This window comes from Panthera pardus, unplaced genomic scaffold (assembly GCF_024362965.1).
Source record: "Panthera pardus isolate Hobbes unplaced genomic scaffold, ASM2436296v1 HiC_scaffold_10, whole genome shotgun sequence".
Classification (NCBI taxonomy): Eukaryota; Metazoa; Chordata; class Mammalia; order Carnivora; family Felidae; genus Panthera; species Panthera pardus.
The window spans coordinates 25,900,628-26,044,806 of NW_026526655.1; positions in this window are offsets into that span (position 1 = coordinate 25,900,628).

Sequence of the window (144,179 nt, forward strand, 5' to 3'; positions counted from 1 at the left end):
AAATGGACAAATTCCTAGAAACATATACCCTACCAAAACTCAAACAGGAAGAGATAGAAAATTTGAACAGACCCATAACCAGTAAGGAAATCAAATTAGTAATAAAAAATCTGCCAGAAAACAAGAGTCCAGGGCCAGATGACTTTCCAGGGGAATTCTACCAAACATTTAAGGAAGAGTTAACACCTATTCTCTTGAAGGTGTTCCAAAAAATAGAAATGGAAGGAAAACTTCCAAATTCTTTTGATGAAGCCAGCATAACCTTGATTCCAAAACCAGACAGAGACCCCACTAAAAAGGAGAACTATAGACCAATTTCCCTGATGAACATGGATGCAAAAATCCTCAACAAGATAATATCCAATAATATTATTGAATATTCACTGGATCCAACAATACATTAAAAAAATTATTCACTACGACCAAGTGGGATTTATACCTGGGATGCAGGGCTGGTTCAATATCTGCAAAACAATTAACGTGATTCATCACATCAATAAAAGAAAGGACAAGAACCATATGATCCTCTCAATAGACGCAAAGAAAACATTTGACAAAATACAGCATCCTTTCTTGTTAAAAACCCTCAAGAATGTAGGGATAGAAGGAGCATACCTCAAGATCATAAAAGCCATATATGAATGACCCAACGCTAATATCATCCTCAATGGGGAAAAACTGAGAGCTTTCCCCCTAAGGTCAGGAACATGACAGGGATGTCCACTCTCACCACTGTTATTCAACATAGTATTGGAAGTCTTAGCCTCTGCAATCAGACAACACAAAGAAATAAAAGGCATCCAAATCGGTCAGGAGGGAGTCAAACTTTCACTCTTCGAAGATGACATGATACTCTATATGGAAACCCCAAAAGATTCCACCAAAAAACTGCTAGAATTGATTCATGAATTCAGCAAAGTTGCAGGATATGAAATCAACACACAGAAATCGGTTGCATTCCTATACACCAAAAATGAAGCGACAAAGAGAAATCAAGGAATCGATCCCATTTACAGTTGCACAAAAAACCATAAAATACCTAGGAATAAGCCTAACCAAAGAGGTGAAAAATGTATACACTGAAGACTTTAGGAAGCTTATGAAAGAAACTGAAGAAGACACAAAAAAATGGAAAAAGATTCCATGCTCATGGATGGGAAGAACAAATATTGTTAAAATGTCAATACTACCCAAAGCAATCTACACATTTGATGCAATCCCAATCAAAATTGCACCAGCATTCTTCTCAGAGCTAGAAACAACAATCCCAAATTTGTATGGACCACAAAAGACCTGAATGGCAAAAGTAATGTTGAAGAAGAAAACCAAAGCAGGAGGCATCACAATCCTGGACTTTAGCCTCTACTACAAAGTTGTAATCATCATGACAGTACGGTAATGGCACAAGAACAGACACTTAGATCAATGGAACAGAATAGAGAACCCAGAAATGGACTTACAAATATATGGCCAACTAATCTTTGACAAAGCAGGAAAGAATATCCAATGGAATAAAGACAGTCTCTTCAACAAGTGGTGCTGGGAAAACTGGACAGCAACATGCAGAAGAACCTGGACCACTTTCTTACACCATACACAAAAATAAACTCAAAATGGATGAAAGACCTCAACGTAAGACAGAAAGCCATCAAAATCCTCGAGGAGAAAGCAGGCAAAAACCTCTTTGATCTTGGCCGCAGCAACTTCTTACTCAACACATCTCTGGAGGCAAGGGAAACAAAAGCAAAAATGAACTACTGGGACCTCATCAAAATAAAAAGCTTCTGCACAGCGAAGGAAACAATCAGCAAAACTAAAAGGCAACCGACAGAATGGGAGAAGATATTTGCAAATGACATATCAGGTAAAGGGTTAGTATCCAAAATCTATAAAGAACTTCTCAAACTCAACACCCAAAAAACAAAGAATCCAGTGAAGAAATGGGCAAAAGACATGAATAGACACTTCTCCAAAGAAGACATCCAGACGGCCAACTGCCACATGAAAAAATGCTCAACATCACTCTTCATCAGGGAACTACAAATCAAAACCACAATGAGGTGCCACCTTACACCTTCAGAATGGCGAACATTAACAACTCAGGCACAACAGATGTTGGCGAGGATGCGGAGAAAGAGGATCTCTTTTGCACTGCTGATGGAAATGCAAGCTGGTGCAGCCTCTGGAAAACGGCATGGGGGTTCCTCAAAAAATTAAACATAGAACTTCCCTACGACCCAGCAATTGCACTACTAGGCATTTATCCAAGGGATACAGGTGTCCTGTTTCGAAGGGAGACATGCACCCCCCCCCCATGTTTCTAGCAGCACTATCAACAACAGCCAAAGTATGGAAAGAGCCCAAATATCCATCAATGGATGAATGGATAAAGAAGTGGTATATCTATACAATGGAGTGTTGGCAATCAAAAAGAATGAAATCTTGCCATTTGTAACTACGTGGATGGAACTGGAGGGTATTATGCTAAGTGAAATTAGTCAGTTAGAGAAAAACAAAAATCATATGACTTCACTCATATGAGGACTTTAAGAGATAAAACAGATGAACCTAAGGGAAGGGAAACAAAAATATTATCAAAACAGGGAGGGGGATAAAACAGAAGAGACTCATAAATACGGAGAAAAATCTGAGGGTTACTGGAGGGGTTGTGGGAGGGGGTATGGACTAAATTAGTAAGAGGCAGTAAGGAATCTACTCCTGAAATCAGTGTTGCACTATATGCTAACTAATTTGGATGTAAATTTAAAAAAATAAAAAATAAAATTTAAAAAAAGGAAAAAAAAGAAAAAAAAGATATTGTCTTTGCAAATATCTTCTCCCATTCTGAAGGTTGCCTTTTAGTTTTGTTGATCATTTCTTTGATATGCAGACGCTTTTTTATTTTGGTGAAGTCCCAATAGTTTATTTTTGCTTTTGCTTCCCTTGTCTCCAGAGACATATCCAGAAAGAAGTTGCTACAGCTAATATCAAAGAGGTTACTGCTTGTATTCTCCTCTAGAATTTTTATGATTTCAGGTCTCACATTTAGGCCTTTAATCCATTTTGAATTTATCTTTTTGTATCATGTTAAGAAAGTGGTCCAATTTCATTCTTTTGTATTGCTGTCCAGTTTTCACAACATCATTTGTTGAAGACACTTTTTTTCATTGGATATTCTTTCCTCCTGTGCCAAAGATTAATTGACCATATAGTGGGTTCATTTCTTGGTTTTCTATTCTGTTCTGTTGATCCGTGTGTCTATTTTTGTGACAGTTCCATACTGTTTTGATCTGTATAGCTTTGAAATCTAACTTCAAGTCTGGAATTGTGATGCCTCCAGCTTTGCTCTGCTTTTTCAAGGTTGCTTTGGCTATTGAGTCTTTTGTGGTTCCATACAAATTTTAGGATTGTTTATGAAAGTTCTGTGAAAAATGTTGCTGGTATTTTGATAGGGATTACATTAAATGTGTAGATTGCTTTGGGTAGTATAGACATTTTACAATATTGGTTCTTCTAATCCATGAGTATAGAATGCCTTTCCATTTGTTTGTGTCATCTTCAGTTTATTCATCAGTGTTTTATATTTTTCAGAGTATAGGTCTTTCACCCCTTTGGTTAGGTTTATTCTTAGGTATCTTATTGTTTTTGGTACAACTGTACATGGGATTGATTCCTTAATTTCTCTTTCTGCTGCTTCATTATTAATATTTAGAAATGCAATAGATTTCTGTGCATTTATTTTATATCTTGAGACTTTACTGAATTCATGTATCAGTTCTAGCACGTTTTTGGTGGAGTCTTTCAGATTTTCTACATGGAGTATCATGTCATCTGAAAATAGTGGAAATTTTACTTCTTCCTTGCTAATTTTGATGATTTTTATTTCTTTTTGTTGTCTAATTTCTGTGGCTATGACTTTCAATACTATGTTAAAGTAACAGTGGTGAGAGTGAACATCCCTATCTTGTCACTGACTGTAGAGGAAAAACTCTCAGTTTTCCCCATTGAGACTAAAATTAGCTGTAAGGCCTTAATTATGTTGAGAAATGTTCCTACTAAACCTTTGTTGAGGTTTTTTTTTTTTTATTGTGAATGGATGTTGTACTTTGTCAAATGTTTTTTCTGCATCTACTGAGATGATCATATGGTTCTTATTTTTTCTTTTATTAATGTGGTGCATCATGCTGATTGATTTACAAATATGGAACCACCCTAGCAACCCAAGAATACATAAAGAACTTATAAAACTCAACACCCAAAAAAATAAATAATCCAATTAAAAAATGGGCAGAAGACATTGACATTTTTTCAATTGTCAGTTGAAATTGACATACAGATGGCCAACAGACACATGAAAAGATGCTCGACATCACTGACATCAGTGAAATACAATAAGATATCACCTTGCATTTGTCCAAATGGCTAAAATTAACAACACAAGGAATAATAGGTGTTGGTAAGGATATGAAGAAAAGGGAGCCCTTTGCATTGTTGATGGGAATATAAACTGGCCTAGCCACTCTGAAAAATAGTATGGAGTTTCTTAGAAACATAAAAATAGAACTACCCTATGATCTAGCAATTGCACTACCTAAAGAACACAAATATGCTATTTAGGGGGATACATGCACCCAATGATACATAGCAGCATTATGTATAATAGCCCAAATATGGAAACAAACCAAGTGTCCATTGACTGATGAATGGATAAAAAAGATGTGGTACACACACACACACACACACACACACACACACACACAGTGGAATGTTACTCAGCCATAAGAAAAAATAAAATCTTGCCATTCACAATGACATGGATGGACCCAAAGAGTGTTATGCTAAGTGAAATAATTCAGTCAGAGAAAGACAAATACCATATGATTTCACTCATATGTAGAATTTAAGAAACACAACAAATGAGCACAGGGGAAGAAAAGAGAGTAGCAAACCAAGAAACAGACTCTTAACTATAGAGAACAAACTGAAGGCTACCAGAAGGAAGATAAGTGGAGGGATGGATTGAACAGGTGGTGAGGATTAAGGAGGGCGTTTGCCATGATGAGCACTGTGTGCTGTGTGGAAATGTTGAATCACTATATTGTACACTTGAAACTGATATTACACTGTATGTTAACTAATTGGAATTAAATAAAACTTTAAAAAATAATAAATAAATAAAATGTGCTTAAATGTCACATATTAAATTCACCTGCAACTATGTACGGCTTTCACTGTGCACTTTCATAGAAACTCTCTATGAGAACTTTCAGAAGAGATCTTACAGGATAACAGAAGCCTGAAAGAGTAATTTAGGATGTCTCACAAGTTTGTAGCAACCTCCACCCTCAAAAAAGGTGCAGAACCAATGTGATGTGTGTCTTCCTTCAGTCTTCAAAAAGGATATCACCAGGTTTTCAAAACCAGGGACAATCAGATGATCCACAAATTGGATCTGCATCATTGGGACATCTTGGTATCCCCAGAGCAGCTGTTTTCTGTTTGCAATGTGAATAAGAATGTCCTGAGAGGCCTGTAAAAGATTGAAGTCCTGGATCTTCTTCCTACATGTTTGAATTCTTCGAGTTTTAGTGTGGTTCCTGGAATGTGTCTTTTTGGGTGATTCTGATGCAGATAGTCTTAAGACCATACCTTGAGAAAATCTACTTTCAAAAATTTCTTTCCCTCAGAAGTATGGCCTGGACTTTGGCTAAGACTTGACATTATAGATGCTTTAGCCTAAAATTGATGTTAGTATAGACACTTGCCCTCCCCTATCCCAAAGCCACTGCTAATACACAAATATCTTTGTGTGTGTTAGAAAAAAAAACTCCCACCTGGGCAGAGGTTTACAGAAAGGCTCCTTTTTCTAGCGGAGATAGATCTGATCCAGGATTCACAGTTTGGCTAGAAGAGAATAGACTGGATTTCAGCTCCATGGATCATCTGGACTGGAGGCTGCTGAACTATAGACTGCACTCCTGAGATTATACTCCTGCACATAAATCAAAATCAAATTGTACATCAGAACCAAGAGTACCAAATTATTTTACATTCAAAATGGAATTAATCACTTTTAAAGATTGTTGTCTTTCTTTTATTTTTCAGGGCCTATATATAGTTTTGCTGGCTTTGTGTTGTCAATCATGTGTTGGTATTTCAAATGACAGCATAATTTATATAATGTGAGAGATGCATGTTAGAAATATTCTGTATATTCTAGATGTTTTACTAACCTGAATCCAGGAAATCCTCAATTCTATCTTAATATCTTTTGCAAGTTCTTTCTCCACTAGCCAACTTCAAATTCTTTGGGATTCAATATAAATCCCTTTTATTCTTATCTCTATGTTTTTGTTCCTTGGGTAACCTATCCATTCCCATGACTACAAGCACCATCACTATCTGATGATTTAGAGATTCATAATCCACAATCGGTATGAATTTGAGACCTCTTAGATGTTGCATTTGAATGTATCAAGATCAGCATGTCTAAAATTGAATTACTGACCTCTTTTTTAAATCTATACCCAATCTCTGTATTCAGCCTTCTGTTTCTCTACATCCTATAGGATTAAACAGTAAAGGAGAAATCACATATATGTTAATAACAAAGGAAATATAATGCAGGGTATTGGTTATGCAGGTAATATAATAGCTGAAAAGCTAAACAGAAATTGGTAATGCAACCCAAAGATTAGAAGCAGAGTCAAGGAGGGATATGGTATTATTGGGTACTAGAAACTAAGAGCATCTGGTAGAAGATGGGGGAAAAAAGCAGGCCAGTCTGGAGTGAGTTGGAGCCATGGGTAAAATGCTACACCTGCAGAAATGCTCTCTTTCCTTCCAGTCTCTAATGAGTGCCTATGCCAGTGGAAGCCACATATAATGGGAAACAGTCTGAAATGCAGAACAGAAAAGGGGAAGGATGAGCAACGGATTTGAGGGCACAACTATCAATACAAATATTCCTAAAATCTACCTATAACCTTCATCTAACCCATCTATATTACTCCTGCAGACTCCTAACATGATCCCATCCAATTTGTGATCCCTGCAGCAGCCAGAGTAATTTTTTTTTCAAATATAAACTGGACCTGTTTCAAATGCAATTGTCCACCTTCACATATCCCCTACCTACTTAAAACACATCAATGACTTCTTATTCACTTCCAATTGCAAACACTTAGCCATGGTCTGCACGACTACCTAATCTAGGCCCTGCCTATCTTTCCAAATTCATCTCTGATCACTATCCATCTCACCCAATCCATTCCAGGGATGCTAGCTTCCCTTTAGTTTCTGGAACATATCAAGTTCTTTTCATCCTTAAAGCCTTAGAAGCCTTGCCACTGCTCAGTTACTGATTGGCTGCCTTCTTCTCATCTTCCAAAGATAATACAATGCCACTGCCTTAGATGGCCTGCCCAGATAACTGCATCTAAGTAGCACCTGCCCCTCCATCCTGTCTGTTACCTTCACGGCTTTTTTCTCAGCATATAATTTTATGTTTCTTTACTTGTCCCCATCTTCTACCACCAAACTATAGGCAGCATGAGATAAAGAGAGCATACCTATCTCAGTTTCCATTATCTACTCAGAATATAACAGACTACTTGATATCACCGTTCAAAATAATTATTGAAGGGTGTCTGGGTGGCTCAGTTGGTTAAGCGTCTGACTTCGGCTCAGGTCATGATCTCATGGTTCGTGAGTTCAAGCCCTGCATCGGGCTCAGTGCTGACAGCTCAGAGCCTAGACCCTGCTTTGGATTCTGTGCCTCCCTCTCTCTCTGCCCCTCCCCTGCTCACACTCTGTCTCTCTCTGTCAAAAATAAATAAACATTAAAAAAATTCTAAATGATTATTGAATAAAGAAATGAATGTATGAATTTAGAAAGACTTGAAGAATAAGTATATTATTTAAGAGAAAGAAAATAAAAAACATAAAAGAAAAAATCTGCCCAGATGTCTACTATTTGTGTTTCCTTAAATAATTATTATTACAGAACATGACAATAATGGTACTAAGAATATTAAGTATATCATAAATACTATGAAAGGAAAAGTTTCCCTGTTGTGTTATAGAAATCCAATAATCATTTGTACTTTTAGTGGCATAATGAGTCGTTTTTTTACTTCCAATATAGTAGGGCTTCTGAAGATTCTGATTCAGTAGGTCTGGAGTAGATCTGAGAGTTTGTATTTTTAACAAGCTTTTAGGTTGTGGTCCAAATTCACAAGCTACATAGTAAGAGAGCCATCAGGTTGATGAATTGGATTTACATGGATATTTTCCAATGTCCACACCTTTTAGCTTCTTTGCATTCTGAGCTGGGAAGTAGAAAGAAACCACAAAATCAATAAGATGAAATGTTCAATTAGTCTAACCAGTCTCCCGGCCACATTTGTTCATCTGAAATTATGGTCTCAACCTCTATTTACTTTATAACAGCATTTTCTAACAGATTTTGTAGTTCAAATTCCCATCATTAAAGCATTAACTAACTCATGTTCGAGGACTAACAATTAATGTACAGATCAATAATGCTAACCTTCATTTGTATAGTGTTTTACAGCCTACACAGAACTTGCAGGTACATTAGTATGTTTAATCCTCACAGCAATACAAGATGCAGCTAAGGCAAGAATCATTAAGTTTATACTATAGAAAAAGAGGTTGATGTAGAGAGACATTAACTGTGATAATAATCAGTAACATGTTCATAACTTTAAGCTTATAAATCACTTTAATATGCATTCGCTCATTTGATTTGCATAATGATCCTCAAAATTAGATAAATGTCTGTACTTGGTTATTGGTCATAGGCAGCTGTAAAGTCCCAAAACATTTTTTTCACATCAGTTTGTTGTATCTCTTTCTTTGGTTACCTCTAAAGAATGTGGATTATGGGAATCAGAAAATTTAGATTTGAATCCTTGGTCTATCATTCACTCCCTGTGAAACCCTGTGTAAGTGACTTAACTATTCTGAGGCCATATGATCTTACCTGTAATTTGGAAGAAATAATAACTTCTACCAGAGGGAATCACATTCCTCTTTCCCCAGGTTTTCCATGCACTGATATGCACTCTACTCCCTAGGAAGGAATAGTTTTGAAACAATACCTTGGAATTATCTGTCTCTGTTATGCTATACACATCTCCCTATAGGAGATAGAAATTGATTTCTCTGATTGGATAGATAAGAAGCGCCTGACACCATTGGTCACAACCTTCAATTGGGAAGGGTTAAGTTATTAAAGTAACTTCCCATCTGTTGTCCATGATATTCTGTGTGCAGAGCTAAAGCATTCTCTTCTTGTATCCACGTATTAATGCTCCTGATCTGATCTGAAGGTTTTCTTCTAGCAGCAGGTTTGGAGGCCCAAGTCAGTGAAAATTTAGAATCTGGAGATTCTTGGGCCACCTGGGTGGCTCAGTCGATTAAGCTTCTGACTTCGGCCTCAGGTCACGATTTCATGGCCCTGCATCAGGCTCTGTGCTGACAGCTCAGACCCTGGAGCCTGCTTCGGATTCTGTGTCTCCCTCTCTCTCTGCCCCTCATCCAGTGGCACTCTCTCTCAAAAATAAATACACATTTTAAAAAATTAAAAAAAAAGAATCTAGAGACTCTCTGAGTTCAGAGTTGTAGGAGAGACAGAGCTTCTCTCATGTCTCGGGAAAGATGTGTTTTCTGAGTACTTCTTTAACTGCAGATGGGGAATGTGATCCAAACTCAGTGGGGAAAGTACTGTACCAAGAGGCCCATTTGTAGTTGCATCATCCAATTTTGCTTTCCAACTGAAAAGCTGACATTTTAATCCCTCTCAGACACCTATATTGAGTTCTCAATTGGTTTAGTGGTTAGAAAAGAAGTAGCATGTAATTAATTATCATTTTTCAGAGAAAATCCAACTATACTTTGAAGAGCTCTTATGAGAGCTAAAGATATATTGTGTTGCATTATACATAACACCCAATTAACGAAGCTACCATTGTTAGTATTCCCATTTTAACTGGCTCATTTTAACAGGAATAAATTTACATGCCAAAACAAATAAATGAAAAGGTAAAAGAGGGAAGTGAAACTATATGAGAGGTACTTCATTATTTATGAAAATGTATCAATTCTTTAGTTTAACAAATCAATGGAACAAATTTTGAATATTATCTTTAGCTGTGTTTAACAGTTTAGAATTGAGAAGCTCAAACAAGTGATTTTCCTGAGGCCATGTACTTTGTAAGTGTCAGGGCTAAGACTTAAAGCAATAATATATATTTTTTAATTTATATGTATGCTTTTTCCATCTGTGACTCATTGCCTTTTGATTTCAATAATCTCATTTTTTTCCACTGATATAAAAAGTAACCAAAGTATAATACATAAACAAAAAAGTATATACCCCCAGTTATATACTTTGAGATCTTAGTATTCATCAAATATCATTTATGGGTATCATGAATTTTTCTTCATTATATATTTAATTTTTCAAAAGTCCTCTTACCTTATAAATTATCCACAAATTTTACTACTTATTACAATAGTTATTATCTATATTTGCATTTTATAAATTTCACCATGAGTCAGAGATTAAATAAAAGGAGAAGAGCAATAAGGATTATAACATAGGCTCAGGCCCAGAAAATTGATAAATTTCTAAGGTATCTCCTGATATGAGGTCCATCTGCTTTCCAAAAAAAGGAAAAAAAAAAAAAAAAACAACAGGATGACCATGGGCCATTAGTACTGATGAATGTCTCTGGAGAAGTAACCAAACATCTACCAAGAGCAGATTGGTTCCGGGTCACATTAAGAATAGACATGGTCTACTGAATCAGAAATACCATTGATATCACACAACTGAAAAAATCCTGTTTTTAAATAAAAAACCTAAACACTTAAAAGAGAAAAAAGCCCTAATATCTTTCCTCACTAAAACCTAAATCAAGAACAAAGGAACTTTGAAAATGGACCATAAGAGTCATGAAAAAAGTAATTTGAATAAAACCAACCAGGAATATGCAGGCTATGTATATGGAGTTTACATGTTATCTTTCATTTCACTTGCAAGTATTTATACACAAGGGTATAATGACTCCGTTAATATTAGCTCAAAATGTAGATTTTCAATACCCTGCCACATTGACTACACTTTTAATAAATATTCAGGATTTAAAGGATCTGTTAAACTCCTGATGCATCTATCTGAGGTGAATCCTGGAAATGAATAAAGAGGAAAGGGACAAATAATCCCTTGTAGTATTATGATTGTTTTCAAAAGCACTTTATCAAACTGCCCCATGATTAGGTTAGGAAATGTCCTATTTATTTCCTTCTTCCAATCAATTTAATGCAATTTAGCAAATGTACATTAAGTATACGCAAGATAAACAAAGATGAGTGAGATGTTGTGTTGACTCTTGAGGCCACCTACATTTTTAAATGGACCCTATAGCAATTTGCTACAATCTAAATACTAATAGCACAATAGAGGTATATCTGAAGTATAATAGAATCAATCAGAAAGAAGCATGGAAAGGGGGCATAGCATGGAAAGAAAGCACAGAACAATTAAATAACATGAACACAATTAGGCAGACATAGTTCTCAAATGTTAGACTTTATTTGTCTGGATTACCCATTGAATCACACAGTCTCATTCTTTAAAAAGTTCAAATCACAAAATCCAGTGCTATGACCTAAATCTGGGTAGAAGATGAAGTGTTTCCTGGAGTAACTAATATACGTGTCACATAGTCAGAGGGTACTTAATGCTAGCTACTGCTGATAATGGAGTCACTGATAGGTTATTTATATTGCAAATGTTATAAGTGTAGATTACTGATTATCAAAAAATAATTAAATGAATCTTCACAATTTACAGAAAAGGTAGCACACAAATAAGAAACAAAAAGAGAAATCTGTTAATGACATGGGATGACCTAGGAAATAGAGCAGAAAAGCATCAATGTCATGAAAGGCAGAAAGCAAAGTAACGTGCCAGCTTCTGTGCAAGCATTTTCATTAAAACATGCCAGGTCTGGAAAATAGTGAGGAAATTGTTATTTTTCGGGTGCAGAGAGCATATTCTCAGGTCTTAGGAAATGGTGTGAATTCAGTGGGCTTCATTGGAAAAATCCATTACATTACACAGAAAGCAAAAGACAAGGGAGTAAAAGCTTTCCATATTTAAAAAAAGAAGAAAGAGAGAGAAAATCTTATTTCCCCTGACCTAAGTGTATTTATTCACTAAAATATAATGTAAACATGAGTACTAGAGATTCCCTGTATCTTTCTTTTCAGAATAAAAATCATAATATATTCATTTTAGAAATAAACATAAGACATGTTCTTTTAAAATCCTACACTAAATTCAGGGGGAAAAAAATGAGCTCCACTAAAAGGTTGAACATGAGAAAAAAATCTTTTAAAATAAAAAGAGTATTAACTCAAGGAGATAGTGACTTTGAATTTTCATGTTTCGTGATATGCAAAATATATCACATTGTTTGAGGTAGAGTGAGCAGCTATTATTATCTTATTTTTTTAAGAAAGATATATGTGAAACAAATTTATATTTTTCAGTGTCTTCTCTTCCTGGGAATATTCCTATGAAAACACACTGAGAAGCTGTTCAAAAATTAAATTTAAAAGAAAAAACGAAACGTTTAAGGGCATCGAAAACCTACTAAAGCAGCCAGGAATTGAGAGTCCAGGCTCCCTGAGAGAAGGAAAAGCACACTGAGATGAGTTCAGTATTTGGTGGTGTGTCTTACCCCATGGAATCTGCTGATTGATAAGGAGCGTTAAGACTAAGAGGCTAAAAAGTGGAGCAGAGATTAGGGGCTGAAAGCCTGGGAACCTGAATAACGTTTCAGCTGTTTTAAAGGGATACAAACACTGCAGTATGGAGCTTTCAAAACAATCCAGACTAGAGGCCAAGATACAGGGCAGATGGAAAGTGCAATAAGTAAGCCCAATATTGTGCAGCTATTTCCCCTTGAGGCATTTGACGATTTATAAATAGCACATAACAAGAAGCAAAGAACTGAGCAGTGATGGCTAAGAACCAGGGAAGACAGGAACAGCTTTCCACGGTCTCACAGAGCATGGGACACAAAAATGAAGACTACGTCCTGCAAGGGAAGAGGATCCCTTAAATATGTTCTACACTTTGAGTTTGAATCCTGAAAGTACTAACCAGGACCTCACGTTGTTTGTAGCATTTTAATACACAGATCAATTATTCATGCAAATGCAACAAGTAATTTTGGCAAAAATTGACATGTGAAGCTAACATTTACCTGCAAATAGAGTGAACCAAAAATAACGATCTAATCTTAAAAATAAAAGTTGGATGATTTATACAACCAGCAGTCAAGATTTGTCATATAACTATAGTGACTCAATGTGGTAAGCATAGACAAACAGGCCAATGGAATGGATAGAGAATTCAGAAGCAAACACATCTATTTAGACACTTGATACATAACAAAAGTGGCCTTGTACTGTAGTATGGGTAGGATGGTCTTTTTAACAAATGGTGCAGGGTCAACTGGAGATTTTACATATAAATATATAAATATATATATGTATATGGAAATATGATTATTATTTATATATCACATCATACACAAATTAATTCCCAATGGATTTTTGATCAAAATATAAGAAGAATACTATAAAGTTTCTTGAAAATAACACAAGAGAATATCTTAATGAAACTGGGATGTATAAGGTCCTTAAAATAACAGGACACACACACACACACACACACACATACATACACACGAAAGCACTAAACATAAAGGAAAATTAATAAATTGGAATGCATTAAAATTAAGAATTTACTTACATCAAGAAATGCCAGTAGAGAATATGAAAATAAGCCACTGAGTGGGAGAAAATATTTGAATACATAAAAAAGACAAAGGGCTCATATTAAGAATGTTTCAGAAAAAGGCAGACAACCCAATTTTAAAAGTGGACAAGAGGCTTACGCAGGCACTTTGCAAAATAACCGGTACACATCTGAAATTTTCACAACCACAATAATCATAAGAAAAATGTGAAGTAAAATTACAATGAAATACCACTACATACTAACTAGGACTGACAATATCAAGTGTTTGTAAAAGTGTAAGGAAACTGGAATTTTCAAAACACTGCATGTGAAGTATAAAATGATACACTAACTTTGAGTACATCGGTTTCTACTAATGCTAAATGTTAAATAAACCCTATCATGTAGCAATCCAAAATTTAACAGACATACATACATATATTCACCAAATTACAAACACAAGAGTGTTCATAACAAAAAAAATTAAAACTAGAAACAATCCAAATGCTCGTCAACAGTTGAATAAGTAAGTAAATTATACTACTTTTACAAAATGCAATACAATACAATGACAATGAACAAATTGCATGCAAAAACATGGATAAATCTCATCAACATTATGTTGAGCAAAAGAAATCAGGCACAGCAGATTACTCATTTTATGATTTCGTTTATGTGAAATTCAAAAATAAGGCCTTCAGGCAGGCTCCATGGTAGGTGACATGTGGGTAGAGGACCCACGATATATCAACGTTAAGTCAAAACTCATTGTGTATTTTCAAAGCAGTTTTTTGAAACATTAGAGAGAGACAGACAGAGAGACCATGTGAGCAGGAGAGAGGTAGAGAGAGAGAGAGAGAGAGAGAGAGAGAGAGAGAGAGAATCCCAAGCAGGCTCCATGCTGTCAGCACAGAGCCCGACACAGGGCTCGAACCCAAAAAATGTGAGCTGAAACCAAGGGTTGGACACTTGAGAGGCACCTGGGTGGCTCAGTTGGTTAAGCGTCTGACTTCGGTTCAGGTCATGATCTCACAGTTTGTGAGTTCAAGTCCCGCATCGGGCTCTGCGCTGACAGCTCAGAACCTGGAGCCTGCTTCAGATTCTGTGTCTCATTCTCTCTCTGCCCCTCCCCAACTTGTGCTCTGTCTCTCAAAAATAAATAAATGTAAAAAAAATAAATAAAAAAAAGAGTTGGACACTTCAATGACTGACCCACCCAGGCGCTTCTAGAAATTTATCCTTAAACAATTTGAATATTAATGATGCCTCAGCATCTGAGCAATGGAAAGGAAATTTAAAGAGAACTTACCAGCCAGAATTAACTTGTGCTCTTCTTGATAGGAGCACAGAGTGTGTATATAAAAGAGAGGCAATACCAAAGAGATGTGTCAGGATACTTTCCTGTAATACTGAATGGTGTTTTCTTCCCCTAGATTCCCCGGATGCCAGCTCCATCTGTGTTTTCATTTGCAGTAGAAGTCCACGTTCTAGGGCAAAAGCAGACTTCCCTGAAACAACTTCTCTTCCTATGATGTGAAATGCCTAACCCATTGAGGAGATTGTGGTTGGTGTCCAGAGACAAGAGAGTGGAAGGGAGAGGGAAGGAAAAGAGTGGAGTTTCTGCAGCCCAAAAAGGAGGAAATATCTATAGATTCTTTCTCTACTCCTTCTGCATGTCCTGGGCAGGTGGCTGGGGCAAAATGGCCGCATGGTTTACCTCAGGATGTTGGATTCCTGAGCCCTCATACACTGAAACAGCAGAGCTATGTTATTTCAAGGGCACCCATGGACTACAAATGGCAATATATTAGAATATCTTAGTGTTTGTATATTTATAATATTGTTTCAGCAGTGTCAACAGTGAAACAATGCAGAGCTCGCTTACCCACAGGAGAAAGGTAAGAAAGTTGTAGTGTGCCACTACACTTAGAAAACATTTGGGTATTGTATTTAAACATTGTATTCAAATGTTGTATTCAACATTTGGCGATTGTATTGAAATGATTGTATTCACTATCATGTATGGCACAGGCATCTCTGTATCAGGCAATGACGTTAACCGATATGTATGCATAGATATCAGCCATAAATACCCAGTACAGCCAAGATGCTGTTCCAGCTCAATCTCAGCCCTGGGCATGTGTCTTACAAATATATGATTTCTTTTATTATATGGGAAAATAGAAATGTGATCCAATAAACGTTTTATTCTTTCAAATAAACTTTAACTCTCTTCTGTGTATATCTTGTGGTTCATTATATAGGTGAGTAAGTCCTCGGCTCATAATAATCTCTGGTGAAATAAGACCCTGCTTATCTCATTCTGAGAAACAGCTTCTAAAATAACATACCATAAAAAAAATTATATCAGAAATGTTCTTTTAAGACACACTGAGTTTCAGAATCCCCAACACAACACAGCTTTCCCCAGCAGAATATACATCAGTTTTGTAGCCTTTAGGCCAAAATCGTAGGACTACATACTACTCTCACTGTGGACCATGGACCAGTTATATCATCATTCAGAATATTAGTTTTATGACTGATCAGTCTTACTGACCAGTCTTACTGGTCCTTTGTCCCCCACCCCCAACATACACATTAAAGTTTAAGAAGCGCTGGTCTAAACAATGATATGAGCTTGTCTTACTTAAAGGAATGTATGGTTTAGCCACTATGCTCCCCAACTATTCTAGATTTCAATTCAATTTGAGATGTTTAATTCAGTGTCTTGCAAGTGCATTGTAAGTCTTCCACAGAAACAGCCCAAGAGGAGGTCCAATTCATTGGGGTGAAACAGAATCATGAGACTGAAGACTCACCAACACACAGTTTTAGTGGTGAAAAACTTGTGTAGGCTAAAAGGACTCAAACTACCAATAGCAAAAGACAGGGCATATTTTGGTTGTGTGTTAATAACAAGAAGGTAGTTTCATGTCCTCAAAATTAATATTTCCACAGAGGTTTATATCAAGGATCAAACTAGGTTAATAGTACAATGAATTTTTAATCATTGCAATGATGACCACAGAAACAATACTATCATTGAGAAATTCTGATAAAAAAATTTTTGTAATTTTATTTATGGCAAAGGCTAAACAAATTGACATAATTCTGGGATGTTTATAGTTTAATATACAGCTTTGGGCATTTTTTTGGTATTAGAATAAGAAAATTGGGATTAATTAACCTAACAAAGAAGAAAAATGTAAAAAAAAAACAGGAAAATGAAAAGAAAATCTAATCAGGGAAATAATAAATATATTAATCATGTGGAGGCATACAGGAAGAAAATAAGAAAGAAATTGAGAGTTATCCTTCAACAACAAGAGAAAATTAATACAAAATCATTTTAGCTTGATTTCCAAACAAGTAGTCATACATTTAATGCTGAGGGGAATCTCCTATTGTACTTTCTCATTCTATTTTTTGCCATCAAATCCAAATATTATCAAAGATTATTTTGATATCATAAGAGAAACACAGTGAAACCTTGGTTTGCAAACATAAGTCCTTCTGGAAACATGCTTGTAATCCAAAGCATTTGTATATCAAGGCAAATTTCAAGAACCATTGGCTCAGTTGTGATTATGACGTTTGTCATCACGTACTACTTGTATTGCAAGACATTGCTCCTTTACCAAGTTAAAATTTATTAGAAATGTTCACTTGTCTTGCAGAACACTCACAGAACAAGTTACCTGCAATCCAGTGTTTTACTGTACTTTGGTTTTGTCAGTGGCAAATGTAGACACCAAACGTATATTTGAATTTGGGACATCTAGAAACATAAGATAGACTCACGAAACCTTCAGAGTGGAATCTATTGTTTTTAATTTTTTTAATGTTTATTTTTGTGAGAGAGAGAGACAGAGTGTGAGTTGGGGGAGGGGCAAAGAGAGAGAGAGAGACACACACACAAAATCCAAAGCAAGCTCCAGGCTCCAAGCTGTTGGCATAGAGTCCAACGCAAGGCTCAAACCCATGAACTATGAGATCATGACCTGAGCCGAAGTCACACACTTAACTGACTGAGCCACCCGGGCGTCCCAATGATGGAATCTATTAGCTCTGCCACTTCTTCTTCCCCATCCTCCTTCTGATCCTGTAACTTCTTGCCAATGTCATTGTAACTGTCTTCTAGCTGACTGTCAGCCTACAACCACCACACGCCCACAGAACCACCCTATGTGCATTTGCCAAAATAATCCTCATTTCAGTTCTAATTGTCTCATTTTTCCATTCAAAATAAATTAATACATAACATATTCCTTTATGGTTTAAGAAGACTTACATTTATTTCAAATCCCTTCTAAATCCCTTCCCTTGGTTTCTTAGCCAAAATTATGGCTAACATTAACCATTAATTATTTCTTGATTTCTTTGGCACTATGAGTACTTAGGCACTATACTAAGTACTGGGAAGATGGCAAAGTTGCTTTTACTTGGGCTCTTGAGTGACTGCATAAAGCGGAGCATGCTTGCTACCTTGTTATAGGAGTAAAAAATAAACTTCTATTTTATTTAAGCCATTACAGTTTTGCATCTATTTAATTCAGCTGTTTAGTAAACCCTATCTAATATAGATACATAGCTTTTATTATTCTTTTTTATTACAAATGACGAAATGGAGACTGAAAGAAGTAAGGGAGTATGCTCACGATTTCACAGCGAGCTGGTGGTAGGACTCAGATTGAACTGAGATTGGCTAGGTCTAGAGCAACTAGACTTAGGTCCTTAACCTAAGTCTAACTTGACCTAACTTAACCACCACATTGCAGGGCTCCAAAATTATAAGACTCCTTAAAGAGTCCAAGCTCTTGTCTGACATTCATGACTCTACATTATTTAATCCCAGTCTCACTTCCCAGCATCATCATTTTCCTGGCTCTTTGCCTCTGGTTTTTTCTACCTGCAATACCCTTTCTGTCATTGAAATGCTACCAATTTCTCAAGGACCTTCTCATATGCTGCTACCTCACTGATTGGCTGGGCCCCCTAGCTGACCCTCTTATCCATCACCTTTTAACTATTTTAGATCACATGACAATCTGTCTTGTTTACAATTTACTTCAAATTATTATCTTCCTATTAAATTATGAAGGATTTTTTTTCATTGCTTTTCTGTGTTCTCTCCATGGCAATCTTCTCTTCTTTTTTAATAACAGAGCTACAATTTTGTTCAAGGGGCAAGGTGTTCACTCCAGAAAAAGAAAGACGGTAAACCCATGATAATCTTCTAAACCAGTTACAGTTACTCTGCCTTCTTTCGCATGCTCACTCTCTCAGCTTTCCTTGCAGCTAAGGATTGCCAGGTGACACTGTTCTGATTAGTAAAAAATAAGAGAAAGTCTACTAGGAAAACAGACTTGTTTCTTCCAGGGAGGACTACCCTCTTGACTAAATGGAGACAGAGATCAAAAAAAATATGTTCCCTCCTTTGTGATTGGGAGCCAGATGTGTGAAGATGTGATATTAATAGTTGTAGAAGTCTTCCTGAAACCACAAGGTGGCCAAGGTAGGAACAAAAATCCATGATTCTGGGATTAGTAGGACAAAAATATGAAAAATGCCTGATCTTTTATAACATTCTTGAACTCCCACACCAACTCAGAGACTTCCTACCTACTCACTTTTATGTGAAGTAACTGATGTCTTTATGAGCCGTGGAAAGCTGAAATCATTCCTAACACAAATTCACACTTGAAACAGTGGCTGACTATGGTCACAAACTGGCCATGTTCCAGTTCCCCTCCTTCCACGTTCATGGTAGGATTATACTTCCTCACCTATTTTGCAGTTAGACACATGGCCATGAAACATGCATCGGTTACCAAAATGTGAGCAAAAGGAGTGCAGTTCGCCTCTGGTGGAAGCTTTAAGAAGCATCATATACAATTACTGAAAGTGTTTTTGTTTTTCTCTTGGAACAGTGGTTGTGTGCCTACATGTAAGCTGAGTCTCAGTTTGCCTAGGTTACTGAGTAACTGATGAAGAGAGCTCCCATATTGACCCATATTGGAAATGTAGATAAGCAAGAAACAAACTCTTGGTTTATTAAGCCACTGAGATTTTGTAATTGTTTTATGTATAGCGATACTTAGCCTGTCTTGACTCATTTTGACATAATAAAGTCAATGGTCATGGGGTGGTGACACAGGCTTCCTTTCCCCAGTATCTGCTGTAGTGATTTCATTAAAACATGTTAAAAATTAGAAGAATTTTTAAAAATTTTTTTCAACATTTATTTATTTTTGAGAGAAAGAGACAGAGCGTGAGTGGGAAAGGGGCAAAGAGAGAAGGAGACACAGAATCCGAAACAGGCTCCAGGCTCTGAGCTGTCATCACAGAGCCCGACGCAGGGCTCAAACTCACAGAGCCGTGAGATCATGACCTGAGCTGAAGTCAGATGCTTAACCGACTGAGCCACTCAGGTACCCCCAAAATTAGAAGAATTTAAACATAGGACCAATAAGAACAGTTTAAAATATTATTCAGTAGAATATTCTTGTGTGTGTTAAGATACATTGTTAATAGCATTTCAATTCATACTCTTAAGGAAAGTAGGGAGCTATATTTATTGAATGTCTGTTAGCCAGAAGACAATAAAATATAAATTAAAGATTCAAGAACATAATTACTATTATTCCAAACACACAAAAAATGATGGTGGTTTCATTAAAATAATCTCTAAGTGAGGACATTTTAAATGAAAATTCAGGTTAAAATTCTCAGAAATATTATGAAATATTAAATAATCCTAAACAAAGACCATTGGCCTTTCTTAAAACTGTGGACGTCAATCAAGTTTTGAAACTTGATATAATTAATAACAATACTAACAAAAGTTCAAGAAGCCTTTTGTGTGTGTGTGTGTGTGTGTGTGTGTGTTTTTGAGAGAGAGAGAGTGGGGGAGGGGAAGAGAGAGAGAGAGAGAGAGGGAGAGAGAATCTTAAGCAAGCTCCACACTCAGAGCCTGACACAGGGCTTAATCTTATTACCACTATGAAATCATGACCTGAGCCAAAATCAAGTCAGATGCTTAACCAACTCAGCCACCCAGGCACCTAAGAAGCCTCAGTTATGCTATGGTGATCACTAGCCCCCCAAAACTGAAGTATAGATTTCATTGCTGTAAAAAGAGATTTAATTTCAAAATCAAAAATACTAATTTTATATTAAATTGTATTAATTTGTGTATACACCACACAAGCCTTTGAAATTTTCAGAGGCCAATACCTTGGGAATTAAAAGACACCAGTGTTTCAGAAAAAAAAAAAACAAAACACACAAGAAGTTGGAATCCAGTTGTAATGGTTAATTTCATGTATTTACTTGCTAGGTCAGGGTGCCCAAATGTCTGGTCAAATATGTCTAGATGTTGCTATGAAGAAAATTTTGAAATATGATTAACATATAAATCAGTACACATCGAATAAAGCAGATTATCCTCTATAATATGGATGGGTCTCATCCAATTAATTGACGGCCTTAAGAGAAAAAGACTGAGGTCCCTGGAAGTAAGAACGATTCTGCTCCATACTACTTTTAGACTCTCCCTGGGTCTCCAGCCTGCATACTTGCCCTACAGAGTTTGGATTTGCCAACCACTGTAATCACATAAGCCAATTCCTGAAAATTAACGTTTCTCTTTCTCTCTCTCTCTCTCTCTCTCTCTCTCTCTCTCATTCCCCCATATATATAATTGGTTCTGTTTCTCTGAAGATCCCTAATATACCAGTTATTGTAAATTTGTTATCATATGTCTTCCAAAGTCCTAGTGGTTAAAAAATATGCCAACCAAAATTAGTTGCTATTTAAAATAGAACCTTGGTAACATGGCCCACAAAATATGAATTAGCCCTGTGTGTGAAATCTGTATTGTAAGGATGCCAGGTTATAAGGTTTATTATGTATACATAAAGACATCCACAACCAGAACTCTTCAGCATGTAAAACTTGCATAAAATCTTTCAGTAGGCTCCTAGATCATGCTACCCAATTTGATGACCAAGTAAGGCATCACTTGCAAATCTGTTATAGGTAATTTATAAGCACTAAACCAAAGGTTGAAAGAAATGAATAAAAGAGACATCATGATATATTAAAGCCTGCACTTTTTCTTCACAGCAGAGAAAGCATCAGACTGAAGGGATTTCCGTTACACCGTAAATTAGTTCCTGGAATGACACTGCTGGCAAATGTTATTTTTAACATTACTATCATTTAGAAACCATATTGTTATGTGCCTGGGCATATAAAAGGCATTCTCCCAGGACACAGGGACAGTGATAGGAGAGGCAGATTTTAATGTAAGTGCATGTTCAAAGTCAATCATTTCCTTTGAGACTTTGTAGACTTTAGTTCCAGCAACATAAATGTCACTTTTATGAGTTTAGTTCCATCTGGTAGAAAAAGCAATGGCTTTCAAATCAGTAGCCCTGAGTGTGAATCTCTGCTCTAAATACTTAGTCTATCTAAAGCCATGGGAAACTATTGCACTTCTCTGTTCCCCAATTTCTCCATCTATGAAATTGGGGGAGGGGGGACAGTATTTTCCTTGAAAGTTTAAGAGAATTAATTAATTAATACGCAAGTTGCAAGAAAGCAGAACCCATGAAAGATGCAGATATCGAGTAGAATGTTGAATAAAACCCCAGGATGGTGTCATGTATAAAGAGGTAACAAATATTGTATTTCTTAAAGCAATGTTTAAATTTTCTTTAGAGATAAACTAAAATGAAATAATAGAAAAATATAGCCCAGTCATATGATAAAGAAAAAAGTTTTTCATTTCATAATACAAAGGAAAGGAAAATTAGATAAGATTTGGTTACTAAGATTTGGAAACCATTAAATTGTCAGGAAAATCATTTTAGTTGAAACTGATAACACAGACTGAACAGGGTGGTGATGTTGCAAGAAAGGTATAGGGTGAACATCAGAGCAAAAGACAGATACCCTAAAAATAAACACACAAGCTCATGCCCTAGTAGAACAGTTTGGAGAGTTTTCTGGCCTTAAAAATAAATTCTATGAGGACCAGAAATATTCTGGTCTTTATTGGATACTTCATTAAGTTTGTATAAGCACACTCCACAGAGTATATTAATATTTATGCTTCAAACATAGGCGTAATGTGGGCTCCATCTTTGAACCAAAACCTTTTAGAAAATTCAGCCAGATAACTGGAATAGAATTAAGAACATCAACACATCATCCTATCTAGGCTTATCTCTTTGGAGGGCTTTGACAAATATATCAACAAATTGGGTAATACAGATAACAGTTTGTTTTAAAAGGAGCAGAAAAATATATGCAAGCTCTAATTCTGCAAGTATAGCAAGAATACAATCATTAAGTCATCTGGTTATCTTATGGTTCATCAACAACCTATCCTGACAAGGATCTCTGGGAATTGGATCCATTTCAGAGAGAATAGCAGAAGGAATTAAGCTCAAGGTAAAATATGCATTGCTAAGCAGGAAACTGCTTTAATTAACAAGGCAAACAAAGAAAAGAGTTACTAAAATAGTAAAGACTGTTCTAGACATTGGAGAGAGAGCTTTAGTGAATAAGATACCCCCAAAACAAAAACAAAACAAAACAAAACAAAAACAGAAGTAGCTGTTTCTTGGAGAAATAAGAAAGAAAATGAAGATGTTGGGATGAACCTTTTACAGACATGGGTTTATACATTGAAGGTTAACTGTCCCTCACATCCAGAAGCTCCAACCCAGTTGATAGTCCTCAGTAAGAACTACCAACTAAGGAGGCAATGGAGCATCGATGATAATAGCCTATCTTTATTAAGTATATATAATATGCCAGGACTCCGCAAAGCACTTCACTCGCATTGTGTCTGGTAATTCCCACCAATCCAACAGGGTAAGTACTGTTACTATTCCTCTTCACAGGATTCTATCTTGAGAGTAATAAAAGTCTCACAGGAAATAAGTGGTAGGCCTGGGACTGTACTCTTAGTTTTTCAGTGTTTGTTTGTTAATTCAAATCCTGTATTCTTAGCATTATCTAATCACTATATCATCTCTTGGTACAGAGAAACCATACAATGGGCTTAAGAATATAAAGAGAGCTTTAATATTCTTCTCATTGATAAAAACCTATTCCACATTAAAGCAACATTATGACATTACCCTTACGCCATTAAATAATGGTCTGGCAAAGATAGCCTAGGACATTTTAGTTTAATTAGTTCATGTTAATCACATGCATATTATTGTCCCTCTTACAAATCGTGGATATCTTCATCATTTTCCAAATCACAGCAGAATTTTCACAAACTTGAGGGAACTAACTAGAACCTTGACTACAATCATACACACAAACTACAAATGCATATATGCATTTAGACACATGCTAGAAGTATATATGCATGCATATTCACAGATTTAAAGAATACAAACCATGAAAGTTTAGTAAGCACAATCATAGCTCATGTGGTTGGTGCTTGTCCACTGAAATGGAACGGCTTCTTCTCAACCATCCTCACACCGGCAGACAGAGGCCAATGCCTCCCCACTGCTCCCAACAGTGATGCTTTGTCTGAATGGCTTGTTCTATACCTAAATAATCATCCAAAGAGCACAAATAGCAAGTCTGTGAACTCAAGTTAAAAAGATATAGAGACACAACTTCACCCTGCTACCATCAAAATATTGCAGAGCGTATTAGAAGGAAGCAAAGCTTTCTGCAAAAATCAATTCTCAGTTGTCAAAGTCTGTATTTTGTGTAAATTTATAAGAAAAATTTAAGATCTGATAATAAGTTTATAAAGCAAAACCCAGTGAAATAAGATCACATAAAAGGAGAAAAATGGATCCCAATTATAGCAAGGCTATTCCCTTAGTCATGCTGATGAAGGGTTACAATTAGTTCCTTAGAACAGGGGAATAGATTACTTGGGTATCCTTTATAACTTATTTATATAGGTCATTATCTCAGTAAATGCACTGTTATTCTTATTACACACAGTGGGTCCATTCTCAACAAATTCTATTGTCCTTCTTATAAAGCCCATAGGTAAAGAATAGTGTCATAGAACATTAAATAGTTTGTTGAATCAAGCAGAAAATATGTTTCTGTTACAGAGTGGGCCAAATTTGATACAAGATACTTCTTCCAGAAGGCAGGCTGGCTGTGTCACATAACAAAAGCCACTTGTGAGAGGTAAAGATATGTCAAGTGTTTTTAACATAAAGATCAGACGAAACCTTTATTTTACCTTTAGGGAATCTGTAAACCTCTTGAAGTTAACTGTATATGCAAACTGTATGTATGTGTGCATTTTTCTATAAAAAGATTCCCTGGCTTTTTTTTATTTTCTCAGAGGAATCCGTGACCCCACCCCCCCCCCAAAAAAAAGGTTAAGAACTACTGAACTATACATAGTATTATACGTAAGAAAGCATGTATGTACCATTTAAAAGGCAACACTGAAAAGCAAAAAGCCTCTCATTTGTCATCTTGAGTAAAGAAAAAAAGAGCATGGTAAAATAAGTGCTCATTGTAGAGAGAGAGCAAAAGAGAAGAAAGACTCCAAAAATAATCCTAGAGAAAAGGGTATTTCCCTTAAAAATATCCAGAGCCCAAATTATATTATTCTCATTTTTTTTTCTGATTTTTTAAAAAATTTACTTAGGGGCACCTGGGTGGCTCAGTAGGTTAAGTGTCTACTCTTGGTTTTGACTCAGGTCACGATCTCAAGATTTGTGAGTTCGAGCCCCACATTGGGCTCCGCACTGACAACACAGAGCCTGCCTGGGATTCTCTCTTTCCGTCCTGCGTCTGCTTTCTCTATCTCTCAAAATAAATAAACTTTAAACTTTATTTTAAATAAATAAATAAATAAATAAATAAATAAAATTTACTTAAAGGAGATATGTCACTTAAAATGCACAGGCAACATACAAGCAGAAATAATGGTGGGCTTATATTTGTTGCAACATGTTTTTATTTTAAAATTTTATTATAATATCATTTGCTTTGAAAGCATATGGATGAATAAATTCTCATCTCTTAATTATTTTTTCAGTAAAGATAGAGAAGAGATGGCTGATTAAACCATTTAGCAAACACAGTAGACAGGTCAAAGAATAAAAATGAGCTCACTTCAAAATTAGAGGGAGAAAGGAAGGAAGAAAAAAAGAACTGAAAAAGATTAGGCATTTAAATTGCAGTGTTAAACTAAATATAATTAGACCTAAGCTGGCCCTTCTCCCAGAGTTCATAAACCCACACCAAGGAGCTCTCCAGGGAGTGATATAGTCAAATTGCGTCTTCCTTTAATGACCCGTGTAAATGGCCAGCTCTGTCCTACCTGCTCTCATTTTTTTCTGTTTATACCATTCACCTTTCCTTAAGTATTTGACTGTTTGTCTGTGTCTGAAGTGTTTATTAGAGCAACTTGAACCAAAGCAAAATAGATTCTACAATGTCTCGGGTTTGCAAATAAAAGAACCTTAACTACAATGTTAAAATCAGCCACTGTTTGCCCATTTCAGTCTGTTACATATAAGTGCCCACTTTATGTGGTAGAACTATAGATGTAACTCTGATGTAACTATGGAGCAAAGAAAGAAAAACTAAAAATATGAGGAAACATTCCTTAAAGGAATTTAACTGGAAAAACAAGTCTTACTAATGATGGAATTTTTCTCTTAAAAAATTAAGAATTACATAAGGGAAAAAATCTAAATTTCCAAGGTTTAAATCCCAGCCCAGACTTCTAGTTTCAGCTCCTTTATGTAAAGAGATTGGAAGTTGTCACTCATCCTTCAAAAGAAGAAGAAGAAGAAAGAGAAGGAGGAGAAGAAGAAGAACAACAACAACAATAACAACAACGAACTGACAATCAGTGTCTTTGCTTGGACCCATCAAAGTACCGAGATCTCAGGGCCATCTTGAAATCTGGAACCCCAGCTGAGAGATAAGATTTGCTTACCTGGAAGAGAACCTGCTGAGAGCTCTAGACTGTAAACAACTTAACTGGTAATTTTCAGAAATTGATGAAGGCTGGGTATGGATTAGCTTAAAAGTGAGAAACTCCTGGGGGCCCACAGTCTTAGAAGGGATCCCATTTTTTCATGGGTTTTATCTGCAGGGACTTCACAAAGTTCTCATGATAAAGATTTTAAGGATTTCCTTATGGCTCTTGCAAGGGGAGGGCAAGTGTAATCTTTGTGAAATAAGCCCAGAGGACTCTCCATAACACAGGCCTATTCTCCAGAGTAAAAGATTTTACCAGAGCCTTAAAGTGGCTGTGGGAAGGGCTCTCTCATTCCAGCCTTAAAACTGGCCTTCCTGTCTCATCTGAATGAGGAGAAGGGGGGATCGATGCTACTAGAAACAAAAGTCATAGCCCAGAAACACAGATTCACCAAAATCATCAGGGCACAGAATATTTACACTCCCATCCCTCACCACCACACACCCACAGGCTTAAATACAGTAAGTCACAGTTAGAAGAGCAGCAAACCAGAGACTCTCTTTGAAGAGGTCTTAGGGAAAACCTTTAAGGAAGAAGGTCTTTAGGGAAACCCAAATTCAAAAGAGAAAGCTGACACCTACCACTACAGGAAACATTTTTAAAAGCCCAATATCCAGCCAGATGAACATAAAGCTTCGCACTAAAGCCCTATTCACCTAATACAATGGCTGAAGTCTTATTACCCAACACAATGTCTGGTTTTCAACAACAACAACAACAACAAAAAATTATAAGATTTTCAAAAAGGCAGGAAAAAATACAGCGTGAGGAGACAATGACACAGATGTTGGAAGTACGATTAATAGGCTAAGGGCTCTAAGGGAAAGAATGGACAACATGTAAGAAACAATGGGTAACATAAGTGGAAGGAGAGAAATTCTAAGAAAAACCAAAAGGAAGTGCTAGAGAGCAAAAACCACTGTAACAGAAACAAAGAATGCCTTCGATGGCCTCCTCAGTAGACTGGACATGGCTAAGAAGAGAATCAGTGAGTTTCAAGATGTATCACTAGAGACCTCCACAACTGAATGCAAAGAGAATAACAAATTAAAAAAAAAGAAAGAAAGAAAATTCAAGAACTGCTATGGAAAGTTTTCAAAATATATTGACGTGAATATCATTAGACTACCAGAAATAAAATAAAAAGAAAACAAAACAGAAGAATTATTTGAAATAATAATGACGGAGAACTTTCTAAAGGTGATGACAGACACCAAACTACAAAATCAGGAAATGTGAAGGATACCAAGCAGGATTTAAATAAGTAAATAAATAAAATAAAATAAAAACAAAGCAAACGAACAAAAACTACACCTAAACATTAACTTTAAACTTCAGAAGACCCAATCAAAGAAAAAATCCTGATGATGCCAAAGGGGAAAAAAAGAATGCCTTAGCTCTATGAGAACAATGAATTTCTCATTGGAAACCATGCAAGAGAGAAGAGAGTGGAGTGAAATAAAGTGGTGTTAAAAAAAAAAAAAAGAGGAAAAACAACCACCAACCTAGAATTGCATATCTGGTATAATTATGCTTACAAAGGGAAGCAGAAATAAAAACTGTCTCAGACAAACAAAAACTGAGGGAATTCAGTGCCAGCAGAAGTATCCCTCAAAAAATGTTAAATGAATATCTTCAAGGAGACGGGAAATAATACAGGTCAGAAACTCAGATCTACATACAGAAAGGAGAAATGTCAGAAAAGGAATAAACAAATACAAAGTAAAATATTTTATTTCTCTTATTCTTAGTTGATCTAAAATAAAGTCTTGTTTAAAAATAGTAATTTAGGGGCACCTGGGTGTCTCAGTAGATTAAGGGTAGGACTCTTGATTTCAGCTCAGGTCATGATCTCAAGGCTTCTGGGATCGAGCTCCGGGTTGGGTTCTGTGCACTGACAGCATAGGGCCTGCTTGGGATTCTCTCTCTCTCTCGCTCTCGCTCTCGCTCTCGCTCTCTCTCTTTCTGCCCCTTCCCCACTCATGCTTTATGTCTCTCAAAATAAATAAATAAATAAACAAACAAACAAAACATTTTTTAAAAATAGTAATTATAGCATAGGAATAAGTAAAATTAATGACAACAATGTTGTATGGAATGGGAGGGAAATACACTATGATAAAAGACGTGTATTACACATCAAGTAGTAACAGTGTTATTTAAAGATGAACTTAATCCCACAGATGAATTCTGACCAACCACCATGGGTTAACACATCTGTTGAAGCTGAAGCCAAGAGCTTCTTTCTATGACTATTTTCTTCATTCCATCCCCACTTCTCAAAACATCCACCAATATCTCCTAAAACACCATAAGCTTCCTACTTTGGTTTATGGCAGGAAACAAGATTGCAGACTTTAATTATATGAGATGAGTTCTTGAAATATATGTATACATAACATTGAATAGGGGATTTAGTGCTCAGGTTATAAAATGTTATACTTAGGAAGAAATTTTCTGATTTTCTAATTGCTATAGTTGAGTTGTGTTATAGTTGTGCTCTGATATTTTCTTATTAACACCTTTAACTGAAAATAGGAGATGAAACTTATTTGAGACTATATTAATAGAACTCTGAGGGTTCTTATGTATCCCTACCTTTTCCAAGGGAAATAACTCAGGCTACATTTGCTGGCAGAAATCAGAGAACAATCAAGCACCTGTATAGGATTTCTCTGGCTGAGAATAAGCACAAGAAAACAAGGAAGAAATGATATATAAACTCATTTCTTCCATGGAGAAGAGGTTTTATTTTGTAAGTTAACATGGCTTTGGCTATAATAGAAGGGAAATGTTATGGTTTCGATCTTAATTTCCCTTTTAGGAATTAATAATGGAAAGAGGGTTTGAGACCTTTATTTTGTACCTATATTTTTTAACACAATACTTATGTAATGCTCTTTACAAAACCCTCTCTGATGATCTTGGGTAATATAATTGTCCATAGTTTGAGATGAGAAATAAAATAGCAAGTGACTCTTCAGTATCATATATGATATAATTTTTGTTAATATTAGTTATTATAAGCTGCTAACTCAAGTTTTTAGGAAACAACATCTGAACTGTCCATTTCTCTAATACCACTTACTGGATTGTGGCTGTGCCCAGCTAGCTTCACTGAAACCTCAAATACACTTAATAGATGTTAAGAAATAAATATGGATAATTAAATATGTAAAAAGAAAGAAATTACAAATATACGTAACTGACATAACAATACATTCCTTGAATGGTGATAAGGTAGAACATTAAGGGTTAGCATATCCTCACCACAACATCAAATAAGTTGAATCTACAGTGTTGGGTTTTTCTGATCTGGCAGATTCCTCACTTCATTAAGATTTGGTATGAGAATCAAGAAATGAACTGAGAGCTGCATCTTATTACCTGAAAATGTGCTACTTGATCTTATGTTTGGCATGACTCACTAGATCATTTTGATGGTAAAGAGAAAGTAAAATTAATTTCAACCAGGTTTCAGTTATCATTCTTACCAATTCTGAAACCTAGTTCATTCTTTGGGTGAGTCTAGTTCATAGATAAACAAGAGCATCTGTAAATATGATACCAAGTTTCACAGATGCTAGACTAAAACTTGTCTGGAACTCTGGTGGGTTTTTTAATTTAAATTTTAGTTAACATACAGTGCAATATTGGTTTCAGGAGTAGATTTAGTGATTCATCACATGCATACAACCCCTATTGCTCATCACAAAAAGTGCCCTCCTTAATACCTGTCACCCATCCAGCACATCCCCCACCCACCTCCCTCTATCAACCCTCAGTTTGTTGTCTATTTGTTAAGAGTTTCTTGTGGTTTGTTTCTCTCCATATATTAACTCTGTTAGTATCACCTGCCAACAGAGGAAGCTCATGTTTGGATTTTCATAATCTTAGCTATTTAGTCCAGTAAGCCAACAGAAGGCACTGAAAAAATAAGGGAATGGAATGAGGAAAATAAATCTCCTCTCCCATCACTCTTCCTAGGAGGAGAAGACACCAGGCTGGTTTACTGCGTTTATTCTTGGTTGTATTTCACAGAAGTTTAAAATAATCAATTAAGAAAAAAATGAAATTATGTATGTACATTAGAGAGAGATAGTATATACTGTACTATATAATGGTGTGTGTGTGTGTGTGTGTATGTGTGTGTGTGTAGCTTATATAACTAGGAAATACAAGGACTGAGTTGGCAGGGGGACTCCTAAACCCAGTGTCATTAGATTTTACTCTTCAATCTATTTTGCTTCTCTTTCTTACTACAAATAGGAAAGAATAAGATCAATTCTCAGAGAAAACAAAAACTCATCCCTACATATCGTAGAGAGAGAAAATCAGACATATCTGGATTTGCATAATTCCAATTTAGTACTATCAGAAGAATCTTTCTCTCTCTCTCTCTCTCTCTCTCTCTCTCTCTCTTTCTTTGTCTCTCTTTGTCTCTCTCTCTTTCTCTTTCTGTCTCCCTCTTTCTGTCCATATGCTAGTGTGGCAGAGGGATAAGCTAAGCCAGGAATGTTCTCTTAGATAGGCACAGAGGCTTCATTCTCTGTCCTTCTGTCTCACATCTCCTATCAATAAGAGAACAAGGGCCTGCATGAAAGCTGACTTAAATTCACACCCCCACCACCACCAGTTATGTGCTCTGAACCTTTTGGATTTGGAAGCCAGTGGTGATTTGGAGAGCAAAGCATATTTGTGCTCTGGTCAAGTGTCCCAGTTCAGTTTATCAGAAAGCTTTGTATTGAGAGTCACAGATACTTGACTAAAATGGTTCTTTTCCCCCATATGCCATGGTCCCTTATAAACAGGGTGAACATAGGTCCCAGTTTTCCAATGGCGGTCCTAGTTTTCCCAGCTCAATTATTAACAGTATTCCCTTCACATAGAAGTATTCCACTTTGGATAAAAAAAAATGTTATAGTCAATTTCCTTAGAGTTGGTTCTCTTTTCTCACGAACCTCACAAAATGAGTTACTGTAGCAAGATGGGAACTGGACTGTACTGGGTACCCCACTGAGCCCTGACCAAATTGAAAATTTGCAAGCAAATCATAATAACTGTTTCAGGGTCCCCAAATTAGGGGGCAGGTGTCACAAACCAATAACTAACTAAAAAATCAAAACCTAAACTGCATTCTTAACATTAGCCAATTCTCTTCCATGATGATTTTTTGGGAAAGAATTAGCCTTGAGCCTGAAACACTTCCTTACCCAGATATAAAGAGTTCTCACAGCTGTGCTGGGCTTATCGTCTTGTGTGGGAATATCCTTCCTTATTCCTTCTTCTTTCTTTCACACACAGCATATGCTCTTTTGCTCTATTTACAGTGTGTGCATCACAGGACACCTGGCCAACTTCACTGCTATCTCCGTCCTCCATGGAGTGAGGACAGAGTTCCCTATACTCCAGCATGAGAATGCATGTAGAAACACACTGACAATGGGGAATTGATGCCCACTCTTAATGCTGATTTTGCTCTATTTGAGTAAAGCACTGTTCTATCCAATGCTTGACTATGTTGTGTTTTCCTCAGTGATTCGGATACCAAGATGCAATGTCAGAAGTATTTGGACATCTACCTGTTCCTAGTGGTTGGCATAGTGATGATCTTTGTTATCCCCCATGACTCTTTTTATAAATATCAATCCTCCCCTGGGATTGGTAACCAGTGTACGGTACTCTGCTCAAGAATGATAAGTGGCCTAGGGTGCCTGGGTGGCTCAGTGGTTAAGAGTCTACTTTGGCTCAGGTCATGATCTCGTGGTCCGCGAGTTCGAGCCCCGTGTTGGGCTCTGCTGACAGCTCAGAGCCTGCAGCCTGCTTCAGATTCTGTGACTCCCTTTCTCTCTGCCCCTCCTCCACTTGCACTGTTTCTCTCTCTCTCTCTCAAAAATAAATAAACACTTTTTAAAAATTAAAAGAAAAAAGAATGATAGGTGGATTGATATATTTATATCTTCTGAGGTCTCTTTTCCCTCAAGTACCTGTACCCTAAGGAGTACCTTAAGGCATTATAATTCCTCCTCCATGAGTTTCTCTTTCTTTTAAGTTTATTTATTTATTTTGAGAGATACAGAGAGGAAGGGTGGGGGAAGGAGAGAGAGGGAGAGAGAGAGAGAGAGAGAGAGAGAGAGAGAGAGAGAGAGAGAGAGAGAGAGAGAGAATCCCAAGAAGGCTACATGCTCAGCACAAGCCTGGCTTGGAGCTTGATCTCACAAACGTTGAGCTCATGACCTGAGCTAAAATCAAATCAGACGCTTAACCAACTGAGCCACCCAGGTGCCCCTCCATGAATTTCCAATACCTTCTTTGTCCCAGAGATGAGAAGAGAGACTAATGAATTTATAGTTAACCTTGGGAATAATAAAGCTCTTTTAAATTGCATTTATAAATTTTCCATTTATTAGTTAATCACCCAGAAAAAATAACCAACACATTTCATGTGTCTTTGACTATCTTAATACAAAGAGATAAGGTATTAGAATTAATCTATCTTCTGTAACACTTTGGCAGTACTGAAAACAGGTTCAAAATTTTCTTTCCCCAGTAGCCAGGAATTTTAGCATAAGTTTATCATATAATTTATCAGATCATTCTTTATGAGAATAATTTTTAATCTGATTTGGTGTAAATTAGAAGAAATTAAGTACTAATCAGGTAGAAAATATTACATTTAGACAGCAATTGTAATCCCAAAGAATTAAAATGATATGAAAGATGATTCATGAGAGTAGATTAAAGGAATAGTATATTTCATCTTGGAAAAAGGAACATCCTTCAGGTAAATTAATAATAATTATTACACACATGATAGATTATGATATGCAAGATGTTGACCAGCTGTTCCTTATTTCCACTGAGTACTGACTATAAGGAAATACATTTTAAAACACAGCAGAATTTTTAAAACAATAGCAACATAGTGTTTTAGGAATCCCTTTTTAAAATGTACAATGATTATTAACATTTAAAAATGTAATTTTAAGAACTATAAAGCTTCCTTTCTCAAAAGCACAGAGACTGAGTCTAATGTCCTAACACACGATGGTCAGTAGAATCCTTGCAAAGGAGTGTTAACCTTCCCATGTTAAAGTTTTTCCCCGTAAAATGAAACATACTGTAATTTACAATGAAGAACAGTGTCATTTACTTTAATGTTCAGCTTTTTGCAATGTGTTATTCTCCTTGAATGTTCATTATTATTATCACATTGTCACATTTCATTTGTTCATAATCAACCTGCCTTTTTTTTTTAACAAATAGGTGGGGGAAATTCCTTACAACCACTGAGTCCTGTATCATTTGCCTCCTTGCCTGGTTTACCTTTATAATCTCCTACTAGCCTGGCCCCTCAGCCCATCTAGTCAGACTAACCTTTTCTCTGCTGAGAATATGGCAGCACTGGCTGCTCCTTTAGCCTGGAACTCTCTTTCTTGTACATTACATGGCTAGCCCTCTTTCCTTCAGGAGATTGCTGAAGTATTCCCTTCTCAGGAGGTGATTCCTGACAACCCTATTTTATTCTGAATTTGGAATGCAATGTAATCACACATTTAGGAAACTGTTTTATTTGTTGAAACATAGATACTCCAACTGCCTAAAACAGTGCCTGGCACTCGTTATATTTTCATTGAATGAATGTATCAATAAGTGAATGTAAAAGATCCAATTGAGTATTGGCCCAAATTGAGTCATTGAATGCCTAATTATATGTAATTCCTGGTTAGATATACAAATGCCTGCAGTTAAAGCATAGGTATTCTGTGGTTTGAGTACAATGAATTACAGGCATAAGAAGTAGATGGACATACATACATATAGAAACACACAAAATAGACATATTAAGTTAAAAGATAATGGCAGGCCTTGCTGATACAGGTTTTATAGAGACATGCAACCCCAATTATCTTAAAATACTATATTAGTCTTAATATTCCATTTTATATTTACTAGTTCCTGATACTATTAATCTCAACTCAACTCAACCTCCTTGACAATTGGCAGGTCAAGGAGGGATATTATTTTTATTTTTTTTTTAACATTTTATTTATTTTTGAGAGAAAGAGAGACAGGGTATGAGTGGGGGAAGGGCAGAGAAAGAGGGAGACACAGAGTCTGAAGCAGGGGGCTCGAACTCATGAACCATGAGATCATGACCTGAGCTGAAGTCAGATGCTCAACTGACTGAGCCACCCAGGCACCCCAGAGGGATATTATTTTCAAACTTGGAACTATTGACTAAAAGAAAAAAAAAAGAGATTTGTAAGTGTGTCACATAGAAACAATGTTTTAAGTTTATTATCTCTGGTCCTCTAGTAATTATTGTAAAATACATATTGTTATTCTATTCTACAGAAGAAAAAAGTAAGGTTCAAAGAGGTTAGTTAAATTCTCCAAACTCACACAGCTAAAATGTAGAAAAGCCTGGATTCAAGCCAAGGTTGTGTGGGTTGTTTAAGATGCATATTCTTTCTACTACAGCAGACTGCCTCCCTTACTTTGTTTTCACCACTGAGAGCAGGGGAATTGCTACAGATCATCAGTTCAATAAGCAATTTGGCTTCCTGGTAGTCACCATGAGAGTGAACTCAGGGATGTGGGGAAGAAACCTGAAAATCCTCGGATCCCTTTGCCCTGTCACATCATGAGTTTTGACAAGACTCCAGATCATCAAATCAGTGCCTCCTTGACTCTGTTTCCTCTGCATGTTGACCATTCAGACAGATTAGTCAGTGCTGCAAGCAAAACAATCCATAATCAACCATGAGGCATGTTCTAAGAAGGTTTGGTTGGTCAAGGCTTTGGACAACAGCACAGCTCTGGTTTTTAGCTCTAGCTGGAAAACATTTTGTTTTTTGTTTGCTTTATTTTCTTGCAAATTAACAATAAGTTCTCATTGGGTATATATTGACATTTTAAGGCTGTATAAAAACTACCAAAACATTCCATATGATCTCTATACACAAGTATGAATGTCAGCTTTTTGTGCTTTTTCTATAACTCTCTCATCCTCTCTTCTTCACATACCACGTTTGTCTTTCCTGTACCTAAAACCTCTCATTGATGGAACTCAAATCCCAAGTAGTGAAGGCCTCCTAAGTAAATATAATTAATCATTCATTCATGAGCTGCTATTTTTCTATCTTGCAATGTCTGAGGCACAATAAAGAATAAAAGCCAACAAACACTTGAATTTTAAGTCAAATCGATCCAATTTTAATCAAGTAGAATTTATTAAAAACAACCATCACATCTACTTGTGAATGAAGACAGTATGTGGCATCTACCTTCAAGAAGTTGGCAGTCTATGGATTATGAGTCCTACATCCAGTTGGGTGATGGTAGAGAAGTCACTTCACCCACCCTCATCTATAAATACGATAATAATAGTAGTTAATTATAAAATAACAGAGATTAAAATATACCTTTTGACATTGTACAAAAGTTCTAGCAAAAGATAGATGAGTTCACACATTTGAAAATGTGGAGCAGATGGGGCCCCTGGGTGGCTCAGTTGGTTAAGAATGCAACTTTTGATTTTGGCTCAGGTGTTGATCCCACCATTTGTGAGTTCGAGTGCCTTGTCAGGCTCTGCACTGACAGGGCAGAGCCTGTTTGAGATTCTCTCTCTTCCTTTTCTCTGCCCCGCCCCCACTCTCTCTCTCTTAAATAAATAAACAAATAAACAAATTAACTTCTTTTAAAAAAAAATGTTTAAAAACATTTTTAAAAATGTGCAGCAGAGATATTTATGTTCACTCTAAACATCACATTCTCCCCTATATTTCCCTACTCCTCTGGCAGCTAGGCAGGATCATGTGACTATTTCTTGCCAATGGTTTACCGGAAGTGTCATGAGTCACGTCCAGACCAAATCATTTAAGAAGTTTGACACCATTAGTGTTTTCCCTTTAGTAAAAGTGGTGGCTTTGTCTTGGGATGGCAGAGGGATGAAAATAAGAACACTAAAATTACTGAGTCACTGCATGGAAAACCTATAACAAAGTTTTCATGTGTAAGAAACAAATTCTCACTTGTTAAGCTACTGAGACTTTAGGTTTGTTTTTCATTAACAAGGTACAACATTTCCTAAAGAACAGAAATGGCCTGATACTGGGAAATATTGTGGACATTCAATAAATATTTACCTTAAAAAAATTCCATGAATACTTCACTTAAATAGGCAATTTGAGATTGGGTGCTAGCTTGTACCAAAACTACAATTGGGAATTTATCAGAGAGGGGAAAGAGATATGGCTGATGTTGGATGGGATTTCATGAGGTAAAGTAGATAGGAGACAGCTATTTATGCAGGTAAGGATAATTACAAGTGAGGGCAGGATGGGCTGGGATAAGCATAGTAAGTTGGTTGTGAGACCTGTATGCTTGGAAGAGATAATGTGAATTGTAGAATGTTACAAAATCATGAGATAATGAACATGCTTAAAGACTGGACACACTTTAGGTTTCATTCAAAAACCAACGAAAAGCCAGAAAAGATTGGATCGGTGATAAAAGTAGGGATTAAGGAAAATGCCTGGCTTCAGTGTTTATAAAATATTAGGACAGTGGCTCTCCACTGTGGCCACACATTAGAATCACATGGGGAACTTTGCAATGTTGCCTAGGTTTCTCCCCTAATTCCTGATTTAATTGGTGATTCTGGGCATCAGTGGGCTTTCAAAGCTAAACAGGTGATTCTAATTATTCTAAATTGCAACAAGTATTACAATAATTGGAAATCAGGGGGTCTTACCCAGTAGAAGGCCAGTTAAGAGAATGATATGCAACACCCCTTCAGGTGTGATGGCAACAAAAAAAATCTGCTTATTTTACTCAGGGGTTGAGGTAGAAGTTGTAAAGGGGAAGTGATACTCTGGATCTTGCTTTGCTATTTTTAATTCTTCTCCCAACTTCAGAGCAGGAACTAATTACATTGGTGTACTTCTGTTCGATTCTCCATTTGTGTTTTCAAAAATCCATACTTTAAAAATATAGGGTCTGCAACACAAAGTGTGAAGTAGGGCCATACAAATTTCTCTCTATTCCATCTCATTCACCAACCCCATACTTCAAGCCCTAGATTTAACCTTCATATTACAGAGCAAAAGTTTAAGTAATTTGTTGCAGTTAGTTGTAAAAGAGTTATTCAAGCCTCCAAATGGCTTGACCAGGCTTCCTGCCTCCCACACTTTCATTTTTCAACTCTGTAACATACTAAAAATTAGCTGAATGGGTCCAATCACAATTCTTAGATACAAATTATAAGGTACCAATATAGTAGTATTCTCAACCATTTATTACATGCCTTCTTATTCCTGACTTCCTTTCTCACACTCCCAGAAGGAATCCAAACACATAGAATATCTTAGAAAATGCACACAATATTTCAGGCTGAGTGAGCTTAAATAAACAACAACAACAACAACAACAACAACAAAAAACCCAAAAAACAAAGAAACAAACAAACAAAAAAACCAAGTCAGCTTTTCAAAATATACAGACTTCAGCACAATTAAATATTTCCTTACCAGAGAGTTACGATGGTGGCGATCAATTTTTTTAAAGGTTAACAGAATTCCCTTTAGTTTTTTAACAAAATTATCCTAGTCATCAGGAGTTCACAGTCCAGAGACTCCATTGTGTTCAGCTTTATGATTTTGCAGAAAAATCTAGTTTTTTTAAAGAACTGAATGTCTCTTATATGATCACACTTATTTATTTGGCCCATGCACTAATGTGTTGGTGTGTTTATTGAGGAGAGCTTTTTGTTTTACTCTTTCTGGCTTGTTGGCTTCCAAACACTCTCTGGCCCCATAGGAAGTCATTTCGATCTAAAGAAGCCACTCTCCAAAGAGCATGGAGCTGCTGCAATATTTATGAAATCTAAAACCTCTCTTCTTGATCTTTTTAATAAAGATCCTAGAGGAAGGTGTTGAGGCTAATAAAGAGAGAAGGGAGAAGGAAAAGCAGCTTGTAAGGGAGTCTAACAGTGCACTCTCAGCAGACTGCTAAAATGTAAACAGAGAGGTGATCAATGATGGACTCTGTTTCTAAATTAAGTCTTAAAATGCATATTAATGAATGCTTTTTTGGAAAAGTATATTACATTGAGAATGACACTTAAGCAAATGGAAGCTACTTTAATTTTAGATTCAGCTTCCCACTCAGCTGAGTTTTCTGACTGGGAAATACTTGCATAGTTAGTGGGTAGAGCTGTGTGGTCCATTTTTAAAGTAATCTGGGAAGAGGATTTTGAAAGAAAAAAAAAAAAAAAAAACAACTTCCCAAACATAAACAGGTCAAATGTGGCTCTCAACTCATCCCTGAAGGGTCTCTTAGAAAGATTCACAGCTGTTCAGTTTTATAGGGCCACCTGCCATACTGATGAAAGGGATGGGATCACTTTGAATAGCAAGGGAAAAAAGCCAACCTCCTGGAAATGAGCATGAAAAACTGAAAAGATTACGATTCAGTATCTCGATTCTATGAAACAACTGTGCAACGTAAAGCATATTCATGAGTCCAAGAAGAAACAAAATTAGAACTGGTCTAATTCAAATTGAATATTCTTCTGAGGGCAGTAGCCCAGTGAAACCCCATCTTTCTTTTATTAAGTAAGTGGTTAGATGAATGTGATGGAGCATAAATTAAAAGGCAGAAGAATTTTAAGGGATAAGACTGGTGAGCTGGTCAGAGGCTAGGTCACACAGAGGGTTGCCAATCTTGGAGATTATGCAGGCTGATGGCTTTCAGGCTTTGTAAAAGCAGTCAGTTCTCTTTCTTTCTTCCACCTCCTCTATCCCTTTTCCTCCCTCCCATGTTATGTGGCATTCTAATATATAAAACATATAAACCTAGAACTACTCTGATTAAGAATGGAAGGATAGAGTACAGGTGTGATGAGAAGCCAGAAATGGTACTGTCTCTATCTATGTAAATTCCCCCACCAACTGCTGCCATCACCACGTGGACCCACAAACATTTCCAATGAACCTTACAGCGTTCAGAGAACCATTTGAAAACTGCTCATGTAAACAATGAAGAATATTTTAAAGTTTTAATCAAAAGATAAGCATATTCCAATTATGAATTAGATGCTAATTTGGGCTTGTGAGCTGGAGGGCAGGGCAAGAGTTAGATGACTATTGCAGTTGGCTAGAAAAAGAAGGTGAGTGGCCCAAACTAGGACAGAGGTGATATGAAAAGACTTGATAACTGATTGGACATGGGACATTCAGGGGTAAGGAGGATTTAAGAATATACCCCAGATTGGTTCCAAGAACCATAACTGGGTGGTGGTGTAGAGAATGCTAGTGGAACAAATATTTATTTGGTGGGTAGGGATAAATTCAGTTTTAGTTATATTCAGGTGGGGGTGTCTGAGACGTTCAGTCAACAATAATATATATGAATCTGAATCTTGAAAGACAATTTTAGTTTGGATATTTATATTTAGTGTCTTTAACATATAAATAAAAATAAAATTCTAGCAGAGCAGTAGACAGACAAGGAGAATCTATTTAAATTTGAACTCTATGGGCCAACATTTAAAGGATGGATAATGCAAAAAAGGTGTATGATAGAGTCAGAGAAGATATGGTATAAGAAATAAGAACAAAAAGAATACTCTGTCAAGAAAACCACTAAAAGGGTTTAAGAAGGAAGAAGATATCAGCATCACTAAATGAAACAAAGAGGTCCACAAAGACAAAGAAAGGAAAATACTTCTTTAGCATTTAAGAAGTCATTTGGGGGGTACCTGGGTGGTTCAGTTGGTTGAGCATCCCACTCTTGATTTTGAGTCAGTTTGTCATCCCAGGGTCGGTAGGATTGAGCTCTGTGTCAAGCTCTGCCCTGAGGGTGGGGCCTGCTTGGGATTTTCTCTCTCCCTCTCTCTCTGCCCCTCCCCCCCAAATAAATAAATAAACTTGAAGAAGAAGAAGAAGAAGAAGAAGAAGAAGAAGAAGAAGGAGGAGGAGGAGGAGGAGGAGGAGGAGGAAGACGGGTTATCATTTGGAACTGTAACAACAAAGTCAGAAATTAGGTTACAATTGGTTGACAAGTTAATGGAAGGTTAGAAGGTGACCAGTGACCAGTGACCACTACAAAGAGGGAAGGAGAGAAAACAAAAAAACAACAACTGGACAACAGAAGAGGATTTATAAGATGAGTAGTGTAGCATTGAAAACAATGTGTGGCAAATAATAGGTATGCAATCAATACTGAAGGAATGAATGACTGAATGACTACCAGAACGAATGAATGAAACAAATGGGGAAAATAGTTAACAGGATAAAATTAAGGAAATATAACACATTTATGATGATTATATTTCTTTTACATTCCTCAAGTTGCTTCAAATCCTTTTGGTAATTGAATGAGAAATTAATGATTTAATCAATCAGGGATCCTTAACAGTGTTCGAATTTGCCATGAGTCTTGATATGTTTCCTTATCCTTGGACTTATAAGGGAAAGGATAAGAAAGGAAGGGAATTGAGCTAACATTTATTCATGGAGAGTACTTTGCTTGCATTATTGCATTTGATCTTTGAATAATCCTGTGAGGCAACTATTATTATTTCATCCTCTTACAAATGAGGAAACTGAAGTTCAGAGGGGTTAAGTGATTTGCCTGAGGTCCTACATCATTATTTATATGGTACTATTCTCAGCTATTGAAATCAGCTACTATAAATACTGTATAAAAGGAGAAAATAGTTCTGTGAGTTCAATTTAAAACCCATTCTGACTGGAGAAATTGAGTGGCAATAGAATGTGTTTAGAAAAACAGCATGGGAAACACGAAATTCTTCAAACACTGAAGAACATAGAGGATGAGAATGTAGGTTTTGGAATCAGATTGTCTATGGCCTATGACCTTGGGCAAGTTACTTATTCTTTTTATGCCTCAATGTCCTCACCTGATGAATGGGGATTAGAATATTTCCTCCCTAACTCATGATATAATTTATGCAAAATACTTGGCACAGTGTCTGCCACATGGTAAATACTTAATTCATTAAAATTATTTTTCATCCTTGGTATCATTAGCTTTTATTAGAGTGACTAAAAGAGGAAAATCATAACTGTGATATTCCCTTTTGAAAGTGTTCAGAGAATGTAGCTTCAAAAGTACAAAAGGTAATACTACAAAACATTGTCTTACAAAATGTTCCATTTGGAACAGCTCCAGAAGTCTCATGAGTGAAGAGATATATGTGGGCTGCCAAAGAATATGAGAGTCAGGCCAGATTTTTCCAAGATCTATGCCTGAAACTCATTAAAAAAACAAAAAATAATTTCCCTGTTTACAGTATAGAGATTGTGGAAAAAAACATCCTCGAGTTCTGTAGCTGAATGCTAAGGTGACTTGGTTTGGAACCTTGGATACTCACAACACACAACATGTAGCCACGCTGACAGGACAATGCTGCTTCTAACAGGTCTATCCTGCTGTGGAATGAATCGGCCCTCTCATCTTAGAAAACATTCCTCTTCTGACCCGAAAACTCCAAGAAAGAGAAGGCAATTCTATTTCTCTGGATGTTCTAGAGGATAACTATCCTTGAAAAAGTGACATTAGCACCCCACCACTCTAGAGTTAACCACTGAGTCACCTATTCTGACCGAGATGTGTGGTAGCCTTATGCAACTACCCATCTTTGGATGAATCCAGTCCTGGAAATAGCATCACAACTGTGAAGACGGTACTTCCCCCTCCTAACATTAACAGCACTGGATAAACGAATTGAAAGGAGGATATATATATATATATATATATATATATATATATATATATATATATAATTCTAAAGTAAAATCCATATGAAAACAAAAACGACATTGTGGGGAAAACCAGGATGGCAAAGTAAAGTTATTTATCAAGCATGGAAGCTTGACCTTTGAGCGGCAATGTCGGCAGAGACCGTGTCCTGTAATGGAAACAAATTCCTTAAAGGGTGCCTGTGGGAGTCCAATAGCACATAAAAGTAAAATATAGCTGAGGGCTAGAAATGATGAAAAGATGACCTGTGGTCCCTGGGCATAGCTCCAGTCTAAGGAAACATTTTATTAGATTGGGATAAAAAGAACCGCAAATGATTCACTCTCCCTCATTTCTGTTCTCACTACCTCTGAGTGTAAATACCACCTATGGATAATAAACAGAAATACTACAGAAAAGCATAACAGACTGGAAGAATATGAATGAATTTAGTGCAAAACCGGAATAAAGACAATATAAATGAATTCATCCCTAGACACAACTATGAGAGGAAATCTATTATTGGGTGTATGAGCCTAGACACTATCATCAAACTGTCCAGGACTGGATCCTATCAGGTGTTAGCAGTGTGATTTTTGACAAGTCACTTAATTTCTCTCAGCCTCAGTTGTTGAGTCTGTAAAATGAGGATTATATTGGTACCTATGTCATGGTATGATGAAGAAAAATGCTTCCCTTCTTCCTTAACTATGAGTTCTTCAAGAGCTCAGAGTATGTTTCATGTAATCATCTTTATATGCCCAGCTCCTAATAGAGTGTCTAGTACATAGCAGACAATAAAATATTTGTTTGATAAAATATGGAATAAATTATTCCTTTAATGCAACCACTGAATTGCATAAGAATTTCCCTATAATACACCCAAATTAATGTTTTACTTAATGCCAAACAGAATCAAGGATCATTTACATGATCCTTAGCTTGCATTTCTGAAAAAGATTATTTAATAAAAAGCATAAACACTGTAATCAAATTTTGGTAAGGCATAAAAGATGGGGATCGAAAAGAACTGTTTATTAAAAATAGTTTAACATGAAAAAGTCTAATGGACATTCTAAAATCACATTGCTCCTTAGTGTTATTAGCTATATAAAATTAGGCTGTCAAATGCTGCTTTATGAATAGTCAGTAAGGAAGAAAAAGAAATCACAAGGGACAAATCACTGTCATTCACAGAAGACTACCTGGCAGTCTAAGAATTAAGTTCACTCTTCAGGGCATGCTATCCTCAGCTGTTATAAATATGCCAGAATGGCTCTGTCAGCAGGCTCAATAAAGAGGCCGCCTCCACCAATATGGTGCTTGTAAGGTGCAGTCTGTTGCTCAGAGGGAAAGGGAACAAAGACATTTTGTTTCCAATTATTGTCACTTTGCCTTTTAGCTCAACTGAGCAATTTCATGACCAGTAAGACAGGATTCTGAACAGTAGAGTAACTAAACAACATCTCTCTAATTAAATGACACTTGGCAAGGGCAGAGGACTCCCAGAGTCTAGTTCAGAGCAAGTCGTCTCTACATGGAGTCAACAGCTTATCATTTGAGGACTAGGAAACACTTCCACATTTGCAGACAACTCCACCGCCTCATTCCAAACTTCTTTTAGGCCTTAACTATGCATGGATTTTCTTGGGGGCTCACCGATTTATTAATCCCTTACAGTATGTCATGGAATAAGTAAAAGTCTTTGATACAGCCATGTTCTTTTACAAGTGGTATACAATAGCGGTTCCCTGATCTATTTTTCTGCCTACTTTTCTAACTAGATACTTTATTAGCCTGCATACCAGCAGCATTTGGTACTCTCAAGTTTACGTATTTAGCCTACAAGTTGTCAGAGATCAGAAAGTGGTTTATAGACTGTATTTAGGAAAATCCTAAGATTTTCTTCAAGTCATGGAAAATGTGAGGTCTGCACGATTGTAGTGCAGCCGATCTGTAGCAATTCTTTAAAGTCCTAGTTCTAAAACCACATAAACTTCTGGAACTCTGGGATCTAAGAAGCTCCAGGGGCCAGGGCAGGAAATGAATGGCGATACATGGCCAAGTGATCTCCATGGATCACTGAGAACATAGTTGCACAAATCAGAACATAAAACATCAGTGATTGTATTTTTACAGTCATTTGTGGATCATATATGGCTGTTGTTCTAGAATCTTCCAATGGGAATCACAGAACTATTTTCTACCTTAGGAGCCATAAATCCCTGGAGACCTTTATGGAGTAACTTAAGAGTCTTCAAATCCAATGCAAAGGAAACATTGCTAGTAGAATGAATAAAATATCTTTTGTACATAAATGTACTTTCAAGTATACTGACACTAATAAATACACAAACGTATTTAAAATATTTCTCAAAAGCATAGTATCTATTGATTGTTACACTTTTTATATTATTAACTGATTCTAAAAGTTTAACTGACAGCAAGATTGTGAAGAACTGTAAAAAAAAAAATGTTGGTAATCAAGTGAGTTTCTCTCATTCCAAAGAGTTTAGGAGGACCTCCAAAGAGAAAACAATAAACTTGCTATGTATGAAAATAGATGGTAAAAAAGGGAAAGTGTTTCAGCTACAAAATTTTCAACCCAAAGAAGAGATCTGGAATTACTGAAATTCATTCCAAGTGCACTAAAACTGATCTACCCCCATACAGTAGCAGCATTCCATTGTAAGATACTTATTAATGTGACTTTCTGATTAGGACTTTGATATTTTTCACTTTATTCTTCCTTCATGTGACAGGACGATCTAAACACTAAATTTGCTAATATCTATTGCAGCATAAGTTTTATGAGACTTCCAGTAGGCCATTACTCTTGCTTATTCATTCTTTTCCTCTCTCACCTTCTATCTGTAGAGTTCTTAGTCATAGATGGGTGGCTTATGCTGACATGCTGGGATTTTTTTTAACATTTATCTTGTGATAGGTGAAATGGTCTACACATTTTAATATCTGAATATATCCTCCACATCTAATTCAATTCCCCAAGCTGTATAGAAGGTACAATCTAAACATTTCAGGTAGGAGTGAATAATTTACATAGAGAAATAGTTCTTGCTAATAGCATCTACAATGATTTATATTTTACTCATGGAGACATGAGATAGTAAGCTTTCTCTACTAATGACCTTCACATTATGACATGGATCATATGGAACTTAAAAATGTAATTATGAACTATAAATTCTCTAAAGGCAAAATTTTCAATCCTTTTTTTTTTATATTACATTGTATCATTAACAACTAACACAATAACTGGTATAATGCAGATGTTTGTTGGTTTTTGAATGAGTAAATAAATCAATGAGTAAATCAGTGAATTGGGTCAGCAATCTAGTAACTCAGCAAACTCATTTTGCCCTGAAATAACTAGCTCAGTAGTGCAAATAAGGTGTAGTTGGGATAGGGAAGAGGGGGCTTTAAATCCATACTTCCATCACCTCTTCTCCAAAGTCATTTCAAACAAACATGAAATCTATGCTAGAACAATTTGCTGTCTTTCTACACATACTTCAGTTCAAGATGGATCAACTGCCACTTTCTTCCAAGAAGACTACCCCAACCCAAGCTTGTTTTACAATAGAGACTAGAATTGCAATTGAATCAGTAACCAGCCAAGTCTGTAAATTGTTCATTTCATTCTTTTCCCAAATATTTTGTTAAAACTTCCAAACTTCTGTATAAGTCTGCAGTAGCATTATCTTTCTCAATTACTCTGAATCATTAAACTATAAGCTCCACAAGGACAGCGTCTTTGCTCAGTTTGTTTAATAATGCATGCGTAGTACCCAAACAATGTTCAGCATACAATTGACACTAAATATTCATTTGTTGAATTTTTTCATGTTCTGTCTAACTCAGTTAATCACCCCATAGCCTTTGATGCTTCATGCCGCAGTGAGATTCTCTGCCTACGTTCATTCCTTGCTCCCTGACACCTTATTTCCAAATTATGTTCTCCTAACTCAAAACCCATTTACAAAAAATAAACAAATAAACAAACAACAACAAAAATATCACTATAATCGATATAGTGGAGATATTTAATTATTAATTGGACTACTACTTAGATAGTGTTTCTTTGGGTGCCCAATAGTGAAACACTGTAAGGCTACCACTGAGGGACAGAACAGGAAGGTATCAAAGCACGAAAGTTAAACAGTCATCCTTACCCACATCAGCAGCTACACTTCAGAAAGCACTACGACATACACTACCTTATTTAATCTTCATAACTGTTTTGTAGAGTCAGAAAGATCTTATCTTCTCAATATTTAGGAAAAGAAACTGAGGCAAAGAAACTGAGGCTGAGAGAGGCTGACTTGCCAAGGTACACATAGTCTAATGAAACTTTGACCAAGTCCTGGGGTACCTGGGTGGCTCAGTTGGTTGAACATCTGACTCTTGGCTTTGGCTCAGGTCATGATCTTGCAGTTTTGTGGATTCAAGACCTGCTTTGACTCTGCTGTCAGCCCGGAGCCTGCTTTGGATTCTCTCTCTCTCTTCCTCTCTCTCTCTACCCCTTCCCCAGTCGTGCTATCTCTGTCTCTCTCAAAGTGAATAAACAAACTTAAAAAAAATTTTTTTGACCAACTCCTGACCCATTCTCCTTGAAAATTTGCTTTCTCTCCAGCACTTTAGGTCCACATGCATTCCACAGAGTTCTTATATATTTAGGACATTGAAAACAAACCAGCAAATACTAAACAGAGAATGTGTCTCATACTTGCCACACTGGATTGCTGTGTAATAGTGGTAATACTGAAACTGATGAGTAAAATGAAAGACTAAAGAACAAGCCTTAATCTCCTAGAAACAAGCCATTCAGTGGAACAAATCTATGTACAGTAAAAATTGGAAAACTGTACAGAAGACAGAGAAGTCTGTAAAGGCACAGGTGGACAACCTTTCAAAGTGAAAGAGATAATTGTAATTCTGCAGGGACGCACACCCTCCAGACCATGTGGCAGCTGCTTTCCAGACCTCTGTCACACTCTGCTCTGCATGCCCCTGAAGTCAGTGGGGGAAGGAGGGCTTCTTTCCTTTTTCACTAATCATCCTTGACATCTAGTTGGCACACCCATCAGAGACAGTCTATTTGTGGCTTTCTAGGTCAGCCTGGCACTGTGTGAGGAGAGTGTCAGTATTTATAGGTAGCCTAAGGTTGTAATTAGAGTTACTTTGCATTGTTTGGGGAGCTCTGAGATACCTGCACTCGCCCTGGGATCCCACTTGGAGATGTGTTCCTGTGTCCTTTGAGGGAGGCAGATTCAGTGTGAAGTTAAAGAAGCTTATGCTGCAGGACTTCTCATGTGCATGGGCCCCCTCCAAGACCCTGGGGAAAAGTCCTAGTAATATCTATATGTAGTCATATATTTTGCATAATTTTTTCTATGTTTGCTATATTTTTCTGTTCTATCTACTCTTCTATTATATTTTCCCTTATGTCTGGTGGCATTAGAGTAGCTACTGGCACTTTTTGGAACTGGCTAAAGGAGATACATTCATTTGGGTTTCCAAATATATATGTGTAGTTTAAGGTCATTTTCCTGTACAATTAAGTTACTGCTAATAAGTTCGTTCAGCTAGTAAGTGTAAGAGATGGAACTTAAACTGACCTTTGTCTGACTCTGATGCGAATGAACTTAGTACTACACTATATGGCCCTTCATATGCTTAGTGATCCATCCGTAGACATTTGATTCCTTAACCTAAAGGCAGGGGTAGAGAGCTTCAGCTACTTGCCAATCCTTGACAGCAGATCACATTTCTTCACCTGACCCGGACACACTTATCTAGCCTTATCCCTGATTGCTCCTTTGTTGTACACAATAAGTATGCTACAACTCCCTATATTCTATTCATATAGGCCTTCTTGCACATGCTTTTTCCTTGGCCTGAAATAGCCAGACCTAATAATATTTCTACAGATTATTATTAAGTTCTGATTGACTTAACCTAACCACTGACATTGACAAATAATACAAATCATAATGTGCCACTACTATGAGGATACCAATGGCAATTGCTTAATGAGAGTTATCAAATTAACTTGAGAGTTAACTGAGAGTTATCAAATTCTTAATAATAATTTATTTAAGAATACTCATGGTACATAGAATTGTGTAATGCCATAATATCTTACAATTCAGGTAAGAAATTTTTTTCCTAAATCTAACAATTCCAAAAATTCACATGGCCAAACCAATAGAGTTGAAAAGATGAGAAGAACTTTACCATGTTGTCAATGGGGGCACCTGGGTGGCTCAGTCGGTTGAGTATCCAACTCTGGATTTTAGCTCAGGTCATGATCTCATAGTTTGTGAGCTATGTACTGTCAGTACACAGCCTGCTTGGGATTCTCTCTCTCCCTCTCTCTCTACCCCTCCCCTGATCATGCTCCCTCTCTGTCTCTCTCAAAATAAATAAACTTAAAAAAAAACTTTACCACGTTGTCAAAATTAGATATAATTTTTTTTTAATGCTGGTAAAGACTTAATCATGCTTCTCTTTTCTCTGTAGAAAATGGCACTTCAAAATTTTTGTCAGAGACTATACAGCTAAAATGTAGGCCAAAAGCTCCTACACAGGTGAGCCAGGCATTTAATTGACTAAAAAAAAAAAAAAAAGCATAATATTTTTTGCGATTTGATGATTGTTATAGTACTTTTTGATTGATGATTGTTATAGTTGCTTTTTCAAAATTTATACATTGTTGATTTCTTTTTTTCATTCTATATAAAATATTTATTTTGTTTTGGTAATTTTATATTCTTTTTATTTCTATTTTTTATTTTTTTTTAATTTTATTTATTTTGAGAGAGATATCAGCAGAGAAAGAAGGAAAGAGAGAATCCCAAGCAAGCTCCATACTGTCAGCACAGAGCCCAATGGACTTGACCCATCAACTGTGAGATCATGACCTGAGCTGAAATCAAGAGTTGGACACTTAACCAACTGAGCCACCCAGGCACCCCTATATTCTTTTTCTTAAAGAAGAACCCCAAATTGAATATACTTCAGGCTCAACAAAATCTGAGTTTGGTTTTGTTGGAGGAGGGCTTTAAAAGAAATTACAGATTAATGATGTGTCTAAGGGTCTGAATTTAGATGCTGTTAGAATCACACAAGGGCTCTCCCTGGCAGTATACAGAGAAAATACTCACTTGGAGCAAAGGAATATTAATGGGGCAAAAGGGACATAAAGGAAGCCCTGGGGAGTCAGGAACGTGACACTCTGTGATGTTGCATGGATTTGTCTCTTTAAACAATCACAAACAATACAGAGAGAATTCTTAGTAAAGTTGTTCTCAACAGATTTGCATTTCAGTGGTGCTGATGTTGGATAGTTTAGTAAAGAGATGGTTCTATTAGTTCTCTAGAAAAATTGGGGGAAAGTCCCAGAAGATAATTTCAGGGAGTTACCAAGGCCTGCTGAAACCAAGATTATCCAAAGCCCACATTGGCTGGTTAGTGGTGACAAAGGGGCCAAGAAACATTCTATTGAAAAAGCTATTGATCCATAGGATGCTAAGCACAGGATGAGATTCAATGCATAGAGAAGCAATTCTTGGTGTGAACCACATACAAGGTATTTTAGAAATGTATAGAAATATTTTTTGGTTGTGGCAATGCTTGTGGAGCACTGATGGTTTACTGCCAGGGATCCTAGATAGCCTTCAATGTGCAGAACAGTCAAGCCTAATAAAGGACCACTATATTTTATGTTCTGCACTAGTTTAAAATGTTCTTGTGGATATTGATGCAGAATGGGTGATAATCCTAATTGTAATTATTTGAGTCTCTTTGTATCAATACAATGTACTTTTGTATGGTTCTGATATAAACTGGATTTGACACCATGTGAACAATGGGAAGTTGTCTTTAACTCCCCAAGGTTTGTTCATCTCTTTCAAATATCATGGCCCTCTTGGCAAAGAAGCATGTGTCACTTCCATCACCAATATACCATACCTAAGTCATTTTGTATTTGCAGCTGTTACCTTTACAAAAATTGTACCCATACTCAGAAATATACTTACATTTCAATGACTTCAAAATGTCACATGTAGGGGTGCCTGGGTAGCTCAGTCGGTTAAGCATCAAGCTCTTGACTTCGGCTCAGGTCAGTACAGATCCTACCTGGAATTCTCTCTCTCCCTCTCTCTCTCTGCCCCTCCACTGCTCATGGGCTCATTTTCTCCCTCTCTCAAAATAAATAGGTAAAGTTAACAAAAAAGTCACAGATAAGACACAGCTTTTTAAATAGATCTTAAAAACCTATTCACTATAAGTATGTGCAAACTCTTATTTCATCATTTATTCTATTGTGGTGGTTCCTGAATATGCTCATAGTGGGATCAAAGAATAATTCAGAGATGTTTACATAGTTGTTTTGCCCACTAAAAATTGTTTCCTCAAATATGAGAGAGTAAGTTTGTAAGTTAAATAAAGTAATAAAGGGGAAAAAAAGGAACTTATAAGAGGACACAGGCTATAGCGTGAAAACAGTGAATCTTGTGTGTACAAACTTTGGCTAAGTCTATTGGCTGGAAACTAACATGGAAGCATTTGTACTTTGAACAGGACAACTATAATATGAAAAAAAAAAATTTCAGTGATTACGAATTCTCTAGAAAGCCTTGGGAGTTTTCAATGTTAGCATTCATGACTGGTTGTCTGTGATGACAGACATGACATGGTTAGGTCTGCCCCATATCCTTCGCTAGAGTTTTGAAATATTGACATATACAATATTTTATTTTAAATTAATTTTTTCTTTTATATTGCTCTGGGGATATTATTAAATTTTTAAGAGGTAGGTAAATAGATGGGTTACATTATCTATGACTTTTATATCAGGAGAATAACGAGGTGTTATAAAATGTTCACTGTGAAAAAGGAGTTGGGTCTGATAGAGCTGAGGACTAGGAGCATTGAGCAAACAGCAGAACAAGCTCATGCTTCGAGGCCATTGGCTTGGACTCTCCCCCTGTCCATAGGTCTCCCATGGGTGGAAAGGGGTCCCTAGCAGAGTGTCTCCCATATGGAAGGAATTCAACTCATGTTTGACATATAGATGGACGAACTTAAAACTATATTTCACAACCCTCACATGCCTCTGGAAGGAAAGTAGAGTCTTTTGGGGGTTTTTATTTGTTTTATTTTAAGTAAATGACCCACTGAATATAAAGGTGAATTGGGAACTTTGCTGTTTCAGATAAATTATAGGTAAAGAAGCAAATGAAAGGAACTCAAGATTTCCCCTCTGAAACCCTTTGTATTTGGCCTGAGGGAATGCAATTGGGCATCTTTTAAAAATCAATAATTTGAAATTTTACTAAGAATAGAAACAGAAGTAGATTCATATGCCATGAATTCTTTCCAGCTTCTAATAACCACAAGGAGCTAGGCCATGCTGGATATGCTCGCTGCCAAAAAATGTTATGGCTTTATAAAATAAATGGCCAAATCAATGTAGATATTGTATTATTATTCCGCAGAAGGTGTTTCGCATATTGGAGTGCAGACATGTCAGCAATTTACTGTATTACTAATAGTAGTTACCCCATATTTTTCTCAAAATGATGGAGACGTGCCATGTTGTCTCTCTATACAGTCATCAATTTAAATGGCCTTCTAATGGTTAAAATGCTTACTAGTAAAACTCGTAATTGATTTTTATTTCCCAAATCACCTGTCCGTACCAACATCTACCAATACCTTCTCTTAATAATATGGTCATCTTAAACTTTCTACTAGCACTATAAATAAATCTATATCCCAGATAATATTTCATCTTAGTCTTCTCCTGTATATAAATTTTGCCTCTTTGTGAACAAACCTCAAAACATTTTTTTTTTCAGACTCAGCCTCTCCTGTGAGCTCATGCTTTCCTTCTTACTGGGGAGTTCTGCTTCCCTCTACAATTCACTAGCAGTTGCAATGATGGGTATGGATGGACAGAAAAGACTTAGCAAAAGTCATTGTATCTCTAGAAGTTTCACAAGCTTCTCAGCATTGTCATATTCAGGTATATTATAAGATGGCATAGTAACTACTTCATTCATTCATTCATTTACTCACTGTTGGATGAGTGTTTGCATTGGGACTTAGGTATTTAAGGTGGTTTAAAGTCCAATACCTTATCACCTGATCTCAGAAAGAACACAGTCCTGTCATGGGGACAGCTATTTTCTATCACTTGTCAGTCTGCTGCCCAAGGTGGCAAAAACCACAGCGTGTCTCTGACAAGGCTCTTTCACAAAATAATGAACTCACAAGAGAATCATCAATAATTAAGAGCCACTAAAAACTCCCTTCAGCCTTTTGAAAGTTAATGAAAACAACAAGCAATTTAAAAACTGGGCAATTTAAAATCTTTCCTGTCTCTTCATTAAGACATTGTTAAGCAAAATTCATGACTTAAAAGCCTAAACCTCCTTTCTGGAATGCAAAGTGTGGTGGTAATGGCTTAGAACTACAACCACAGGAGAAAACGTCTTAGGCACTAATGTGTATGCAAGCAGAGCACCAGCAAAATATTCAGCATAGTAAAAAGCAATTCACAATTTCTACGCTGCTTTTCATTCCTATGTTATCAGGACTTTTTTCTTTAGCCTAAACATGGTAACCCTGCTTAGCAATAACCATGCAGGATGTTACTTGTACTTACAAAAGAATTAAAATAAAATAAATGCACTGAATTGGATTATTTGACTTAAAAGTGCTTATATCACCAATCTTTCCTTTCCAGCAGCAGCTGGAGAAAGGCAGGGACAACACCATGCTTCAGTTCAGCTTTACTTTACAGCCTGACTGACTCCAGATGCTAGGATTACTCTGGAAATGTAATTAGTTTCAATTAACTAACATCTGGCCAAACATAAACATATTTGGAATTCAGGTAAAGAAAAGCACATTCCTACAGAACAAGCTTGTTTACTAAACAGTCTGAAAAAAGGTTAAGAAATCCTATTTAGGTTCATTGAGAAAGAGCTATTTTATTAAAAGTGGCTCTTAAAAACATATTCTTTGAGATTTTTCTCCATGTTGAGGTTTCTGGATTAACTTTCAATATAATTACAAGAGCCAAAATCTGGCCAAACTCTATCCCATCTGAAATCTCCGTATCAACTTCAGCCAAGAGTTCATCTAATTCAAGGAAAAATGTGAATCTATTTTCAACAAGACAAAATAAGCATCTCCTTGGAATTGGCTGTGATAGGATTTGAATTGCTCTTCCATGAGATGATATGTATGAGGGGAGAATTTGGCTTCACGATAGCTATAAGTAATTCTTTTCATGGGAGCTGTACATAACAATATCGAGATCATCATCTCACAGTTTGTGGGTTCAAGCTCCACATCGGGCTCTGCATCTGGCAGCGTGGAGCCTGTCAGGCTTAGTGGGAATAAAAGTCATGTTTTATCAGAGAAAAACGTTTCTGCATATGTGCTTATGGGGCCATAAGCACTACACACTTCTGTTCAAATTTGAGACTTTAGAAAATGTAGGCTTGCCAATAGGCTGAACATTGTCAACATGGACAGGAGACTTCAATCTGTAGCTATAAAATAGTAAATAGCTCATGCCCTGTAAGACCTAAGTGGGAAAACATTTGGTTTCTTGCTCATTTCCATGTTTGTAATATTCACATAAAATTATCTTCAATCACCATCCATAATAAAGAGTCAAATAAAAAAGCGTGTCCAACCATAGGAGGTTGAAAATTTGATGATAATGTAGCCCCAAGCTCTCTAGTAAATAAATATTTTTAAAACACTTTGGCACTATCCTCCTGTACCAGAAAGAGTTAGGCTAACTTCAGATATCACATTTTACTTCCTAAAAGTAGCTTTTTCATTTTACCCTTTCTATGTATGGAAGAAAATGTTCATCAGTATCCAATTTCAATCCAATCAATCAGTTAGCATCATTGCCCTATTCCTTGAAGCCTGGTTCAGTTAATGCAGATCATACACATAGAATAAATAATACACAACTAAGGAATACATGCGATAGTGACAAGATACAGTTTTAAGTTACTAACATAAAACTTCAAATGTACTTACTACACTTTTCCTTAGCATTATTTACCTCTCTCTAATTCATACCCAAAATTCAACCTACATTGACTATTTCCATTTTCTCATCATCCCTCATCCTTAAACCAAGCTCTACTTTCATGACTTCACTGAAAAACAAGTATTTCTCAATGCTTTTTTTCTTAATGTTATCTCTGTGTCTAGTTGAACACAGTGAATCTTCCCTCCGTTTGGAAATATTCTTCTACCTTGGCTTCCAAGCTATCAGATTCTTGCTTCTATTCCCAGGACTCCACCCATTCCTTTCCTACCTGATGGCCCTCCTTCCTCCGTATTGTCCTTAAATGTTGGTGTTGGCCTTGGGTGTTCTTGTGCTATGCACTCTCCATAGCTGATCCCACTTATTACTTCAACCACCACCTCTATGCTGACAGCTAATGAATCTATACCTTTAATCTAAGTCACCTCTCCAAGTTCTGTAGTTGTATTTCTAACTTCTTACTACTTACCAAGTCATAGGTGTTGTCAAACTCACTATAACCAAAATGAACGACCTTAACTCTCTTCTTTATGAACCAGTTCCTCCTACATTCCCAATGTAATATCTGCATCTATCATCATCCTATCATCATCTGCATAATGTCCCAAACCAAAAACATGAGTATCATCCCAATTTCCTCTGTCTTCCTGACTATTATTAGTGCTTCAGATTGGGTCCTTGTCTTCTCTCATTCAGGCAAGTTCGACAGCTTCATATCACCCTCATTGCTTTAAGATATGACCTCTCTACCTTGAACCCCAGGCCCTGACAATTCCTCTTCCATAGTCTAAATGCAAATATGATATCATTGTCTTTATTAAAGGCTATATATGGCAATTAAATGTTAATTTTTCAAGAGTTGTATATCATAAATTCTGATGGGCTAGATTTTTTTTGTCAAATTGGTTACACTAGGAACTATTTCCTAGAACCCCCTTTCTTACGGAGTCCCAGGTTAGAATTAACCAAAAGTGAGATTGTAAGAGATTTGGGAGGCAGAAGTGAAGGAGTCACCGTTACATTGGGAAGGTCATTGTTTAGAGATGATGAGACAACCCATATGTGCTGGAAAGTTCCAGTTTGGTCTCTTTCCATTCCACTTCCAGCTTTTCTTCCCGATTGCCAACCATGCTAAGTGACAGAGGCCTCAAGCCAATGAGCAGACTCTATATTGCAAACTCACAGAGGTGGTGGTCACCAAGATTAACAAATTTCCATAGACTTTTATGCAAGCCTTCCTTTGCAGTTCTACTTCAGAAGCTTTTCCTCTCTCACATTTTTTTTTTTTTTTTTTTTTTGCCAGCTCCATACTAGGTGTGGTCAGGGGACATTTTTCTGGTTCTTCAACTCTACTTTTTGAACTGTTTTACTTCTCCACTTCCTCTATTTGTGTAGTGTCTAATTCTTATGATAAATTCCTTATCGCATATTTCGTAATTTCTTTATTTCTAGTTCCTGCCTGCGCCCTGACTGACACATCTGACACACAATATCCACGTGCAAGACTGCTGTAGCTGAGGTCCTCCAAACACGCCCTGCTTGTAAGTGCTGATGCTCTTCCCTTGGTCACTATTTACTGCCCATACGAGTCTCCTCCCATGTCTCCCTATTTTCTCTCAGTCTCAGTTTCCAATCCATTACCACTTCTTGTCAGAGGGACTTCCACCGTATGCAAATAATAAACTGACATTATTGTATTACTCACTATGACATATAATTACTAATTGATCTAATTTTTCTAATTACTAAATTGTCTGATTTATATCCTGTTACCTTTCCTAGACTGTGAGCTCTCTGAAAGTAGATACTATGTGTATATAGTGCCTTCAAAACCTGGCATGGAACTTATCAATGAGACCTAAAATAGTAGCCAGATAGGAAACCACTCCAACCAACCACAGTGCCTGATATATGGAATGAATCTCTCCATTCACAAAGACCTCAAAAGGTTCCACCTCAAAAGAACCTGTAACAACTGAAGTGAGACCTTTGATATCAAGTAGAGATCATTTGCAGAGTTCAAAACTGAAGTTCAGTGCCCTAAAGACTGGTATTCCTACTTCCATTTCATTCTACAACCTGCTTAAAACTCTCCAGCCATACTTCATCCTCTGCAGCAATGGTTTTCAAACTAGGTTCCTAATTCTCAGGTTTCCTTAGAATTGTTTCAATGGTCCCTGTGGGGGAGGAGGGATTGGTAAATCCTACACGGAATAACGTGAGTTACCTTACTCTTTACTCTTATTACATGAGATTCCCTTAGGCTTCCACTGAGGGAAAAAAGAAAGGTGTTCTTTGTTTAAAGTAAGTTAAAAACCACTGGCGTACAGAATAATGGCAAAGCTCCTCAAAATCAAGATCTCCATGAACCATCCCTAACTCTGTAGATTCTTCTCTTGCCATCTCTCCACCTTTACATTGTAGTAGGTTGCAACATAGAGCATGGTTTATACTGATTCTGCCCTGGTTCATACTATTTCCTTTTGCCTGAAATGTCTGTCCCTCCCACTTCTCCTCATCTAACCTAACTTTATTCATGTGTCTCAGACATCACCATCTCCAGAAGCCTTTTCTGAGACCACAGGCTAGAGTGGGTTTTCATCCTCTCCACTCTTACGGTGCCCAAAATACAACTCTTTTGTAAGATAGCATTTCATTGACTTTATCTTCCTAAGTGACTATTGCACTGTGAGTGTTGCAAGATGTGCTTACAGTGCTTAGCCCAGCCATTAACATACTCAGTGTTCAAGACATCATTATTGAATAAAACCCTCCCACATATAAGATCATAATTCACCAAAAACTTTATTCATTTTTCAATAGAAAAAATTTAGATTAAAGAAGAGAAGGAACAAAGGAAATGGAAGGTAATTCTGTTTATTTAGCTCCCAGAATATGCAACCTGATTTCCATACATAGCCTATTTGAGTTTCACAATAATTCTATGACAGTGATATTATTGTTTCCATTTTATAGTTAGGAAACTGTGACTCCCAGAAGTTAGGTAAATCATATGGGATTGCCTATCTAATAAGAGAATGAAAGGGATATTATTTCAGGGTTGTCTGACTCCAAAGCCTTTATGACATACTACATGTGTGATGATTAACTTTATGTGCCAACCTTACTGGGCTAAGGGATGCCCTGACAGCTGTTAAAACATTATATCTCTGTGTGTCTGTGAGGGTATCGCTAGAAAAGATTAGGATTTGAATCAGTAGATTGAGTGAAAAAGATTGACCTCACTAATGTGGGTGCATATCACCTAATCCCTTGAGGGCCTAATTAGAATGAAAATGTGGAGGAAGAACAGATTTGTTGTCTTACTTGAGCTGGACTTACATTTCATCCTGCCTTTGGACATTAGCACTCCTGGTTCTCAGGTCTTTGGACTCAGGCTAGAACTTCCACCAGTGGCTCTCCAGGCTCTCAGACAGTCATATTTGGACTAGAACTGCACCACCCATTTTTCTGGGCCTTCAACTTGCAGATGACAGATTGTGGGATGTCCTAGCCTCCATAATCACATGAGCCCATCCCTCACAACAAATTCCTATTTTTCTATCTATCTATCTATCTATCTATCATCTCCTATTGTTCTGTTTCTCTGGAGAACCCTGACTAACAGAGCATATAAATAACATACACTAATGAATATTAAAATGTGACACCAAGAAAAACTGACCAAGATAGTGGTTTTCTCTATCAAAGTCCCCATAATATTTAAGCCTGTTGTTTTTTCCAAATTTTCCTGGCCACCAAGATTTTATTTTATTTTTTTTTTAATTTTTAATGTTTGTTTATTTTTGAGAGAGGGAGAGAGAGAGAGAGAGAGAGAGAAGGAGAGGGGCAGAGATAGAGGGAGACACAGAACCTGAATCAGGCTCCAAGCTCTATGCTGTCTGCACAGAGCCCGACTCAAGGTTCAAACTCATGAACCACCAGATCATGACCTAAGCCAACGTCAGACACATAACCGACTGAGCCACCCAAGCGCCCTGGCAACCAAGATTTTAAAATAAAACATTCCTTTTGAATAACAGCAGTCTATTTCTATGAATATGGTCACCTACTCGGTCAATTTAATAAGCATTTATTTAGTACCAACTAAATACAAGTCACTGCATATAGCCTTAATGGAGAGAGAAAATGAGAAAGGTATGGTCCTTGCCCTTCAGGAGCTCACAATCTAAAAATACACATTAACAACTCTGAATGGAGGCAGATGGTGATAAGTGCTGTAATAGAAACCCTTACAATGTGCTAAGAAGCATAAAGCAGGGAGAGATTAATTCCAACCGTGGAGTAATAAAACACCTTGGTAAATGTATCTTTCACTATACACCAAGAAAGTCTTTTATGACCTAAGCCAAAGGATGCATTTTTTTGTGAAATACCAGAGCTTATTCAAGAAACTAATAGACATGGCTTTTGTTATCAAGAATAGAATGTAGCAACAATAGAGGCAAGCCTACCTACATGTGTTTCCCCTAGCAATCAGAGGAAACCCAGGAGCCTATTTATTTAAAGGGCTCTCTGTTTGGAAGAGACTGTACATGGTTCTGCCTACAAATCCATGTCCGTTCACAGCATTTCTTTTCAGTTCACATGTGTGCTTAAGAAGAGACTGAATAGTCAATCTCGTCATGGGAAATGTAGATTTCAGAGGCTATGGCTCAAGCCTCACCAACGAAGGATGAAGAAAACATTTTTTTTTTTTTTAACAAGAAGCAACTACAGCAACTTATCAAGTTGAAACTTTGACTCAAAGTACTTACATGATGTGAATGAGGCCAGAAATGCTAAATGACTTCTTCTGTGTGCCAACTAGATTTATTAGGTGCTGGCACCACCATATCAGGCTAAAGTCATTACATTAGAATGAAAAGTGGAAGCACAGACAATTTATACAATTCCACCACTAAAAGATCAAGCTATAAAAATTTCCCTGTTGTTTACAGATTGATAGTATGGTGTATAGAGACAAAGGAACATAGATCATTCACACTAATAATATTTTTAAAGGAATTATTTTATTTAATGTTTATTTATTTATTTTGACGGGGGAGGAGCAGAGAGAAAGAGGGAGAGAGAGAATTCCAAGCTGGTTCCTTGCTCAGTTCAGAGCCCAACAGTGAGGGCAGGAGGGCTCCATCTCACAACTGTTAGACCATGACCTGAGCCCATATCAAGGGTCTGATGCTCACCTGACTGAGCCACTCAGATGCCCCAAGAAATTCTTACTTATATAAAAATATACACATGGTATATTTTACATAAGTTTTTTTTTTTAATTAGCAGTATTCTTTCTTATTTTTTTTTAGTTTTTTTTAAATGTAAATCCAAGTTAGTTAGCAATAATGATTTCAGGAATAGAATCCAGTGACTTGTCCCCTACATATAACACCCAGTGCTCATCCCAAAAAGTGTCCTCCTTAATGCCCCTTGCCCATTTAGCACATCCTCCCACTCACAACCCCTGCATCCACCCTCAGTTCGTTCTCTATATTTAAGAGTCTCTTGTGTTTTGTCCCCCTCCCTGATTTTATATTATTTTTGCTTCCCTTCCCTTATGTTCGTCTGTTTTGTATTTTAAAGTCCTCATATAAGTGAAGTCATATGATATTTTTCTTTCTCTGACTAATTTTGCTTAGCATAATACACTCTAGTTCCATCCATTTTGTTGCAAAAGGCAAGATTTCATTCTTTTTGATTGCTGAGTAATACTGCATGTATATATATACCACATCTTCTTTATCCATTCATCTGTCGATGGACATTTGGGCTCTTTCCATACTTTGGCTATTGTCGATAGTGCTGCTGTAAACATTGGAGTGCATGTGCCCCTTCGAAACAGCACACCCATATCCTTTGGATAAATACCTAGTAGTGCAATTGTTAGGCCACAGGGTAGTACAATTTTTAAATTTTTGACGAACCTCCATACTGTTTTTCAAAGTGGCTGCACCAGTTTGCATTCCCACCAACAATGCAAAAGAGATCCTCTTTCTCCGCATCCTCACCAACATCTGTCATTGCCTGAGTTGTTAATGTGAGCCATTCTGAAAGGTGTTAGGTGGTATCTCATTGTGGTTTTGATTTGTATTTCCCTGATGTTGAGTGACGTTGAGCATTTTTTTTTTTTCATGTGTTTGTTAGCCATCTGGATGTCTTCTTTGGAAAACTTTCTATTCGGGTCTTTTGCCCATTTCATCACTGGATTATTTGTTTTGTGGGTGTTGGGTTTGATAAGTTCTTTATAGATTTTGGGAATTAACCCTTTATCTGATATGTCATTGGCAAATATCTTTTCTCATTCTGTTGGTTGCCTTTTAGTTTTGCTGATTGTTTCCTTCGCTGTACAAAAGCATTTTATTTTGATGAGGTCCCAATAGTTAATTTTTGCTTTTGTTTTCCTTGCCTCCAGACACCTGTTGAGTAAGAACTTGCTAAGGCCAAGGTCAAAGAGGTTTTTGCCTGCTTTCTCCTCTAGGATTTTGATGGCTTCCTGTCTTATGTTTAGGTCTTTCATCCATTTTGAGTTTATTTTTGTGTATCGTGTAAGAACGCGGTCCAGGTTCATTTTTCTACATGTCACTGTTTTTCCCAACACCATTTGCTGAAGAGACTGTCTTTTTTCCGTTGGATATTCTTTCCTGCCCTGTCAAAGATTAGTTGGCCATAACTTTGTGGGTCCATTTCTGGGTTCTTTATTCTGTTCCAGTGAGCTGTCTGTTCTTGTGCCAGTACCATACTGCCTTGATGATTACAGCTTTGTAATACAGCTTGAAGTCTGGGATTGTGATGCCACCTGCTTTGGTTTACTTTTTCAAGATTGTTTTGGCTATTCGGTTCCATACAAATTTTAGGATTGTTTGTTCTAGCTCTGTGAAGAATGCTGGTGTTATTTTGATAGGTATTGAATATGTAGATTGCTTTGGGTAGTACCAACACATTAACAATATTTGTTCTTCCAATCCATGAGCATAGAATAATTTTTGGTTTGTGTGTGTGTGTGTGTGCACGTGTGTGTGTATGGCTTTCATAAGCTTCAATGGCTTCTTCAATGGCTTTCATAAGCTTTCTATAGTTTTCAGTGTATACATTTTTCACCTCTTTGGTTAGGTTTATTCCTAGGTATTTTATGGTTTTTTGTGCAACTGTAAATGGGATCGATTCCTTGATTTCTCTTTGTTGCTTCATTGTTGGTGTATAGGAATGCAACTGATTTCTGTGCGTTGATTTTATATCCTGCAACTTTGTTGAACTCATGAGTCAATTCTAGCAGTTTTTTGGTGGAATCTTTTGGGTTTTCCATATAGAGTATCATGTCATCTGCGAAGAGTGAAAGTTTGACCTCCTCCTGGCCGATTTGGATGCCTTTTATTTCTTTGTGTTGTCTGATTGCAGAGGCTAAGACTTCCAATACTATGTTGAATAACAGTGGCAAGAGTGGACATCCCTGTCATGTTCCTGACCTTAGGGGGAGAGCTCTCAGTTTTTCCCCATTGAGGATGATATTAGCATTGGGTCATTCATATATGGCTTTTATGCTCTTGAGGTACGCTCCTTCTATCCCTGCATTCTTGAGGGTTTTTAACAAGAAAGGATGCTGTATTTTGTCAAATGTTTTCTTTGCGTCTATTGAGAGGATCATATGGTTCTTGTCCTTTCTTTTATTGATGTGATGAATCACGTTAATTGTTTTGCAGATATTGAACCAGCCCTGCATCCCAGGTATAAATTCCACTTGGTCGTGGTGAATAATTTTTTTAATGTATTGTTGGATCTGGTTGGCTAATACCTTGTTGAGGATTTTACATCCATGTTCATCAGGGAAATTGGTCTATAGTTCTCCTTTTTAGTGGGGTCTCTGTCTGGTTTTGGAATCAAGGTCATGCTGGCTTCATCAAGAGTTTGGAAGTTTTCCTTCCATTTCTATTTTTTGGAACACCTTCAAGAGAATAGGTGTTAACTCTTCCTTAAATGTTTGGTAGAATTCCCCTGGAAAGTCATCTGGCCCTGGACTCTTGTTTTTTGGCAGATTTTTTATTACTAATTCGATTTCCTTACTGGTTATGGGTCTGTTCAAGTTTTCTATTTCTTCCTGTTTCAGTTTTGGTAGGGTATATGTTTCTAGGAATTTGTCCATTTCTTCCAGATTGCCCATTTTATTGGCATATAATTGCTCATAATATTCTCTTATTATTGTTTTTATTTCTGCTATTGGTTGTGATCTCTCCTCTTTCATTCTTGATTTTATTTATTTAGGTCCTTTCCTTTTTCTTTTTGATCAAACTTTCTAGAGGTTTATCAATTTTGTTGATTCTTTCAAAGAACCAGTTCCTGGTTTCATTGATCTGTTCTACTGTTTTTGTTTTGTTTTGTTGTTTTGGTTTTTGGTTTCAATAGCATTGATTTCTGCTCTAATCTTTATTATTTCATGTCTTGTGTTGGTTTTGGTTTTTTTTCCAGTTCTTTAAGGTGTAAGGTTAGGTTGTGTATCTAAGACCTTTCTTCCTTTTTTAGGAAGGCCTGGATTGCCATATACTTCCCCCTTATGACTGCCTTTGCTACGTCTCAGAGGTTTAGGTGGTGGTGTTATCATTTTCATTGGCTTCCGTGTACTTTTTAATTTCCTCTTTAACGTCTTGGTTAACCCATTCATTCTTTAGTAGGATGTTCTTTAACCTCCAAGTATTCGTTGCCTTTCCAAATTTTTTCTTGTGATTGATTTCTAATCATAGCTTTGTGGTCTGAAAATATTCACGGTATGATTTCAATCTTTTTGTACTTGTTTATATGTGTCCCAGGATGTGATCAATTCTGGAGAGTGTTCCATGTGCACTTGAGAAGAATATGTACTCCATTGCATTAGGATTAAATGTTCTGAATATATCTGTTAAGTCCATCCAGTCCAGTGTATCATTCAAAGCCATTGTTTCCTTGTTGATTTTCTGCTTAGATGATCTGTCTATTGCTGCAAGTGGGGTGTTGTGGTCCCCTACTATTATGGTATTATTGTCAATGAGTTTCTTTATGTTTTTATGGTATTATTGTCAATTATTTTCTCTGTGTTTATGATTAATTTATATATTTGCAATCTGCCACGTTGGTGCATAAATGTTTACAATTGTTAGATCTTCTTGTGGATAGACCACTTAATGATGGTATAATGCTCTTCTTCATCTCTTGTTACAGTCTTTATTTTAAAATCTAGATTATCTGACACAAGTATGGTTACTCCAACTTTCTTTTGGTGACCATTAGCGTGATAGATAGCTCTCCATCCCCTTACTTTCAATCTGAAGGTGTCTTTAGGTCTAAAATGGGTCTCTTGTAAAAATATAGATGGATCTTATTTTTTATCCATTCTGTTATCCTGTGTCTTTTGATTGGAGCTTTTAGTCCATTGATGTTTAAAGTGAATACTGAATGATATGAATTTATTGCCATTGTGTTATCTGTAGAGTTGGAGTTTCTATTTTGAATGACAGCCCTGCTGGATAAAGAATTCTTGGCTGCATGTTTTTCTGATCAGCACATTGAATATATCCTGCCACTCCTTTCTGGCCTGTCAAGTTTTTGTGGATAGGTTGCTGCAAACCTGATCTGTCTTCCCTTGTAGGTTAAGGACTTTTTTTCCTTGCTGCTTTCAGAATTCCTTCCCTGTCTGTGTATTTTGTGATGTGACTATGATATGTTTTGTTGATGGTTGGTTTTTGTTGAATTTAATGGGAGTTCTCTGTGCTTCCTGGATTTTGATGTCTGTCTTTCCCCAGGTTAGGAAAGTTTTCTGCTATGAATTGCTCACATAAATCTTCTACCCCTTTTTCTCTCTCTTCATCTTCTGGGACTCCTATGATTAAGATGTTATTCCTTTTTAACGAGTCACTGAGTTATCTAATTCTTATATTGTGTTCTTTTACTGCAGTTGCCCTCTTTTTTTTCTGCTTCATTATTTTCCATAATTTTGTCTTCTATATCATTGATCCACTGCTCTGCTTCATCCATGCTTTTTTGTCACAGCATCCATTAAAGATGCATCTTGGTTATAGCATTTTTAATTTACTCCTGATTAGATTTTACATCTTTTATCTCTGTAGAAAGGGATTCTATGTTTTTTTCAACCCCAGCTAGTATTCTTATTATCATGATTCTAAATTCTAGTTCAGTCATCTTGTTTATATATGTGCTGGTTAAGTCCCTGAATGTCATCTCTTCCTGTTCTTTTTTTGGGGGTGAATTCCTGCTTTTCATCATTTTGGAGGAAGAAAAAGAGTTAATAAAATAAAAAGTTAAAATTAAAAATTAAAAACAACACAAAAAATCAACTAAAGGAAGCTAGATCCTAGGTGTGTTTCGATGATTGTTGAAAGAAGCTTGATAGAATAGAGAAAAAAGGGAAAGAAAAGAAAAGAAAGAAAAAAGAAAAAAGTAAGAAAACGTTTAAAAATTGAAAAAATTATACATAATAAAATAGAATAAAATGAAATGAAGAAAGTAAAATAGAATTAAAGCATTTACAAAAAACTAAAAAATATAGTAAAAAAATTAAAAAATACTTTTTTTATAAAAACGGAAAATAATTTTTTTCTCTTTCTGTGTCCACAAATAAGAAAAGGAAAGAAAAAGAAAAGGAAATTAATAGATATCTGCAAACAGAATGAAATATGAATGAAAGTACATGCAGTTTCCCCTATAAGTCAAATTATGAAACACTTTATAGTGTGTACACTAAGCAGGTGGAGAGACTTGTGGTTGTCCTCCAGGGCTTGGTTGGGACAGTTGGATGGGGCTTGGTGTAATGACTCCATTCTCCACTTAGCTTACTGGGGTAGATCCTTGTGGCTACCTGTGTGCATGTATGCCGAGGTGTGGGAGAGGTGAAAATGGAGTCACCCAGCTTTCCAGAATTTAGCATCAGAACTCTGTGCTCTCACCAGCCATCAGCTACCCGTCCTTTGACTCTGGCTTCCATCCACTCTCCACCTCTACACTGTCCACAACCAAGCTGTCAGCCTGCCAGGTGGCACCTCTGTCCCAAATTTTATCTCAGTTGGGGCTTTGTTTCCAAAACCGCTCACATCTGAGGCCCCTGTAGCTTGGGCCCACTCTGACCCTCTGCGGAGGGGTCTCATCAAACAATGGCCAGGTGCCAGCTCTCCACTGGGAATGCTTGAAACAACCACACTGTTGCAGAGGCCCAGAGACTGCATCTGAGTGCCAGCCTGCCCCAGGAAAAGTTCACAGGAACATGTAGCAGCAGCAGTTCGTGGACTACGGCAAATTGCAACATGAAACTTTCACCAGGCTTCACTGCACCCTAGCATCCTTTTCCAACACCAGCAAATGTGGCTGTTGTCTGGGGTCTCCTGGGACCTTTTCCCATGGGGAGGCTGCTCGATCTTTACCAAATGTCCTCCCAGCAGGGGAACCGCCTCTCTCCATGTGGACCAAGGACCCCTCAGACTTCACTGTCTATTCCTGGGGATTTGTCCTTCCCACCAGAGCACCACCAGGTATCAAGCTGAAGAATTTCCAACCCTGAGCTCCTCTGTTTATAGAGTCCTAATGGTATTGAAACCCTCTCCTTTCTCCTTTCTTCCTTTCTCCCTTTCTTGCTCATACCCTTGTGGGTGTTTCCATTCTTTCTTTTTCTCTTTCTCCCCAGCAGCTTTCAGGGGGAGTAATTTCCCTGTACTCTACCCTCTGTCTCTCTCCCCTTTCCACAGACAAAACAGCTCCCTACCCTCCATGGCTTCTCTCTCCCCCAGTTCACCTGTCCACACTGTATACCTGCCAAATTCTATTACTCAAATTATGTAGATTGTTGTTTAATCTTCAGATCAATATTCTACATGTGCAAAATGGTTTGTTGCTGATCTAGTCGCATTTCAGGAATGAGAGAAGCAGAGAACTTCCATGCTGCTCCTCCATCTTGGCCCCTCGTCCTTAACGGTTTTCTTAAGGAAGATATATCCATGGAAAAAAAATGGAAATTAGTAAAAGGTCAATGTGTTGTTTTTAAAGGCTTTTCCCCTGGCAGGATATTCAAATCAAATAGGAGAGAACAAGTAGGATCTATCAAAAGCCAATGGGCCAGTGAAAAGCTTTGCTTTTGTGAAATCTTGAATTTGATTTACATATGAGGAATTGATGACAAAGTACCCATGACCTCATTGCCTCCTTATTTCTTTGAGCCTTTTCTCCTTCAGCTCTTCCACATCTCCAGCATCCTTAATCTTTCATTCTCCAATATCAAGTTCCCCGACAGCTTCAGAGATGAAAAGCTTCTCCTTGTCTTGGGGAAAAAATCCATTGCTATCTGTACATTATTCTACCATAATAGACATATATTTTGTCCTTTTATTTGATTGGAATTAGCAGTTGATAATACTTGCTTTTAGTTTTTCACCAATGTTTTGCTTCTTAATGTGTTTAATCTGGCCTTTGTCCTAGCCATTGCCATTGTACTAAAACATTCTCAATATTTATCAATTATACCCTCTAAATCTGATAACCTTGTCTTTTTCCTTATAAAGATGATGCTTCTCTTATATCTAATACAATTTGTTAGGTGGAAAACACTTTGTTTCAGTTCCTGAGATCTCCTTCCTATGAAGAGCCCTATGAAGGGGGCTCAGTTAATATAACTCTGCGCTTTGATCTGATATTGGGGAAGTGATGTGACTTATCTGACTCATAAATTTGGAAGAGAAAACTAGGCACCTTGAGCTCATCCCACCTGCTTCTTCCTGGCAATGAATCTGCCTGCAGAGAGCGTGTGTTCTCTGCTTCTCCTTCACTAAGTCTTATACATTCACATAGCCACATCAGCCAATGCAGATATAGAATTGAGTGTGACACATCAGTAAATGGGCTTACTTCTAGGATCCTGTTAGCAGATCCATTTGAACCCCATTTGTCTCAGTATTAATAAGGCTGTTATTTTACTTTCTTTCTTTGTTCTTTGTTTTATTTGTTAATTAATTCAATACCTAGATTTAGAAGAAAACCCCAATAACATTTTGTCTATGAAACTCTCCTCCCATGGCTTCTGGTACATATTTCTGTTTTTCCTGCCACCTCTCTGATGGTTCTTTCTTTTTTGTCCTTTTATTAGCTTTTAATAATTCCTTTTTTTTTCTTCTTCACAAAAAAATTGTGTGTTGAATATACTGTTTCTCTCTTCATGTTTTTTTCTCTACCCCCAACACATATATCTCACACATACATATATACATATATATATACAAACACATATATAAATACATACATACACACACACACACACACATACACACATTCTCATTGAACACATAGACGAAGCTCAATATGTTTTTCTTGCATTGAGTAAATTTTCATACTGCTTCTCACTAATGTTCACGTTTTGTGATTAAAAATTACCATTACACCAGGCATTCCACATCAAAAAATGGAGTGATCTTAAGCATCTGTAATTTAATTCACTGTATCCAAGTACTTGCTAATAACTGATTTTGTACAATTATTAACTTTCAGAGCTTTGTGTATTCTCAATTAAATAATTAGCAATAGGGGCACCTGGGTGGCTCAGTCGGTAAAGCGTCTTGACTTCGGCTGAGGTCGTGATCTCGCAGTTTGTGGGTTCGAGCCCTGCATCGGGCTTTGTGCTGACAACTCAGAGCCTGGAGCCTGCTTCGGATTCTGTGTCTCCCCCTCTCTGCCCCTCCCATGCTCATGCTCTGTCTCTCTCTCTCAATAATGAATAAACCTTAAAAAAATAATAATTATTATCAATAAATTTCCAAATATTTATGGAAAATCTACTATGTGTCAGCCACAATAGTAGATGAACAAAAGAGTAATGCACAAAACAGACACAAGTTCTATTATCAGGGAGAATACATTTCAGAGAAGAAGAAAAATACCACATATTAAACATCCAAAATTACAAAATGTGGCAAGTGGTATGGGGGGGGGGGGGTGGAAGGAATGTGTTTTTACAAAAAATAGCAAAGGAACTGATTTACATTGGTAGGTGAGGAAATGCCTTGCTGGGAAAATGCCATTTGACCTGAAAACTGAAGAATGGTTGGATTATGAGAGAGTAGGAAGAAATTGTAATTCTTAGAATGAGATCATAGATGTTTGCTTTATTGTTCTTCATAAATGATACCTGTAGCATATATTCAAGTTATAAAAGTTGCAAAATAAAAAGAAGCTTTATATACAAGCTTTTTATAGAATTATAGGATAGATGGTATTCATTAAAAGTGTAAGGTGTAGGGGCGCCTGACTGGCTTATCTGGTTGGGCAACTAACTTTTGATCTCAGCTCAGGTCCTGATCCCAGGATCACAGAATCAAGCCCCACATCAGGCTGACTCTGCACATGGAGCCTGTTTAAGATTCTCTCTCTCTCCCTCCCTCTGCCCTTCCCCCACTCTCTCTTTCTCTCTTTCAAAAAAATGGATAATAATAAAAACTAAAATGTGTACAGTTGTACATGTACACATACATATACACACATACACATACATGTTTCCTAAAGGAACCCAATGAGTTTAACGAACAGCTAGAATCAAATCAGTCAAAGGCTCTTGGTATTCAGATTTTAAAAATCGGAATCTTTGCCAACTGAGAAGTTTTAAAATGGACTTACAACAAAATATGCGACATACATGGTGTTGATGTCACTCACCTTGTAGCAACTCCTTTGAAAATGGATTTATAGTGGGAAACTAACTCCAAACGCATTGACTCTCTATCTTACTACCCTCAAAGTTATGAAGACGATGAAGACAACTACAATTTCATGGGGTGGAGCATGAGCAACTGTATTCAGAGAGGCCTAAATTATATCTCAGATATGATTTCTCCTTCTCGTAAAACTGAACTCTAAATTTGAATAAATGTTTATGTATTCTGAATGCAACCCCTAGACAATATTCTTGGTATATCCCAGAACAGCACATCCTAACTTAATCTCCGTGTCGTCTGGCTGGTGTAAAGTCATGAAGTCATGGGGGAATGCCTCACAGTTGCTACGTGTAGCATTTTATGTCTTAAAGCAGCAGCTCAATTATTCACAGCATTATCATTGCTTCCCTGAAAGACTGTTTTCTAAAGTTTAAGTTATGAAGGCTTTTGACAAATGACAAAATTATTACAGTGCAAAAGACTTAACAGTATTTGTTGGAGTTTAAATGACGAATCGGAGAATGTATGTAAAATAGATGAGTAGATGTGAATTTAGCTTTCTAATGAACATGCTCACTTGTTCACAGACATGAAACAAGTAATAGATGCATTTCTTACATTTATTAAATCGCTCTTTCTGATTTTTTTAACCAAGTAGTGATTTTGGTGGCCACTTAAGCAATTTCGAATGTTATACGCATAGGCACTATCTTAGACATTGGAAAAGAGCAGCATCCATCTGGATGTCACAGCCCTCAGTAGCTCAGACTAGAGCTTAGTCCTAAAGGGACTTGTGCTCAGAAAGTATGGCTCATTTCCCATAACACTAGTTAAGTTTCAAATACTCAGTTAAGAATGAAAAATGAATAAACAAATTGGACTTGCCAGAGCCTGCACCACCAGTCACAGCAGCACAGAAAGAGAACAAAGAGAAAAAGTTGATGTGGCCCAGTCTCATTGCAGGGCAATGCACATGGTCTAGGAAAAGTCTTCGCCTCCATGTAACCACCATGAAGACTAGTGTTGTAGTTCTGGTAGCGAGGGGAGACACACACTCATGCAAGGAATCTGACAGTAAAGGACTGCCTCTAAACATCCCTCGGCTCACTCTGTTCTCCTCTAGAGCAGGACCACATAGAGATTGCTGACAATGTCACATGCTACCTTCATTTTGTGCTTTGGTGGGCATGATTTGTTTTCCTAATAGACAGAAATTCACTAGGGACACAAATAAGACTGCCACACTCATTCCATTTGTGTGCTAAAATGGATCAGAATGCCAAAGGTTGCACAAAGAAATAGTTGCAGGATCACTCAGCCTCCTTTCTTGGCTGAATCATGGGGCATGGCCAAAGCAGGCATCCTTCTCAGCTCTTACTAGGGAGAAATCTTCAACAAACACCACCCAAATGTAAAGAAAAGAAGAAAAGAAAAGAAAAGTAAAGATAAGATAAGAAAAGAAAGGAAAAGAAAAGAAGAAAAGAAAAGAAAAAAAAGAAAAGAAAAGAGAAGAGAAAAGAAAGGAAAAAGAGAGAGGAAGGAAGGAAAGAAGGAAGAAAACCCATTACAACTCTCAAATTTAGCTTTAAAATGCTTTTGGGACCTTCAGGGTGCTATTTGAAGCAGTATCACCCCACTGTGCAGATGAATATAGATTTTGATTCCTCCATGTCTATCTAACACCTCTTCATAAAATACCCTCCCATGCTTCACCCCCAAGCATCCCCACATCCTCCCCCCAAAGAGCAATTAAACCCTATTACCCTTCAGCAGGGCCACTCAGGCACAACGGGCACTGACAGCCTGTGAAATTGTCGTCAGGTAATCACCATCAAGGTGGCTCAGCTTCTGTCACGAGCAGCCTGCAGAATTCAGCCCGGAGCCCCGAAAGCTGCTCTAGTACTCTCAGGAATCCCAGCCACTCTCCGAGAATTCTGACTCTGGGTTTTCCCTAATGATCAGTCGTGACTGGAAGAAAGTCTTCTGGGACGTCCCTCAGGGGAAGGAAGCCATCCCCAGTATCTAACTGCCACCAGAATGGAGTCCTTAATGTGGACGACTTCCAGGACCCTGGAGGGAATCCGAGTATTACTGTCATTTACATATCATTAAAGAAAACCCCACGGCAAGCCACTAGATGCTACTGAATCGCCAGAAATGAGTCATGAATGTCCTGTGGCAAATCCCAGCCTTGTCACCTTGTCAGTCTGTTCTCTGGTACCACTAGGTCTGAAGAGCCCAGTTTAGGGACCCCTCCCCCATAGTACAGTACATTCTGTTCAGTGTTCCTTCTTCATCACTGACTTTGTGAGGTGCCAGGATGGTTTCCATAAGTCACGGCAGCCTATTAACCTTTAGAATATTGGCATTTTCCAGTCTTGCAGGTAAATGAATCTTGTAAGAACTGGAGGTAGACAATCCCCAGTGTGGAGCTCAGAGAGCAGCATTTGAAGGCTTCCAGCCTGGCTCAGAAAGGGCAACCGCCTTTAGCTTCCCTCAGCACATGTTTCAACAGGCAACCAACAGGAAAAACTTACAGTTTCACCTTTTTCCCTCATCTCAGAGAAGCACAGAGAAGCAGATCAATGGGGTATAATTAACAAATATTCATTGAATGCTTGCTGTGGCTAAGTTTTCCGTAGAGGAAGGAAAGGGGGAGTGGTAAAGGAATTCTTCCCACAAAATTAAGGAGGGGAAAGGGAGAAAAAAATAAAAGCAAAAACATACTGGTTTGCATATTTCTAGTTAATGAAGCCTACGGTCTTTATATCAGCAACAAGTTAATATTTAGGAACTCATGGTTTATAAATATTTAGAGGAAAAAAAGTAAGGTAAACATTTTCCAGCTCATAGACTACAAAGCTAAAATGGACCCTAGAGATTATCTTGATTAACCTTTTCCATTTACCAAACAAGAGCTTCAGGAGGTAAGTGGCTGCGAGAGCTGGTGCACTGTAGGGGAAACACTGAGTCACCGCTCAGTGTTTCGACTAGCAAGTGAGGGGACTGGCACAAAATTAACCAGAAAGTTAGTATCAGACAAAGAATTAGAATGTCACTGGATTCCCAAGCCTGTTTGTTTTCTTTCCCTATTTTTAGATAGAAGTTATTTGACTTATTTATGAAGATAAAATGTCGGGGAACCACTATAGTAGTAAAATATTTATTCATAGACAGTAAAGAGACAATTAAAGAAAGAAAGGGAACTAACACATAGGCAGTATAAAATCTGACTAATTCAGAATACAGGGAAGATGAGCAAGGAGAACCGTCCCATTTGGGTGAAAACTGTTTTTATATACTTTATGTTCAGAAATACAGCTAACAGCATTGTCTTATATAGCTACTTCCAGATCAGCTTGAATGAAAACAAGCATTATATTATATGTGAATGTGCCTTCTAGAAAGCTTTGTGGTGGGGATGCTATTTTGAAAAAGTTTCAGGTACATATTAACTCTTTTTGATACAGATTTTCCCTTTTCCTTAAGCTTTGTATCATTTGGAGTAGGCCAAGAGACTTATTGCCTAAAAGAGGAAAGAAGAAAGAGGTGGTATAGTCATCCACCTCAAAGGAAGAAAAACTAGTGGGGGGAACTTACTTTGGTGAGAGTGGCTCTCTATGTTAAAAGAAAGAGTGATATGGGGCGCCTGGGTGGCGCAGTCGGTTAAGCCTCCGACTTCAGCCAGGTCCCGATCTCACGGTCCGTGAGTTCGAGCCCCGCGTCAGGCTCTGGGCCGATGGCTCGGAGCCTGGAGCCTGTTTCCGATTCTGTGTCTCCCTCTCTCTCTGCCCGTCCCCCGTTCATGCTCTGTCTCTCTCTGTCCCAAAAATAAATAAAAAACGTTGAAAAAAAAAAAAATTTAAAAAAAAAAAAAAAAAAAAGAAAGAGTGATAGATCCTGGAGAGGAAAAGAATGGCCAGATTACAGGATGAGATAGAACTGTTTTCACTTCCTTCAACTCATAGTATAGAGGGGGGAGCTGGTAGAGGATAAAACACTAAGGGGTAGATATATAACATAGGCAGGGTTGGAAGAATCCAAATGAGGGCCCACTGCTCTGCACACAAACCAGAGGAAACTACATCTTAGGGAAACACGGTACTGAATCCAACACGGTGTGATACTCTCTCCATAACGTAGCTGTAGCTCAGCGGGTGCCTGAGTGCAGTCTCCCTGAGCCAGGCACATTGCAGATGAGTATGTGCAAATGGATGAAGGATGTGTGTGTGTGTGTGTGTGTGTGTGTGTGTGTGTGCGTGTGTGTGCGTGCACGTGCACACACGCGCATGTGGAGCACAGACATGCATTGGACTCATAGATAGTGAGAGAATTAATAGACTGGAGTCGACCCTGAGTAAAGACAAGGTTGGCATCCTCAAGAGGCCTCTGAAATTCCTGCTTACTCATATGCAAATCTCTCTGCTCAGATTTTTCTCTAGACCTCCCCTTATTTGGTTAAGAGAAACCTGGCCCTGCCTTAAGGACACTGCCTCTAAGTGGTGGTGGTTTTCCCTTCCACATCTTCACATTACTGTCTTTGGAGGTGTGGTAGGTGTTCCTGTTACTCCAATTCTCTTAAAAATCCATTCCATCTGACATATCACACAGTGAAGTGTGTAAGTGTCTCTGTATTCCTTATCACAGTAATCCACAGACTCCTAAAAGTGGGGGGATGTGTGTCACTCTTTTTTATTATGTGAAACTTAACATGCTGTTCACTGACACTCTCACAAATATACTTGGGTCATAACTGGTACTTCTGTTTCTACTTTGTTACATAAAGAAGCTTCCAATATACTTGTCTTTTCATCCCTTGACTTGTTCCTGATTTACTCTTCACTGACCTGTTCTGCTACATCTCCCAGTTGCTCCTGCAAATACTAGAAGTTATCTTTGACTTTTTTTTTTTCACTCCTACTGTCCTATCAGCTTGGGGTATCTACCTCACCTCCAAGGAGCCCACATGTTTCAGAGGGTGCTTCCTGGGGTGGAGACAGGGGAATGTCCTGATTCTCTGAGCCAAACTGCACATCCATGACCAGAGTAATTGGTTCAGAAATGGGAACATGATCTGTATGGCTCAATAAATGTAAGGAGATGTATGTGGAGAAAGCATCTTTCTTGATCATCTGAGAAAACTACCAAAGAAGCTCTTTACTCTTTCACTGGCCAATGTGATGTGAAGATTTGCCATCTGCACCTGATATGGCCAGTTCTGCTATAATGCTATATACTTCTAGATCAAAGCATATTTGAAATTATAGGAGCAAATAAATCTCTTTCTCTATTCTACTGATCCATTAAGCTGAGAAATGGTCTGGGCAAAGGAGAGGCCAGAATTACTAAAATAAGTAAATAACCAAAGCTTTGATTGCTGAGACACACCGGTAAATTTTCAAAAGAGGCCCTTTTGTTTCTCAAACTGTGATTGGTAAATTTAGTAAGAAACAGATAAATGACAATTTTTTTAGTGTCTTAAAATTTATTTATTTATTTTGAGAGAGAGAGCGAGCACATGAGTGAGGGACAGGTAGAGAGAAGGAGAGGGAGAATGCAAAGCAGGCTCTGCACTGTCAGCGCAGAGCCCGATGAGGGGCTAGATAGTAACCTAAGCCGGAATCCATTGCTTAACCAACTGAGCCACCCAGGCACCCCTAGTGGCATTCCCTCTAAAAAGCTTATGGTCACCTGAAAACTCTGTGTTAACCACTAGAGGGTTTATTATGTTATCGCAGCTGGCACTATCCTAACTGGAATACCCTTGTAAGTCCTGGTAAGACGTCTGGATTCTATTCTTCATGCAACAAGAGAAAGCCATAGGAAAGTTTAAAAGACAAAACAAAACAAGTGATATAAGCATTTTACTAAATTTTCTCAGTGGCTATCCAAAAAATTCAAGTCTCAAAAAACAGTTTGCTAACTAAAAACTGGGCCCTGATATATAATAGACAAGTGCACTCTAAAAGGCTGTATTCACATAAAATTACCATAGCTTTCACTGTGTGATTTCTTTATGCACTATGGGTCCGCCTGCATTTACTTTTGTTTTTCCCTGATAACCATTTAAGCAATAATTGATTCAGAAACCCAACAAAGGCAACTTTCAGATACTCTTTGTGTTTATAGCATCACTCAAGTAATTGTATATTGCTCTGGCTCTTTATTTAAAGTAGGCCCTCATGCTTTCTATCGTTCCTACCTTGGGCCAGCTTCATGGACGAGCAGCCTGTGGTGTCGCACTGGCTGCAGGCTGAGCAGAGTCCTGTGCAGGGTCCTGTGCTTGGTTTAATGCTCTTTTGTTGCTATTTGCAATTCTTAGTAATATTTGAATGAGACAATCCGTAGTGTCCTTTGCCCCAGGCCCCATAAATTATGTAGCCGATCCTGCTCCTACAGAGGCGACATTATGCACACTTGCACACACACACACACACACACACACACACACACACTTCTACTCCATTGTACCCCTCCTTAAGCAATAACAAAAAATACCTAAGATTCAATAGGTTTATTCCTATGATGCACTAGATACTATACTTAGCACTTTATGTACATTATCTTACTTAATTTTTATAACAACCTCATGTGGAAAGACTTTTATTATTCTTATTTACAAGTAAGATAAGGAAAGATTAAGTCATATTTTAGCCCAAATTTGCCCAACTTGTAAGAGACTGGTCTACGATTTGAATTAAAAGATTCTAACTTTTAACTGCTATGTTATATGATAGACTTTTTTTTTTAATAGACTTCAGATTCTGTGTTAAAAAAAAAAGTAGGTGGAGAAGAAAGAATACGTTCTACCTAGTTCTGCTTTCTGGCGTAAATCAGCATCACCATTCTGGATCAGAGCCATATCAGGTAGTCCAGATGAGTATTAAAAGCCACTGACCTTTCTTGAGTAAAACATATGGATATGTAGCTTCAGTAAGAGAAACAAATTTCTTTTAAATTATACTCTACTAATATTCTACAAGGCAGCTATGGAAACTAAAATACATGCACAATATTCCCCTTAATCTCCTTAAATATCAAATTTTGACTCACCCAGTTGTTTAACATTCATAACATAATGTTACAGGAGTCACAGATGAATTATTAATCAGAATCTGAAAAAAATTTATAATTACATATTTATAAAAGTAATCCCTATCTTTGGTTCAACAGTTACTGAGAAGAAAAGGCAGCTGAATCTCAGCTCGAAGGAGCCAGCTGCCAGCTCTTTTCATTGCAGCAAGAAACAATGACAGATGTGATGCCTTTTAAATATGCTTAAAATGCAAATTTCAAAAATATTTTAGTATTTCTAAAATATAAGCTGAGAAGTATTAATAAACTCTGGTGTTACTAATACCAATTGGTTGGTAAAAAACAGACCACTTATCCATTTTTAAAAAAGTAGTTTGGGCACCTGGGCAGCTCAGTTGGTTAAGCACCCATCTCTTGATTTTGGCTCAGGTTATAATCTCACGGTTTGTGAGAATGAGCCCTACATCAGGCTCTGTTCTGATAGTGCAGATCCTGCTCGGGATTCTCTGTCTCCTTCTCTTTCTGTCCCTCCCCTGCTTGCTCTCTCTCTCTCTCTCTCTCTCTCTCTCTCTCTCTCAAAAATAAATAAATAAACTTAAAAAAGAATAAAGCAGCTCAATTTCTGTGGATGTCTCAGGTTGATGTCACTTAACATAGGATGCATTTTTCTTCTCTTCTTGGGCACTAAGACAAGACAAACCACTCTCCAATTAGAGATGGATGATCTTTTGCCCTTGCTCTGTCATCTTCTACTTTAGGATACTCCTTTCAAATCACTGCTTCCTCTGCCCCTTACTTTCAGGAGATGAACCACACTTATTCTAGTAATAACTCATTTCATTTTCCACTTTAATAATATAAAGATCCCAATGAATTTCATTTTCCTACACTATTGCATAGCAACAAAAAATTTCCATTGAATTTGTGTTCAAAGTGTTCATGTTTCTTATAATCAGATTTGTCTTTTGGGGGGGATTATGTCTTTTAAATTTTGATTACATTTTCCCATTCACATAAATCACATCAAGATGATTTTCAGTTTCCCTAATACACACTCATGACATTAATCTCCTCCTGTTTGAATCACCTGGCAAATGAATCCCATCCTCCAAAAATACTTTCAGAACCACCTTTCTTAAGAAGACTTCTCTGTTCCCATCCTTCCCTAACAAACACTGGGGCACTCGGAGGACCAGATGCCTCTCATAAGTTCCTTTTGTTATAACTCTGGATATACCATATTGTGTCTTATTTGTATGCTTTCCTATGTTTTTGATGTCTGTTCCATAGAGGAAGAAAAATAATTTTCCCTCTCCCCTTCTCAGTTCTTGGCTGGGACCCTGGTAATAAAGAACAGATTAACAAAAACAGGAGCTTATTAACATGTGTACCTTGTGTATACATGGGAGATGCCCAAGGAAAAATGAGCAACCCAATGAGGTAACTTTAGACTTCAGGCTTAAGTACCATGCTAGGAAAAAGTAAGAGGCCTTATGAAAGGGAAATGTAGGTCTCTTCAGGGTACATGAGTTTTAGGAAAAATGAATGGGTCTTTCGAAAACCAGATGAGAGGTATGACAGTTTGTGACAGTGTGTCTGTGTGTGGTGTTGACTTCTATTTGTCCCTCCTGTGACGAGAGTCAATCTTCCCCTGTTGATGAAACTCCTGTGGGGGAGACAATTGAGTTCTTTTTGGAAGATGTGTCTTTAAGCAGATAAGGGAGTTCAGAGAAAGCTTCTCCCTGCATTTGCTATTTTTCAAGTGCCTCCAGCTCACAGTCATTGGTATGCCAAAGTGATATATTTGGGGATGGCATATCCTGGATTCTTCTGTAGCCCTTCAGTTCCTATCGCAATCTAACACATAGTAATAAATATTTGTTTTAAGAGTGTTGAAGAGGGGCGCCTGGGTGGCTCAGTCGGTTGAGCGTCTGACTTCGGCTCAGGTCACGATCTCGCGGTCCGCGAGTTTGAGCCCCGCGTCGGGCTCTGGGCTGATGGCTCAGAGCCTGGAGCCTCCTTCCGATTCTGTGTCTCCCTCTCTCTCTGCCCCTCCCCCATTCATGCTCTGTCTCTCTCTGTCTCAAAAATAAATAATAAAACGTTAAAAAAAATTTAAAAAAAAATAAAAATAAAAAAAGAGTGTTGAAGAAAATATAAATTCCAGGGAATTTGGGGGTGGGGGTTATTATTGGCATATGAAGGACTCTTGTTCATTGAGCAATGGGTCGAACGACTGCAGTGTTAGGGCACACTGCGTTTGATAAAGAAACTCTTAATGACTATTTGGAGATTCTCACCATGACTGAGCAATGTTTCCAGCCTTTGTTCTGGTTGCACATGCCATGGTGTCAGTCAGCTGGGGCTGAGGCTACTGTGATTCCTGGGCAAAGTTTGTACTCAGCATTTGAGAAAATGTCTTTAACAGCTTGTTCTCGGAGTCCTGGTTTCATTTTACAAAGGTGATGCTAGGAAAAATGCCAACAAAGTCAGTTCCCAAATAAGTTGTGTTTGTGACATGGTATTCAATTACTATAGTTTGGCTCTTAGGTCTTTCCTTGGAATAATGTAAGGTAATCTATAAACTATTTACCTAGAACACCAACCATCTTACAAAAGCACTACCTGATGATTCCTTTAGAAAAGAATCATTGCTGAAGTCTGGCACTTATCCTTCATCCCTGCAAAATAAGCACAACGAACTTTTGCTCTTCAAAATATTCTTCATATCATGGCATGCAGGTGGTCCTCATGCTCTAAACTTTATCTGGGACCCCTAGAAATGTTGAGAGTCTATTGTTTCATTAACAGAGTTTTAAAACAGTGTTTTCTTGGTAACAAATAATTTTATTCACCTGTAATTTTCAGAGTTTCAAACTTATATGTGCAGTAACATAAGGTTCAGATATATGGTAAACTCCAAGTAAAGTAACAACATTTGAGGAGAATGGTAAATATGAAATCTTTATTATCTGCTTACATGAAACAACACATTTTCACAATAACAAAATGACATCTAAGCTTGTGTACATTATGTCATTTTGCATCTCCTGTAAGCAAATTTGTGCACATTTCTTCAGGATTCTTTGCTCATGGTAATTTTCTTCTTACTTACTAAGCTTTATAGAAAACTAAATTTCTGTTGGGCTATTATTATATTATGCAAAAAATGCCCAAACATATTTGCACAGGTCTGGAGTATATGGGGGAAAATATAGGCAACAAAGTATTCTCAAAATTCTCTCTTTGAGACCTGTGGGACGAGGCTTCTCAAAAATAAAGTCAGTACCTTCAGAAAAGGTGAAACTGGGACAGGGTCATGTAAACTTCCAATCAGAAGAGCTACGCCATATATATTAAAATGCAAAAAAAAAAGAAAGAAGTGGCTCCAGATATAAGCCTCCAAACTATAGTTTCAAGGATGGATGTTTTCAATTGCAGGTGCTAATTTTTCTATCTAAGCTACTTCTTATGTGGGCAACTGTAAATTCTGAAATGAATAGCAGTAGGGATTGATTTATTTGATGGCAGGTAATGATTACATGTAATGCCAAAAGGACAGTTAGTGTAGTGTAAGTTTGAGAAATATATAAACACAAAAACTAAATATTCAGATGAAACCTACTACTACTTTGGAAAATAGACTCCAACAGTCTGAATATTCAAAAAAAAAAAAAAAACCCAAAACAAAGCCCTTTCATTGGTAAAAGAATTATTTCTCTTTCATATTCTTTAAAATTTGGAACATTCTGTAATTACTGTTAAGTATTCTGACTGGTGAAATGCATTGACAAATCAGCACATTCACTTTATTTAAATGACCTAATAATCTGTCATTTGTATTTTACGGAACGGAAAGAGAATTTAACATCTCACCAGTTTAACCATGGATCCAGATTCCTTTCTGTGCCAGTAATTTTGATAATATTTGCTCATAGAAAACAAATATAAAGCTTGTCCTTGCAGGATCTATAAACTCATTTATATGAATAATCACCAACAGATTATGACTATGATGTAGCTTCACAAATCCATGGGGTGTAAAACTGAACAGAGAAATTAAATAAATCAAAATAACCCCATTCAAACTAAGCAAATTGTTCTTCTCACTGCATTTTACATTAAATTGCACAAGGTCATTTGACTCACCCTGAAGGTTGCCCGAGTTCCCAAGTAGTAACCACTGAATTCCTTGCCTTCTTTTAGCAAAGTTAGCTGCTGAAAGGGCCACTCTTGAGACGTCCATTTGACTTTGACTTAACATAGTCCCTTAACAAAACTGCCGAATGACCCAATCTTACAAATCCACCATTGGAAGAAAGACAGCCCATGGACACCTCCTGCTGGAAGAGTGGTTTATGTTTCACATCTGGTAACAGCACACAACTGTAACTTCCAATATTCCTGCTAGACCTCATGTTCTACATTTCTGGTTATAAAAACAGAATCCTTATTGCCCAAAGAATCCCTATGAATACAGTCCAATTCTAGGTGCCTGGTATTTTGGACTCCAAGAAAAAAGATGAATGTGTTTTCTATACACCATGCTACGGTTCAAAGTTAGATCTCTGATCCCTTTAGGGTTTCCACTCCATGCTGTAGTTAAAGAAAAGGATTAGCCAAGAGTAATTTTTACAGCAAAAAGGTCTGTGTGTGAAACTTGTTCATCTTTTGCCTCTTACACTGTTCCAACACAGAACAATTCCTAGCAACAAAGCTAGAGTTTCTCTTCTATTGAAAAACCCATCACTCAGAAGTCACAACATATTGCAGTCTTCCTTATTTAAGTCTCTTGAGAATTTTGCTAAACATGAAATTTTCTGTTACTTTTGCTTTCTAGCTCATCCACTTTTAGTTTGAGCTTTTTGTTTTTAAATTTTTTTTAACGTTTATTTATTTTTGAGACAGAGAGAGACAGAGCATGAACGGGGGAGGGGCAGAGAGAGAGAGGGAGACACAGAATCTAAAACAGCCTCCAGGCTCTGAGCTGTCAGCACAGAGCCCGACGCGGGGCTCGAACTCACGGACCACGAGATCATGACCTGAGCTGAAGTTGGCCACTTAACCGACTGAGCCACCCAGGCACCCTTAGTTTGAGCTTTTAATGATTACTGAACAGATGAAAAAGTGATAAGACTAACCCAAAACCTATTTTATTTTCCAAGGTCATTCTCAAACTCTACATTCTGTCTTATGATGCCTAATTACTTTTTCAAATGGATAGGCTTCTCCATGAGGTTTATTCACCCTGTTGTGAACAGAGGGTCATATGAAACAATCTTGTCAGTTTACAGCAGCTATCACCAAATTTCATGGAGGTCTTACTTTAGCTCAAGGAGTTGCTACCATAACTGAATAAAGGAATGTTAAATTGGCCAGTATACATGTGAAAAGTGGTTTAGCTTGCTGATAACAGGCATAGACAAGACCAAGCACCCAAGAAGTTAAAAATACCACTTAAAAAAGAAAAATTTGGGGCATTTGTGTGGCTCAGTTGGTTGAGCATCCAACTTCAGTTCAGATCATAATCTCGTGGCTCATGGGTTCAAGCCCTGCATTGGGCTCTGTGCTGACAGCTCAGAGCCTGGAGCCTGCTTTGGATTCTGTGTGTGTGTGTGTGTGTGTGTGTGTCACTCCCCACTCATTCTCTCTCTCTCTCTCTCTCTCTCTCTCTCTCTCTCAAAAATAAACTAAAAAAAGAAAATTCAACAAACCATAATTATAATCAACTTAATCAGAAGAACCACGTTAAGCTCTTTTTTCATTCATTTATTCAAGAATTCATTCACCCAACAAATGCTTACTGAGCACCTACTTTATCACTTTACAGGTGCTAAAGACAGAGAAAAAAAAAAGTCACAACTTTTGCCTTTTTAGAATTTATATCTTAGCAGAAAACGACAGAATAAACTGACTAAATAAGTAAAATGTGTCATATATCAGCTGGTAATCAGTGCCATGGTGAAAATAAAGCAGGGAAGTGGAGTACAGGATGCAGGGTCAAGGAGGAAAAGGGGAAAGAAGGGATGAGGAAGGCCACAAGGGAAGGACCCACTGGAAAGGGGGCCGTGAGCAAATACTGAACAGAGATGAAAGAACAAACTATGTGAATATCCAGGGACTATTCCAGGAAGAGAGGGTAGATGTATGTCTGGAGCCAAGTGAGTCAGAGCAAGATTAGATGGAGATGAGGAAAGGGCAGCAAAGATGCAGACAGATCGGGAAGGAGGAGCACAATAGTGCACAGCCCCAGGGCCTGGCCAGCCATAGTAGACACCCTCAGTGAGGTGGGGTGCCATTGAGGGCTTTTGAACAAAGGAACAACATCATCTGCCTTAGGTGTCATGATGGCTGCTGGGATAAGAAAAGATTTGGCAGGACAAGAGCAGAACAGAGGAGCCTTCTTACTGTCCAGGACTGGTGGGCAGAACTTTTCATCTGTCCTTTCCTAATGAGAACTCTCAGCATCTGTTTCCTCATGTGGCAAAAACAAGTGTACCTGTCGTGTCTTCCAAAGAGAAACTCCTCCACAAATACCAAGGCAACTTCCAGTGTGTTAAGAGTCATTCTATCTGTGCAACCAAGGCTCCCTCTGGGCCTAAATGCTTTGAGAGAGCTTCTTAATTGCATCTAATTAAAGAGCATGTAAACAATCTTAATTTGAGATGTCTATGTGAAGATGGATTTTAATTATTTAATATTAAATTTAAAAACCTTCCCTTATAAGTGGAATTTTTTCCCATATGAAAGATGAATGTAGCTACATTCTCTGGACTAGACATATGGTGAGGTAGTTTTATAACCAAGGAAATAGAAGCAATTTAAATCTGACACATGTTTAGAATTCCATAATATTGGCATTAAATGTTAAGTACCTTAAAATTCAGAATTACAGAAGAAAAAAAAATTTAAATATCTTTGTGTTCCAGGAAGGTTTCTTTAATCTACAAATCACCATAGGATTCCATTAAATCGAAAACTCCCATTGTGAATTATTAATATATGGATGTCAACATGTTTATAGAAATGTAGCTATACTTTAAAGATTGAGATTTCTATCCTGAGTTACCGGAGTTCATTACTAAGTTTCCTGAAGTCTGTAAAATCGCTGAAATTACATGCAAAATTCTGTGTGTATGTATGTGTGTGTATGTGTGTGTATAATATGATTTTTTCTGGAATGAGCATAGATTTCACCAGAGTTTCAAAGAGAATTTTTACCCAACAAATTTAAGAACTATGGTATACTCACTATAAAGAAAATATGTAGACTTTCAGCAAATATTTTAGTATTTAATCTAAAAACTTTTTTAGGGTCTTCTAAGTGCAGAGTACTGTAATTCTCACAAAGAACCTAAGGCAATATCTAACTCTTCTAAAACTTACATTCTTCTCTAAACGATAAATAAAACTTACATAAGGAAATTCAGGGAAAAGGCAGGGAAGTGATCTGAGGAATTATCAGAAACAGAATCATACTAAGTAAAAGGCACTGTAATACAAGGAAACAGGAGAATGGGCCTTGCATGGGCCCCAAGTGTCAAAGTACACCCAGCTGTCATAAGAAATGAGTTTTCTTCTTGTTCTCCCTCTCTTTCTCTTCTACTCTGCAATATATCTGATCTATTCTTCCATCTGCCAACTATCTCTAACAGGCTGATAATTTTTGCCCCTCCAAACGTTGGGTTATGATTGGCTTTGGATTACCATGATGTTGATGATGAATTCTTAATTCCCTAAGCTTCTAAGTCTCTAAGCTTAAGATCAGATTCAGCTTCTGTTTCTCTTAACGATATGCCAGTTTTTTTTTAAAGAAAGAGAATCTGATATTCTCAGCTTAGATCCTGAATCCAACCATCGTCCAAGAGGAAGCATCATCTGTTATAAGGCTGGCCACACGGTTGCTCCTTCTGTTTTTCTGGAGAACCCTAACTAATACAGATTTTGCACTGAGAACAGTTCTAGAGAAACAGAATCTTAAGAATGAGTTTTCTAAATTGGTTCTGGAGTTTCTGGAATTCCTATTCCTATTAGATTTGAAGACACGAATGACTCTATTTCCAGTAGTAAAGATAGCCCTGATAGCTCATAGTGTGAGGTGGCAACAGAGATATGGAAAATATCACCATTGGATATTCCTAGTCAGATACTTACAAGAGACAGGTTCTAAGTAATCATGTATTTGATCACCTAGAATATTTTTGCCAAACATTTTTGTCAAACTAATTTGGGAAGAGAAAAGGATGAGTTCAAAGATTTGAATTCCCAGCTAGAGCACTGTATAAATGACCTGCAAGTTTCTGTGTCTACCTTGGAAGAAACCTTAATCTCCTATAGCTGCAGGACTGACGTTGCTGAAAACTAAACCCAGAATCTTATCCTATGAATGGCTGGATTACAACACAAATTGAATTCCTAATCTCAGAGGGTGTCTGCTGTTAACATAAGGCATAGGGACACCTGGGTGGCTCAGTTGGTTAAGCATATGACTCTTGATTTTGGCTTAGGTCATGATCTTACGGTTCATGAGTTCAAGTCCCACCTTGGGCTCTGTGCTGACAGCATGGAGCCTGCTTGGAATTTTCTCTCTCCCTCTGTCCCTCCCCAGCTTGTGCACTTGTGCTCACACACGTTCTCTCTCTCTCTCTCTCTCTCTCTCTCTCTCTCTCTCAAAATAAACAAATAAACATTTAAAAAAAAAGAAAAAAAATGAGGGCATGGATTGGGAAAGGAATGGGATCCTGAAAATTAGCATAGGGATATATGGGAAAATCCTGATGAAGCTAAAGAAATTGAACCCCTAAATTCTGTTTAAGTTTCTTTTAAGTAGAAGCAGCCATTCAACCCCCAATTGAAGCAATTAACCTGGATTTTCCTGAGGAAACTAAAACGGACTTCCCTAAGGAATTGCCTTGCAAGATACTCTAAGTTTACATCAGGGCTCACACCCACAATTCCTCTTCCCTTCTAAACTTAAACTAAAATCATGTCCCAGCAGGCCCAATAAGGTTATATGTAAATCATGACCCATAATGAAGTGAGCTATACTCTAAAAAAACCATATAAAAAAAATAATAAAAAAAATAAAAAAAACATATAAAGTTTCCAATTTATACAGACAGAAATCTGGGGAATATGTGTGAGAATGGATATTAATGGTGTGCAATGGTAATGCAACACAGAGTTTTATCAGGCTAAATTTATTAGTATGAGCTTACTAAGTGGATATTCTGAAATTAACATTACAGTTTGGTGGATGAGAAATAATTCTAACAGTCTGGTTGGTTGGCTGGCTGAAACATGGCCTCAAAGGTAGCCTACCATACATAAAATGACATGTCAAAACTGCCATAGTATACTGTGGAGAAAGGAATACAAATACTTCGTGAGATTTGAATGTTAGAGTGGACTTATCATTTAAGACCTGCTCATTCATCCTGGAAGAGTACAGAGGACATAGTTTTCTCCATGATTGTAAGAAATATGTTTGTGAAAGAAGTTCTGGCATCTTTGAAGAGCTCTGTGGTTGCTTTCTTTCCTTTTCTTTCTTTAGCCTTTTTTTTTTTTTTTTTTTTTTTGGTTAGGAATTACAATAACTACCTCATTGAATCAGAAATCTAAATGCAATAGGAATCATTGGAGCCTGTTGTGTTAGGGGTCAAGGGGGCAGCACTTAACTGCCAAAGGCAAGGTGGGCATAGTCTACCAATGACAGTAGAGTCAAACAGCAATCAGAATAATTTGACTCACAGAGACCAATGGCTTGGCTAGCTGTTCTTGGTATTCCTAGGAGTGAAACAGATGGGCAATCAACTAAATTCCCACTTCATCTGTATAAGGGGAAGAGTTCTAGGTCAGGTGAACAAAAGTCTAACTTGAATAATAAAAACACAGAGTCACAATCCCTCAGTCAACCCTCTAGGGAATCCTGACTACTAGAAGTTTTTCCACTTTGAGACAGTTTTACTATCCTTATTATATACAGAAGGACACTGAGACTCAGAAATTTTAAGTACTTATTCTAGCTCATATATTAAATAATTCCGTAGCCCTGGGATTTTAAAGACGATCTGGAAACAAATTTAGATTCATAATCACTTAACTCTAATTACAAGCAGAATGGCTTACTAGGTGTTTAATATGTAGTTGTTTAAAAATGTCCAAGAATCCAAAAATAAACATCCAAAAAATTAGGTTTGCATTAATATAACATTATAAAATAATATTACTAGTAATGTCCTGATAAATATAAATTAATAAAAAATAGTCTTTAAGGTTTATTAGTATAAACCTAATTTGGCAGATCGGTTGGAGGCAGGAGGAGGGAGAGGGATATCATATGATAACCACAAAGAATTTTAAGGTTAATGTTCTATGCTGTAGTGTGGAAGATCAAGGCTTGGCTTACCTTACCTTTTGCTCTTGCTACATATAATAAAGGAAAATAGAACAAGAAAATCACAATTTTAGAAAGACCAACTTCTTGTGGTATAGTTTTTCTCCCAACCTACTGTTCTCACCTTTGATCTACATAGTAAGCTTTGAAGAAGAATAGAAAAGAAAATGTTCTCACTTGAAAGTTTAAGATCATAAATCTTCTTTCCTTGCTCCGATTATAAATCTGTAGGGAAAAACCCATCATAGATTCTTGACTCTGTCTGCATCTCTGTGAAACTAAGATGTAGGCAGGACTTTTTCTGACCAGTATTCCCTCAAAATATTACAACGTTAAAGTTTGCTGTAACAACAATAATAAAAAATTATTGGGCCATGTTAAATTACTGGTAAGATCTTTATCTCTACCAAACAAAGATCAAATAGATATGTAATTGGTATTTTCCTGACTACAAAAGTAATTTATATATTGGCAAACATATAATTGTCACTTTATAAGATACAGAGGTAAAACCCAATGTACCAGAATATGTAGACAATGTAGAACTAAATCCAAGATAAACAGAAAGAAATTAATGTGACTGCTTTCTTTTCATTCTAAAATTTTATTATTTATCTACTGTTTACTAAATATATGCCACAAAATATTTATGTAACAAAATCAAGAATCTCATGCAGTAAAGAGCCCTTTTCAGAACAGCGAATAGGGTTGGATGCATGCTTTTTGGGGTCTCATTTCTTCATTGCTTTCTAGTATTTTCCAGATATAAACACACAAGGTCAGGACTCCTAGTGTCTTGCTAAAACACCCAACTAAGTCCTTAAAGTTGCACCTGACTTGTATAGGACATATTTTATGTTATCGCTATAATTGTATATATGTTCAATAAAAATAAAGTTTTAAGTTTGGCAACTTGGACATTTGAAAAGTAGGTTAAATGTGCTTTCATTTAAGCTCACATGCCTACAATGACTTGGCAGTGAAGTGAGCGGGGATAAAGAAATACGAAGGTACAGACTATTAACATGGAGAATGTGGTTCATGTGAAGAAGGACAAAATCTCTGCATTCTAGTTCAGATTTGCCATTTGGGAACTGAGGACAAATATTGCCAGACACTGTGAATTTTCAAGCAAGCCAGATCCAAATTTCATATTATTTTGAAGTATCAATAATGTACTTTTTAAAATGTAAAACTGTGAAGGGTGGCCAGATGGCAAGGTGATGAGAACCCGGAAATGCCCCATCTTCAGACCTCTGGCCACTTGCTTGCAATTTCTTGGTCAAACGACTTAAAATTAATTTCATATTGGGGCACCTGGGTGGCTCAGTCAGTTGAACACCCAAATCTTGATTTCTGCTCGGGGCAAGATCTTACAGTTGTGAGACTGAGCTCTGCATCGAGCTCCATACTGGATACAGAGTGGAGCTTGCTTGATATTCTCTCTCTCCTTCTTCCTCTTCTCCCCCTACCCCCCAAAAATGAGAAAAAAAATTAATTTCATATCATACAACCTTCCTTAATTAATGGGGAAAGAGTGATATTCTTCTCAGATGCTCAAACATAAAATTGTGAGCTACGATTCAGTTTATGAAAACTAATACAGAAAATAAATCCAATTCCTGTTGTAAAATTATGCAAACTAATTGAGCAATATTACCTTACATGTGCAATAGGATTGGGGTGGGCTTATTTCAATTAGGCAAACACACAGTGCTCTGACAGGCAGAACAATTTCTAAGAAAAATTTCAGGAAAAAATCCTATATAAGCAATTTTGTTATGATCACAAACTGTTTCAAATCAACATCATCAATCTGTTTTAAATAAGCAATAAACAACTAATTAAAACTAGAATCATAACAGATTCAACAGTTAAAATTCTTGCTGCCAAACCAGCTATTTTTTACCTAGGAATAAATCTTGAGTTGACATACACATAAGTTATAGCTTCTAGGCTGTATGCACCTGCCTCCCTTTTAGAAAGGAAAAGAAAACACCATTTAGTTTCTTCACAAGTACAACAATTACAGGATGCAATCCAGTCAAAAGTCCTGTCAACTCCCTAGCTTGGAAATACTCAGAGGCTTGACTAGTAAAGTCCGCTTTATTGTTCATTCCTGCATCCTGTCTGTAGCTATCCCTGATATTCATTGTTTCACTCTGGAAATGAAAAGTCTACTCTTACAAGGAGGCTGGCATGACAGCTAACTATATTTAAAGCAAAGTTTAAAGATGCAAAGGAAGGCACATTTTCCCCAAGTGCAACATTTCCCAAGTCTTCTGAAAATACCTCCCTGCTTCTAAAGCTCCAGATGAGCCCCCAATACCTAACCTTTTTTTTTGTAGTGTTGGAACTGGTATTTTTTTAGTTAGTTTTTTTTTTTTTTTTATGGAAGTATAATTGATACACAAAGTTACATTAGTTTTGGGTGTACAACACAGTGATTTAACACCTAACCTCCTTACATAGCCTTTTTACTATACCTTTTCCCCATGCCTCAAATACAGCATTATTATAGCACTTATTTCAAGTCTTGCTTGGTTTTTAAATAAGTTGCATATACATTTTTCTTCACTGATTAGTATCAGGTACATGGAAAACAGTAATTTGGTCTTATTTATTTTTTATTGTTTATCCATAGGAGACCAACGCATCATCAGACCTTGCACAGGGTAGTAGATACTCAACAGATATTTACAAATTAATTGAAATACAAGAACTTGGAGATTTAGAGATATGAAAATACACCATCCTTTCCCTGGTACTTTTTGCTTTTGATTGTTACCAACAACTGGCAGCAGCTGCCAACCAATAATTTTATTATACATATATATATATATGTATGTATATATATATATATATATACATACATATATATATATACATATATATATATGTATATATATATATATGTATATATATATATATATATATATATATACATACACATATCGTATTGCTGCTGAATTATACAGATGAGCTTTTGAGTTTCCCATTTGCCAGAAGAAGATATCTCTTAAGGATATAAGGATGAGACATATACATATATTTATCCTTTAAATGGAGTATGGAAAGTGATAATACAAGAGCAATTACCACACTAGAATACAAATCCCTTAGGATACTGATCATATCAGTTTCCTCACACTTGCAAAATTCCACACAACACAGAATTTGACACTTAAGATATGCTTGATAACTACTGACTATCTGTTAATATAATAACAATCAGTGATAACCCAATAGCATCACTACTCTCACAATAGTACCCAATAAAACATATAGTAAGGAAATTTCCAGATAGCCAAGATAATGGTTGCTGTCTAACCCCAAGGCTCTCTGCACATCTTCCAAAAATTATACAGATCAACAAAAAGAACAAATTCTATGTTTTTTACAAAAGTGAAAGACAGAGAACATTACAAACTTCAGATAAACTAAAAGTCAAAAAATAAATACAAATTTTCATCAAAACTATTTCTTGAGCCCCTGTCACAATCTTTTGTAGAGAGTTAGTGAGACTGGGAAAGATAATCCAAAAGAGAGAAGAGGGGATTGAGATAAAATATACTCCTACAGAGAATAAACAAAATATATCAAAAAAAAAAAAAAAACATAATCAGAAAGACTCATCCTACATCAGAGCAATGACTTAAAAATTAACATAGAGAGTGATGTCAACAGAAATGGTGAAGTAGGTGGCTCCAAGGGCCCATTCCTCCACAGAATGATTAAAAAATGAAGTATAACTGTTAAGAATCAACTTGGTAAGAATTCTAAAAAAAAAAAAGGTCAAAGGGTTTCAAAACCTAGTGAACCCTTAATCAACAAAAATACAACTTAAAAATGGTAAGAAAACTTTGCAGCATTTTTAGTTGCTCTTGCCCCACCCATCTTCACAGCTCAATGGTGGACTTGAGACACAGTCCACATTCACGGTGGGAGACCTTGGTCCTGGGTTCTGGAGAGAACAGACTAGATCTTATTCTCAAAGAATTGTTTTTGTCTATACTAACCTACCTGAATAGCTGACTAAGGTATTTGCTTTTGTTTTGCCTAACTCAGAATGTGCTCGGGGAAGAAAAGCAGCAATGCAGTGGGCTTCCCAGAAAACATGGTAAGGAAATGAGCAAGTGAGACCAATAGTAGACATGTAGAAAGCACTGGGGAAGAAACTGGGGAGGAAGTTCTAGAGAGAGGGTTCCTTTGGGAAATTAGGACATTCAAATCACATGTGGGGCACTTGGCTGGTTCAGTCAGTAGAGTGTGTGACTCTTAATCTCAGGGTCATGAGTTCAAGCCCCACGTTGGGGGTGGGGCCTAATTAATATTTAAAAAATAATAATAAAAGCACACGTGTGTATACTGGAAAATTTTTAAAGCTCTGTTCATGTGCAGGACAAAAATGCATGCTCAAAACAGATTTGAGAAGACCCTAAGCTTTCACCTCTAGCTATCCTTAAGGTTCAAGGTGAACACTGACTTAAGGGCCGAGGCAGAATGGTAAAAGACCTAACCAAGCATTGAAGGAAATCCAAAGATCCAATCTGCAAAGACTGGGAAAGTTTTATAGTTTTCTTTTTTTTTCCTTCTTTCCTTCTTTCCGTCTTTCCATCTTTCTTTCCTTCCTTCCTTCTTCTTTCTTTTTCTTTCCTTCCTTCTTTCCTTCTTTCCTTTCTTCTTTCTTTCTTTCCTTCCTTCCTTCTTTCTTTCCTTCCTTTCTTCTTTCCTTCCTTCCTTCCTTCTTTCCTTCCTTCCTTCCTTCTTTCCTTCCTTCCTTCCTTCTTTCCTTCCTCCTTTCCTTCCTTCCTCCTTTCCTTCCTTCCTCCTTTCCTTCCTTCCTCCTTTCCTTCCTTCCTCCTTTCCTTCCTTCCTCCTTTCCTTCCTTCCTTCCTTCTTTCCTTCCTTCCTTCTTTCCTTCCTTCTTTCCTTCCTTCTTTCCTTCCTTCCTTCCTTCTTCCCTTCCTTCTTCCCTTCCTTCTTCCCTTCCTTCTTCCCTTCCTTCCTTCCTTCTTCCCTTTCTTTCTTTCTTTCTTTCTTTCTTTCTTTCTTTCTTTCTTTCATCTTTTGGCCTTCAAGAATATCCCTGTCAAATCTAGCTGAATATATGCTAAAAGAACAGAAAAACTGAATTCAGAGTCCACACATGACAAAAAATACAGACTTTACAAAAGTAGGTTACAAAAGTCACTAAGCAAGGAAGTATGTATAGCCCACACACAACAAGCAACATAAACCTTGTGGAAGGGAAGAATCTGATTTCTACAGGTACCACATGATTATATTCAAATACCAAGTGTTCAACCAAAAAAGTAGGAAATATGCAAACAAACAAAAAGCATAGCCAATTCACAGAAGAAACTAATAGAAACTATCTTTGAGGAAGCAGAATGGGGAGGAAAAATAAAATTGTCTTTGTTCACAAAGGACATGTTCATGTCTGTAGAAAATGAAAAGAATTAATAAAACATTCCTGAAATTAATAAGCAATTATTTCAAAGTTGCAAGATTCAAAGTTAATATGTAAAAGTTGATCACTTTCCAGCAATAAACAAGTAGAATTTGAAATTAAACATAATATGATTTACATTAGCACCAAAAAAAAGAAAAAATTAGGTATAAATCTAACAAAATACATATAAGATCTATAGGAGGAAAACTACAAAACCCTGATGAATGAAATCAAAGAACTAAATTAAATGGAGAGATATTCCCTGTTCACAGATGGAACAACTCAGTATTGTCAAGATGTTAGTTCTTTTCAACTTGATCTACAGATTAACATAATCACAATTTTAAAAAAGCAAATTATCTTGTAGATATTGACAAAATTAGTCTAAAGTTTATATGGAAAGACAACATTCCCAGAATAGTCAACATAATCTTGAAGAAAAATAACAAAATTGGAAGATCATCAAGATTCCAAAACTTACTATAAACCTAAAGTAATTGACTGTGGTATTGGTAAGGGAATAAATAAATACATCAATGAAACTTTTTTAAAAAGTCCAAAAATAGACCATATAAACAGAGTCAACTGATCTTTTACAAAGGACCAAAGACAATACAATGGAACAAAGATAGTCTTTTCAGCAAATAGTGCTGAACAACTGGACATTCACTTGCAGAAAAAGAAAAAAAAGAAAAGAAAAAGAAAAAAGAATCTAGACACAGAATTTACATTCTTCACAAAAATTAACTCAAAATGGATCAAAGATTTAAATGTAAAATGCAAAATGATAAAACTCCTAGAAGAGAACATAGGAGAAAACCTAACGACCTTGGTTATGGAGAGGAGTATTTATATGTAACACCAAAAATACAATTCCTGAAAGAAATGATTGATAAACTATGCTGTTAAAATTCACAACTCCTACTCTGTGAAAGATAATGTCAAAAGAAGAAGACAAGTAAGACTGGCAGAAAATTTTATAAAACACATTATCTGACAAAGAACTATTAACTAAAATATATAAAGAACTCTGAAAAGTCAACAATAAGAAAAGGAACAATCCAATTAAAAACACAGCTGAAAGACCTAAACAGACATTTTACCGAAGAAGATACAGAGGTGGCATGGAAGTATATGAAGAGATGCTCCACATTAGATGTCATTAGAAAATTGCAAATTAAAACAATAATGAAATACCATTACATGCTCACAATGGTCAAAATCTGAAACACTGACAACACTAAATGTTGACAAGGATGTGGAGCAATGGGTATTCTCATTCACTATTAGTGGGGATGGAAATGGTATAGCCGTTTTGGAAGACAGTTTGGCAGTTTCTTACTTACACTCACCCTATGATGTAGCAATCATTTGTATTAACCCATATGGTTGGAAAACTACAGGTCCACACAAAACTTGCACACAGAGGTTTATGGCAGCTTTATTTATAATTGCCACAAGTTAGGAGCAACAAAGATGTTCCTCAGAAGGTGAGTGGATAAACAAACTGTGGTATATCCAGATAATGAAATATTATTCAGCACTAAAGAAATGAATAATCAAGTCTTCAAAAAACATGGAATAACCTTAAATGTAGATTACTAAGCAGAAGAGGACAATCTGAAAAGCTTTCAACTGTGTGATTTCAACTATATGACATTCTGGAAAAAAAAAAAAAAAAACCCATGGAAACAGTAAAATGATCAGTAGTTGCCAAGAGTTAGGGGAAAATGAGGGATGAATAGAGCACAGAGGGTTTTTAGGGCAGTGAAATTACTGTGAATGATACCATAATGGTGGACACACGCTATTATATACTTGTCAAAGTCTACAGAATGTACAACATCAGGAGTGAACCTTATGTAAACTATGGACTGTGGGTGATAATAATGTGTCAACTTGGTTCGTGATCATAACAAATGCACTACTCTCATATGTGATACTTTGATAGTAGGAGCGCCTATGATATAGGATCAAAAGTAAGTGGGATCGCTGTGCTTTCTGCTCCATTCTGTTGTGAACCTAAAACTGTCCTAAAAATAAAGTCTGTTTTTTATAATGTGGTGGTGAGAACGGAAGAAAAACATAGAAAAGTTTTATGTTCTGAAGAGTAGAAATAATGCAACTAAAAACCAGTGAAGCGAGCAGATATAAAATGGAAATATAATAAGACAATTAATTGTCATATAGGCAATAAGAAGCAGCCAAAATATATTATCAAAAGCTGACAAAAATACATTAAAAGGTTAAATTTAAAAAGCAGAGAAATAGGGCATAAAAATATATCACTATTAGGGTAACCACTAGAAAAATGGTATAACCTTCTTAAATATGAAAGTATGCTTTACAAAGGAGAGATTAAAAATATTGAAATCAGGAGTGACTGGGTAGCCCAGTCTGTTAAGTGTCCAATTTAGGCTCAGGTCATGATCTCATGGCTTGTGAGTTCAAGCCCTGTCTTGGGCTCTCAGCTCAGAGCCTGGAGACTGCCTCTGTTTCTGTGTCTCCCTCTCTCTCTGCCCCTCCCCCCAACCCCTGCTCTCTCTCTCTCTCTCTCTCCTCTCCCTCTCTCTCTGTCTCAAAAATAAATACATATTTAAAAAATTTAAAACAATATTGATATCAAAGTACAATTCAAGACAAATAGTGAATATAGTAAAAGAACAATTAAAATGCTAAAAATAACAATGAAGTCAAAACAGTTGTGACTATACATCAAACAACACAGTGACCACAGTTAAGAAGTAAAATCTACAGAAGATGCTAAGAGACATACACTAATGTAAGATTTACTAATGGAAGATTTTAATATACTACTTTCAATATAAGAACAAGTTAAGGGCACAAAAAGTAAGCAAGACTAAAGAAAATTTAACAATGTAATCAGTAACATAAATTGTGTGTATCTAAACTTTATACCTTCACAGGATAGAAAAATCCTTCTTAACACAGGAAATATTTACAAAATTTTATTATCCATGCTGCTATAAAGAAAGCATCAAAGAATTCCATAAACTAGAAATATTACAAACAATACTCTGTCTCTAAACAAAATAAAACTAGAAATTAATAACAAAAGTTTTACAGTGCTTTCTATAGAGAAATTAAAAACAACAACAATGTATCGAACGACTCTTGCATGAAAGGCAAAAAACAAACCAAAATGATAAAATGTTCATTATTATTACTTTTGTGCAATTCTATGTATCATAACTTCTGGGCTACACTGAAAACAGTAATCAGATGAAAATTCATAAACTGAAACTCATGTCAATTAAAATAGAAAAATGAACTAAATGAATGAAATTCTCCAATTAAAGTCAAGAAAACAACAATAAAATAAACCAAAGAAAACCACAGGATGGAAATAATAAAAGCAAAAATTAATGAGTGAAAGTAGTACTGTTCAATAGAATTTCCACGTATCTATCCATATGAAAAGTAATAAAAAGCAATAAAAAGGAGCAAACTACTGATATATGCAACAATATGGATGAATGTCAAAAACATTAGATTGCCTGAAAAAAGGCAGACACAAAATTAAAGGGAACTCCAGTCTACACATGTAGATAGCAGATCACTGTTTGCCTGGGTTTGAGGGTGAAGCAGGAGGACCCTACCACAGAGGACATGGGGAAATTTTTTGGAGTAATGGAACTATTCTCTAATTTGATGGTATGGTGGTTGCATGGGTATTTATATGTGTCAGAACACATTGAATTGCACTCTAAAAATGAATGCATTTATATATGTAAATTATACCTCAATTTGATTTAACAAAAGAATCCGTGTATCTATGCTGATACAAATATAACAAAGAGAGGTGAATCCAACTAAAAATGTAGCAACAATGGTGAAGTTACAAAATGGACATAGGCATCTATTATAATGAGTCAATTACGCAAGAATTATCATTGGATGATAAAACTAGTGGTTGAAAGTTTGATGGAAAGCAAACTATTTGCACAGTCCTAACGTATCTTCTAACAAAGTACTTAGTAATTACGCAGTGGGGGGAAGAAAAACACTGTCTAATGGAGAAACAAGGCAAACCCCATTTTAACCAAGTGATCAAAGTTAACATACTAATAATGGGACACACCAACATCTTATGCCTCCTGATATGGTGCACTGAGGACGTATCATACCTGTCCCATACCTATTTAAAACAGATGAAACTATCAAACATTAAAAAGTTAATAGATATCTGTTTTTAGAAATATGAATTGCCTAAAATCAAACAGTTGATATAAAGTAACTGAAGCATATTAAAGCACAAGTTTAATAAAGATGGAATTAATATGCTGTCTTCCTTGCCAGATACACGCCTTAAATAAACATGTATCCCTCAGTGCTCTAAAGATCCTTACATTCTTCACATCCTGAACATTTTCATGTGGAAACATCAGACAAACCCATTCAGCTCAATTCTACAAAATATCTAGTTGCTACTCTTAAGAAAAAATGTCATGAAAGACAAATATTGAAAATTGTTCCAGGTTAGGGAGAGATGATAACCAAACCTAACATGTGATATTGGACGAGATCCTAGATCATACAAGAAGTATGCACATATATCCATAGACATATATTCAGCTATGTGTTACATTTAAGGCAACTGGTACAATTTTTATGAAGTCTATAGATTAGATAATATTATACAAAAATAACATTCTTGAGTTTGGTTATTATTCTTGCCATTAGGTAATATATATTGAAGTATTTTAGGGTAATGGAGTAGCGTATCTGTAACATACTATCAAAGGGCTCGGGAAAAATAATTGTGTGTGTATGTATGTTTGTGTATCTGTGTATTCAGAAAATGATGAAGCAAATGTGGTAAATGGTACCAATCAAGGGGTCTGGGTAATAAGTAAATGAGAATTCTTTGAATTCTTGCAATTGTTCTGTAAGCTTAAAATTACTTCAAAATGAAAAGTTACAAAAAATTTTAAAAAACATACTAAATATGTAGTAATAAATGGTACAATATCAGGTTGGACAATAATGGATATGCAGTAGGTTGTAAGAACAACCCATTCTGACAAACCCATTTCCTTGATGGGAATAAGAAAAAAATATACAGAATTGACCCTTTTCTACTGCCTACTGTTGTTCATGACTCACTGAAACACAATGTTCTGAGCATTTCAAGGCAGTACCTTACCTCTTCTCTCTCCCTTATTCATCTCTTCTGAAGCCATGTTTCAGTATTATCTCATGAGATTCTCTTGAGGTTTGAGTTACCATAATGAGTGGAAATAGTACTTCCTTCTACCTCGGTATAAAAGAACCTTCATCGATATAGTAAAATGCAGCATCATGAAATCTCTAATCAGAGAACTCTTTACATAAGACAGTTGATTCCTAGAGAGCATCTCAATTTGAGGTACAAGTGAACAATTTATATTGTTATTTCGGTAGTATATGTTGGATTCCTGATATAAACCTATTTAAATCATACTGAAGTATCAAACATTAAAATATATAACAGGTACATGTTTTTAGAAACATTAACTGCCTTAAACTAAGCCAATTGTCATAAAACTGACAATATGCTATAGCATATTAAAGTACCAGTTTAATGAAGAGAATTAATACATGTCTTTCTGATCAGTTACATGTGATAATAGTCTAAGGATCTTTAAACTGTGTTTAAAATTACCATCATCTGTTTCAAAAATGTCATTGCTGAGCTGATTTTCATGAATGTCTCTAAGATTATTTGGATGATGAATTCTGGGAGAGGGGAAGATTTCTTCTTCAATAACTTCTTACTTTGTAGACAATTAAATACCTGTTGTAAGCAAGAGCATTTCCATTAATAACTTCAGCTAACTGTTGTCGAAATTCTTCAGTGGATCTTTCTTTCTATTTGTAGCTTCTCTTTAGATTTTGTGGCTATCCCAGTCTGAATTTCTAAAATCATTAACACTCATTCCCTGCAATAACTGTTAATTTCTAAACAAAGCCAAAAAAAATGTTTTGTTGGAAGACAGGGATTCAGCTAACCTAGCCTTGTATCCATGAAAAATTATGTTTTCCATAGGATTACTTAGCTCATCATGTTATGACCATTGATTTAATTGATCAAAACCATTTAACTTCATTAGGCATAGGTTCTGTGCCCACATTGGTCACTTTCACGGGCAGTTGTAAATGCAAGTATGAATATTGTCATAGAGGCTTTCAGAACCAGTATTGCAGCAATCACCCTCTCTGACCTACTGATAATTATCAATGGTAAGATAAGAAAGTCAGCTTCAGTGGCACCTAGGTGGCTCAGTCGGTTAAACATCCAACTCTAGCTCAGGTCATGATCTCACAGTTCATGGGTTCAAGCCCTGTGTTGGGCTCTGTGCTGACAGCTCAGAGCCTGGAGCCTACTTCAGATTCTGTGTCTCCCTCTCTTTCTGCCCCTTACCCGCTCACTCTCTGTCTCTCTCTCAAAAATAAATAAACACTTTTAGAAAAAGAAAGTTAACTTCAAAAATAACTATACATTAAGAAAAAATATTGCAATAGATAACCAGCCCACAGTATTATTAGCATTTATTGGTTCTCTTGCTACATACAGTCTTCAGAGCAGCTGGATGCTAACAGAACTTTAAAAAAAAAAAATGAGAAGCGCTGCACATCATACATTTCAAACAGATCCTGCATCTTCACAAAATGGCCATTTTGTCAATAATTTTCCAGCAATATGGAGCTGGAGTTTGCATCAAAACAGTGTAGGAGAGAAAGTAAGTAGGTGAAGGTATAGATGAAAGGCTGGCTCTTGGGGCGCCTGGGTGGCTCAGTCGGTTGAGCGCCGACTTCGGCTCAGGTCACGATCTCGCGGTCCGTGAGTTCGAGCCCCGCATCGGGCCCCTGTGCTGACAGCTCAGAGCCCGGATCCTGTTTCAGATTCTGTGTCTCCCTCTCTCTGACCCTCCCCCATTCATGCTCTGTCTCTGTCTCAAAAATGAATAAAAACGTTAAAAAAAATTAAAAAAAAAAACTTAAAAAAAAAAAAGAAAGAAAGGCTGGCTCTAAGTTATTGTTGGAATACTGTATGATAATCCATGGGAGTGCTTTATAATGTCTTTCCTATTTTATCAACCTTTATTTATATTTGAAATAAAAGTATTATATTTTAAATGAGGTGAACTTCATGATGCTGATATGAAACTATCTACAAGATATATCAATGTAAAAAAAGGAAGGTAAGGAAGATAAAGATAGTATGCTAACATTTTGACTTAAAAAGAACTTTAAAAAGAAAGTTTCTGGTGGCAGGGGATATACATATATGTTTATATACATAAAAAAAATGATTCTGAAAGAATAAAACTTAAAAATAGAAAATTCATCCTATATAGCCCAGTATAGGTTTTAATTCTCACTTTATTTTTAATTTTTTTAACGTTTTATTTATTTTTGAGACAGGGAGAGACAGAGCATCAACAGGGGAGGGTCAGAGAGAGGGAGACACAGAATCTGAAACAGGCTCCAGGCTCTGAGCTGTCAGCACAGGGCCCGACACGGGGCTCGAACTCACGGACCACGAGATCATGACCTGAGCCGAAGTCAGCCGCTTAACCGACTGAGCCACCCAGACGCCCCTTTAATTCTCACTTTAAAAATATTTGTGGGGTTCCTGGGTGGCTCAATCAGTTAAGTGTCCAACTTTGGCTCAAGTCATGGTCTCACAGTTTGGGAGTTCAAGCCCTGCATTGGGCTTTCTGCTGTCAGTACAGAGCCCACTTCAGATCCTCTGTCCCCCTCTCTCTCTCTGCCCCTCCCCTACCCTCTCTCTCTCTCTCTCTCTCTCTCTCTCTCTCCCCCTCTCTCAAAAATAAATAAACATTTTTTAAATAAAATAAAATAAAAATATTTGTATCAGTATTTAAGACTCACAATACTGATCATGACTGAGATCTCTCTGTAGTCTACCAGGACTTGCCTCAACACATTTTTACTGTCAGGAATCATGCTGTAGAGGCAGAAAATCTCCCCTCTTCCCTTCCAGGTTCTTTGGCCAGCCTAATAATTAAACTGACATAAGACTAACAGGAGAAGAACAAATTTAATTTTGTATGTATAGGAGCCCTGTTAAAATGTGACATTCATGGGGCACCTGGGTGGCTCAGTCAGATGAACCTCCGAATCTTTATTTCAGCTCAGGTCATGATCTCATGGTTTATGGGTTTGAGCCTGCATTGGGCTCTGCTGACAGTGTGGAACCTGCTCGGGATTCTCGCTCTCCCTCTCTCTCTGCCCTCTCCCACTCATGCTCTCTCTCTTTCTCTCTCTCTCTCAAAAATAAATAAACATTTAAAAAAATATATGAGATTCAAGGAAATGACCAGAGCAAGAAGTTTTTATACCTTTTAGACAAAGAAGCAATAAATTCATGAAGACTTGACAAGAAAAAGGGGTTTGAGTTTGAAGTAGTACACTGGTAAAGAAGTAACAAGTTTTGTTTATATAGACTTCTCTCCCCTAAATTCTCCATCTCTGGTTACAATGATGCTTTCTGCCCTCCTGGTACAAGGAGGGTATATTTCATAGGGAAGATTTATCTCCTGCTTTCAAGGGGACAAAGGTGGATCAGAATGTCCATCTTGCACCAGCTAGCTCTCAAGTAATGTTAATTCAAAATAATTGATATGCAAAGTGGCATATTTGGGGGGAGGCATATTCTGCTCCCCTTCAATGTCGATAGATAACAGTCCCATGATTTGCTACTAAGGCCAAGATAAAGCTAAGCATGTAACTTACAGTAGAAACTTCCAGGAAATGGAGACTATGAACAAAGTCTTAAGCACTCACAAGGACAACAAAGAAGCAATTCTAGAGGGTTTACATTTGAGAGTGATTAAAAACATGAAATCAGACTGCCATTTCAAAATCTAATTCAATCATTTAGTTGTCATGTGGCACTTGGCTAGTTCCCTGACCTCACTGAGGTTCAGTTTCTTTATCTGCATAATGGGATTATCAGTGCCTCATAGGGTTATTGTTTATTACAGGAATTAAACACATATGATTCGTTTTTGCTTTTTTTAGGTTTTCTTTTCTTTTTTTTTTTTTTTTTTTGAACCACAAAAGCAATACAACAGAGTAAGAAGGGGGAATAACAATAATATTGAAGAAATAATATATTTGTTGAGAGTTTAGGTTCTAGAGTTATAGATACCTGGCTTTAAAATCTGGCTCTGATATTTCCTATAGATGTGATCCTTGGCACATTACTTAATCTGAGTCTTCTAAACTGTATAATACACATACATAAAACACAATTAGTGGGAAATAAGGACATAGTAAATATTCAGTAGAAAGCTATCCCCAAAAATACATTTATTTTACTCTTAGAAAGTTGGCATGCCAGGAGTGCCTGGGCAGCTCAGTCGGTTAAGTGTCCTACTTCGGCTCAGGTCATGATCTCGTGGTTTGTGGGTTTGAGCCCCACATCGGGCTCTGTGCTGACAGCTTGGAGCCTGGAGCCTGCCTCGGATTCTGTGTCTCCCTCTCTCTCTGCCCCTTCCCCCACTTGCACATTCTCTCTCTTCTCTCTCAAAAATAAACATAAAAAATTTTTAATAAAAAAATTTAAAAAGAAAGTTGGTATGCCAAACAAGTAATTGATCATAGTATGAAATCAATATGCTATTAAAAAAATAAGTACTGAAGAATTGATTATAAAGCATTTCGCCAAATGATTGATTTGCAATGATGGTACACAGGTCCACAGTCCTTTAACGAAACTTCTCGGGCCACATGTCAGATTGGAAATTATTCTGATCTTAGGAAGATAATGTACTGGAAAGTCTGCATATTTCATACCTCCAGTGAGGTCTGAGGCAGCACCCCGTAATTAAACATATTAATATTCTGTAGTGAAATGTATGAATATTCAAGTTGAGTATAGCTTTAAAAAGATTATAAATCACCTCAGCTCAGCTGAGGTCAGAGTTTGCAGCCAAATGTCTTGAAAGAAAGCTTTCAGTTTTCTGAGATTTAGAATTTCAGAATTGTAAATAGGGAACCATGGATCTGTATTTGCATACCTACTAACAGAGCTGGGCACACAGAGAATCCTTGATGCGCCTGTTAACTGGATGATTGCCTGATAGGAGAACATTTTCATCAAAAATTCTTGGCTCTTCAAAGAGTCACATTTGCACATCACCCGCATTAAGTTCAGTGAGTCAACTATGAACTCATGAGCTTTTCTAGACAAAAAAGATCTGGTAAGATGATGAAATGGGGATACTGGTGACTCAGCAGGTTGCCTCATTAGGAGTTCTATAATAGTTTCTATGTCTGGATTGGATTCTTAGGATGTTCAGTAGTTTTGCTTCGGTTCTTCCCAGATTCTCAAAATACAAAGGGACAGAGAAGTAAAGAAGCTTTCATTAAAAAGAAAGAGGAAGGGAGAGAGGAGGAGGAGATAAAACAGAAAAGGTGTCCTCTACCCTGATTTACTAGGCCATTTGCAATTCAGAATTTACTCCCGTAATAATGAGTATTTTATAAAAGCTTTGTCTTAACTGTTATCTACAACTCTTTTTAAGGCTATTAATATAATCATCAGACTGTTTACACTTTATCTTTTGCAAGAAATACATAGTCAAATAATTTTTTAGAGGTGTCTGGTATGAAGAGTCATCAGAAAATGTTTGTTTTAAACAAAAGATCAATAAATAAACATACTTTTATTTGTTGCTCTGTTTTTCTGAATTTTTCCTAATTACTTAATTCTCCATATATTTAATTAATAGGAAAAATGAGTAGAATGCTTTGATTGTCTGGATCATAATTATGCTGACCATTATTATTAATAATTACAACAATAATTCACTAGAACTTAATTTTGCATATATTAAAATCAATAAGAAAAACCACATACTGATCCTGCAAAAATATTATTTATAATCAATTGTAATTTCTTTGTCAGCAGATTTACTTTTTATATTTAGCATACACACATCAAAAGCTATGGACACTTGAATCCCAGAAGCCCAAAATTAAAATGATATAGTACAAGAGGCATTTTATTATTTTTTTAAGTTTTTATTTATTTTGCGAGAGAGATTGGGAGAGGGGCAGAGAAGGAGAGAGAAAGAATCCCAAGCAGGCTCTGCACTGCCAGCACAGAGCCCAATGCAGGGCTCGAACTCAGGAACCAGGAGCTCATGACCTGAGCCGAAATCAAATTGGACACTTAACCAACTGAGCCATCCAGGTGCCCCAATAGGCATTTTAAAAAGTAAGAATTGTTTCTATTCATAAATGGAAAATATCTCATCACTATCTAAAATCCCATATTCTAATTTGGCCAAAATCACTTTAAGAAAGATAATCAATAAAGAAAGATAAATCTTGGAGAAAATGTTAAGAGTTTTCCAGTTTCAAATGCCACATAGTACTCCTGTCATCCATCTATATGGGATTTTTACTATCACTTTCCAGGGTAATTCAGAGCCAAGGCAGACCAGTAAATTTTCACTTTGATTATTCTCTGTCTAATCGATATCTCAAAGCTCCATCAAATGGATTCAAGTGCTTTAAAAACAACAACAATAAAGCTGCTTTGTTTTCAAAACCTTATGCTTTCCCCACTACATCTGAGGAGAATGATTTCTAGGAACCCTGTTCCAATCCTTTAAACAGGTTACTCCAGAGCAAAGTTTCAAACACAATAAGAGAACATCATGCTGGTACCACTACTCTAACTGACCAGGCCGGGAAACGCTTCTTTATCGTACTGAAGGCTGAGAAACAAAGCTTATCTTTTCCCAAACCAAAATAAATCATTCAATGTCCAGTTTGACATTAACTACAAAAGATTTTACAACAGAAGTCAAGGGCCTCTTTGGGTTTGCTGAAGGAAAGGAAGCAACATTTAGTTCTTGTGAGTGCCAATTGCAAATGATTAATGAATCGGCATAAACCAACAGGAAAGGGAGTAAATCAACACAAAATCAAGTAGTCCAGATGTCAAAAGGCCAAGCAAATAGGCCATTTGTTGTGATGTTTATGGAGGATCTTCCCCGGGAAGGTTACAAAGTACTGTGACTGCAAATACAAGAGGTATGAAAACTCTTCCCCTCACCTACAGAGAGGATCTGTGTTCCCGCTGGACGCAGGTAAAAGCAGCATCCTTAGGTGATTCCTGATCTTGTTAGAGGAAGTGAGGAAGTGTCTGGAGAAGGTCTCTCTCTACTCTAGTTGATTAAAGCAGACGAACAGATTTTAGACTGCACAAAGAATATATTCAGGGAAAGTTGAAGGGCGAGGGACCAGGAGGAATTCTAGAAGCTGAAACAGAATGAACTGAAATAAACCATCTTAAAGTGAAGGGGAGAACGTGAGAAGAACATCTGCATCTCTGTTTATCAAAGATTCAAAGTTTTACAGAAATGTTAATGAGAAAGTCTTTGGATCATATCCTCTATTGAACATAAAGAGGGACTCCTGAGGCCCAAATAGGCAAAAATCTTTATTTTACACATTTAGGTGAAACCCTTTTGACGAAAAGAACGAAGACTGTATTCATACCAGTCACTATGAACCACCATTGTCAGTTCTGCTAACCATCATTACCAGTAAACAGTGTTGTTTTACAGAGACAGAGCAAAAAGACTGCAAACACTTACCCTAGCATGCAACCTATATGTTCTTCAATCTCAGGAGAGTGAGAAATGCCTCCAAAAGAAACTTGGATTGGCACCTTAATGCAAGAGTGTTTAATGTAGGGTCCACAAACACTATTCAGGAAGGTCAAAAATCCAGCCCCACTCCCTGCCATTACACATAGTATACTTTGTTAATCTGTGTGCATTGTTCTGAGAATCTTATAGTTTCTTTCAAATTCTCAAATGATCCATAAAGGGTTAATAACCACCAATGTAATACCCTCCCCATGAGGCCAGCAGGAGGTAGAACATACTACAAGGGAGAAAAAGCAGTGACCATCCATTTAACTAACCCAAGAAAAGGGTTTATTTAATGGAACTCATGTGTGTGTGTGTGTGTGTGTGTGTGTGTGCGTTGAAGGAAGGAAAAATTGAGGCAGAGTCAAAAACATCCTTGTATTATATTGTTAGTATTAATAATCATACAATTCTTGTCAGTTTTATATCAGAGTAAAGAATTTTAGCAAGTGAAAGGAAGAATGTCAAAGAGAATGGGGAGAACATGTTAGGTAGGGTATTGATGACTGATCAAATGTCTTTAAGTAGAAATTTGAAGGAAAGAGAGAAAACTGCTTTCAAGTCTATTAGCAGATACAGGCGAGGCATCAGAAGAGAAATTGAAAGACCAAACTGTGGTGACACAGACTTGAGCAAATGTCCTTCAAATGTCAGTGCTTTACATAAATTAAACAATTGCTAAGGAGTACATAATTTGTTCCTTTTTCATTTATGTGACGTCCCATAAGCTAAATTTCCCAAAATCAAAATTTTTCTCATGCAATGTTCATGTGAGATTTTTCTGCATGGTAAGTGGATGACAACCTTGCATTGAAAAACTTCCTGGGATTTAAAACAGTTTACAAAAAATAGTATAATATTCATATGAGAGAGAAAGAAGAATTATTAAAACTCTATCTTGTTTTTTATCTATTAAAAAATGAAAAACGAATTTCAACATGGAAAGAGTAGGAATAAATATTAATGGGAGATAACTAAAATCAAATATGATATGGATGAGAAGATAATTAATTTCCTTTTGGAAAAATAAAATCCAGGAGACAAATAGACCTTTTAGACGAGGTTAGTTAATCATTTTTGAATCTTAAACTTACAAAAACATTCAAAAGAGGTATTACAATCCTGAATTCTATCAAAAATCTTGACTTCCAGAAAAAAGATATTATTGAATTCTGTGCATACCCACTGTTTACACTGGCCTTATTTCCTGGCCAAAGTTTGGAAGAAGTTATTACACAAGTGAGTTATGAGTATACAGAAAAGAAAGTGGGGTTACTCACTAATAACCACTGTGTGTTCCCTGGGCAGTGACCCTGATGTAGACAGTCTCCTTGTGAACCTAAATTTCTGGGGCTGTTCTCCATCATGGGGCCTGTTCTATGGCCCACAGACAGACATTTCTCTCACTTCTGGGCTGGCCCACTTGCATATTGGTACTGAACAATTGTCTACCCACTTGGTTATTCTAATACCTGGAACACAGATTAGGGTCACTTGGTAACGTTGGTCAAGTCGTGCGAGGTGCAACACTCATACCATGGTTGCCCTCTCTTTTGACAAATTTCTGGCAGAAGAGAGTAAAATGTCATGGGGTAGGGGATTCTCTTTCATTTCACACAAAGTCATCAAGAGGGCTTGATGTGGACTTCCCTACTACTGCAAACCTTATTCCCCAGAGATTTTATTGTAAAGTGTGTTAAAGTTGTATTGGCTATAATTAACCAGAAATGAATTCAAACTGGCTTTAGCAATATTAAAAAAGAATACATAACTAATAATGTCAAGAAATCTCAGGAGGAATGCAGAATACGACAAAACAATCTAACTCTACTACAAATACATGAAATCATCTCACTGAAGTGACTGGGGGAAAGGTGCTGACCCAAATAAGTTTGGAAATGAGCACTCTGTAAGACTAAAGCCAAAATAAATTGCACATAAGCACTGTACTCTAGTTTATAAAATTATTTCCAATTGGGGATACAGGTTAACAATTCTGATATTAAAATGCATGTGTAATGCAATTGAACAATTAAGTAAATGGATGGCAGATGGGAGAGCCAGATTTTTCACTATTGGAATAGGACATTATTGGTAATCAAAGGAAAGAAGATAGAATGATCCATGTGGTCATGGATTTAGAGGTGGACACATCAGTATAAATTCATGTTCTGCTTAATATAGATACAGATGGTTTCATACAGAAATATTTATAGAAATGTACATATACACAGGCAAGTTTTATACACATATATTTCCTTGCTCTAACAGCTGAGAGGGCCTGGAAGCAATGATATCCCATCAATAACATGTTCACCTAGTACCCAGATCTTGGTTTCCAATACTATTCCCCAATAAAAAGAAACTAGTGTTCCTTAGAGAAATGGTGGATTCTAGGACTGGGGAGGAAAATGTGCAACATGAACCTAAAATATTTTGTAGTACCAGAAAGCACAGAAATGGTATGATATAAGAAACAAAAATACTATGAGGATAGGGTTTTGTCAAAAGGACACAGAAGCCAAATGAAAGAGTTCCTATTGGCCATATCTGGAGCCAAAATAAGTAAGTTATATTGTGTTACAAACTAAGTATAAAATAAATACCCATGGGGCCACATTATATGAATAATTGATAAATAGATAAATGAAAGAGAACAGAAAAATATCCCATGCAGAATTCCAAATCATTTCTGTACACACTCAGTCCTTTTTTAAAAAAAAATTTTAACATTTATTCACTTTTGAGAGTGAAAGAGACAGAGCATGAGTGGGGGAGGGGCAGAGAGAAAGAGACACAGAATCCAAAGCAGACTCCAGGCTCTGAGCTGTCAGTACAGAGCCTGATGTGGGGCTCGAACTTACAGACTGCGAGATCATGACCTGAGCTGAAGTTGGACACCCAACCGACTGAGCCACCCAGGTGCCCCTGTCCATACTCAGTCCTAAAAGAGGTAGAATGTCTTATTCCATCAAATGTGGGCTATGCATAGTGACTTCTTGCTACAGACTATAATATATAGGGGCACCTGGGTGGCTCAGTCGGTTAAGCATCCAACTCTCGGTTTCAGCTCAGGTCATGGTCTCACAGTTCATGAGTTCAAACCCCACATCAGGCTCCATACTGATGGTGCAGAAGTTGCTTGGGATTCTCTCTCTCCCTCTCTCTCTGTCTCTCACCTGTTTGCTCTCTCTGTCTCTCTCTCAAAAATAAATAAATGTTAAAAAATTTTTAAAAAACTGTACTATATAAAGGAAGGGGGAAGGAGTAACCTTATAGTTGAAAAAGCTGACAAACATCAGAGTCAGATGATTGAGGTCAATATTAGTAATCGGTACCCTTGATACAATGTAATAGAATGGCACTTTATTGATAGTATATACCTTTCATATGAGGTGATAAAATGGCACTTTGCCTCTCTAGTCTTGCTTTAAAAAAATGCATAAATTCAGCTTAATAATGATGAAAACATCAGAACATCAGAATTTTAAGGCATTCAAAGAAATACTTGATTAGTACTCCCCAAAACAGTGAAGGTAATCAAAAACAAAGAGAGTCTGATAAAAAGCCAGGAGGACCCTAAGAAGACAGGACAATTAAATGTAATGTAATATCCTAGAGGATATTCTGGAACAGAAAAAGCACCTTAGGCGAAAACTAAGGAAATCTGAATAAACTATTGACTTTATCTATGTGGCTTCATTATTTGTAATAAATATATCACTATTAATCATTGGGAAAGATGGGTACGAGGTATGCAATAACTCTCTGTACTTTGTAATTTTCTGTGAATGCAAAACTATTCCAAACAAACTGTTTTACTTAAAAATTAAACACATTATTGTAAGGAAACAGGAATCTATTACTAAAAGCAAGGGAGACATTTGAGTAATCAGACCTAAATGAAAGTATGAAGAAGCAGAGCTCGATGGACATCAGTACAGGAGCTTCTGACTTCATCTGGCTTACTGCCAGTAACATAATTCAGCCACCAGCCTCGGCCTTTCTCTTGTCAGAATTCCCAGTTCCCACAAGAGGAAATTTGACCGGTTTGCATAGATCAGATAGCCAACCTGGACTTAAGTGGTGATAACTCAGAGTAGTAGTTTAATGACATGCCTTCATGTGGCATACTTTAAACAGATCACAGAGCTAAGGAATGTATGCTTCAGTTATCCAAGAGTCCATTCTTTAAGGAGGCTTGAAAGGAGGCTCAACAAACAGAACTGGGCTGAGCGATACCAACACCCAGATGGAAGGATAAAAGAAAGCAATAAACATTTTAATTCTGCTTTACCATTTTTAGTGGGTATATCGCTTAAGGTTCAGGTTAAGTGCTATAATAATAAAAGTAAAAACAAATCCACCAACTCAGCAAAATGGAGGTTTATTTTTTTCACACGTAATAATTCAAATGTGAGTACTCCAAATCTGGTGGGGGGCCCTGCAACTCTCAACACTTGGCTTTCAACTCTAGACCCAAGTCAGTTTATTTTGATGCCACTATTTCCTAGCTGGTGAGGAAGGGTAAAAGATAATAGAGGGCAAGAAGGTAGAAGTCAGAAACAGCTAGGAGGAGAAGAAGGAGAAGGAGGAGGAGGAAGAAGTGAAGGAGAAGGAGGAGGAGAAGAAAGAGAAGAAGGGGAAGAGGAGGAAAAGAAATTGCACATATCACTTCCATTAATTCCCTACCTCACCTCCACTCCCTGCCAAATCATTCATTCTACCTGTTATAAGCCTATGCCTAACTGCCAAAGAAGGCTAGGCAGTATAGTCTTTAGCCATGTGGCCATGTACCAGCTAAAACTTAACAGAATTCGATTACAGAAAGAAAGAAAAAGAGAATTAATACTGGGGATCATTAGTTATCTTTACCACAGCCAAAAATCAAACTTTTACTCCCATGTATAATGTTTTTCATATTGATTAATTCACCTTACTCACATTTTACATCTCCACCACTTTTGTTTAAAAGATATCCGGTGAGGCATGCCTGGGTGGCTCATTCAATTAAACATCTCTGACTCTTAATTTCAGCTCAGGTCATGATCTCACAGTTCATGGGTTCAAGTCCCATGTTGGGCTCTGTGCTGACAGCATGGAACCTGCTTGGGATTCTCTCTCCCTCTCTCTCTCTGCCCCTCCCCCACTTGTACTCTCTCTCTTTCTCTCTCTCTCAAAAATAAATAAACCTAAAAAGATATCTCATGAAAACTTCCATTTTATTTTAGTATTTTTATAGGCTTTACAATCTGCCTATGAGTATATAGATTGAGTTGGGGTGATTTAATATAACATTGTAATCTGTGGCAACAGGTTACAGGTAAATGTCACAGGTGTTGGGGCTGCTCCCCAAAGCTGACACTTAAGAAATTTCTGGAAGCATGAGTCAATTCATTGCCTTATCCCTTAGGTCAGTTCGAGTTGGGATTTCTGTTACTAGTAAGATAGTTCATAGTAATTAATAATTTTTACATCTATCTTATCAATTGCTAAAGAAGGACAGTATGCCTTTGAGCAGCATCTTGTCGGGATACCTAAATCGACATAGGACTGTCAAATCGTGGTTGGTTGTTGTGACCTAGAATTTGAAAGGCTCCTGAGGAAGGATAAGACACCTGGAAAAGACTGCCCCCCCCCCCTCCCCATAAGAAGTAACTCTGAAATAAAGATAAAGTTTCCATTTACCGACTTATTCTTTGGATTTCTCCTATCATCTATGCCAGGGACCTCACTGCTTATACTGGAATGAGTTCTGTCATGATGATCGGAGAATTAAAGCATGAAGAGATTATTATTAATGACCTTACATGATGTATAGAAAGATTTGGTCTAAGTAAATCTGTGCAAGTTTACTACTCCAAGTAATGTTTTGAGATGCTATCGTATACTCTCTGGATGCCAATATGCCGCCTAAAGTCAGTCGATCCTTCTAAAGTTGCCAAGATAGGTGTGCCTACTGTCTGTGGTATAGAGAGGGGGTAAAATGAATACTTTCAAGTCAATGTGTCAATCAAAGGTTAAAACCAAATTAAAAAAAAAAAAAAGAAACAACAAAAATATACAGAAGGTCAGAAAGAAAGGGGAAGGGGAGGAAAAGGAAAAAGCCAAGCCAAAGTGCCTTGCTGATGAAACCATCTTTTATTTCAGGTGAGGTGAGGGTGTGGTCAATGCCTAGCAACATTTAATTCTTACTCTTTAATGAGACTGCAAGTTTTCCTAAGGATAAAGACCACAATTTTACATTTCTTTTAAACATCCTCTCCCAACCTGTCTGCAGTGCTGAGCTCCCACATTCCTCACACAAAAATTACTTGTTGATGAATGTATTTTAGTTCAGAAAATCCAAAATTGAACATTTCTTATATCATAAAGGCCACCTGATGACTTATTTTACTTTTTTTCCCCTACTTTTCAATAATTTGTGGGCTATGGTTGAGATTCATCCAATAGGAAGGCAGTACTTATAACTGCAAAATCCATCTGAATGAGAAAAATTAAAAACAAAAGCACTAATTAAATTTAATTAGGTTAGACAGAGTAGACTGATCATCTTGCTTCATTTACTGAATTATTTGAGCTTGAGGAAATGGTAACTCATTAAGCATTTCTCATCACACTTCAGTAATAGCTAACAGATTCTATTCTCTCTATATCACGATTGTAACAGAAAAAAAAATAATAAAAAAGAACTGAGATAGAATTGAAACTTCCCCTCTTTAGCATTTAGAGAATTTTATACTTAGCAGTGGGAAAAAGCTATAGAAGAGAATAAGAAACGTCTTTTCTTTCCCCCTCAGATCAGATTTATAAACTCATCACAGAAGTTCTTCACCAGAGTCTGGTGATGAGGTCAAACATAGCTACCTAGTCCAGTAGTTGCCATCACTCTGTGTGTGTGTGTGTGTGTGTGTGTGTGTGTGTGTGTGTGTACATTGTCTGGGTGCAAGCAACAAAACATAACTCTGGCTACATTAAGAAAAATGTGGAAACAAAAGTATATCAGAAGGCTCCGAAAATCAAATAAGAAGCTAAGAAAATATCAGGCATAGAAATGGGCAGGAACCAGGGGTGTTAAGCAGCCCATGAAGCAGACAGTTGACCATGGTCTCTTCACAAAAGAATGAACTCCAATATGTTCTGTCTTTATGTCACTCAAATTGACATTCAAATTCTGGGGAGAAAAGTCTCATGAACCTAGCTTAGTCCCATGGTTAGAAGGGCTGAGACACTTGAGTAAAAATTATGCCAAGCTGTATACAGTGAGAAGACAAGTAATCCTCCCCCTCCACCTTCAAAATTTGGAATCCTATTACTAAAACAATGAATGTCAGGTCATTTTAAAATGATAAACATCGGGTCTCCTGGGGAGTTCAGGTGGTTGAGAATCCAACTCTTGATTTTGGCTTAGGTCATGATCTCACAGTTCTTGAGACTGAGACCCACATTGAGCTCTGTGCTGTCAGTTCAGAGCCTGTTTAAGATTCTCTCATCTCTCTCTACCCCTACCCCACTCATGTGCTCATTTGTGCATGTGCATTCTCTCTCTCTCTCTCTCTCTCTCTTAAAAAATAAATAAATATGGGACACCTGGGTGGCTCAGTTGGTCAAGCCTCCAATTCTTGGTTTTGGCCCAGGTCATGATCTCATGGTTCATGAGTTTGAATCCTGCATGGGGCTCTACGCTGACAGTGCAGAGCCTGCTTGGGATGCGCTCTCTTTCTCTCTCCCAGCCCCTCACCTGCTCTCTCTCTCTCTCTCTCTCTCCTTCTCAAATAAATAAATAGAAAATAACAAACATCCACTGTAACCACTAGATTCTGAATCAGTCCCTATCCCCAAAATGGTGGTTGGCCTAGCAATGAACACAAAATTCAAGTTGGATCAACCAGAGTCCTTCACAGAGACTTGATATATACATATGAATATATAATATATATTCATATGTATATATACATGCATATATATTAAGCCTACTTCCTTTGGGGCTGTTATTCTAAATGATGCAAGTATAGAACAGTCTCAACCTCCTAACTTCTCCTACCACATGGAAAGACTTTCTACAGTAAGGAGGACAGAACACGGAAGGAAATAAAAAGATACAAAGTAAAGGAGAGTAGAAGAAACTGAAAAATATCTTATATCACATGAGTTTCTGACATTGATTTGACCATAGACTTACCAGCTCTTTATAATTCCCATTTGGTAGTCATTGGAGGGGGTGTGAGGATTAAAGTACATTGAGCTGAATTTGTGCCACTTAATCCCATAAGAAATCTGGCTAACAAACCACTTTATAAAACAGCTATTCCCAAACACTAATTTTAGGCATCCTATCTACTTCCAGCCTTCCTGTTTTTTATAGATGTTCTTATTAAGTTATAACAGGAAAATGAAAAAAAAAGTTTCATGTGAAACCTTCTTCAACTTTTTGAACTGTCCAAATACTATCATGTGTTCAAACCTATTCTATCCATTATGATTCTTCTCCTCTTTGGTACAACCTTAAGGGGAAACCTGCCAACCTCCTTTCCCAAACTAATGTTCAACTTCTTGCATTCATTTCTTCAATAAACATGCATTGTGCATTTTTACTATGCACCAGACAGTGAGTTTGGCTCTAGAGATAGGAGAATTAAGACCAGTCCCTACTCTCAAGAAATTCACAGCCTAGTAAAGAATGCACACATAGAAACAGGCAATTGATTATTTGTGTTAAATGAGGTGATAAAGACATGCAAAATTCATTTGGGAAACAAAGACAGTTAGTTCTCTAAGCAAGCATGCAAGGGAAGAAAGAAGTAAGGAAGGAAGGAAATTCCTGATAGAAGAGAGACATGTTAAATGTAGGAGGTAAGCAAATAGGAGAAAGAATATTCCCAACACAGAAACCCAGTCTAGAGGACATAGAGGCAAGTAGCAGCATAGTGTATACCGTGAACCATAGTCCCAAATGAGTGACAGAGTAAAGTTGAATCAGAGGACCAAGAAATGAGACCCTATATGGTCTTTGTAATGAGTATAACTGAAGGCCTAGCATGTGAAGGGGCGTTATTGGAGAATTTGAATAAAAACATGACATGATAAAATTTATGTTTTACAGGATCACTCTGGGTGCTCTGTGAAGAAAGGCTATAGAGGGGTGAGGGCTAAAGCAGAGAAATCAATTAGGAGGACTTTTCTGGAATCCACTGGAGAAACAATGTTGCTTGCATAGCATTGAATACAGTGAGACACATTTTGAAGAAAGAGCTAACAAGTTGGGTTAATGGATTAGAGATGTAAAGGAGAAGAAAGTAGAATGACACCAACATTTTTGGCCTGAGCAGTGGGGGAAATGGAGATGAAACTTATTGGGCTGGAAAAGACAGGGAGAGAAACATTTTCTGAAAGAAAACAAAGACATCACTATGAGCACAGTATGATAAAGATAAAAATTAGACATTCGCAGAGAGATAATTACATAGGCAGTTGGACACAGAAGTCTGGATTAAGAGGAGTGGTCAGAATTGAAGATATAAATTTGGAATGCATTAGCATACATACATCATTTCAAGGTATTTAGCTATGTGAGATCATGCATGGAATGAGTATAAATAGAAAAGAGTTCTCAGGACATGAAAGTGCTTCAACTTTCAGAGGTTGGAAAGGAGGATCTGGCAAAGGAAATTGAAAAGAAAGAGCTGCCAATGAGATGCAAGGAGTATCAGCAAGAAATATGTGAGACTATGTTTGTAGGAAGAGGGGAGTAATCAAATGCTGCTGAACACTTGATTTTCAAATTTAGGGTTGAAAAACGTTTTCAGAAATTCCATTCTATCGTTACCCTTTGTCCCTCTGGCCTTAAGCATTACTTGTCTCCAGTGGAGCCCTGCCCTCAGACAAAAACTGGTCCCTCCTGGCAACTAAGAAAGTAGCCCTTTTCAGCTTTAGCAACTCTTCCTAAAGATAGGGTAACTAAATCACCTTTAATATGTATCAGGGGGCAATAGTTTAATACTGCAAGAGATAGCAGAAGCAAAGAAAAACATTCTTGAAAAGCAATTACCTTGGACATAAAATTATAAGTTGTTTAAATCGGGTGAAAAATTTTGCAATCGTTTATGCTTTTCTAATTTTCTTGCCACTACAACTCACGGCAGCAGCATTTCACGTAGCTCAGGGACTACTCCAATTTACAAGCTTCAGTTCTTCCCTTTTTGAAAGTAATTCTGATTGATAGCATTAATATTATAATATTGCATCAGAAAAGCTATCAAATATTCATTTTTAAGTATTTGTATCTCCAATTTTCATTATGTGGAATGACAATAGAGACTGCCTAGGACAATACTGGCAATTTTACGAATAAATTCCAACATTGATCTAAAGTTGTGTTGGTTTCATCGGACAAAGGGCTAGTATCCAAAATCTATAAAGAGCTCATCAAACTCCACACCCGAAAAACAAATAACCCAGTGAAGAAATGGGCAGAAAACATGAATAGACACTTCTCTAAAGAAGACATCCGGATGGCCAACAAGCACATGAAAAGATGTTCAACGTCGCTCCTTATCAGGGAAATACAAATCAAAACCACACTCAGATACCACCTCACACCAGTCAGAGTGGCCAAAATGAAGAAATCAGGAGACTATAGATGCTGGAGAGGATGTGGAGAAACAGGAACCCTCTTGCACTGTTGGTGGGAATGCAAATTGGTGCAGCCGCTCTGGAAAGCAGTGTGGAGGTTCCTCAGAAAATTAAAAATAGACCTACCCTATGACCCAGCAATAGCACTGCTAGGAATTTATCCAAGGGATACAGGAGTACTGATGCATAGGGGCACCTGTACCCCAATGTTTATAGCGGCACTCTCAACAATAGCCAAATTATGGAAAGAGCCTAAATGTCCATCAACTGATGAATGGATAAAGAAATTGTGGTTTATATACACAATGGAATACTACGTGGCAATGAGAAAAAATGAAATATGGCCTTTTGTAGCAACATGGATGGAACTGGAGAGTGTGATGCTAAGTGAAATAAGCCATACAGAGAAAGACAGATACCATATGGTTTCACTCTTATGTGGATCCTGAGAAACATAACAGAAACCCATGGGGGAGGGGAAGGAAAAAAAAAAAAAAAAGAGGTTAGAGTGGGAGAGAGCCAAAGCATAAGAGAATGTTAAAAACTGAGAACAAACTGAGGGTTGATGGGGGGTGGGAGGGAGGGCAGGGTGGGTGATGGGTATTGAGGAGGGCACCTTTTGGGATGAGCACTGGGTGTTGTATGGAAACCAATTTGACAGTAAATTTCATATATTAAAAAAAAAAAAATTAAAAAAAAAAAAATAAAGTTGTGTTGGTTTAACTTTGGACGCCGGTCATCATGTCAGTTAAACAAGTGGTTTTTGGTCCCTGGACCAGAAGCAGCAGCAAGTGTCGCCTGGGAAACTGTTAGAAATGCAAATTTTCAGGCCCCAACCCAGATCTACTGAACCATACACTCTGGGTAAAGGCCAGCAACTGCTGTTTTTAACAAGCTCCCCAGTTGATTGCAAGGTACAGAGAAGTCTGAGAAGCACTGAGTTACAGACAGGAAAGGGGGAGGGCAAGGGACCCAGAAGAGGAGATCTAGAAGAAAGGAGTGAGAGGGAGAGAGGAAGGAGAGAAGGAAGAGAAGGGGAGGAGGGAACAACAGAGAGAAGGAAAGTGAGGGAGAGGCAGGAGAAGAAGCCAGAAAAATGGCAAGAAAGGGGGAACACTAAAGAAAGTCATAGGTATCCTAAGATGGTAATAAGCGATTAGATGTCTACCAGTTAGAAGTACATAATAATTACCTCATTGGACTGCGGTAAGAACTGAGAAAATCAAAGTAAAACACTTTTCCAGGTGCCGTGGCACCTAGTATTGGTAACGTCTCTATAAAATGACTGGCCACAAAACAATGTGGTATGAAATTTGCTCAACACAGCCACGTTCATAATCTTCATTTTTCTTCATCATTAATAACTATTCCCACGTATTTCTCCAAGGCAATTACTTCCTAAGAGTCCTGTTCCCCATCTAATTCACCTCTTGGTTTACTTTAACTCTGCTTTCATTCTAGATGTTTCATGACTTCCTTGAACCCTCCTTTACTGCCTATATACTAACTCATCCAGCTGACTTCCAGCTACTAGAAAAAGTTGAAAAGGCCCAGTGAGGAGCAGTGAGACTTGACTGCCAAGGTGTAAGGTTCAGCAGTGAGACACAATCTGGGCAAAGAATGATAGAGGAGATCGATATTTGTTCAAACTGAGACAGGAACACTTTCCGTTTCAAAGACAGAGCCAGAGAAAAGAGGAGCCAAATTGTTTTTTAGTATCGTTTGACTTCCTTATGGAGACTTGAAGATTTCCTGGAGTTTTATTACCAACAGAAAACACCTGAGAGGCCAACTAATTCCAAAGATTCAGCTCTTCTCCGTTGTTTAATAAAAACCATAAAATCCAGCTGGCTAGGAAATTTAAAGATAAAGAAACAACTAATTAAACTTAATTGGGTCAGTCTGGGCAGGCTGATTACCCTGCTTGGCCTCAGGAGAATCTGATCTTGGATTCACTAAGCGCAACTTGGCAAAGGAAAGCCTGAAGTCAAGACAGGTGCTATATTTTTGTCTGACTGGAGATGTAATTTTTAGTGAGAAATACGAAAAAGAGGTTAAAAAAGGAAACACTATATTGGGGTATGGCACAATCAGCCACAAACAAGTCGTTCCAGACCGATTCTATTTTCTCAGAGTGGAGCAGAGGGAATTATTATAATAATAAGACAACAGGCTTATTTTATAGGAGGCCCTGGCTTTCCTTTACCTGAATTAACCAAATGTATTTTATCAGGTTCTCTTTGCAAGTTCTTTCGTGCGACCCAGAAGAGAAATTGAAGAGAGCTCTCTGTGTGCAATGAATTGAGCACATGGATGAGGGCCCAGTTTGTTTGAGGAACCCAGACCACAATGTACCATGGAGAAGAGTGTTGATTCCTAGGATCTGAGGGCAGTTTTATTCCACCAGCTTATATAAGATAATCATTTATTCTGAAACCCTTTATTTGAATGTAGTAATAGTTAATCTGGCTAATATCAGTCTTGATTACATCAACATAAAAATGGTTTTAGGGGCACCTGGGTGGTTCAGTCGGTTAAGCGTCCGACTTCAGCTCAGGTCACGATCTCATGGTCCGTGAGTTCGAGCCCTGCGTCGGGCTCTGGGCTGATGGCTCAGAGCCTGGAGCCTGCTTCTGATTCTGTGTCTCCCTCTCTCTCTGCCCCTCCCCTGTTCATGCTCTGTCTCTCTCTGTCTCAAAAATAAATAAACGTTAAAAAAAAAAAATTTAAAAAAATGGTTTTGCACATAGAAATTACTTTTGCTTCTAGGAAATGACTTTAGAAGTTCAGTCCTACATTTTACCTTATAATAGAACTCAAAGAATTAATTGACTTTTCTTTAAGGATATATAAAGATCCCATGCTTTTCAAAGTGAACTGTGGAACATCTGCATTTAATTCAATAGAACCATGGGTTAAAAATACAGGTTTTTAAGCCCTAACCCCAGCTACTAAATCAGAATCTCTGGTAGTAGGTCCAGGGAAAGTGTATTATTAAAAAAAAAAAAAGTTTCCTGGATGGTTCTTAATAACTCTAAAACATGAGAAATTCGTTTCTGGTGTCGTGTTGGGTGGCATTGTAGTTAAGAGTTTGAATTCCAGCTCCATCATGCCAAATGATGATGGGACTCATCTTAAGCAAGGCATGTTACCTTTTTGTGTGCCTTGTTACTAAAATGAAGATATGTTCAAGAGTACCTGTCCCAAAATGTTGTTGCAAAGATTAATACACGGAAAGTGTTTAGTATGCTACCTAGCTAAATAAATCTGGGCTCCAACTGTTATTAGCAGTAGCTTTACCTACATAAAGATAGTTAGTCATTAAAAAAAGTGGAGTCTCAATGGAATCCAGGTGGTGACCCTGTTATACTACTGCATTTTTTGCAATTCTTGCAACATGCTGAATATTCTTCATTAAAGGCTAATTTTTAAAGTTTTTCAAACTTTTTTTTTGTCTTTTCACACTGTCAATCTCTTGCAAGAAAGAGACTAAATATTCAGACAAGGAAATTTTCTGTTGCACGAGGATGAAACAAGAAACCTAAACTTTATGAAGTCCTCCCATGTGGCAGCAATGTCCACATATGACTGTAGGCAGAATTAGTTATAAACTTATGACCTTCAATGACCCAACATAATGGCTGATGACCTAGAGGGAAAAACAAACAAACAAACAAACAACTCTCAGACACTAGCCACAACTGTCAAAAATTGATTAAATTAGTTATGTATATCGTGAAATATGGTTCTCATCACTCTAGGACATGTAGAGTAAATTTTTCATTAAGAAATAAAAATATAGGAAGATAATGAGTTTCATATCATGCAAAGGCCACATCCAAACTATCTGTGCTTCATCAACCATAGTTTTTATGCTATTCCTACAGATTGACATGCATGATCTCATTTAATTTAATTCTCAGAAAACTGTGCAAAGAAGATATCATTCCTTTTCACATGGAAAGAAAATAAGGTTAGCAAGATTAAGTAACTTACCCATGGTGACACTCTGCATTCAACAGGTGGCTGGCTGTTTCTGGCTCCAGAGTCCTGCTCTTTATCACTGAGTAATAGCTACAAAAGAGCCTTCTGAGTGCCCAGTACTGAACTAGCAGCTGAGGACATATTGCCCTCATGGAGCTTTCGGTCTAGTAGAGAAGGTAAAAATTTAGGGCACCTGGATAGCTCAGTTGGTTAAGCATCCAACTGCAACTCAGATCATGATCTCATGGTTCATGAGTTCTAGCCCTGCATCAGTCCCTAGGCTGACAGCTCAGAGCCTGGATCCTGCTCCGGATTCTGTGTCTCCCTCTCTCTCTGCCCCTCCCCTGTTCTTACTCTGTCTCTCTCTCTCTCAAAAATAAATTAAAAAAAAAAAAAGAATAAGGAATAGGAGAAGGTAAAAAATAAATACATCCTGATCAGCAATATAAGTGTGATGGCCCATGAGACCTATAAGAAGTTCTGAAAGCATGTAACAGGGAGATTTTACTCTGAGGATGAGGAAAGGCCTCCTCAAGAAAGGGGCATTTAATCTGAGAAGAACAATGAGTAGGATCCATAAGGAAAGGGAGACTACTTGTAGTGAAGGGGGCAGCAGGCACGAAAAATTTGAAGCAAGGATGAGTCAGATACTTTGAAAGAAAATGATACCCGGGAAGGCTGGAGCACCTCAAGTGAGGGCCAAAGAAGAAATAATGGGAAGGCTTAGAGGTCATGTAAGGTTTGGGGAATTTATCCTAAAAGCTAAAAACAAACAAATAAATGGAAGAAATTAAGCAGATGAAAGAAAGAAAGGAGATTTTCTGACTTGAAAGGCTCTCCACATCAATGACTGGCACAGACATATGAAAAGACTAGGTGCAGTTAGCAGTTTGCAGCCTCTACTCAACATGCTTTTGAACAGTAGATCTGTAGCTCTCTGCAAGCTGTACTCTCGCCAATTCAACTAATGCACCACAAATACAATAAGTACTATAAACACTCTGCAATTTCTACTAAACTATAGCTCCAGGCATCACCTCTTATCTTGATCTCAAGATGTACATCAGCTGTTCCTCTTGGGTTATTGTCTGCAGCTGCGTAACAACAACACCCCAAGCACCCATTTAGAGTCCATTTTATCGTTAACTTCTGCTTACTTAGGAAGACCGTCATTAATCAGCTTCTGGAAATCAAAGCCAACCACAGCCCCGATGCTGTCATCCACTTTCAGTCCAGCGAGTACCAGAACCACAAGGAAAGACAGAGAAATAGCCTTTCTGTGTCATGTTGATAAGTCACTGGCTGCCTTAATAGATTTTAGTTGGAGTCACTGCTGACTATAGAATGCCACTCATCATGTTAATCTTGAGTAATGCAGTAATGCAGTAGTCTTGAATGTTCCTCACACCTTCCAAACTTTCTTAACACTTCATTAACTGATCCACTGGAGATTAAAAATAGGTGTGTGAATAAACAGCTGAGCTGATTTTATTTCCCTTTTTGATTTGCTACGGAATATAAACAAGATTACAAAATCTGCCCTTTTGTTCCCTTGCTGTTCCTGTTCTTTATCTCATGTATGCATCTGTCCCCTAAATCTTCCCCTGGGCTAACCCCGCCCTGCTTCTGCACACCTTCCCTATCCCTAAATTCTTCCTCTACTTTTTAAAGATTTAGTTTAGAACCAAAAGTTTCCAAGGATGTACCCTACTCTTTGAAGGCTGAAGCCACAGAATATAAAGTAGAAATGGAAAATAAATAATGTATATTGTAATTTGATGTTGTGATTCCCATCAGAGCCTACAAATACATAAAGGTTAGGACACTGCCCTGAGAGAAGAGATTCCGTGCCAGGGAGGTCTGGAAGGAAGATGTTCAGCAGGCTCTTCTTCGTGAACTGATTGTTCAACTAGTAACCTACCACAGACTACTCTAAAATTAAGTGAAAACTTTGTGTACTGGCATTCTTTGGAAATAATATCTCTCCTGGTATGGAGAGATTTGGTGGACACACCCTAAAGTGACCCTGATGAATCATGCCCTTGTATAACTTCCTCCTCTTACAGGTGGGTGGAAACTGCTAGGGCTTCTACACAATAGATGATGGCAAAAGTGATAAGGTGTAATGCCTTTGATTAAGTTACTTTACATAGTAAAGGTGATGCAATGTCACTCCCATGAATATGTTACATTATATAAGATTTTGACTTAGAAGACTGGAGAGAGAAATTCTCATACTTCATGCCATGAAGTCAGCAGACACATTGTGAGAGGGTAGGTGCCCATAGAAGGAACTGATGGAGACCGTTAGCTGAGTGGAGACCCCAGGCAACAGTGAGCAATAAAAAGGCGCCCTCAGTTCCTCAGCTATAAGGAGGTGAACTCTAAACGACTGGAGGGATCTTAGAAGCAGAACTTTCCTTAGTCAAGACCCTGATGAAAATATAGTCTGGCTAATACCTTGATTGCAGGTGGTTTGAGACCCTGGGAAGAAATCCCAGCTAATATGTGTCTGTACTCCTGCCCTACAGAAACTGTGAGATAATAAATAGCTGGTTAATTTTTTTTGTTTTCCTTTTCCTTCAATACTTTACTACTATTACACTATCTTCTGCAACCATGTTTCTGTTACCAAAAAAGTGTAGCATAAAACTGACTTGGGGCCCTTTGTAGGTGATTTGCTCTTACTCTTTTTGTAGTTGCTAGAATTTTCTTTTTGACTTCACCAAACTGACATATGTACAAGTTACACATTCTTCTCAAGAGGGTATGGATAGAGATACATCTGAAATAGGAACATGAGGCGCTCCATTGACCCTATCATTAGTGAAACAACCATAACTGATGAAAATTACAGAAAAACTTAGTCTCTGGATATTGTCCTATAGGCATACAGCAAATGGAGAAATGTGTGAGAAAATACATGCGGTCTTCATAAGAGCAGCGAGTCTGTGGCATTTTGAGACTTTATTTGCCCTTTCGCCCCATCTCACTGTGATCATAACTCTACTCTAGGCAGGGGCAGCCAAGCACACAGGGATTTTTTCTCCAGATCCCCATCAAGGGCCACACTATCTCCCCTGGCAGGGCAAACCACCAGTACTTGAAAGGGCAGGCCTACACCAGCCGACTCCATCTTGTTCTGTGTCCTTCACCTTGACCACGCCTCCTCCCCTAGAGTAACCTCTCGCTCACCTGCCTAACAGGACTCCGACCCTTCCCCAGCCAATCGGCTGAGGCCACAGCCTTTACCTCACCAACTGCCCCTAGGCCCCAATAAAACCTTTGTCCTTTTGAAACTTGATCTCTCTCCCCAGTATCTCACCGCTGCGTAGGTGCAGGTAGGGGATTGAGCTCGAGCTAGCTCGAATAAAGGCTCTTTTGCTTTTACATCGGACTCGGCTCCCTGGCGGTCTTTGGGGATCACGAATTCTGGGCAATAACAGTACTCATCTTACAGCTCAGTGTTGAAGAAGCTCTATTCCATGCAAGAGTGGCTGAGCAGTCAGGGGTGTGTGGGGGGGGAGGTGTCTCTTCTCCAACCACTGCTCACTCAAGTCATGGAGCCCCTAGTCCAGGGGTTCCCGATTGCCTTGACTCTGCTCACCTACAGGTGGGATAGAGTTTCCATGCCTGAAGAGGCAAGCCAGGATCAAAAGTTAATGTCCCACTTATAAAGGGATGTCCCTTCTAGAGAAGTGAGTCATTTTCTCTACCCCAAAGTCTAGAGCAGTGGTACAGAGGTTTTGGTCCCAAGCATTTAAAAGAAGGCTGACAACTCCAATGAGCTAAACCAAAGACCAGGTAGAAGTTTAACAAGAAAGAACCAGGGAGACAAGAAGATTCCTTTTGGGGTCAGGACAAACCTCAAAGGCTGGCTTCAAAGACTACCCCTGCAGAGACTGGAGTTTAATTGGATTAGACTGGAGCAATTTATGCCCCAGGACATTGTTGAAAACAATAGAACAATCAGCCAGCAATTAGAGGAAGCTGGCATCAGAGGCAAACAGTTTAAGGGAGATCAGAGTAAAAGACAAAGAGAGCCCTTCTAAAGCCACTGTCATCCCAGGGTGACTATGTGCAATGCCAAAGGCAGTGTTCTCTGAGGCAGGATGCTGTGAGGGACACAGATTCCACTGAGATAATCCAGCCAAGCAACTAAAAATATAAACAAACACCAGCAACCACAGTGAGCCCTGGAGGGGGCACATCAGTATCCACAGTTAGAACCCACAGAGAAAGCTGGTGGAAATGCAAAATGGTGTAGCCACTTTGAAAAATGTATATATATACATGTATATATTCCTCTTCCGCCCCCCAAAATACATGTCTCCACACAAAAATGTATAAACAAATGTTCATAGCATTATTCATAAAAACTAAAAGAGTGGAAATAACCCAAATTGTTAGAGTAGTTGCCTACCCTGGTAACACTCCATAGGAAGCCAGATCAGATCAGATAGGCCCGAGATGGTGGGTGCCATGATCAGGAACCCCTGACCAAATAAGGAAGAAAAAACACAGAAACTCTGCTTCCTGGGCCCAAGTAATGAATAGTCCACCCTCCTAGATAACAACTGCTGAGAAAAAAGATAGAAACTGGAACCCCAGGGACTCAGCTTTCTCTCTCTCTTGAGCTCCCCCGCTCTCACATCTCAAGAGTTTACTTGTTCTTTAATAAACCTCCCCCCTTGTGTCACTCAGCTGCTGTGTTGTGTGCCAGTCCTTGAATTCCTTCTGAAGATGAGACTGAGAACCTTCAGCAAGCCCTTTGGGATGGTCTGGTTTGAGGGCCCAGGGTCTCCCCAGTTCCTCTGGCAACAAAATATCCATAATGATAAGTGGATAAATAAAATGCGGTATATTCATATGATGGACTATTACTTGTCAACGAGAAAGGAATGAAAAACTGATATAGACTAGAACACGAATGAGCTTTGAAAACATGCTAGTGAAATAAGATAGTCACAAAAGACCACCTTTTGCCCGAAAAAACAAAAAGCAGCGGTTGCCTAAAGCTGGGGATATTGGGAAGAAATGGGACATGAAGGCTAATAGTTGTGGGGGCTTTTTTTGAGGTCATTAAAATGTTCAAAAATTGATTGTGGTAATGGTTGCATTACTCTTGAACATACTAAATACAATAGAGTTGTACACTTTATTTTTTTATTTAATTTAAAAAAATTTTTAATGTTTATCTATCCTTGAGAGAAAGACGTACAGAGTGCAAGCAGGGGAAGGGGAGAGAGAGAGGGAGACACAGAATCTGAAGCAGGTTCCAGGCTCCAGGCTATGCGCACAGGGCCCGATGGGGGACTCAAACTCACAAACGGTGAGATCATTACCTGAGCCAAAGTCGGATGCTCAACCTACTGAGCCATCCAGGTGCCCCTTTATTTATTTTTTAACTGTTTATTTACTTAGAGAGCACATGTACACGCACATGCAGAGGACGGACAGAGAGAGAATCCCAAGCAGGTCCCACACTGTCAGCACAGGGCCCAACTCGGAACTAGATCTCACAAACCGGAAGAACATGACCTGAGCCAAAATCAAGAGTCGGACACTCAACCAACTGAGTCACCCAGGCGCCCTGAGTTGTGCGTTTTAAATGGGTGAATGGTATGGTAGGTAAATTATACCTCAATATCAATATAACTATTTTTTGAAAACTGGCATTTACCTTCCTCACTGAACTAATACTGTGTTTACACGACAGATTTTATCCAAAGTTTTGTGTTTACACAAGAATTTTTAGGACCTTCCTTTAGTTGTGTGGTGGAGGGAAAGGAGAATTTTTAATTAGTTGATGTCTGCAGATTTTTTTCCAATAATAAAGTCTATTTTGCTGTAAATGAACACACCGCCAGGAACTGAGAGGTTTAATATCGCTCAGTCATATGGGGTTTGTCTCCAAAGATTCTGAAGCTTAGTAAATAGAATACATATTGTCCCTTCTGTTCCCAAATCAATGGTTTAATTCATTTTTATTAGTGATTCTATTCAGGCATACAACGTGCTTCTATACAGTGGTTTTAGTTCACGAGAGCCAACCTTTAAAATTAGGCTTATTCACCGCTCAAAAACACCATACCTGCAACTTTAACTCACCACACCACATCTATGCTTTTAAAGAGGCAGAGTGTAGTCATTGACACTTAAGAAATGGGAATGTATCTTTTGGTACTGAAACATAACTCTTTATTAAAGCAACTAAATATAAGTACTATTACTCAATAAAACATAATTATTTTAGAGAAAGATTTCTTTCAGAAATAAAGACCTAGAATATATTTCCTAATAATGACTTTAAAGGAAAGAGAAAAAAAAGAAAAAGAAGAAAACAACGAAAACCTCAGACATTTACCTTTTAACACACATACACATAAGAGGGTTTGGTGAAAAATCTCTCCAGAAGTTTATTCTCCACCATCGTCAGCATTTGAGTGTCCACGAGTCTGTTAATTTCTCTATCAAAGTCACAGACCATTAATCAGAGTGTCCACATTAATTAGGAAAAAATGGTCTGCATTTGTAACCTACTTGTGTTTAGAACTCTTACATCCTTCCCTGTACAGAGCAGAAGAGAGAATCCTCTAGAACTTTTCTTACATCTCCCACATGGTTATGGTCACCCCGACAGCATCCTTTCACAGGGAACAGGACTGTATTTTCTCTTACTCTTTTTAACTTCTCCCTCAGCAGTTATTTGACTCCTAAACTGGAGCCAGATATAACTTAATTGACATGTATCTAAATATTTAAATTTTGAAAATAAGGTAGCTCCCATTAAAAAAAAAAAAAAAAGAAAGAAACATTGTAGAGATACCTGGGTGTCTCAGTCAGAGAAGCATCCAGCTTAGGCTCAGGCCATGATCTCATGGTTCAAGGGTTCCAGCCCCACAAGAGGCTTGGTGCTAACAGCTCGGAGCCGGGAGCCTGCTTCAGATTCTGTGTCTCCCTCTCTCTCTGTCCCTCCCCCACTTACTCTCTCTCTCTCTCTCTCTCTCTCTCTCTCTCTCCTCAAAATAAATAAACATTAAAAGATTTTTTTGATTGTAAAAATTATTCTAAAGCACTGATATTCTCTAAATGACGATAATATTGTGAGAACTTAAACAAGACTTTTACATAGAAATAGTGCTTGTCAAGTTATATTTTTAACCCAGACATTAGTAAGAAGCCTGCATTTAGCCAACCACATCCAATTCAGGAATCAGGCCTTCTCCTAGCTCCTGGCAGCAGCAGTAAATTGATGGAAAGAATGGATCATTAAATTTTGGTAATTAGTGGGATATTATTCCGTCTATCAAATTTGAAGTGTAATTGATTAATCCCTTAACTTTGAGATATGTCACATCAATTTATTTTGCTTGTCTCAATAGCAATCTTGCCATGTTCTTAACACAGTTATTCCAAAATTGTAGATCAAGCAATCAATACATATTTACAGGTGCCAAAGGGTGTGAGTTCCTATGCTAGACTTTATGGAGGCTCTAAGGATGGATGAATTCTTAGATAATCGGGAACTAAATACATAAAAGATTTTTTTTTAATCAAAAGAGAGAGAGAGAGAGAGAGAGAGAGAATAAAACGTAGTAAGTAAGCTAAATGAGTGGTTTGAATCTCCTTAAAACAATGACCATTATTTCAAGCTCCTGGGTGGCTCAGGTAGCTAAGCATCTGACTTTGGCTCAAGTCATGATCTCACAGTTTATGAGTTCAAAGTCCGCATGGGGGTCTGCACTAGTGGTGTGGAGCATGCTTGGGATTCTCTCTCCCTCTCTGTCCCTTCCCCCACTTGTGTTCTCTCTCTCTCTCAAAATAAATAAATACATTTAAAATAAATAAAAAAATAAAAATAAGAGTAATGAAAAAAAAAAATGACCACCATTATATTGGTGGTCAGATTGTCACACACTGGGTTTATTACTCATAGTGCTCACATTGGCTGCCCAATGCCTTCATTATACTTGGTGGTGGAAATAGGAATATTCTTATTTTCCTCAAAGATGAAAATTACAAAACAGCCTAATTTCAAATGACAAAGGTAGTTTTGTTTTGACTTGCCACTATAAAATATTGGCCTTTAAATTATCCCTGTAAATATTTCTTAAAGCCGTTTGATAATCAAATCATTAGTTTCTGCATTTGGCTGTCGCTTTTGTTAGTGAATATTCTAACAACTATGCTACAGACACATTTTTTTAAAAAAAAATTCAATCTGCTAAACCAACTAATCTATATATTGTAGAGCGGCCAATATTTCACATACGTGGGAAGTAAAACAGCGACAATTTGGAAGTTAAAAATAAATATTAGGCAAAGCATTTACCGTATTTGCACAGCTCGGTTATTTTCATTTTCGTTGCTCTTTTAAAAACAGGAAACTTTTCATACCAGATTATATAATTAATGATGGATGTGTGACCTTGTGTACATTTTAGTCCACTGTGATCGCTGGCTACATAAATAATTTATGTCAAGGAAACTGCTCCTATGCAGGAAAAGGAAGCACTGACCTGGAGCTCCTTTATCAGTTTCATCTCCAGTAGGTGTCATATCATAATCCCTTCTTCCATCTCCTTTTAAATTTGATTAAACAAAGAGCAAATATGTTACTGCCGTGCAAGAGTGACACTCATTAATCACAATACAATTTACGATTATGGGCTACATTTGTTTATTATACTAAAATAATAGATGCCATATGAGTAACTAATCTGATAATAATATTCTATTAAAAGAATTCAACGTTGCATTATAAACCTAAACTACAAAGACAGTTCGAAGTGATTGGAGAGTTATTTTTGTTCCAAAATAGAAGATGTAGTATGTCACCTATTGTCATAAGGTGGTCATCGGAAATAAATAAGGCATCAATTCCATTGTAAAGATACCTGGAGGTAAACACAGAAAAGAAATCTTTCTTTTTATCCTATAGCATTTTAATTTCTGTTATGAAAGCTGTCGTGTAAAGAGTACGTGAGGGCTTAGGGTTAGTAAAGCAATATTTTTTATGATATGTGCACAAAGATAAGAGTAACTACAAATGCCTGATTTCTAACTCATGCTGCTAGTCAGGAATTTGCTCTTTCTCAGGAATTCATGTTTCTTGAAGATAACAAGATGCCCTGGGGAAAAAGGGCCCTGGGAAGAAAAGGGGAGTAGCCATTACTGGCAATGTACAAAGTGCTGTAGTCTATTAACATTTCCTGTTCTCTGGGAGCCTGTCTCTGACAGTTCCCAAAACTCAGCACTAACACAAAGACTTAAGCAGGTGGATGGTGGGAGGTGGGTGATACAAACATTGTTGCATTCTGGAAATGATACAAGCTTGCAATCAGACACATCTGAGTTCCAATCATGGCTCTGCTACTTACTATCTATGTGGCCCTGGGTAGATGACAGTCTCTTGAGTTTCAACTTCCTCATATGTAAAATAAATAGAGTATTATCTACCATCAAGATAAAATGATATATTGCATATCATCATCTCGTAAATCATAGGTGTCTGATTAATTAAGCTACTACTTGCTTAAAATAGTGAAGGTCTACCACTTGGCGGGTGCTGTGCTGGGAGGTAGTGGTGAATAAGGCAGAAAGACTTACAGGCACTGACTGTTCTAGTTTGTTCAGGTTTTAGCAAAGAAAGTCCCGCATCCCAGAAACTCCTAAGCCACAGGTAAGCCAGAACATTCCAGAGCATTCAATCTAACAGACCATATCGAGATGTCAGTGAGGATATGGCCATTGAATGAAACTGTGGTTTCAGAGAGTAGCAAAAGGGAGAGCAGAATCATCAGCCCTCATCCTGTTGAAGTGAGCATGAGAATTACTTGGTGAGAAGATCAAGAACTGGCTACAAACAGCGGGTGCTGGCGCATCAGGTGAGTAAACAGCTGACAGGTAGAGCCAAACAGGGATCCTTGAAGCTCTGACCTGTTCTTGAGGAAAACTTCCATAGCCTGTGACCTATAGGTAAACAGTCAAGGGTGAAAAGAGGTGAAAAAAAGAAGCCAAGCAAGTGTGCAGGTAACCATACTACTTGGGGAGGAACCAAAACATAAAACATTTTGCTAGAAAGGATCTGTGGACAAAACCTAACTGGACCACAGACTTGAAGCATCATATAGTCTTGGATAATAACACCACCCTAGTCCCTCCATCTAGTAATGAAGAAACTAAAGCTCCAGACATTAACTTCAGCCTCACATTCTTGAGCCACTGCTTCCAATAAATGCCTCCATTTTCCTTCCTTGCCTGCACTTTCATCCCAATACTGCTCCAAGCTTTCTGCCTCCAGGGCTTCCTCCCATGCCTGCCCTGCCAACTGAGCCTTCCTATAGCCTCCAGATCCCATTGGTTTTATTGGGAACTCCCATCAGATTCTATCTACTTCATCAGCATTTCTCTTGTTTATCTTCTCTCCATTTTCTTATTGATGTTTAGCTTACATTGGCATTACTATTCTTAAATATCACGGCAGTCTTTAGTCTCTCTTCCCCTTTCACCCCTTGCTAACATAGCCACCGAAGCTGGCAAAGCTGACAGAGTCTGAAACTTTCAGGGAAACTTCTAAAATGAACATCTGATCTGATCATGTCTGTCCCTTGCTTTAAAATCATTCACTTTGAGATATTTTCTAATTTCCCCTTTGATTTCTTCTTTGATCCAATGAGCATTCAAGAGTGTGTTGTTTAAATGGCACATATTTGGGGCACCTGGCTAGCTCAGTCAGTAGAGCATTTGACTCTTAATCTTTAGGTCATGAGTTTGGGCCCTATGTTGAGCACAGAGCCTAACTTAAAAAAAAAAAATTAATTCAGGGGCACCTGGGTAGCTCAGTCAGTTGAGTGTTGAACTCTTGGTTTTAGCTCAGGTCATGAAGCCAAGGTCGTGAGATCAAGCCCTGTGTCAGTAAATGTTTTGGGTTAATGTCCAAACAAATCATTCAACTGTCCCCCAACATGTTCAGGATGAAGACTGAAATTCTTAGTTTAGTTTACAAGACAAACTATTATGGCCTATTTTCCCATGCTAGTTCCATGTTTCACAACGTATGCCCTCTAGAGCACTGTTTCTGTGCACTGAAAGTGTTGTATTAAAATAAGAATTTCTTTGGTACGGTAAGTTCAGTGTTAAATCAAGTTCAATACTATGGGATTTCTAAAATTATAATACAATCATATCTATAATGAATCTCTGGAAGAAGAATATAACTTATTTTGTTTCTCCAAATCAACTGAATCTAAAAACTTTTTTTTTCTTTTTTTTTTTTTTTTGTAATTCTGCTAGCAGAACTAATGTTCCTCTAAAGATATTTTGGAAAGCATTCTAGCCTCACCTCCTACTATCCCCTACCTGTAGTAGCCTTTACCCAATGCATATGGAACTTCTGGAACTCATCACACTCTTAACACACTCTCATCTTTGCATGTGATCTTTCCTCTTCCTGAAATGTTCTGCTTTCACTCTTTCTCCTAGCTAATTTATATGGTACTTTTAAGATTAAGTTCAAATGTGCCTTCTTACCTCCCTTCGTATGGTTTAGAGGACCTTCCCCAAACTCCCAGGGCATCCAATTCATTTCAGTTAGCACTTTGTATTTTCCCAAAGAGAGAGGACCTCTTAGTTACCTTGGTTCCTTCAGTGGTTAGTATAGTATCTGACATATACTAGATGTTTGCCAATTGTTGCATAAATGGGATGTTGAAGTTGATAGAGAAGGAATCATTGAACCAAGATTTGATGGAGGAAATTGGACCAGTAGTATAGCAACTGCCTGTCTGCAAAGTGAATAAGAAACAAAGCTGTCTCTCTGGAGTGCTGTAAGTACAGGAAAATGAACTGTGTGACCTCTGGGGTCTTCTACTCGCCTTTGGAGTCTGTGAAGTTCTGGGAGAATAATACATACCTCTATGAGTTTGATCCAGCCCTTTCAAATGGATTTATTATTCTTTATTTAAATAATGTATGACTTACCCTCCCAGCTGAATATCAATAGGAAAAACGAATCTGATCTTAGATTTCCTAATGTCTCCAAGTTAGAATGGAATTCAAATTCAATGAGATTAAAAGAATTTAGATAAAAATTATTAGGGATTTCTCCCCAGACTTTTAACTGTCACTTGCACCCTCTGTCTTTTTCACGTCTATTTTGACTTGCCAGATCCTCTTACAGAGATTTTAAATTATCCTTTCTTGACTTGTTTAGTGAAAACATTTGAATTTACAGAGAAAATTTGCTGCATTTATAACCATCTTTTTTTTTGCCTGTCAGATTTTTTTCCTTGTTCTTTTATGACTTCTTTTTTTTCACTAATCTACTCTTGCCAGGGATTTTGACAGCTGAAATATGTGATTAGCACCATTTTATATCTCAATGTATGGATTTAAATTTAGTCACAGTGGTTCTAGTTGAAGTTTTGATTTGTCAAAATATTTTGGTTTTAAATGAAAGCTACCCACACATGCCTTTTACAAAAACAATTCTTACACAAAAAGATTTACAGTATTCTTCCTTCTTAGCTATTCTGAACAGGCCACCTAGAGCAGCTGAAACCTACCGGCTTTATTTCATTCTCTGTATTGTGGGTTTGATATACACAGAAAAAAATTTCATGCATACCAATACTTAAGACTCAATAAAACGGTTAACTTGCCTCCTGGAAAACATTGTCCACTAACTTTCCTTCCTCCACTTCCTACTCATGCTTCAACATACTGAAGTATGGCTTACAGTTCACCACCTCAAGAAAAGATTATTTTAAATGTTTTTTAACCTTTGTGACATTCCTCAGTATTGTTTCAGAGATAAGGAAAGATAGGTAGTTCAAATACTTTTACAGATAAGAAAAAAGAGAATTTTGGAAAATTGGAACTTGGTCTCTAATCTAAAAAAAAAAAAAGAAGTTTCCATATATAAATCCCTTAGCTATGTCCTACAAAGGTAGTTTGTTGCTCTTTTCCATGGAGTATTATTACCAGAATAGCAGCAAACCCAGAAATTACTAATTCTAATTTGTTATAGAAATAGGGTATTATAAAATATATTTCCTTAGAAATGATTTGTTTCTGGTCTAAACACAGATTTATATATGTAAATTTAACATTTGAAGAGTTAACACATTTTACAAGTTTTGATGTGAATATTAAGAAAAAAGCCTCTGAAAATTAAGCTTAGAACATCATGAATTCTTTGAAGGTAAGTCTGTGTTCTATATTTCTTTATCTATTGTGTCTCCCACACAGCCAGGCACATGATAGTGTTTAAAAAGCACTTTAAATTGAATTTTAAGTAGATAATTACAGTAAATGATTGCATAATCAACAAAAGGCAGATTTTAATTCCTTACTTCAAAATCTACCTGTTGGCCTTTATAATCGTTGGTCCAGGGGTAGATTTTATGTAAGAGAGTAAAGTCACTTTAGATATCATATCTACCACAAGAGTTTCCTCAGTTAAGCCACAAGGGGAATTTTCTCTACAGAGATGAAACTAGCTTCCCTGTGGTCTGGTATTTAGTACATTAGAGAGAGACATCACAGGAATGCTTTGTGCTGGACGGAGATACATGGGTCATACCTTTTATCATTCCTTTTCAAATAGCTTTATTTATTTATTTTTAAATATAATTATTGTCAAATTGGCTTCCATACAACACCCAGTGCTCATCCCAACAAGTGCCCTCCTCAATGTCCATCACCCTCAAAATCCATTGTTATGAAGCCATCCTCTTAGCAAATGGAATCAACATTTATTTAGTTGCTTATGCCAGAAATATGGAAAACATCCATATCTCTTTCTACTTCACTCACCATATCTAATTAATTAATCCAGTCCTGTTAAATCTGCTATATTTTTTTTGGAATTAAACTTCTCACCATCTCCACAATTACCACTGAGGTACGAGCTATTATCATCGATCACCTGGAATACTTCAATAGCTTCCCCAAAGGCTTCTTCATGTTCTGTCCCTTGTTCCTGCAAAATGTTGCCATACCGCAACAAGAATAATAAGTTAAATCATCTCTTTCCCCTCATCCTCTTGGAAATCACTCCTTACAATAGGAAATAGTACCCCCAAATTTACCTTTACCTTTAATGAAATTCACTGACATCTGTAAAACAAAACAGGAGAGCTGTCAGATGCAATAAAGGTAAAACAAAGGTGTAAGAATCCACCATGAAATGAAACGTGTGGCTACTTACCCTGGACAAATTTCATTGGGTATTGTCTAAAATATCTCACTAGTCTAAAATAGATGACAAACCCTTAAATTCAAGACCAAATTTGCTTGGAAGCTGATATTGCCTGTTCGCTCTTACAAATATACTCTACACCTTTTCCAATCTGCTCTCTCCTTCAGTCAGACTTTGATGGACTGAATTAACCAGGTGCCTTTGCCTTCAGTTTCCCCATTGGGTATGGGCAATGGGAAACATTTCAGGATATGTTAGGGTGGCAAGAAATTATAGATGGGGTATTTATTCTGCTGGTTCTCTCTATACGGAGCCACAATTTTGTAGTGCTTTCTTCCTTTTCCAAAACACGTAGTTCTTGTTGGGAAGCCAGCTTTTACACCTACAGTTTCTATCTATCTATCTATCTATCTGTCTGTCTATCTATCTATCTATCTATCATCCATCCATCCATCCATCTATCTCTATTTCTGTGTGTGTGTGTGTGTGTGTCTTTCCACATTGGCTTCATTTCATATACCCTCCTGCCTTCGGAAATCCTGGCTCCCTGTTACTGTTAGCCACGTAGTACTTTATCATCTCTTAGTGGTTTCTCTTAATTATGACAATATCCTTGTAAATAAACTCTTTATTGAATTCTCCTGAATAATTGCGTTTAAATGGGCCACTTTATTCTTAATTGGAATAGTGACTGATGTATATTGTTTAGAACAATATGAAAAGAGTAAATGGAACTGAGGGCTGGACTTTCTCCAGAATAAATTTGGTACCACGGAATGTGAACACACAGACATGCCATCTTTATAGAAAGAAATCTGTGGGTGAGTCTAAAGAGAGTCTGATTTCTAGTCATTTTTGGAAGCTGAAAAGCCAATAGAATATGTAAGAATGGGAGGGCAAATAAAGGCTAAACAACTTACATACAAATTAATCACTGCCAATTCTAATATTGCCCAGGAACCACCCCACATAGGCTTGGTGCAAATAGCTGACTCAAATGTGATTTGTCACCTCAATCAAGACTGTATTATAATAATTTTTCAAAGGATACAGACAGAATCATTTAAAAATATTTTTAGAAAAAAAGAACAGAAAAAAGCAAATGGCAGGCTAAAAACACAGTAACTGGAAAAAATATTGCCACCAAGCAGATAAAAATCTTGGCCAGGCCTATTGCCATGAATTCAAAATAACCAAGTGAATTAATCAAAGAGTTCAAAGAAAAATTACAAGAACTCAGAAAAGAAAAATGCAGTGAGACAACAGAGCAAGATGAAACATAATCTTTCAGAGCTCATAAAAGAAATAAGAAAGAATCACAAAAAATGAAATCCATAAGAAAAGCAACAAAAAGGAGACGACACTGTTAAAACACAGTATATGATACGAAGGAGAAGTTTGGGGAAATAATTAAAATGAATTGGAAATGATAGGAATGATAATTGGGAAAGAAAGAGAAGGAAGCACATAACACTGATTCCCTCAGTGCTATGTAAAATACAGAATGTAAAATATATTATTTAAACAGTGAATCAAATGAAGAGGATAAGTTTATTTAAAAGAGGTTAAATATATATAACATGACCCATGGAAATCATTTCATACCGAGTAGGGGATAAAAAGAAGGAAATCTAATTTTGTTACTGCTCTGAGAAATAAAATGATACATATCATCACATCATGAACTCAGTACTACAAATTACAAAAAGAGAGGAGTTTCAAAGAGACAAATACACGTAAAATAAAAGATTCTGTTTTCCATACTTTCACTTGACTTAAAAGATAACTGTTTAAAGGAATAATGGCAAGAATGTATTGGTGCTTATGAATGACAGCAATGTCGTAAAGGATGGGAGAAGGATTTGGGAATACCCTATTGTAATGCAAGTTACCCGAACTTGGAGGAGGATTCAGATTAACTGCAACTGTATTTTGCAAACTCTAAGGCAAGAGGTAAACAGAAAATGTATAATGGAAGTGTAATTAAGATGCTAAGAAAGGAGATAAAATGGAATCACATAAAATGCTCGATTAAAACAGAAGGCAAAGAGAAAGCAAATGAAACCAATAATAAAGAGTACTAACAAATAATAAATAAATAATGAATAAATAAGTAAAGTAAAAGGTTGTTAAACTAAAGGTTTATCACAAGATGCCATTAAAATTCTGAAAAAAAGCCAACCGCAGAACAAGAGAAATTTATAGCACATAGACACACATTCACCTATATTCACCAAAGGTCTCAAATCCAGAATATATAAACCGCTCCTATAAACCAGTTAAGAAAATAAAGGAAGATGACCCAATAACAAATAAAAAGTGGATAAAAGACTTGAAGTAGGATGAAGTACAAGGATCCTTCCTTGTAGTAAAGGATGTCCAGACGACCAAGAAACACGAAAAGCAGTTCAGCTTGAATAGTTATCATAGAAATGCAAATTTTAATCATACTGAAATATCACCACATATCTAGTAGAAGAGTCAAAATAGAAAAAACAAAAGCCAATGAGGGCATGGAGCAAATGAAACTCATTTATTGCTGGCAGTAGTGTGCATTGGTAAAACAACTTCAAAAAACTGGCGGTATGTACCAAAGCTAAGCATATATGCACACTCTCTAACTCAGCAGTTCCCCTTGCAGATAAATGCTCAACATCAGTAAACATGTATATTCACCAACAGACACGGACCAGGGTATTCATAGCAGCATTATTCAGAAAAGCCAAGAACCAGCAACAATGCAAATGCCCAACAATAGTAGAATGGATAAAAAATGGATAAAAAAGGAATGGCATATTTGCACAATGGACTGTGATTCAACAATGGGAATAATCTCCAACTACCCACAGCAACATAGATGAATATTAGAAACATATTTTTGAAGCAAAGAAGCAAGTCATAAAAGAGTACATGTCTATGATATTATTTATAGTAAGACAAAAGCAGTCACAAATAATCTATGGTGTTAGGAGCACGATCATAGTTCCCCTTATGAGGAGGTAGAGACTGGAAGAGACTTCTAAGGAGCTGGTTATGTTCTTTCTCTTGGTCTGGATGATGATTACATGGATATGTTTACTTTGTGACAATTTGTCAGACTGTATATTTATGATATGTGCACTTTTCTGTGTATATTTTATACTTCAAAAGCAAAGTTCACTAAAGCAAACTTTTGGAACAAGATAAAGTAAACTTTGTATAGAAAAACTAACATCAAGAACTAGCTGATTTTTTTTTAAGTTCCACAATACATACAAATATTGAATCATCATGCTGTATACCTGAAACTAATATAATAAGTCAATTATATCTCAATTAAAAAAAGAATTAGGTGGGAGATTATGAAAGTTGAAGAATAATGAGAAGGGACCAAGCATTTATTAAATCATCTTTCAAAGTTATAATAATTAAAAGCATGATAGTATAAACTGGTCATGTCTGTTTTTCCTTCTGGATCCATTTTCTGCTTTTTTCTATCTCACTCTGTGCCCCTAGGTGATTGATACTCTGTAGATTTATCATCAGACAGGCTTCCGGTTGGGTTCAATGACGGTTGGCATTAGTGGGAGACTTGAAGAACAGAGGAGCAAGAAGCCAATTATTCCCTTGGCTCAACTCCTTCAGTGCAGGGGGTCTGTAATTTTGGAAGCAGTTGTATTCTTTGACCATAGCTCCTTTTGGTCCAGCCATTTATTTCCATGGAGGAAGGCCTCTCTGGATTATGGAAACAGTGTTCCCTCTCTTTTCTCTTTAGGTTTATGGGCATAAAAGGCTTCTCAATGTTTCTACTTGCTGAGGGCTTTTCCATCCCTTGTGGTTTCCCTTACATTTGTCCACCCCTCGGTAAACAGACCCTTTGTAATATCTTCAAATAACCTTTCGAGTGTATCATCTATTTCCTATAGGAGCCCAAACTGATACACACTATTGATATGAATAGAAATATAGCTCTCATGAATAAATAGATTATTAGAATAAAGAAGTCCAGAAGCTTATAGAAATTTAGTATATGATGCATGTAGCAAGCATATTAGTTGGGAAATAGGAATTATTTAATACGTGATATTGGGGTATCTAGATACACTTCTAGAAGTGCTAGATACCTCCCTCTCTCCTAAATATCCAAATGGATAAAAGATGCAAGTATTGAAAAACATGAAACCATTAAATAATATAATAGAACATGGGTTTTCATGAGTAGTAATCTCAGATACACAAAGTATTTTCAGTGTACAAAAAACCCTTATCATCTATGAATTTGAAAACTTATAAATAAAATACTCCTTCTTAACAGAGAAATAAATAAAACTGTGCCAAATAAATAAAACTGTGTTTCACTCAAAAGTGAAACAACAAAAATCAAAACAGGAAAAATAACTGATATGTAAACAACAAACAAAGGCCTAATTTCTTCTAATTTGACAAGTAAAGCTTCTGCAAGTTAATTTTTTTAAATGACCAATGACACAAAATTGACCATCAAAAAGGAAAATATTCATATAGATACTTTAATGAGCAGGTAAAGTCTCTTTCTCTACCCCTTAACCTGGTTCTGACCATGCACTGGTTTGACTGATGAGATTCTAGCAAACATGATGCATGCAGAGGCTTAGACCATGCTTACACACTGAAACTTTCTCTCCCCCCCACCTTTTTTATTAAGTTTATTTATTTTGAAAGAGAGAGAGAGAGAGAGAGAATGGGGGAGGGGCAGAAAGAAAGAGAGAGAGAGAATCCCAAGCAGGCTCCCTGCTGACAGCACAGAACCTGACATGGGGCTCAGTCTCACAAAGCATGAGATCATGACCTGAGCCATAATCAAGAGCTGGCTGCTTAACTGACTGAGCCATCCAGGTCCCCCTGGAGAGTTTTCTTTTTTGATGCTGTTAGAATCCAGTCACTATGTGAAAGATACACTAGCCTGAAAGCTACTAGAGAATCATGACTCCTTCCCATCCATGGACCCACCAAATTCTAACATGTGAGCGAGGTCATTTAGGACCAAATAGCCACCAGCTGACTGTGATCTCATGGAGAAACCCAGGCAAAACCAGCAAAACTGCCCAGCTGAGCCTATTTCAACTGTCAACCTACAGTATCTTGAGCTAATAAATGACTTGTTTTATCTATTGATTTGGAGGATAGCTTATTACACAGCAAATGTTAACTGATACAAACAGAAAACTGTCAAAGAATTAAAATGCACATTCACATTAATCCAACAATACCATTCATGGGAACTTCTTGTATTAGACATACTCACACAAGTGTGGGCTGCACCCATGCATGTACAAGGATACCATTAACAGTGTTTGCAATAGTAAAATATTGAAAATAAATTGTAAGTTCATCAATAGAGGAATAATTAAACATAATATGCTTGTTAATATCATGGTATTGTTTAATTTATTTATTTATTTTGAGAGAGAGAGAGAGAGTACAAAGAGGAGGGCCAGAAAGAGAGGGAGAGAGCGAATCCCAAGCAGACTCCACACTGACAGCATGGACCCCAATGCAGGGATTGAACTCACAAACTGTGGGATCATGACCTGAGTTGCCACCAAGAGTTGAATGCTTAACCAGTTGAGCCATTCAGGCACCCTGATACAATGGTATTTTATGAAATTAGTGAAAATAGTGGGGCATCTCTCAGTGTACAGATATGGAATAATGTTTGAAATAGGTTCTTAAATGAAAAATGCAAAAAGTAGGACAGTATGCCTTAACTGGTGTTTTGAAAGAGTGTACTGTTGTGTATGTGTGTACCTTTGAATAGCTTCATAAAAGTAAGTTCTCTGGAGAAGAGAAGTGACTATTCTGGGGACAGTTGTGGGAGGAGGACACGCTTTTTTATCCTATGTTCTGTTTACGTTAGAATTCTGCACCATATGATTAATTACTTATCCTGAAAGTAATTTTTAAAATTAAAAAAAAAATCATGATATTGTGTTTGAAATAACATCTTCCCATTGTTCATGAGGTAGAATCTAAAATTCTTTGTTGTCTGGTTTGATCTTCCTCTCCACTGGTTTGATGAGGCTGACAACAATCCTCTTATTTACTGAAAACCTTTGCTAGACCAGAAGAGTTATCTAACTCTTCCTTCTAAGGCAGCCTTCTATATCAGGAAGACCCATGGACCCAGGTTATAGAAAGCAGACCTATCTACTGCCTGACTTGACTGGTGAGAAAAATCAGTCTTCTCACAACCTTAAGGAAAAGACCAAAAGTGTGGCAGGGAGAGAATGTCTGTATATGCTGATCATTTTATTGTCATCAACTAAGAGTGGCCTCAGTGGATAATTGATCCTGTCCCCTAATCACTGTCAGAAAGTATAGCTTAATAACATCTACTCGAAAGCTTTAATAATCACTTGACCGACCTCCAAAGCTTTCTTGGCTTATAGTTAAAACTTTGTATTGTAGATCAATTCACTTAGTTCTTACAGGTATATTTTTATAACTAGTTTATCTTGGAGATTTGCCACAAAGTGTCTTTGATTAATATTAGGCATTCTATTGTTATCTTACTGATAGGTTATGGCTACCATGAACAATTGGGAGTACCTGCTATGACTTATTTTTTTTTAAGAATAATATTATTATGACCATTTTCTCTAGTTCTCAATAGAAATTTGGAAACTTGAGTGACCATTTATTCATTTGTTGGAATAGACCTGACACTAAAAATGCTTTGGAATCATATGGCTTATAACATATGCTACCCAAATTCAGACAGCAATTAGAAGTGAGGGATAGCTCTGACCTTAACTGAATTTCTGATTTCCAGGGTTTTCCAGGGAAGATATTTTCAAATTATGTGTTCAATTTCTTAAAATTGTTTGAAAAGAGAGCTCAAAGATTTCAATTACCCATTTTTCTAGATACTCTAAATCATACAACCTTTACCCCATTGCCTTTAGAATAAATCCACATGTTTTACCATAAGTTCGTATGCCTACTTCTCATTTCATCTCAACTCCTGTGCCTCTTCATTCACTGTGGTTCAGTTGCACCAGCTTCCTTGTTATTTCTCCAACTCACCAAGATTATTTCTTTTCCTGGGACCTTGCAATCAGTGGTCTCTTTGCCTGTAGTATCTTTCCTCCTAATCTTGTCAAGACTAGTTCCTTGTTGTTATTTAAATATGCCTCAATTATCATCTTTCAGAGAGGCCCTCCAAGTCTTCCTACTCTCCATTAAGTAATTCTGTTGATCACTATTTGAAATGAGTTTAGTGATTTGTTCATTAATGTCCCATTTTCCAAACAGTATGTCAACTGAGACTTTTATCTGCCTCGCTCACCAGTCTATCTCCAGTGTCTAGAACAGTGTCCACATTGCAAGTGCTCAATAAATACTTTAAGTATTTCATGAATAAAGAAATAAAACTAGATTACCAGAGTAGTGACCTACATTGAGGGACAAGCAGTCATAAAATCTACCTTTTATATCATACAAACAATTTTAAGGATTCACTCCACCGTATCTCATATATTTATCTCACATATTTATACACAAAAGGAGCCAGCAACTTGTTTGCTTTGATCTGGGATCACATATCTCTTTTACCCTATCTTGTTTCTATCCCTGCTGCGAGGAAACACAGGATTAAATCTGAGACCCATCTGTAAAAGCCAGATGAGAAATTAACGGTGCACATTTGGAGTCCTGAACTCACCCTTAGAGTCAGTGCATAATATCAATGTTATCCTTTTATTTTATTTTATTTTATTTTATTTTATTTTATTTTATTTTATTATTAGGTGGTACTATATATACTTCTGTAAGTTGTCTCAAATGTTGTTTGGAATGAGACAAGTTGAAACTATATATATATATATATATATATATATATATATATATATATATATATGTGTGTGTGTGTGTATACATATATATATATATATATGTATATGTATATACACATATATAAAATATGTATATCCATTCAATACCTGTAGGCAGCCTAGCTCAGGATCCTTCACCTGCAAATCCTTCAAGTGCCTACTTCCTTCAACTGAGGTGGTTCTTAAAGTCCATTGGTTACATATTTTTTCTAGTTGGTACGTAATATAGCCCCCATAAGATTTTAAGTCTTCATGAATTTATATGTGTTTTCCACAACACCTGGAATAGTGCCTGCCACAAAAGGGGTATGTAATAGATCTTTACTAAATTAATAAATGAACAATGGCTTAATATGTCATATGGCTAAATGAGGGGATAAAATTGTTTTTAAAACCTCAAAAAATGAACAAAATTAACTTAATCATCTTAATATTCTGAAACCATACTTATCAAAGCAACAAAAAAATTAGAAAATTTTGTTTCTAATAGGTTTCCTACCAGAAGAAAGAAAGCATTGATGATGTTCAACTACATAAATATTAAGAGAGAGCCTATGCCATGCTTTCAGGATACAAAATTTTACTAGATACAGATTCGTCAACTATGCAGTGCTTTGTATTGATTCTAAAGTGCTTTTTGGATGAACTTTGAAAGCCATTTGCTGAGTGTGGGATTTTGTAGGCTTGGGGTTGTCAATAAATGTGTTTTGCTGTAATTAATAACTATATGTTCTTGCACCTGTGGGGAAGATGAAGTATCTTTCTAATTTCACATTCAGCAATAAACACAAGCAACTGTCTGCATGATTCCTCTTTTGATTCCAGCTGCCAACAGCTTGGAATGCTTTGAGTCCAGCTAACTCTACATTCCCTCATTAGCTGGTGTCCCCATTTATTTTTCTGACTAAATGGGTAGAGAAGTCATTTTGTTTAGCTCATTCGAATCTGTTGAGAAAGATACCAGCAAATCAACACCTGTCACTTTTCAGTAAATCCTAAGAGGAACTGGGGCTTTGTAGCCGATTTGCCTTGGCAGGAAATAAAATGCTCGAGGATTGCAGTAAATGACTGGATTCTATGAAACTGCCATCTCTTCTCTCAACGTAGGGAATGAGCATCAGTCTATTATGGACGTAATTAATCCAAATCACTTATAAAACAATAAAATTTAATTATGGATTCTTAAAAACTGAAAACCCACCAATTATTGTTAATAGGCTTTTTCTTGATTGTAGCTAGTGAGTTAAATTTATTGGGGCTATTTTTCCAACAGTTAACTTTTTAAAAGTATTTTATTTTTAGTTAAGTAGCTTTGGTATAACATTGCTTTACAGTAGTATATGAAATACATCCATCGATCTCAATGTAGTTCCTATAGTTTGGAAAACAATTAGTTAAGAACTAAATTCCTGAATGTGTCTCTGTATAATTGACATTCTCTGCACCTTAGAGAGACCTTCTATCTTTATTATCTGTTGAGAAAAGTATTTCCCTCTCATCTCTGAACAGCTGGATATCTGTCTTTACATTGATTTTTAGGTACCTCTGTGCCTTAGAGCACAAACATGGCAAAACATTTCAAAATTCATTCTTATTTTGTCAGATCCTATCGTAGGTCAAGTGTTGCTTGCTAGTGAGACTGGCTTCCCTTGAAATTGCATTAAAGGACATCATGGATTTAATGACCCTTCTGTCCAAAGAGTTAAGCTATCCCTAGAACACAGCGGTCTATTCTTAAAAAGTAATTATAAGAACAAATATTTATTGAATTTTTGCTTACCTTTCTACAGCAGTCTGCATGGATTGTCGCATTTACTGCACTACAACTCTATATACTATACACTATTACTTCCTCCCCTTTATCAATGAGAAAACCGAAGCACAAGGAGTTAGATGGCTTGCCCAAAGTCATGCAGCAAGTCAGTGGTGGAGACAGACTTCGAATCCCAAAAATCTTGATTTTCATCATTATGCACACGAGTACTCTCACCTGACTAGAGGACAGAAGGCTGTGTACCCATGTATGCTCTCCTTTCTTTAAAGCCAATCTTGTGCTTATTGTTGCAAAGCACTGTGATCAATACCATAAATCCTATATATGTGTGTATAGTACATGTAGGTGCCTCTTTGGCAGATCACATCCATAGTAATAGTTCTTGCCAAACAGAGGTTGTCTGCTCCTAGTTCTAGCCACGCAGCTGTTTCAGAACTTCCTGCCTGTCTTTTCTAAACCTCATCCAAATAGATCTTTCTGGCAAAGATTCTCTGTTTTCCTTTTGAGTCAGTCAAAATTACTATTATTACAGACCTTGACCCCAGGTGACTTTAAAGTACCACCTAGCCTTCAAGAGCAAAATATTATTTTGCACTGTGAGAGACCTGCGTATGTCTTCGAATAAGAAAGTGTTGTTCGTACACTGCTGATGAGACTTGCACTGTGAATGGTGTTTACAACTGTGATGGTAACTATGCACATAAATCTTCAGGCTCTTAGATCAATTGAA